General features: G+C 43.8%; 12 protein-coding genes, 1 long non-coding RNA gene and 1 other non-coding gene across 26 annotated transcripts; 8 read left to right on the top strand and 6 right to left on the bottom strand.

Moving 5' to 3' along the window:
* The first annotated feature begins 3064 nt into the window (after positions 1 to 3064).
* si:ch211-236d3.4 (protein FAM107B) lies at positions 3065 to 12415 on the top strand. The gene is given in 5 exon segments (XM_047025944.1): positions 3065 to 3131; positions 8017 to 8169; positions 8171 to 8250; positions 11469 to 11628; positions 11783 to 12415. Coding segments are annotated over 5 exon segments (519 nt in total). The 5' UTR covers positions 3065 to 3122; the 3' UTR covers positions 11900 to 12415.
* Positions 12416 to 19381: 6966 nt separating this feature from the next.
* Positions 19382 to 29017, top strand: ccdc3b (coiled-coil domain containing 3b). The gene is made up of 3 exons (XM_047025699.1): positions 19382 to 20160; positions 24448 to 24622; positions 27481 to 29017. Exons 1-3 carry the CDS (start codon positions 19805 to 19807, stop codon positions 27766 to 27768), a joined length of 819 nt encoding a protein of 272 aa, XP_046881655.1. The 5' UTR covers positions 19382 to 19804; the 3' UTR covers positions 27769 to 29017.
* A 9892-nt stretch (positions 29018 to 38909) lies between these two features.
* On the bottom strand, positions 38910 to 69774 carry camk1b (calcium/calmodulin-dependent protein kinase Ib). 2 transcript variants are annotated; one of them, XM_047026265.1, is made up of 13 exons: positions 69668 to 69752; positions 68063 to 68080; positions 65105 to 65218; positions 47181 to 47312; positions 43493 to 43567; positions 41976 to 42114; positions 41249 to 41375; positions 40956 to 41031; positions 40678 to 40790; positions 39966 to 40044; positions 39732 to 39819; positions 39470 to 39629; positions 38910 to 39282 (listed from the first exon to the last, which is right to left on the bottom strand). In XM_047026265.1, exons 2-13 carry the CDS (start codon positions 68071 to 68073, stop codon positions 39179 to 39181), a joined length of 1218 nt encoding a protein of 405 aa, XP_046882221.1. In that variant the 5' UTR covers positions 68074 to 68080; positions 69668 to 69752; the 3' UTR covers positions 38910 to 39178. The 2 variants fall into 2 exon arrangements, with proteins under 2 accessions (XP_046882221.1, XP_046882222.1); XM_047026266.1 differs by lacking the exon at positions 68063 to 68080 and having other exon boundaries at positions 69668 to 69774.
* A 5-nt stretch (positions 69775 to 69779) lies between these two features.
* nek4 (NIMA-related kinase 4) lies at positions 69780 to 77114 on the top strand. Of its 4 annotated transcripts, none has more exons than XM_047026263.1 (17): positions 69780 to 69864; positions 70973 to 71342; positions 71694 to 71960; positions 72070 to 72267; positions 72467 to 72574; positions 72770 to 72924; positions 73045 to 73177; positions 73298 to 73978; positions 74088 to 74132; positions 74276 to 74419; positions 74571 to 74723; positions 74798 to 74864; positions 74984 to 75102; positions 75534 to 75622; positions 75789 to 76003; positions 76120 to 76250; positions 76785 to 77114. In XM_047026263.1, the coding sequence occupies exons 2-17, from the start codon at positions 71256 to 71258 to the stop codon at positions 76881 to 76883; spliced, it is 2691 nt and encodes an 896-aa protein (XP_046882219.1). In that variant the 5' UTR covers positions 69780 to 69864; positions 70973 to 71255; the 3' UTR covers positions 76884 to 77114. The 4 variants fall into 4 exon arrangements, with proteins under 4 accessions (XP_046882219.1, XP_046882220.1, XP_046882218.1 ...); XM_047026264.1 differs by having other exon boundaries at positions 69811 to 69864; positions 71270 to 71342; XM_047026262.1 differs by lacking the exon at positions 69780 to 69864 and adding an exon at positions 70773 to 70811.
* Positions 77115 to 77261: 147 nt separating this feature from the next.
* Positions 77262 to 78564, bottom strand: spcs1 (signal peptidase complex subunit 1). Its single transcript, XM_047026268.1, has 4 exons — positions 78421 to 78564; positions 77900 to 77959; positions 77731 to 77817; positions 77262 to 77544 (listed from the first exon to the last, which is right to left on the bottom strand). Exons 1-4 carry the CDS (start codon positions 78454 to 78456, stop codon positions 77419 to 77421), a joined length of 309 nt encoding a protein of 102 aa, XP_046882224.1. The 5' UTR covers positions 78457 to 78564; the 3' UTR covers positions 77262 to 77418.
* Positions 78565 to 78764: 200 nt separating this feature from the next.
* glt8d1 (glycosyltransferase 8 domain containing 1) lies at positions 78765 to 82067 on the top strand. Its single transcript, XM_047026267.1, has 10 exons — positions 78765 to 78838; positions 79040 to 79086; positions 79242 to 79340; positions 79703 to 79919; positions 80010 to 80127; positions 80408 to 80492; positions 80653 to 80765; positions 80894 to 81060; positions 81302 to 81414; positions 81496 to 82067. The coding sequence occupies exons 2-10, from the start codon at positions 79071 to 79073 to the stop codon at positions 81669 to 81671; spliced, it is 1104 nt and encodes a 367-aa protein (XP_046882223.1). The 5' UTR covers positions 78765 to 78838; positions 79040 to 79070; the 3' UTR covers positions 81672 to 82067.
* Positions 82068 to 82150: 83 nt separating this feature from the next.
* Positions 82151 to 87104, bottom strand: gnl3 (guanine nucleotide binding protein-like 3 (nucleolar)). Its single transcript, XM_047025933.1, has 15 exons — positions 87001 to 87104; positions 86707 to 86765; positions 86308 to 86448; positions 86060 to 86173; positions 85900 to 85977; positions 85624 to 85759; positions 85409 to 85512; positions 84997 to 85147; positions 84735 to 84822; positions 84293 to 84470; positions 84013 to 84155; positions 83653 to 83789; positions 83364 to 83521; positions 82534 to 82597; positions 82151 to 82448 (listed from the first exon to the last, which is right to left on the bottom strand). Exons 1-15 carry the CDS (start codon positions 87011 to 87013, stop codon positions 82348 to 82350), a joined length of 1665 nt encoding a protein of 554 aa, XP_046881889.1. The 5' UTR covers positions 87014 to 87104; the 3' UTR covers positions 82151 to 82347.
* On the bottom strand, positions 83227 to 83300 carry LOC124472031. Its single transcript, XR_006956611.1, has one exon. It is a non-coding gene; the product is annotated as a small nucleolar RNA SNORD19 (small nucleolar RNA).
* A 1492-nt stretch (positions 87105 to 88596) lies between the features above and the next one.
* LOC124471448 (ras association domain-containing protein 1-like) lies at positions 88597 to 94104 on the top strand. Of its 7 annotated transcripts, none has more exons than XM_047025936.1 (8): positions 88597 to 88713; positions 89235 to 89298; positions 89652 to 90157; positions 90759 to 90883; positions 92577 to 92681; positions 92906 to 93194; positions 93358 to 93473; positions 93556 to 94104. In XM_047025936.1, exons 3-8 carry the CDS (start codon positions 89818 to 89820, stop codon positions 93703 to 93705), a joined length of 1125 nt encoding a protein of 374 aa, XP_046881892.1. In that variant the 5' UTR covers positions 88597 to 88713; positions 89235 to 89298; positions 89652 to 89817; the 3' UTR covers positions 93706 to 94104. The 7 variants fall into 7 exon arrangements, with proteins under 7 accessions (XP_046881892.1, XP_046881890.1, XP_046881895.1 ...); XM_047025935.1 differs by lacking the exon at positions 88597 to 88713 and adding an exon at positions 88789 to 89046; XM_047025937.1 differs by lacking the exon at positions 88597 to 88713 and adding an exon at positions 88846 to 88862.
* Positions 94105 to 99973: 5869 nt separating this feature from the next.
* On the top strand, positions 99974 to 101747 carry dynlrb1 (dynein, light chain, roadblock-type 1). The gene is made up of 4 exons (XM_047025057.1): positions 99974 to 100107; positions 100560 to 100635; positions 100909 to 101076; positions 101178 to 101747. Exons 1-4 carry the CDS (start codon positions 100105 to 100107, stop codon positions 101219 to 101221), a joined length of 291 nt encoding a protein of 96 aa, XP_046881013.1. The 5' UTR covers positions 99974 to 100104; the 3' UTR covers positions 101222 to 101747.
* A 469-nt stretch (positions 101748 to 102216) lies between these two features.
* Positions 102217 to 108592, top strand: map1lc3a (microtubule-associated protein 1 light chain 3 alpha). The gene is made up of 4 exons (XM_047025056.1): positions 102217 to 102420; positions 103662 to 103717; positions 104319 to 104425; positions 106753 to 108592. The coding sequence occupies exons 1-4, from the start codon at positions 102381 to 102383 to the stop codon at positions 106913 to 106915; spliced, it is 366 nt and encodes a 121-aa protein (XP_046881012.1). The 5' UTR covers positions 102217 to 102380; the 3' UTR covers positions 106916 to 108592.
* A 515-nt stretch (positions 108593 to 109107) lies between these two features.
* On the bottom strand, positions 109108 to 111832 carry eif6 (eukaryotic translation initiation factor 6). The gene is made up of 7 exons (XM_047025055.1): positions 111760 to 111832; positions 111184 to 111344; positions 110826 to 110911; positions 110456 to 110631; positions 110044 to 110220; positions 109648 to 109829; positions 109108 to 109506 (listed from the first exon to the last, which is right to left on the bottom strand). The coding sequence occupies exons 2-7, from the start codon at positions 111288 to 111290 to the stop codon at positions 109497 to 109499; spliced, it is 738 nt and encodes a 245-aa protein (XP_046881011.1). The 5' UTR covers positions 111291 to 111344; positions 111760 to 111832; the 3' UTR covers positions 109108 to 109496.
* A 696-nt stretch (positions 111833 to 112528) lies between these two features.
* On the top strand, positions 112529 to 114632 carry LOC124471111. 2 transcript variants are annotated; one of them, XR_006956488.1, is made up of 3 exons: positions 112529 to 112687; positions 113250 to 113368; positions 113653 to 114632. It is a non-coding gene; the product is annotated as an uncharacterized LOC124471111 (long non-coding RNA). The 2 variants fall into 2 exon arrangements; XR_006956487.1 differs by having other exon boundaries at positions 112538 to 112687; positions 113614 to 114632.
* mmp24 (matrix metallopeptidase 24) lies at positions 113553 to 133985 on the bottom strand. 2 transcript variants are annotated; one of them, XM_047025460.1, is made up of 10 exons: positions 133579 to 133985; positions 126981 to 127064; positions 126323 to 126471; positions 125905 to 126021; positions 123456 to 123760; positions 121329 to 121490; positions 120934 to 121145; positions 119991 to 120129; positions 119479 to 119745; positions 113553 to 118441 (listed from the first exon to the last, which is right to left on the bottom strand). In XM_047025460.1, the coding sequence occupies exons 1-10, from the start codon at positions 133702 to 133704 to the stop codon at positions 118101 to 118103; spliced, it is 1902 nt and encodes a 633-aa protein (XP_046881416.1). In that variant the 5' UTR covers positions 133705 to 133985; the 3' UTR covers positions 113553 to 118100. The 2 variants fall into 2 exon arrangements, with proteins under 2 accessions (XP_046881416.1, XP_046881417.1); XM_047025461.1 differs by lacking the exon at positions 126981 to 127064.
* Between the last annotated feature and the right edge of the window lie 6087 nt (positions 133986 to 140072).

The following is a 140072-nucleotide window of genomic DNA, read 5'->3' as shown; positions in this document are numbered from 1 at the left end:
GTGTCCTGTCTGAGAGCATGTTTTCCATCCTGCAGGGAAGCTTGGGAAAAGAACCTAGAACGTTATTAGTTGTCAAGACCAGTGCAGAGTCTGACTGTCTAGGATCACAGGTCTAGGGTCAGTTTACATAATCTGACATTCAACCAACACAAGGTTGAACAGTAAAAGCTGACTACAGATCGGTTCATTGCTCTAATTTCCTCTACACTTATAAGGAGCTATAGACCGGAATGAACCTTTGCTGCTTCAGGTGTCAGGTGCTAAATCAAAATTAGGGATGGTGGCAGTGCGTTCTAAGCCAAACTTCCAAAGAGGTTGTTTTCCCTGTCTTCTGTAATGGTATAGCCATTAGAGCTGTTCACAAGCCCACGGCTTCTACTGCTCTTTCATCTCGTCAGGACACCAAAGCTTAATGACCTCTCTGACTCAGTGGAACGTTGAATAACCAAATCTCTCACGCAGGGAAAACAGTGTACAATGAACATTGATCATTTCACAGAGTGCTGTGAAATGAAGGCAATGCTTTATCAGTTTATGAAAAGTGAATTCATCTCAGTTTTTTGCTACCTGACGTTGAGAGGAAAATCAGCTCTTAAAATGTGGCTACATCAGAAGAATATTGTTGACTGTTGGCACGGGACCCATATGCAAACAGAAAAGTTTGATTTAGTACACATGAAATGGTGGAGAATGACCAAATACTCCAGACAACCTCTCCTGCCCCCTGCTGTCACCAGGTAACTTGAGGCCCAGAATGTCTGAGATGTGATCAGCCGATCACCACACCATAGTCAACACCAGGTTCAGAAATACAACAAGCAAACCTTTTTGTCTCTCTGCTTATTATGGGGTGTACTGTAACATCGCTGCTGTAGCAGTGTCTGACCTGGACACAAGCAGTTTTTCAGCTTGGTTAATAAATAATGAGGGAAATCAAAAACAGGCACAGAGTAGAGGGGTCAGATGACCACTGGTGGGAAAGAAATACTGGGGCTTGATTGGCTGAGGTTGATAAACAGTGAGAAGCTGGGAAACTGGTTAGAGACCATAAACAGTTTCAAGATCCCCTCTGCCTTCGGGGCACGTCATGGTGTACCTTGGAATCAGAATGCATTTGAGAAGAGTACATTTCTAAAACACTGACTCCTGATCTGACCTGAGATCTGAGCAGCAGCAATACAGAGAATGTTTTTACTATTCAAATACAAATTCTGCATTTGTCTTATTCATGCTGTACTTTCTGTTGTGTAGTCATCAGGCGAATGGTTAATAGGTTGGTGGGTGGGTGGGGCAGGGGGGGACGCGGGGGGGGGGGGGGGGGCTTAGACGGGGTAGCTGTAAACAGAGAGACTTTTCATCCACCTAAGCTCATTTAAATCTTGACTCCTCTTTTATTATCCAAGACTTACATCCTCTTAGTGAGCAACTTCAATCATAATACTGCTTAAAGTCGTATTGTTGTATTTCTAAGCACGTTAAGAACTGCATACTAAAAGCTGTCACTTCCTGTAAAAAAAAAATATGAACGGCAATTCAGTACATTCAAAGCAATTCTGCATTTTCAATATTGCAGTATAATCTTTTCATTTCAGCATTGCCTTGAAATTGGAAACAGGCATGTTGACTAAAGGCAGGATAGTGGACCCAAATGCAGACAGGAAGTGAGGTAGTTTGCAGTAGAACAGTTTATTCAAGCAATCTCGTAGTTCAGGGTAAACAAGGGTCAGCAACAGAGTGCCAAGGCAGAGTACCAAGGCTGGTACACTGGGGTAGGCAGGCAGGCTCGTTGGTCGGTCGGAGGTCGTATCGGGCCCAATGGCAGAGGTACACTGGGTCCAGGTCCGTGGTCGGGAGACTAAACAGGCAGCGATCAAAACCGAGAAGACTAGGACGAGAAAACTGATCAGAATGCTGAAAACAACTGTGGAACACAAGACGATCTGGCAACGGACAGAACAGAGAACAGAGGTTAAATACAGACGACAATAGGGAACACCTGGTGAGGGGTGGAGACAAACCAACAGGTGAAACGGATCAGGGTGTGACACATGTATGGGGAAAAAACACAGTTTTGATCTCAACTAGACAAAGGAGATACAGTATGTGTTAAAAGCTTTATGGTCTAGTAGAATGTGTGAGATCATGTATTATTCATACATTCTGGGTCATTTACAGAACATTTTTGCTTCTGGAAGAACAGTACAGGAGGAACACCATGTCTTCACAGAGACAGAGACACATTTAACAGAAAGACATGATTCATCACAGCCCTCGGAAACCCAGCCATTCAACCCAATCACACAACCACACTCAAATACACATACTCACACACCAACAAACACAAATACAGTACACACACACACAGAGCGCCCTCCACACCCAGATGGACCTCCCCCCCAGCCTCCCCCCCCCTCTCAAGGGTTTTGAGGGGGGAGCAAGGGGGAGGGGAGGGGAGAGGAGTGCTACTCCAGACAGTGAGGGCCTTGTTACCACCCCAAGCCTGAGAGGGCCTCTCCTAGCAACAGTAGACAACCACACAATATCCATTCACCCATCGGCGCCCAAAAACCTCTTCTTTGAGTGGAGCTCAGCCCAGTGAAGACTACGGAGCTGCAAGGCTCCAGTATGGAACCCAGCCCTCTGGGGACCAACCACAGAGGACCGTGAGGGTCAGGGAGAGGAGGGGGGGGGGGGGGGGGGGAGAGAGGGGGGAGAGGGGACGGATGGGGGGACAAAGGTCTTCACGGAGGTATGTTAGCCGGAGTGAAAGGATGAGGCATAGAAGAAGAAGAAGAAGAGGAGGATGAGTGTTATCAGTCTGCTGTCACTGTGGGGCTGCAGGCCACTCATTTCCAGTTAAACCAATGAGCACGCTCAAACCTCATCACAAGCATAATGGGCAGATGTGAGATGAGGGAATGATGGCTGTCACAACTAATATATCTCTCTCTCTCCCCACCCTCTCTCTCCCCTTCTTCCATCCTCCCCCACTTTCTCCTATCTCTCTCTCTCTCTCTCCCCCCCCTTCACACCCCATCTCTCCTCCACACAGAAGGCCTACACTATTGACCAGCAGCAACAACACCAGGCGCAGCAGAGTGTGAAAAATGGAAGGCACGTGAATGGCACAGGTGGGTCTGTCACTCTCAGGTTACTGTTTCAGTGCCCAGCCAGCCCCACTGGGAAGCAGAGCCCAGCACCTCTGAAGGATAGCCTTGTGTTATCGCTTCCTCCGCGTGTACATGCAGGCGTAATGGACCTGTTCCATATCCATACATGACCCAGACTGGCAGGAGCCTCTTGTGCGTGACATTTCACTGCTGACCAGTCTGATAAACACACCAGTCTGATACCATCTATCTCGAAATGTAAACAAATGATAACCTGTACCAGGTTGGAGATAGGCAGGGACAGAGGCAGGACAGTGTGTTTACAGAAGGATACAGACTTTGAGTGGTTTACTGGTCGAGTATTATGTACATAAGCTCTGTGTGCACAGGCAGAGCCTGTGTTCAGTATAACTCAGGGAGTATGAGAACGAGCACTCGGATGGCTTCTGGTTCATATCAGTATTAGACCAGGGAGCTTAAGCCCTGTGCTAATCCCACCAGCTCGAGCCCACCGGGATCAGAGAGAGGGGAAACAGGGGGAGGGAGGGGGAGGGGGGGAGAGAGGATGAAGGTGAAGAGGGAGATGGGGGGGGGGGGGTGGCACAGAGAGAGGGGACAGAGAAAGTGTGTGTGAGCGAGGTGAAGCGTGGGAGTGCAGAACAGAGTGAGAAGGGAGAGAGAAAGAGCAGTTTGAAGGGGGAGCGAGAGCAGAAAAGAGGCAGCAACATTATCTGAGACAGGGAGGGAGGGAAGGAGGGGAGAAGAAGAGTGCGAGGCAGCCAGCCACAGAGGGAGGAGGGGCAGGGCAGGGAACTGCCCAGGGGTGGTCATGTGACTGTTCACACGGGCCAGGGCAGGGAGAGGGAGGCATGTTTAAAGGACTGCTGCTGCAGCTCTGCCTCTGACCGGCCTCTGCACAGGGACGTGTCGGCTCTCTGAGACGAGACACACGCACACCCCGGATACACACACGTGCGTGCAGTCAGATGGCACAGAGGGTCACCCAGAGCCTGTACCCGCCTGGCCACACAGGGAGGCCCAGGGACGTGATGGTCAAGTCAGGTAAGAAGAGAGGAGTCATGCAGGCTGTACTCTGACTCTACAAGACCTCCAGGGGTAGGAAAGAAGTACATTCTGCAATACTACACTTATACTGCAGGTTGTTGTCATGTGGCAGTTTGTGACATCATATTTGTGGTACTGTAGCTCCAGCGAATCTTTAGTGTTTGTGACATTGACAAAAATGGAAGGGAATATGTGTGCGCTTGAAAATATTAGGATGTCACTGTAATTCGATGTCATTTTGCAATGAGAGCCTCTGTGTTGATGTCTGTTTCATAAAAGCAAACTGACAAAATCAAAGGAACGGACAGCTGACATAACCGTCTAACCTCCTGAAACTGTAAAACAACTCTAAAAGGGGTGTCTGACAAGCTCTTGCATAATCACCTGATGTCTTTAACATAAAACATGTGTTCCACAAAGCTGAAGGAGACATTTAACAAAACGTTGTTTTCACCAATGCTATCACCACGGTGTGTTTGTTTTAAGAACCACCTCTAGTAGGATGGGATCGGGTCAAATAAACTGTGCCATGGTTCATGTTTGAACAGTTATCAGAGGGTGTGTGTATGTGGGTGTGGGTGTGTGTGTGCCTGTGGGTGGGTGTGTGTGTGTGGATGTATGTTTGAAAGCCCTAAATTTGAACAGCAGCAATTAACAACTTTACTTTAACACACACCCTGTTCTTGAACACACTCACATGCAAACCGTCTGGATATGTCTCTGAAGTTTCACTTTCATCAAAGTTTTACCTTCAAATTGTGTATCAATTCACTATACATCCAATGTACTATATATTGTTACATGTGCATGTTGTCATGCAATATTGTACTATGTTCTGTGGTTATAGTCTCCCCCTGTTCTGAGAGCTTTTGATTGGCCCTCAGTGTAAGTTCTATTCTCACAGCTTGTGTTGTGTTTGGCTGCTGATAGAGAGTTGGACCTCCTAGCCTTTTCAATGATAATGACTAGATGCAAGCTCAGTCTGAATTTCATGGCGCATCATCAATCTGCATTCACAGTGTATGTTGGGAACAGGCCTCCCCCACTCAGCCCCCTTGAGAACCTGGTCGTTTTAGGCATCCTAGGGTCTAAGCTGACGTTACCAAGGCGACAGCCAGTGTTTCGTTTGTATACAAGCTGAGACCTCTTTCACCCTGGGGTTTTTTTCACTCCCAAGATGCATAGCGTCATCAGATGAGACAGGAATGAAATCACTGGCTTTATAGGCAACTGCATCATGAGGGTAGGGATGTAGCTCAGCACAGTAGACGTATGACAAGAGTGTGACTAGACTGAGGTCACGTTAGAGGCGTTTTGCTCTTCATCTTTATATGTGTCCTCATACAGTGGTATTCAATAGTGTGTAGTGAAAAGATTGGGCAAACAGATTCGAAGAGTGACTGAGTAATGGGATTATGTTCATCCAGCTCCTACACTGAGCATAAGTGTGAATCCTTCCACCAGATATATCAGTAAATGTAGAATGTCTCATGCTGTTCCAAGGTTATAAGAAAATGCATTACAAAGCCCTGGCCAGATTCAATTCAAATTCAATGACAGCAAATCACAGAGAAATGAGTAACTTGCTATGGATTATGGACCCATTAGCTAGCTTGCTTGTTCTAGATATCAAATCAATTCAACCACAATATAGTCCCAAGACTGTCTGTGTCTGGCTGTCTGGCTATGTGACTCCGCATGTAAGCTTTGTCTTTAGAGGCTGGCCAGTTTGCTTTCATAGAGCTCAGGCAAACGTTAAATAGGAAGGATTATAGACATGATTGAAATCATAAATGATGTCACTGGCCTAAAACATTTACAGAAACTCTCTCTTGTGCCTTGATGCTCTCTTTGAGTCCTCACCTCTGTCTTTGCTGTAGACCTAGCACCTACCCTTTTTTGTGGTAGGCCTTTTCGTGCTCTTCCTATTTTTGTTCTGTGTCCACTCCTGTGTGTCCAATTGATTCTCTTTCATTCATTGGTCAGTGATCTGGTTGTTCTAATCCTCACTTTAAGGCTGGTTCTCCTGGCTTGGCTGCCTGTCGGTTTCGCTCAGGCTGAAACAGAGGCTCTTACAGGACATTCCTGGTTTTCACTAACGTGTTTTATGAGCTAGAAACGCACAACTAATTAACTAGTTACACCAACACAACATAGCATTGTATTCTGCTGTGCTCTTATTCAGAAATACATGAGGGAGCAGACTTCCTGGCTAACCTGACTACTAACCAACTAACATTTAATCATCTGGGTTTACAAGGCAAACATCAGATTTGTCCATGTAGTTGCATCATACATACTGTATAGACAGTCTACAATAATTTAGGTTTCCAGTCCCAGAGTCACTACTTTCCTTTTAAATCCATCATCAACATACTCTCAAAGCACTGATTGGGAAGTGCTGAGACAAGACAAGCAGAGCTCATTTCATTTTTCTGAAATATTAAGTAGCGGAGATGGGTCTGGTTTCACTTGAGAAAGGCGAGTCATTGTTGCATGCTGGCCTGCTTGCATATGACACCTGATCTCTCTGTCCAGAAACACTTTGACTGGGATCAGGTGCCTGATAATCTGGATCCTCTAGGAAGAGACAAACTGAAATGAAATACAGTCGAAAGAAACTACAGTCATATCTGTAGGAACGGAGACCGCCCGGAGATACAACATCTATTTTGTGTTTGAAAAACCAAACTTATTCAGTTCTGCTGGCCAATAGTTTCACATAGAACACTGAGGAGTGGTCATGCCACTGAGCCCCATTCAAGTCCTAAATGTCACTCAAGTTTAACCTTTACAGAGTAGCTAATGATTTACTTTGTTAGTCAAGATTCAATGAGCCTGGCATGCCCTATGGGTTTACATATTGTATGTTTGCTTTACATTGAAGTGGTAGGGTGTAACACAGACTGTAAGAGTAAAAGACAGAAAGAGGGAGGGGGGGAGAGAGGGAGAGAGAGAGACACACAGAGAGAGACACACAGAGAGAGAGAGAGAGAGACACAGAGAGAGAGAGACACAGAGAGAGAGAGAGAGAGAGAGAGAGAGAGAGAGAGAGAGAGAGAGAGAGAGAGAGAGAGAGACAGAGAGAGAGACAGAGAGAGAGAGAGAGAGAGAGAGAGAGAGAGAGAGAGAGAGAGAGAGAGAGAGAGAGAGAGAGAGAGAGAGAGAGAGAAATGGGACATGGAATCAGACTGTGGAATCACCTGCAGTTCCTCAGCTGGGGGCTGGTTAATGAATGTGACTGAGCAGGAATGTGTTTCTCCTCTCAAGCTGATCCAGATGTCCCCGTGGCAGGACAGAGGCTTCGGCTGCTTGATAAACTGCACCCACGTAGGCCTTTCTGAGAGGAGATCTGGTTGATCGACATTCACACAGTCTTCTTCTGATACGGATCATGTGAATCGTCTCTGAGACAAAAATTCATAAAAATTGAATGCCGCCCTCTCTTTCCTTTGAAAACTCCTCCCATCTTTGCTTAGTTTGTTGCTCTCTCTATTCGATGTATGTGTAACATCTCTCTCCCCCCTCTTCCCCTTCTCTCCCCCCCTCTCTCCCCCTCTCCACCCCCTCTCTCCCCTTTCTCTCTCCGACTCTCCCCCTCTCCCCCTCTCTCCACTCCCCTCTCTCCCCCTCTCCCCCTTCTCTCCCCTTCTCTCCCCCCCTCTCCCCCCCCCCTCTCCCCCCTCCCCCTCTCCCCCCTCTCCCCTCTCCCCCTCTCCCCTCATCCCTCTCTCCCTCTCTCCCCTCTCCCCCCTCTCCCCCCCCTCTCCCCCCTCTCCCCCTCTCCTCTCCCCCTCTCCCCCCCTCTCTCTCCCCCCTCTCCCCTGCATGTGTGCTCCAGCGTCGGCCCTATGCAGACCTGCAGTGGGAGCAGACGCCTGCTCACGATAGCAGCCAGACGCATCGTCAGGCCCATCCCCAGGGAGAGCCGGCCCATGCCTCCAGCTACGTGCCCCAGCCAGATTACACGGAGGCTGAGGATGATCTCATCAACACCCAAAAAGCTCGTTAATCCAGTGAAATCCTCCAAAAGCCACCAGGACCTCCATCGAGAACTACTCCTGAGTCACAAACGGTACAAACATTCCCCCACATCATCTAATTATGGGTCTTTGTTTACAAACAAGCAAATAGCTTTTCAAAGAGTTATGATAACGTTTGTGGGTGTGTATGCATGTGTGTGCGTGCCTGTGTATGTACAAGGTTGTGTGTGTGTATATATATATATATATGTGTAAGCAGGAGAAAGGACTAATCTGAGCAATCTGTTATGTTTAATTCTTTTTCAGTTGTCAGTTGTTTTTTGTAACAGCAGTTTTTTTTATTGCAGTGACAACGTCAAGATTATTGTAATATTTGTGAATACACTACAGTCAGGAATTTGTATAAATGTAATGCATAATAACAAATAAAGTATAAAATACTTAAACTTATGTTAATCATAAACAATATCAGGCCATAATAGACCATAATACAACACAGTCTAATATTACTTTTACCCTTCCAGAAAATGACACAAAATATCTACACAAAGTATACACAAAATTAACAACAGTCTCTACCTATTAACGGTATTTTAAGGTCTGAGTACAAAGCAGCCTTCCATGTGTTGATGAGTGAACACTGTGTTGATGAAGCAAAGGTCTCAAATGAAAACGCAGGAAACAGGATGTTTGACCAATGCCAGATATGGAAATGAGAGATAGTTGTAGAAAGCCCATAGGGATTTGGAAATGGTTGCAAAACAGTTTAAGCAACATCATTTAGCAAGTTCAAACACAAGACAGTACCATAGCAGAACATTACCATTTTGCTAGACAGCTTTAACCTTGCAATGGTTGGTACAGACTAATGGTTGGTACAGATTAATATTTTTTAAAGACCCCATAACCATAGTCCCCATAATTCATATCAAGGTTACAGTGTAAAGTCAGGATAAAGAGAAGCCCAAATACTAAAGATCTGTTAGCTCTCTTTGACAGTTTGTTCTCCCAGTTTTTAAAACACCAACAACTAGTAAACGAACTTGGGGTTGACAAGCCCCAGTTGTTGCAAGGTATCATCCCAGCACAGTACCAGCCTGTATCACTGTGTGTTGGAAACTGGTCAAATCCCCAAACAGGAGCTCTCAAGCTCACCATGATGGGAGAGTGGGGGCTCCATCCTTTCAGAGTGGGCAACAGAGACCCTTTTATCCCCCTGTAGTCCTGCTGACTCACTGCCAAGGAATGGTAGGACTCCAGGAAAACAGCCTGTGAACAACTAAAAAGCTTTTAAATCAGAACAATGGAAAAGATGATTTGATTAGGTGAACAGGTAGATGGATGCCGATTTAGCAGGGCCAGACCAATTGGTCTGGGTTCATAACTCTTGTACTGTATCACTGTGATGAAGACCTGTCCGAAATATGAACTCGCGCATTCTGCAGCCTCTCTCCTGTAATCGGAGACTTATTGAATATGTCCACATCCCACATTCTGAAGTAGAATGAGGGAGGAGAAGTCCAGCGACTTGCTACACTGTAGAGTGTGAAGGCTTAGATCATGGATAACTTCTTTCATCCACATCACAACTATCCCCCTGGGCTTCCCCTTGGTGCACTTACATGCACCACCGTTCATCATAAATATCAAACCCACTTAATCCATGGCATGTTTGCCCATGATCTGATTTTATTGTCTCTTGGATGTGTGTACCGACACACACACACACACACACACAAACGTTAGCCATCCATTAGGCAGATAATCAGAGGTAAACTGGCCGGGTTCCATGCCTGCAATTAAGCATCTATCTGCAGGGTTGGCAGTGGCACCGGAACAGAGAGGGACATGGCTGTAAGAGTCAATGCCCAGAGGAGGCAAGCTGTGCTGGAGAGAGAGGAGGAGGAGGAGGAGGGGGGGGGGGGGGGGGGTAACAGTGCTAAGGAGATAAGCCACAACACAGTGATGGGAGTGCAAGAATTAGGTCATCAACAACTGAACACAATCTCCTAGATAGAGTAGTCTGTTGCTCTCTTTCTCTCTGCCGCTCTCTGTCTCTCTCTGTCCATCTCTCTTGTTCTTTCTCTCATTCTCTCTCCCTCTGTGTCTTCCACTGTGTCTTCTCTCCTTTCAAAATGCTGTTCCTCTCTCTTTCTCTGCCTCTTTCCTGATAAGGCTTCTTGAGCCATTGAGTGGCACTGATGCCTGAAAGCTGAGGTGAAGATAGAAAGGAAATCTAGTAAGAAAAAAAAGAAAGAGAAGAAGAAAGAAAGAAAGAGGAAAAACACAAAACAACATCTCGGGAGAAAAAACCAAGATGGGGTTCAGATGTCCTCCCAGCTAACAATGCTCTGTGGCAACAGAAGAAACACGAGTCTTTCTATGGATTTCTTTAAGTGAGGAGTCAGTGGTCCCAGGGTCTCTCATTGACATAAGTAGGTTCAGATATCACCTCCTCTCACAATGCTATTCTTGTTCTCAGCCACGGGTAGCAAGACAACCTCTATGGATTACTTTTGCATTCACTTCTGTAGCACTAGATTTGATATTCTGTATTGGTACTGTTTTCCCACATACTACATAAGGACAAAACTGTGTGGTGTGTGTGTTTGTGTTTGTGTGTGTGTGTGTGTGTGTGTTAGGATGCTGAAGGAGGCAGAATCCTAATTGACTCTGTTTGTTTGTCATGTTCTTTCCTCTCTATGGAGTTGTGTCATGGACATGGACTAAATTAAACCAAACATTAATTACACCTCCCCCAGTGTACCAACAAAATTCACCTCACAAAATACTGTGACTGCACTTATTTTCAGAAGGAGTCATTGAATTAACAGTCACACGTAGGTGAAAGTAGTTTGAGAAAGAAAGAATGAGATAAAATTATACGGAATAAATAGTTCTGGATTTGTTTTGAGGTGCCATAGGCACAACACAAAGAAGTACACCTTTCAAACTATTTTCACCACACTTACTGACATGCAAGCGAAGGACAGAATGGGCCTGGAGATCCAAGCCAGTCGATAAACGTAAATCGTCATTGGGATAAGTCATGCTAATATATTTTAGTGTGTCTGACTAGTACATGTGTCATACTGTTCATTGATTTCTATCCTTGTTGTTTGTCACCTGTACAAAACACTGCTGAATAAAGCAAGATTGCCCCCTGCTGGAGAGTCAGCAATAGTGACAGAAACGCTAAATGCTTTTCTGAAATATTCTGTGCTTTTTTTCTCTCTTTCTTTCTCACGTTTAACTAAATGTTCTCTCTTCCATGCTGTCCTGAATGTGGGGCTGCTTCTTCTGCCACCAGAGGTGGGGTGAGTGTGGAAGCCAAGCCTGAGCTGCAGCGCGTGCTGGAGGCCAGGAAGAGGGAGCAGATGATCAAACAGAGAAAAGTGGAGGATGAGGCCCGGAAGAAGGTCTCTCCTCTGGAACAGGAGCTCCAAAAGAGGCACAAAAAGCTGGAAGAGGTATGAGATATCAGTACATCTCGGCGCCAGGCAGTCAACGGCTGTTGATACATTGTTTAAATATGTATTTTTTAGCCAGAGTATATCTGTTTTAACAAGAAGGCTTGTCTTGTCTCAAGGCAAAAGACTGAATCGTGTTCTGTTTCATGTTCAGCTGGATAAGGAGCAGGAGAAGCTTGAGGAAGAGACGGGGAGAGCGCCAGAATTTGTCAAGGTCAAAGAGAACTTGAGACGCACGTCATTCCACAGTAAAGGAGAGAAAGAAGTGTAGAGACCAAACTGACATGCTGGAGACTGCTGGAGGTCATGCACATGCAGTGTGAGGACATTCAGGACTGCTCAAAGACTGGGCACTGGGCTGCAGTGAGACAACCGCCGGGCACTCTTCTTCCTGCTGTAAGGACTACCTGACAGTCCGCATATGACTTCACTATCACACTGAAAGACTGTATACAGGACTGATGCTTAGCAGTGGTCAGGCCGTATGAGGTTGTGACAGGATAGAGAATGTGAGGAAGTGGGGAGCTCGCCATACAGTAAAATATACACACAGAAAGGGTTTGGTAAATGTCCAATTTCAATACCCAAATGATCTCTGCATGTCAGACAGTGTGCCTGTAAACTGTTAAGCATTATAACCAGATTCAGTGTGTAAGCTAATGTGAGCGGATCATTATTTTGGGGCATTTTGTGGTGAGATGTCATCATTGGTCTAAGAGCGGTGCGGCTGAAAGAGCAGGAAAGAGAGAGAGAGAGAGAGAGAGAGAGAGAGAGAGAGAGAGAGAGAGAGAGAGAGAGAGAGAGAGAGAGTGAGAGAGAGAGAGAGAGAGAGAGAGAGAGAGAGAGAGAGAGAGAGAGAGAGAGAGAGAGAGGAGAGAGAGAGAGAGAGAGAGAGAGAGAGAGAGAGAGAGAGAGAGAGAGAGAGAGAGACTGCTAATGAACTGTGACAGGAACACCCAAGTGTAAATGGTTTTTATCTTAGTTAGAGATCAAGTTCTTGGACTAATCCTTAATCATCCTCCCTGCGCTGGTTATTTCACAAGTTCACATTCCCTGAGTGACATTGACAAACCACATTTGTCCTTCAGGAGCTAATGTTAGATTGAGCGTATTTATGTGTGTAAAAGAAGTCAGTATTATATACATGTTTGTATCTATTGCTTAACAGTTAGGTCTAGAGCTCAGGGCTGCAATGACTGTGTTCGATGGGACCAAACTAAAGCTGGTGTTCAGAGCCAGTAGATCACAATTCAGTTAATCATTTGACGATACTTTCCAATTGAAACTGTTGTCAAGAATCATGTTCTCATAAACAGACTACTGAAGTACACATAAATGTTGTAACCTAATGTGAACATTCTTTTCACACTTCTACAAGGGTAATGGTTGTCTTATACTAATCTACTTTACAAAATGATACATCTGGTATATGACTCTGATCTGTCGTTTAAAGATGTGTTGTCCCTGTAAGTGCCTTCCTATTACAAGCCATCAGGATGAATTGTTACAAACCAAGGACAACAAAATCCCACTATTGTAAATAAAATCTTCAGAAAGTTTGACTGCATCTCTAGCACAATATAAGACATGTTGCTGTGGCTGTGTGTATCTCTCAGACACATTAATCCCAAGACTGTGTCTCCAGTTACCTATATCTATTGTTATACACACTAATGCAATGAGCTGAAATGTTTTTTTTTATTTCATTTCAGAATGATTGAATGGCACTTTAGAAATTATTATGAAGTGATTTCATAACAAAATATAAGAAAATCCTGACACAAACTTGTTTTGGGGATTAGATGTTGTCAATATTTGCCTTTAATGAGTCCAAAAGCCACTTAAGATTGTTTATACTGATTTAAAACATTAGACATTGAGACTTTCAGCTCCTCTTTGGGCTCATTTGGTGGTGTTGGATCACAAACACAAAAACGAAAATAATATTAAGTGATTTGGGTTATCTAAATGGCTTTTACAATGACACAATGATTGTTTTGATTAACATAGGTTTATATGTATGTTTGTATGTATAGAAGTTGTATATCTAATTTCAATTAAAACAAAAGTGAATACAGAACTGAAGTTGTGTTGTGTCTTCCCAAGAAATTAAATAAATACCTAACACTAACTACCTAACTTCATTTGACTGCTATGTGCTTTCATTTGGTCTGGTAACATCTTCCTTTTCAATTAATAAATGATGTTCATGAGATTGATGAGGTGCTTGTTCCCGGGTCTCCTTTAAGCACAGTGGCTAAAGGTTCTAGAAACACCGTTCCATCCATCAGCATGCACCAGTGAGTTTGCCACGGCATATCAAGTTAAGGCCTCTCTATTGGATCCATTTAGGCAGAGCCAGGAAGGAATCTCCAGTGCCAAACAACCACAAAGAACATAGGGGACTCAATGTGCTACTTCCAATGGAATGTTACAAACCAGAGAGAGTAACACTCAGAAACAGGTAGCCGGCTGGAGATGTGGTCAGTTGACACCAGGGCAGGTAAACACACACTGAAGCTTGGAGGACAGAGATTTGGAGCTAATCTCATAACCTCTTCATGACCTCTGACAAAAACCCTCCGGCAAGTTTAATGGTATACGGTCTATTATTCAACGGTATTCAACTATGTGTTCTGCTTTTGAAAATGTTCCAAAGCATACAGTCTCTAGGGGGTGGCTGTGGGCCATTTAACAGAGAGCTAATGACATGATGACTGTGGAATATAGAGATAAGTATTGGCATGTTCCAAATTCAGACAGAGGACCAAAGTAGAGGTAAGTGCCAAGTGTGGCAGGGCGGTGGTAGACACATTGCTCAGTGCCCTCACTAACTTCTTTGGCCCCTTAATTATGGGAAACACTACACCCTGCATCACAGGCACTTCATCCTCAAATCACTGGATCACTTCACACTGCATCACAGGCACTTTATCCTCAAATTACTGGATAACTTCTCTGTTGGCCTCCTCTCCAAAAATCTTCAGGATCCAATTTGTTGTGCTCCGGTAAACAGGAACCAAATAGTTAGTGTAGCCTTTAGTCAGCCTGATGTGAATAGTTGGCAAACTGAATGTCAACATGCAGTAAATCTTCATAAAACATCCATATGGTGTGTGAAAGCTGTCATCAACTCTTCACCATCCTGCAGCTGTGGCTCCGGATGTGTGCCCCTCTAACAGTATCGGATATACTTTATCTATGATCCAAGCATCCTATAGTATCTACATCTGACTTGACGATAATGGCCTCGTTTAACTAACTATTTACTTGGTTTATCTTTGTGTCTCCTGTGTGTTAAACTGTTTGCATGACTGAGAGGGACATCTGCTTGTCGGTTTGTCTGGTGGCAGCATAATTCAGATTTCATCTTCGTCTTGTCCTATACTTACAGTTTATTTGACATGAATACTAAGCTGTTCATGCCTCATCTACCAGGGGAATGGAGGACACAGCTAGGTAATTAGAGCCCCGTCCTTGGCCAAATTCCATCTGTAAAGAGTAGATTGCACACATACTCACCCACACACACACACATACACACACACACACACTCGCTGCATTGACAATGCTAGAGATGGCAAGAGGGGCGTGGTGTTTTTCTAAGGTAGCATACAAAGTGCTAGGGCTTTTAGGGGCACAACACTGGTGTGCATGAGAAGGGATGGGACTGCGTGTCGACATGACTGTGACACTGCTGGCTGCGCTGTTCATGATGACCTACATCTGTGAGGCAGGTAAGTCATTCCTGTTGACCCTGCACCTCTCACCCTCCAGGCAGGAGGCCACAGGAGCGACCGGGGAGCTATCAGCTGTCCCTTATCAGTTATTCGCATTTCAAGCTCACGTCACGCTACAGTGCTTCCATGTTTCGCAGCCCTGCTGAGGAAATCGACAGCGGTCGCCTTCCTCCGACCACCCAGAGAGAAGAGGTCTGCAGAGTGCTTCCACGCAGGCTGCAGCATGGAGGACAGTGAGGTGGAGGAGCTGCTGGAGGCCAATTCTGACTACGTAAGTTCCCCCTGACACACACAGCGCTGTGGAGCCACGTCTGAGGGATGCAGCCAGGATCTGACTCAGCCAGGATCCAGCCGCAGCTGGAACCTCATCCTTCTGGAGAGATACTTTCATTCGAATCTTGATGGATGTCAATCTGGAAAAAAACATATATTGTGATATCTGAGCATAAGCAATTTTCCTGTAAAAGAATGAATAGAACACCAACGCGTCAGCCTGTTTCCATAAGCAGTTTGTGTGAATTTTGCATGCAACCAACAACTAAACTAAATGTTTTTACTTTGATTTGTTAGTCATAGTTGAGAAACTATAACAAGTAAAGGCAAAGACAGGACTACTGTGTCATCCTGCTATTCTGTGCTATGAACAAAAGTATGTAATGTAATCTGCCTAAGCTATAGGGTTAGGGTAACCTTAACCCCATGGGGCACCAGAGTCCTGACATATGAGTATAAGGCCCTCAGACAACGCCAGGTCAGGACATTAACATGGACTTTGTTACTTTGTGCATCTGCTCAAAAGATCTAATTACTGACCTTAGAATGCGTCTGGCTGGTCAAAGGGTCACGATTACACTGTACCATTGGGATACGGAGTATTATCACTCCACTTATGAAACTCTTTGTAATGTTTTGACTTTTGTGGACTTTTTTTTGTCATCCACAGGAGGACAGTTCCCAGGTGCAGCTAAATGGAGTTGCGGAGGTAGGAGGAAATGTGTTTTCCAGGCAGTAATACCAGGCAATCCTAGTCCATATGGCATGCTGAAATGTATTGTTTTCTGTGTGTCGCCACCAGAGCCCTGGTGGTGAAACTGTGCTGGAGGAAGGTTCAGGGATGTAGCCTTGGGGACATGGCATTATCATGACACATCAAGTCTTCGGTTCTGAAGAAGCCAGATGTGTGGGAAAAGGATGGGTCATGTAAAATACAGATATTAAGACTCAAGACAAAATAATTAACTTTGATCTTCATCTCATGTGTCACTGAGACAAACTTTTTAATGGGTTTTCTGAGAATGGAAGGTATTTTGAAATGGTATTCTATTTGTTTCTCTACTCTGTCAAAAAACTTACATTTATTAAATTGTTTGTGTTTACTTCCTTCGCTAACCTAAAGGTCCATGCGTCACTGGTTTTAGATTAAAGTTTACGTCTGCTTACATGCATACATGCATGCATACACTTTGGTGCTTTGAAAGAATGGTGCTAAACACCTTTTACATCCATTGTTAAATGTATCACTTCACAACCAGTAAATGTGATCACATAGGTACATTACTTCATGAGCCATGCTATTGCAAAAAAAACGTTTAATATTTTATAACATTTTGCAATGCATCTAACAAAACATTAACAGTGATGCTAAATCTAATATATGTTCTAATCATGAATTATAGCAAGGTAACCCTTTTGTAAAAGTTAAAAAAAAAAAATATATTAAAATAATCTGTGACTTCTGTGACTTTTTTCTTTACTTGGCTGCCCCCTCATGGTGTTATTTTACACATTAGAACATCAAGACTTCTTAGATTCATGCGTTCAAAAATAGTCTTAGTTTGGGATGAAACATAGACGCAACTGCCAGGGCCGGCCCAAGCCTTTATGGGGCCTTAAGCAAAATTGATTTGGGGGCCCCTCGGCGTCGCTTATCGTTGCCGATTAAAAACATATATATTATAACAATATACATATATTTACATAATACATTAAACTGTAATTTAATTTGCTCTTGGGAGACCTCTGGTAGCCACAGGGGCCCTAAGTAGCCGCATAGTTCGCTTATGCCTTGGGCCGGCCCTGGCAACTGCAGTCAACTGTATCCCATTATAGTATGTATTGCATGAAAAGTTCTCATAATTTGTTTGTTTAAATAATGCATTAGGCTAAATGCGTATTCTAGTGGTAAGACTTTTTTCTTTTTTTATCGCTGTGCAATGTTCAAACTGTAGGAGGTATGGGAGCTTGTCAGCTATACCGTGGGAGAGGCAAAGCTCTAGTAATCGGGGAGATGGAAGAAATCCAGGACTGGGACACAAGGCGCTGGGAGAGAGAGGGGAGCGGGAGCGAGACAGCAGTCTGGAGAATGAAAAGCACACAATGTCAACAGTAAAGAAACCGCTGTGATGTCGGATGAAATCTTTCCCACAATTCATATCTGCATGAGTCAGTCCAGTGGTTCTGATGGGAGAATGCGGGACGGCATGCCATATAGTTGTTAGTGTTGTGGTGCAGCACGTAGACCGCTGCTGTTTCCGAAATAATAGGTATGGCCAGCGGTAAAGAGAGGCTGCAGAGTAGTCCTTTAATCACCACGCTATCCACTAGAGGGCGTTAAAGGTCTACCAATCCTACTGAAGCAATAATCCATTTTCATTTGAACCGTCCATTCCCCACCTCCTCCACACCCATGTAGACCTACTTCTGTGTTCATAGACTTGGCTTTTGAATGGGTATTAGAAGTAGCTCGGAATCCCGGGCCCCGCGAAAAAATACATGTCCAGGCCCACCCCCCCCCCCCCCCCTCCACCCGCCCCTCCACTCGCCCCTCCACCCGCCCCTCAACCCCCTATGATCAGTGTGCTGATTTTCATGCTGTGCATGTTTCATAGCGATACCTATGTCAGACCCCATACTTCTTTACTTTAACTTGACTGAAAATTGTAGAAAAGTGTAGTCAGTAGCCTACTTTGTCTTTTGCCAGAGTGTTTTTAAACATGAGTATCTGTACTTCTACTTGAGTGAAGGATGTGTGTACTTTTGACATCTCTGCACCGTTGTTGTACTGTCATTACTGTTATTATGTTGGTATCACACTGTGATTACACAGTTGTTATAGTGTTATTATGCTGTTATTACACTATCATTACACAGTGACTGCACTGTAATTACACTGTTGTTACGCTGTTGTTACACTGTTGTTACACTGTTGTTACACTGTTGTTACATGGTTGTCACACCGTTATTATGTTGTTATTACACTGTTGTTGTTTACTGGTATCAGTACTTCATTGTTTATTTTTCTAAAAACCTTTTACTTTCACAAATATCTGTACTTTCTATTTTCATTTTCATTCATTTTTCATCCATATTTGGTGGCATGAGCTATATTATTATTGTCATTGCACTCCTTTTTTAATTTCCTGGCTATCACGCAACCATCACGCACAACCAGAGATGACAAAAGTACACAAATCCTTCACACAAATAGAAGTACCAATACTCATGTTTAAAAAGACAGGTCAAAGTTGAAGTACTTTTCACGCAAGTTAAAGTAATGGTTAAGTACCGATACCAGAATCTACTCTCTTTGCCCAACAGTGTAACCATTGTGTAATCACAGTGTAATGATAGTATAATACGTTTAACAAAATTGTAATAACAACCTAATAAATGTGTAACAACAGTGTAACAACAGTTTAATAACAACATTAAAACTGTGTGACAACAGTATAACAACAGTGTAAATAACAACAAAACAGTGTAACAACCTTGTAATCAACGTGTGACAACACAATAACAGTGCAATGCGTTTGTTTTTCTTTTTTATATAATCATTACAAATATAATCATTACAGGTAGATTGATTTTCTCCCAAAATATTTGTATTTGGAGGCGCCATGGAGGGTGGGCGACCGCCTAGGTTGCCAATGCTTAGAAACACTCCTGGATGTAGCCTAATACATGTAGCTGAGATCTTAGGCTGAATAGAACATTTATAAATATACGCAAAAGAAGTTGCAGTTAAGCTTAAAATAATCATATTTCTAATAGTCGGCTATGTGTCACACGTGAACAGCCTAGGGGTTCATTGTGTCTGCCCACTGTGACTGAGGGATCCGGGAGAGCGCGTAATATTAGAGCACAGTGTTAGAGCTCAGAGGTAGAGGCTGCGAAACACAGCTGAACACATTTGTTCTAACTTAATGAACCCCTGTACTGGTTTAGTTTTCGGTATTTGTCAGTCACATCCACGCAGTTGTATTCCCTAAGGACTCTAATTGTGCTTACTGTCCACATTTTGGTGACGCGCATTTGCGCACAAGCCTATGGAATAGAGTTCGATCACAGATAGATGAGAATATATTTATCGTGGTCAGCTTTGACTTGATTTAATTGCGTTTTATAGTGGCTACGTTTGGTAAACACAATCGCTTGCCATGGAATTATTTCGGGCATTATTTCTGGCGACTTGGATAAGCGGAGTGTGGGGATGCCAGTTGCCCCACGATTGGAGACCGCAGACTGAGGCTTGCCGCGCAGAGCTCGCGGAGATAATAGTTTTCGCTAAGGTGCTCGCGCTGCATAAGGACTCGTACAGTGTATATAACTATCTACCATGGCAGTACGATACGGACCTCTTCTTTTCAGCGGAAATAGAGCTGCAGTGCGACCAGGCGTGGGGAAGCATGCTGGAGGTTCCCGCTGGTTCCAGGTTCAATGTGACCGGATTGGGATACTTCCCCTGCTACTCGTACAGCGTAACAGAGAACAACTCCTACTACTTTTTCCTTAGGTGAGAAACCGGGACATTCGGGGTTTATTCTTCAGAAATCAAAATAGCAATGAATAGCCTATATGATGAAAACGACAGTATTTGAACACTAATGGTCTGTTCATAAAAAGCCAAGGGTCACATTGATTGTTGGTCAAAAGAGTGGTCAAAGAAGTATTTTAAGTTTAAGTAATGTGTGTGTGTACGTGTATGCGAGCGTGTGTGTGTGTGTGTGTGGGGCGGGGGGGGGTACAATCGCGTACAGCCATCTGTCTATCTTTACAGTACATATTTCTCGACCCCTACAACCACTGACTAACAAAGGCAGAGCTGAATATATGCAACTCACCCCTTGCCTCCTCAGACACCTGTCTCCCATCTCAGAGGGCTCAGAGGAGTGAGAGGAACAGCCACTGACTGGAGCAAGTGGATTAGGGTCCTGTGATATTGGATAACTGCAACAAGACCCACCCTGCATAGATTCCTAGATACACTGCATTGATTACCACCCAACACCTGTCACAGGCTTAGTATGCATAGCATACCAGATGGAGAGAAAGACAAGCTCCTGAAATGCTTTATTTGATTCCACATCAAGGCCGTATCTGATACCCAACACATCTGTGCTTCTCACTGATGTAATGCCTTAATCTTCCAACTATCATCAACACCGAATGGTTCCATTCACTATTACTCATAATGTGTGGGACTCCTACCTAAGAGAGGCTATAGGACGAGAAAAGAACACATTCCCTCTCATTTTAATAGCTGAGTGTTCCCAAGCAGCTCAAGGCTAGATTTCAGACCATCAGAGCTGTGAGTTTACACTCAGTGTGTTATCACCGCTCCAACAGTGGGACAGACTGTTTTCCCAACATAGAGACACCCTAACTGAGTTACAGAAAATATATGAGACTTGTGCCAACAGGTTTAGCTGCAGCTGGCACAATCCTCATGTTTTCAGCACCTATCATGGGTAAGCGTGCAGCCAATCAAAGTGGGTGTCTTTCCAAGGCAGTCCACCTTAAAGTGAAATGGTAAGCGACACCCCATGGAGATCCTATTCCAATAACAATCATTCTTATCAATGTGTTTATAAAGACACGCACAATTGTATTGATCTGATGACTGTGCTTGCGTGATGAGTTATTCTGCACACAAGCAGTTTGGGAAGAATCGGTTCTCCACAGTTAGATGTAACCGGATGATGTAACCGGTGTCTACTGTAGAACAGCCTGAGGCAGGGGCCCATTCCTGATCCTCCATCATCATCATCCGTCTACAAACATGCCAACATTAACCCCAGCTACGGATCTATCATTATAAACAACCTGCCACAGGCCAAGAACAGCCCAATTTAGCTGCTTACAAAGATTAAGCTGGTAATTAAGACTCAAATGAAACAGACCGAAACAGTTAAATGTAATGTGATGTTGTTTACGTTCACTCAAGTGAAAGAAGAAAGTTGGTAAACCATTGCCTGGCACTGATGCATGTCATGGCAATTTCCTCTGAGAAGGCAGAGACTGAGAGTGGCTAGATGTTGTCTGGGTGGAAATCATTGTCTTAAGCCTTTTAGACCAAGAGATGTAAAGTTCAACTCTACTCGAATCTTCGAACAGAGAACAGTCTCCCGTTCAAGCATGTATTGTTCTTAGAGTTCTGCAACACTGAAGGCTCTTAAGCGCTGAATCAGCAACCAAGTGCTGAAAAGTTTTCATCAGGGTCTCAAGTGGGCTCCCATTTCCTGTAATAGTCCCCCTTAACAACATTGTCTGAAACAGAAACAGCCTCTCCCAATCAATCACAAAACTGGTGCCCAGGACAGGACGAAGGGAGGTTTAACGTAGGGGAAAATGCAATGAGGGATCTCCCACAGGACCCCGAATATAGTGTGCTTCAGAGGTCCGCCTGTCTGTGCCACATGCTAGCTAGCACAAAACTCACGACCAGAACGGCAGACTGCCAAGCAAAGTGATGGAAAGGATTATTATTTTGGGTGATTGTATGTGTGTGTGAAGCAGATTGAACCACGGTTCTAGCTGTGCTGTTTTACGGTTCATGCATTGGTGAAGACTTCAGAGTTTATCTTTTTGCTTTCGTCTTGGCAGATGTAGTTAAGGGGTCATGGCAGCCATTTGTTTCTCTCAAGGGTGTCTCCAAAAGTTCAGTTCATAAATCACCGTGCAGTGGAGCTGGACGGGAGCTTTGCAAGCAACAAGACTGTTTGCCGTCTCTGTTAAAGACGGTTTGGTTTGGAGCTGTTCATTCTGACAGTTACAGTAACATATGAGATTTCTTGGTACAAGGAATTGAAATGTCTATGATGACCTTTTTCGTCTCACGGCCTCGTTCAGCATTTGGGAATGTGTAGATTTGGGTATCACTCAGCAGGCTTTTTTAAACAATTTTTATGCCCAGTGTTTGGCTCAGGTATGTTGCATATCCCAGCGGTTCTCTCCAGTTTACCTCCTTCAATGATTGTTTGGTATGTGGCTGAACCATGAACCAACCAGCCAGCTGGTTCCATTTTGGCAGGGGCAAATTTCACCAGTCAAACCATCACGAAAAATCCAACAAAATAGAAGAAAGGCTGCATGGAAACATGAATTAAAGCAACATGCTCTTGACCAAACAAGGTTACAACTGGAGACAACCAAAGGGGTTTTCTAGAGCAGGGGTGAGAGAGTTTGGAGAATTTGACTTGAGACATGGAAAGGAGTCTGAGAGTGTGGTGTAATCTCTCTAGAGGCCATTACATTTGACAAACACCGAATAATCCCTGACTACAATCTTACAGATAGTAGGCGAGTTTGTGTAAACCATAGTACACAGCTGCATTTAAGAGCCAAGTTTAGTGACTTCATGGTCGAACTGGTACAGAGACAACATACAGACTTTGGGCTAGGCAGGACAGCACAGAGGCAAAAGATTCTGAGAGTGTGCACTTCAAGTGGTTCAGACACAATTATGTGTCTGCTAAGTGAAATGGAATTTGTGGGAGCTGGGAAAGAATTAAAACCAGTGGAAACATGCAATTTAGCCATGGTTACTAGCACATGTTGATGTTATTATGTCATCTGGAAGTATTTGATTGGTTTATATGTTGGGCTTTAGTGCAGCAGGGACTAATTGTCTGGTGCTTTGGCCATATATCCATCAGGTTGCTTTGGAAGACACATATATAGCACAGCTTCTAGTATGCAGCACAATAAAATGGCAGAAACAATGGAAATGAATGATCCATATTAATACACTTAGCACACCAACCATACAAACATGCATTGTACACACAATACACTCACACAGGATTCTTTGTGGGTTTGTGTGAGCGTGTTATGGTCTGCGAGTTAGATGCATGTGAAGCCATTTGGCTCCAATTAGGCACAGTTAAACATGAGAGGGTATTCATTCTTTGAATCCTCTGTCTCTGTCCCCAGCATTGACCCCCTTGTGTCTCTGCTTACACAAGAGCTGCTGTAGTCCATCAACAGTATCCTTGAACCTCTGCTGTTTGGGGTCAGACATAACATGTCAACATATGCACAAACACACACACCAGATAGATGCTGACACAGTCTAACAAGCAAACTTCTCACCCTAATGTGTAAACATATAGCCTACATGTGCACTGTGTTGCCATCATCAGTTTTGATGGCCGTTGAAATAATAATCAAGCTTTTGATATCTCTGAAGGGAGACACAATGGAGACCAGATGCACATACTGTTGGATTGTGAATAACAGCACAGACTAAAAAAACACAAAATCTATTTGTATGTCAGATAAACACAGTTTCTTCTAGTTTTCTCAAGTTCTTTCCTTTACAAGTATGTCACTCAAGTTAATAATGGGTCTGGTTCCCATTCTCATGTTTTAGGAAACAATCAATGGAACAATTTTTGTTTTCCTTCCTTAAATCACTTTCATTGGGTCTGATGATTGACTTTAAAGTTGTAAGTCCATATTCGCTGCTATTTAGCAAGACAAACATGAATGTGAGTAAAAAGTGTAATTTTCCTCAAGCAGGCTTTGGAGGCTAGCCAAAAATAACATTGTAGAAATTGGGGATGTTTTTCAGAAGTTTTAGAAAGTGTGTTGTTTTCTCCTCTTCTTGCCCCAGTTTAAAGGCAGGAGATGTAGGAATATCATGTGCCTGAGGACAGATACGGTCCTGTAATAATAATGTGTGAATATCCACTTCTCTCTGTTTCTCTATCTAATTCTCACTTTCTCTAGTATGCTTTTTTCTTTTTTCAAATGTCAGTAACTGCCATCTCCTTTAATACCCTATTCTTTTCTCCTCCAGGATGGATGAGAACTACAGCATCATCCCTCATGGCGTGAACTTCCAGGACCCAATCTTTCCTGACACTCCGGAGAACAACCGCATGTTCGCCAGCCTCTTTCAGTTCTCCAACTGCACGTCTGGCACCCAAGTCCACACATACACTCCAGAGTGGGAAGCTCAGGAAGACAGCCGGGTGAGCCCTCAGAACCATCGCAAGTCAATCCCTCTTGAGAAAGACAACACGGTGCAGAGAACAGAAGGGGAAGCAACTGTTATAGGATGTTTATAGGAAGTTGTATACTGTACAACTAAAGGAGAAGCTTGTAGTGTTTACGTTTTAAGACAATATCTAAAAGTAGTTCAAGTGGTTTGGATCAAATACACATGGGAGAAGCTTGTAGAGTTTAAGTTTTAAGACAATATCTAAAAGTAGTTCAAGTGGTTTGGATTAAATACACATGGGTGATTCCAAATATTTACCAAAAACAATTATATTTCTTCGCCTATTGAAAACAAAATCTTCCCCACTGTGCATTTCTTCTTAACCGCAACAAAGTTTACATGTGAGTCTCTGTGTCAGTGTGCGCTAGTGGTGTTGTCTCAAAGTTCTCCCCAGTCCCTTTATACAAGAAACACATTTTCCATTGCCATGTTTCTGTGCTATTTCATAGAACTGGTGAATTGCTTCGGTGTTCTCTGTTTTCAATCATGTGCTGACGACACAAAAAAGCTGTCTCTCGGTCTAATTGAAGGAAAAAGAACAAGTTTATGTTTCAAGGTCTAATGACCAGCTCCAAACTCAGATCTGTAATCAAGACGTAAAGCCAAGTCAATGAAGTCATTTCTTTGCTATGATTATACTCCTATTAAGTAATAACAGCAAACAATGATTGGGCCCACTGGCTGGACATGGCACAAAGCAGCCATGTGCTGTCATCATGCACACAGACCAGAATAACTGAAGAGTGACAGACTTTAGTCTTGACATGTGAAACACATGAAATTATTCCTCGCGTACCCTACAAATGACTGCAGTTGGTTTGCTTGGTTAATGCAGAGTTCCTCTAATGCCCAGAAGGATTCAGTCAACTGAGACACCCATCTGTTTCCTCTCAAGAAGTTTCAATGCATCCTTCTTCTCATTTGGGAAAATGTCACCCCGAGGCTGGGAATCATAGCTTCGTCAAATTGCCATGTTACGTCACTGTTAATCTGGAGCTGGGACTATGCAGGAATTACAAGGGGCATGCTTTAATAGTTGTGTCTGCCGCCATGTTGCCTTGGCATTACTGGCATTATAGTTTTATAATTATTTGGTCATTTTTCAAATGTGATTCTCTATCGCTTTCTGTATTGCTGGGACATTCCATCACAGATAGTTATAGGAGGTGTATACTGCATCTGCAGGTAGCGAGTCCGATCTATCTCAAGATTCAGACATTTTCAAGGGTAGTTAACCAGGTATGTGTCCACAATGGTGTTTGTTGTGCAGAGCCATGAAATCCACCAAAACAATGTCAGTCAGATAAAGGGTTAGACTAAGCTTCAACTGAGAGTAGCTTTGGTCTATGTGAAATACATACCCTGTCAAAACACAGGTTCATTTGAACTCAGTCTCGGCTTAGGTTTCTTGGAATTCACTGTCTAGCATTACCTTCCTGACCTCTGCAGTCTTTGTAGCACAACTCAGTCCCGTCGGTTGACAGACTGATGTGCTAACCAACGATGGCATACAGCACTTGCAGTGGCCAGCACATTTGCCACTTTTCCTTAGTACAGTACACACAGTGCTACAGTACATACGGTAGTGCTATCCCATTACAGTGGATTTACTTGACTGCTTATTAACCGTCCTTGTGGAAGTATTAGGATCTGGGGGCAAACCCCATGCTTTAGGAGAGATATAGGTTCAGTCTCATCTGTTGTCAATTTAGAATGGAGTTCTCCTTCTCATGACTTCTAAAGCCTTTTGTTACTGTGTATCACAGTATCCTGTGTTATGGCTGTTCATGCAGTAAGGACTTGCTTTAACTCATGCAATTGTTTTAGTGCTGCAAGTTGGTTTGGAAAGCTACACTGGCCACAGAGTTACCTGACACCTACTTTGCTTCAGCTCTTAGATCAGGTCTAGGTACAGGCTGCTGTCTAGAAAGTGTTTATCAGCTACTTAATTTTTCCATGTCCTTAGTTTCCTCCTTTGGGAGAAAAACAATTTTATCAGAAGTTTCTTTCTAAATTAATGTTGTTTTCCCCTCTTCGCTTTTTCTTTATTCCTCAGACCACAGGCAAGCTTGCCACTAGAGAAAAAAAATAATCTATCCACTTGCGGCTTGCTCAGTCTTAAGCATTGGAATATAGTGAGAGACATATGAGACATACTTCAGCATTGCTGGTCTGGCCATGGAACACCACATTCCAGAAGCCATTAGACCAAGCTTTTGGACGTGTGATTCCATGGAATGAAAACTCCTGTAGGATATGTTCTTAATTCTGTAAAATGTCTTTAGATATGTATAAGTCAGTCTGCCAGAATGGTTTCACGCCAAAGAAAAGTAGTCGTTTCTGGTAGATTTTTTGTTAACCTTACAGTGCTGTGATTACCCATTCAATGGACACTTCTGTGCAGTCTGCTGTACTTTCTTATTAAGATACAATATTATGGAGGTAGTTATGTTTTCTTTGGCACCCCAAAGATTTACATTTATATTTAGCAGACGCTCTTATCCAGAGCGACTTACAGTAAGTACAGGGACATTCACCCCGAGGCAAGTAGGGTGAAGTGCCTTGCCCAAGGACACAACGTCATTTTCCACGGCCGGGAATCGATCTGGCAACCTTCAGATTACTAGTCCGATTCCCTAACCGCTTAGCCATCGGACTCCCTTTGATAGACTGACTCCCATCAGATTTGATAGATAATCAAAATAAAAAATAATTATAGCAAATTCTTGACTAATGGAATGTATCAAAATGTTGAAATGAAATTTCCCACTTAAAAATGATCTCACTTCCTGTGAATTCACTTACTACTTCCTGTCTTCTCCCTTCCAGCTGCTGTGTTCGACTGTGCAGAAGGCCTTGTTTGAGGAGGAAGAGCGAGTGAAAACTCTGTCCCAAAAGGTGCGTTTCCTGGAGAAGGCCAACAACCACCTGCGGGACAAGGTGAAGAACATGAAGCGTCTGCTACGCCTGGCCAAACGTGAGACCAAAGACCAGGAGACCCTCAGCCTCAAGAAGCTCCACGACCCCCAGCCTCCACAGCCACACCCTCACCAGGACACCACCCAGGACCAGAAGAGACCCACCCTCAAAAAGACCCTGACCAAAAAGTTAAAGTGATTTAAAATGACTTCCTTACACACCACTTCAAACACACTTCAAACACAAACATGTTTTGTGAGATGACTGTCAGAGGGAAACACTTGTAAGTGATGGTTGTCGTTGTTTTACTGTCAGAAGTGCAAGAATGTGATTAAGGTGATTTTCACATATTTCAGTGTCAGAATCCTACACATAAACCTTTTGCATTACATAAGAAATGTTTGGTATTGTGAATTGTGCATTGATTGTCATTTTGTCCTGACCTTACTCTCTCATCATTTATCCTATCATAATTAACCAGTAATGTGGCAGATAAGCATAAACATCCCAGACGTAATGTTCCATTCTGTCTCTACCACAGAAAGAGACGCACGATCATGCCATGAAAATGTTGGTTTGGATCAAATCTTATTTCCAACCACAAATTCAGACAGCCTTCATGCCACATTCTAACACACCAATCACAAAAAATGCTTCCTTTGGATTATGGCAAATACTTTCAATCCATCATTTCATGCTCTTCACATAAACTAAAACTTCCACTGCCATGTCAAACTACCCCATTTTATTTCCTACCCGCTCTACTTTCTCTGTCCTCCTACACCACTCTTTTCCTCTCACACAACACTTGTAGGAGATCTTAGCCATCGACAATCTCAACGAGGTAATGTGTTGAGGTTAGCCAACGGGCCATTCTCTCACCCTGTAATTTAAACAGACCTCTCAATCACAAAACAAGCAGGAGCAAAACACTTTTCCATTCTGCTGGCAGGGGTTTCCCAGCTAACGTTTGAGGCCAGTCTTACAGTAAACCAGGCGAAATGCTGCCATGATGCAACATGTTGTTGGGTATCAGAGGGAAAGCCAAGGCAGGAATAAGCTCTGATGCCCTCACGGCAGTGCTGTCGGTGCCAGGCCAGGGGCCTCTCACCACACTGCCAGTGTGACCATCACTCTGATTGCATGGATTACCTTATTTACTAAAAAATACACATTTGTTTTTCATATTCCAGTATTTTACACAAGTGGTTTTTATTAAGTTTTACCGAGTGCAGATTGTGTTTTTATTTGAAACAGGGTGCTGAGCACTCAGTATGTACAGCCACAACCCAATGAGGCGTGAGGTGGTGCCCCTAGAGTCCCTAGTTTCCTTCTAGAGTTGTATTTGGCTTATATGTTTATTATGTTGTCTTTAAAAAAACAAATGTCTGGTTTATTTAATCAAGCATATTCACATATGATTAATAATGAAAAATAAACTCATTTTTACTAAGTTGTTTGTTTTGTATTTGACATTAAAAAGAAAAGAAAATTGCATGATATTAAATGGCATTGTTCAGAAAACATATTTATTCATGTCACATTAAGGTCACAAGATCAATTATCCTCTCCACATGTATTCAATTTAGAGAATCTGCACACTTGCGTATTTGTCCAACTTTGGACAAGAAAAAATACTTTATTGTTTTAAAGTATGGGAACTATGATTCCTCATTGGGTGAGCCCAACAATATCTGCTCTCTTACACTGAAGTATGAAACAACACAAATATAGAAAGAGAATTTGATAAATCCACAGATTATCACCTTCTAAAGCCAAATAGGTACCAGAAACAGAGTTGATAAACAGCCATGATGCCAGAGTCAGCCAGCGAGCTTTCAGCACACATATCAAGTGGAGTTAGTTCCGCATTAAACTGAACTTAAAAAAGTAAACTAAAAAAAGTGTCCCGCTTTGCTGTTTCTTCAACTTGGAAGGATTTGTGTGCAAAACCATGAGGACCTTTAGAAAAACAATCCACTAAACAAACAGTTGGTATGTTGTGGTTTGGCCAATCATGTTTCATAGGTATAAATCAGACGCATTCTGTGTTTGGAACCTGATGTACACTGTCGCACCTACGGTTTCACATAAGCTGTACATTTGGCACCTTTCTAATATCTTCTGGTATATTACAAACTGTTGCATGAAGCCAAACGTCAAAGGAACCAGAAAAAAATGTTTGTTGCTTCGATCCCCCAACATACGTATTTCCTGGTTTCCAAACAAGTATGATTTGTGATGTATTTTTTGATTTTGTGCCAAACTTCTTTAGTGTGACATAAAAAGCTAATAAATCATTGATTTATATGCATCAAAGTACAAAGCAAATTATACCTAGTCTGACAAAATGTTGACTTCTTCCTCATGCTTTTGTTCAGAGTTGGACCATTTCAAATGTGAAATACTATTGGCAGACTGTCGTCTATAAAATTATAAAACACAATTTCCAGTACAGTGATCAAGCAATGTCTTCCATATGGTGCTGTGTTTCATAAAATAGAAGGAATGAGAGCGGAAAAGAGGGGAAGTGTAGGGGAAAGGCAAACTCAGAGAAATCGACCACCTTTCAAACACATTTTACAGATTGTAATCCTCTTCCAGTTGTGAAAATGGAAAGCGATCCGATCCCAAAGACATTACGAGTTAGGGTAAGTGTCAAGGACATTTATGACCTCCGGTTCTGTGTGTGAGCCACCAGTGAGCCTCGGTGGACCTCGAAAATAGAAAAGAAACAGTTACAGAATATCATTCTCTTCCTTCCCCCTCCTCTCCTCCCTTAGTTCCCCTCCTCTTCTCTTTCAGAGAGCTCTACATCAGGCAGCTTGGCCTGCAGGAATCTGTCATAGTCCTGTGGTTACAGGCCAAAGATGATATACACACGCTGCCTGCTTAACACAAAATCTGCGTAGTCTCTCAAGCTGCATAACAGATGTTGGACAATATGGCAGCATAGCGGTGGTCCTCCCCCTGCAGATTGAGGCTAATTATAGACGCAGTTTATTTGTCTTACTTTTTTGGGGACGCTTGTTTTTGAGTTTCATTGTGAAAAACGAAACTGAGTTGAGTTTAACTGTTGACGAATCTCAGTTTATGTGATAATAAACAATGGTTTACGTGAATACACAACTGTCAGACCTACCTTGGATAGCAAACTTAAAGTAAATACAATCCATAGACTCTTGTTTATGTAAGGGGTTCATTACTGTTGGTAACCACACCATCATGCCAGGTAATGTATATTTTTCAATCTGTCCATCTCTGTTTCTCCCTCTTTCTCCACACCATGTGTGAATCCGTTACTCTGGGTGAGATAGGCACAGCATCTGAACCCTAGACGTGGACAATGCGTTTGCTGAGAGGTATCCATCTACTTGTCAGTCAGTCAATAATTCCAGTGAATTAGCGCAGTAGTTCACTTGACCTGTGAGACACCATTTGGGAATGAATGCTATCTGGTATGGAGTCCATCTGCTCCTGCTTCTTACTCAGAAAGACAGCCAATGCTTCCTTTTAAGCACAGGGATCTGAGCTCCTGTATGTTTTTAATTACTCATTCTCCACTGGCAAGCACATGAGAGCAGCTGGGACTACTTTAATGCGGAGGGTTACATGATGAATGAGGGTACTGTTTCATAGGGTAACGCTTGGATTTGTGATAGATCCGTTCCAAGAGATCTTATATAAATACTCCTGGCAGTATTTCATTTTGGACAGAGTTGTATCGCAATAAAATATCGCTGTTTTGAATCAGATGTACTTGATGTAATGCAACACTTTGACATGCTCAGCCCAGAGCTGAAGTCAATGGTTTTCTCCTTTTCCCCTCATGCTTGGCCAGCTGTGCTCTAGTGGGGAGTGAGGGATTTCGATCTCTACCCGTCTACGTCTGGCTCAATAACGGAGCAGGGAGGTGTGTCTTTTTCCTCAGAGACTTGCTGTTCTGCTTAACGTTACAGGAGACTGTAGATGTACAGATGATTGCTATACCATACACTGTCCTCTCCCACTAGGACGAAATCATGTGAGATGAGAAGCACATGCAGGTTCTGTGCCCTCTGTCATGCATGCTCTCCGTCACCTCTGACTTGCCACCGTGCACAGAATTAGTTTCCATGCCACGCACATACATTTCTATACGGCATCATTCTTTTACAGGGGCACCAATCACACGCGAATGGGCTGGTGTGATATAAAATTAAAACCACCTGCACAAACCAGTGTACAGATGTCAAACGGACAATTGCTCAACACAGCAAGTGCCGGTCAGCTGAGTTCAGTCCAGCAGAGGGAGGAGACTCAATGTTTTCTGAAGGCTCATCCATTCCCTTTTACCTGTCTCGGAGGGATGCTTGTGAAGGGATCGTGTAGCTTTTTACAACCGACAGTGTCTGTATCAGGCATATCTAGAATTTCAGCTGGGGTTGCTGCAAAGGGTTAGCATGCATGATAAGCTAAAGGGCAGATGGGGTGCTACGATTCATTGATGGCAAAGGAAGGCAAGAGAACGTGTGCTGAAGCCAAGTGGGGTGTTTGTAGAACGATGAGGGGAGTGTGCAATATTTTCACTGGCTCTGACATCAAGCTGAACAAACAGATGGATGAATGGACATTTTCAGGAGCCAAAGAAATAAAACTGAATTATTTGTGTACTTTTATATTATGTTCTAAAGTCAGCATTGTTTTATACCACTGGTACCTTGTCTGTTGGGTTCAAATTGGAAAGTATGGATGGAGCTCATCACTCTGCAGACTTTTTTCCAGTTCTTTTTGTCTGTCTGTTGATAGAACAGTGAAAGAATAGGAAGATGTTCTGAATGTGTCAGGCCGAATATGTATGTGTGATTATTGCCACACAGTCACATCCTTTGTTATGTTTCTGTACAATTTGAGCTCCTCAGATATGTAATCATTGCAGTTCCAATGAAAGCTTCATTGGCCATAATGATACAAACAGGGAGCAGCAGGCAATTCTAAGCAAAGCGCAACACACTTTGTTAGTGTGAGCGTTAATGAAGGAAGGATCTGGTGCCAGGCCACAGGAACGCTGTGTCAGCTCCCAGATGGAGGAGAGGCTGGTGTTCTGTCGGCTCCACATGTGACTGCTCCACAATCAGAGGGTTGTTGGTTTCCATCCCTCCATGTTTGAAAAGGTTGTTAAACTCCCACTTAGGTGGGTTACAGTTAGGGTTTAGTGGTTCTACTTTTAGTGTGCTTTTGTTTGTTTTGTTTTATTACTTGTGGAATGTTGTATTGGGGCGTGTGTGTGTTTGTGTGTTTGTGTGGGTAATATAGTGAGTGTCAGATAGAACGAGATAAAGAGAGAAAGAAAGGGGGGCGAGAGAAAGAATGAGAAAGAGTAAACATTTGTTAACTAACATTTGTTGTTATTCTCCCAGAATGTCTGCGTATTTATGAGACCTGAACGCCACATAAATTGTCTGCACAGGACAGTTGGCACCAAAAGCAGGATTGAGCTATCTCTCCGCATCCAAGACGGTAAACCATGAGCATCTCGCACAGACATGCATACACTCTGGGCCAAACGTTGGGCTGTCTGTCTTGGTTGCCTTTGTCAAGGCTGATCAGTTTGGTTATGGGAAACTCTCCCTCTCCTATTTTACATGTAGTTACATTCAAGACAGTGAGCAGGCGTTGTTATGCAAAGTGACCCACGCTGAGCACATTTAAATGAAAGTGAACTGATCCCAGTCATTGTCAGTGCAGCTTTTTATAAGTACACTTGACATTTGTAGGCATAGAGCTAAGTTGACACATCTATTTTTGATATCTGATATGCATAGATAAAGTAGTTTGTGACTTTTGTTTGTGTGTGCTGTTCTGCTTTTAGTTCAGTGAATGAGGAAATGTGTGTGTGCATAATGCCCTCACTACCTCAGACAACCTGTGGGCCAGGAAATCCAAACTCTCTGCCAGCTTTTTTATCCATTGTCCAAATGGAACCATTCAAAGAAAAGGTCGAATTTTAAAATGGGCTAGACTATTGGTGTGGAAAAACCACTCATTCATAATTTTCTCTTCGTTTTTCCATCTTTTCAATCTTTCATTACTAGTGTTTTTTGCTCACAGACATTTGGCTACACTGGACTGTAATAATTTCCAGCAGTCGTTAAAGGCAAGGTTATCTAATGTGTTGGCAATGCAAAGAGCTTACATGTTATGAGCCTGGCCGACATGAGATCGACTCTGATGGAACACAGAGTGGAGAGGGAATTCGTTTTCAACTCTTTCTCTCTGGATTTCTTTCGGATCCCACATCTGATGGCTGGGGGCATTGAGGCCAAACATTTTCTTGGGAAGAAAAACGAAACAGAGACAAATTCATTAATGAGCAACATTTTCCATTGGGGAGCAGGCGGTTTCCCTGGTTTCTCTGGTTCCTCTGGGATCCTGGTGTTTCATGTTCTAGACGAGGAATCCCAGGCTCCGGCAGCAGACTGGAATCTTCTGGACCTTGGAGGAAGGAGCCTTAGTCTTCCATTCAGCTGGAACAGTATGGTTGTCATGCTCTAGTGATGTAGCTCCAGTGATACAGAATGCTTTCCATGAAATAAAATGCCGTTAAAAAACGGTTTGAATTCTGTTGAAGGGGGTGTTTCCTTTCTCTACCCTGCTGTGACATCAGCAGCTGAGAATCCTTTCAATCAAAATAGTTTTCTGGTTAATTGTTTTCCTGGTCAAATGCTTCACGTGCAAATTAATGTTGTGGTGAACTTCAGGCAAATATGGGGCGGTCAACGTCAGGTAGCCAGCTGAGTAAAAACAGCTGTGTCATGTTCCACTGGGAACACGCAGACTAGACAAACACTTTGAGGTGAGGTCATGATGCGAAGTGACTCCAGGGTGACGAGTCTCTAACCTGGTGACTGCTGCTTTATTTGACATCTAAATCTAAATATGACATATACATGTGAGTGAGAGCGGTCTGTGAGGTCATGACTTTACAAACATGGCCTCCGTGCCCATTAAACAGGCAAGGGGTGGAGCCAGAGACACTTCTCTCAAATAGAAATTGAGAGAAGTTATTGACAGCTCCTAATCCGTGCAGTATAATACCAGCTCAGGTCTGGTTGGCGCACACAGTCCACATGTGTTGATGGATACAGAGACCCGTTGCTCCCAACAATGACAGGCACATACAATAACATCCTGATGACAGCCATGTGTGTGTGTGTGTTCATTGCTCCTAACTCCTTACTTTGACATTGAGATTGAGTGAGATAACCTTGAGTGCAGTAGCCTTCTGAAACCGCTCAGTAGAGGTTCTCTGGCTTCCCAACAACAATAGGAATGAGCCCAGACTCACTAACACTGTCACGCGCCGCATTCAGCTCACCACTTCCAATCTACATATTGCCCTTTTCCTCACTTTGTTCTTCATTGTCACTTTAGCCTTTCTGACTTGTGCTCCAAGCAATACAACTTGTTCTACCATGTCTGTTTCATATTGAGGGAGACCAGACCATGTGATTCATGTTGAAACCTCCAGCTGTGTCTGTGGACCTCAGGAGCCCAACCCAGACAGATATGAAGAGGGACAGTGAGGCGAGGGAGTACGGCTGGTGTGTACCAGAGAACCGGTCTCTGCTATGCAGTGTGTGTTATTATGTGAAGTTAACATGTTCATGCATTTCTGTGCTGTATCCAGGTTCTCCAGCTGTCAGTGCTCATGGAGTAAGGAGAGGTGACCCAACGTACAGCCAGTCATCCTTCGTGAGGGACATTCAACAGACACACAATGCATAGACAGAGGGGTTTTAATATGTGATCCATTTACAAATCTATTCAAAGTACAAATCATTGGCTTTGATGCTGAGCAACACTCCATAGTTAATATTCAACAACCCATGATGCATTGCATCCATACATACGTACTTCAGCTCAAAAAAAGCATTTACAAAAAAGCTATACTATGTAGTCATAAATATTCATTTAGACAACTCAACTCTTACATTTCATTCAAAATAGCATGAACAGTATCACAACAAGTTACATTTTTATTCGATATTTTTCTCTGGGGTTTTGGGTATGGTTCAGGAGAAATTAAGCACTCTCTGCACCTTTTTGTAAAGTAAGCTTTTCAGAGTAAGCCCTTCAAATTAATTTTGCATATCAAAAGTATACCTCTTAAAGTTTGGCTAAAATAACTCTAGGATGTGCAAAGAGCATAGAGAGTATAACTGTTGGTAGCTTTTTACAATTCTGTGGCTTTTAACTATTAAAGTGTTCCTGTGTTCCGCATAGAACAGTAAAATGAAATGACTTGTAGAGAATGTAAACAAGTATGTAAACTAAAGGACATCAGTATGCTATGTAGGACTCACTGGAACTGCCTTTGTCTTCATGGTGCTTCATGGTAAATAGGCCTAAATACAAAACTTCCTACCTAGCAACCAGTAAAGCAACCAGGACAGTTTCCCGCTAGGACGCGTAGCTATCTCAGGAATTTAAGGTCGGCATAGCGACAGACCTGTCCTTGCATTGGAACGGCATTGTAATGTCAGATAGGACAGTTGTTGGCACTAGAACAGTTCCATTGCCCCTTCCATCGCTGTTTCTCTGAGCGTCCAACATCAATGAAGTTTACCCACAAAGTAAGGGAGATTCATCACGTGTGCAACTCACAACAGTCCATGTTACATACACATGCTTTAAACCAGAAATAATTATATATTTTTTTCACTGCATTGCTAACTTCACTGCCCAAATAAACCACATTATCCACCCAATAAGAATACTACAACATACATCAGTCTCAGAAGCATTTTATACATTTACTCACATTTGAACAGATATCACAACTTGCACGTGTGACTATCCACCTGTTTATAGGCAAGGTCTTAGTAGTGCCAGTAGGGGTCAGATGGCTGAGCGGTTAGGGAATCGGGCCACCAATCAGAGGGTTGCCAGTTTGATTACTGGCCGTGCCAAATGACATTGTGTCCTTAGGCAAGGCACTTCACCCTACTTGCCTCGGGGGAATGTCCCTGTACATACTGTAAGTCACTCTGGATAAGAGTGTCTGCTAAATGTAAATGTAATGTACCTCAACTTGAATGAGAAAACCTGAAGTATGAAAGGACGGACCTGGGAGGTGACTCCATTCTGACTAAAGTTACAGTATATCTAAGGTTAGTTTGTAATGTCTCTATGAACATCTCCTGTGTATATAGTCTGTTGCTAACCCATGGTTTCCCTCATGTTGACCTACAGTAAATCATACCAATGCTGTCTACAACCTGCCCTTTACAATGGGAAGTCTCTACTTGAAATAATTTAAATGGAAAAAACAGAAACACAACGTGAAATCTAATTGTTGAATAGACAATGCCACTGACAAATCAAACAGACTTTCACCAGCCCCACTAATCTGACACAAGTTCTTAACATCAATTCAGTCTTGCTGGCTCGTAGCACCTTCCTATCAGATGTAAATTAAGAGCACTCACTGTCTACTGATGCTGGATATCCCCTCCAGTGTGAGGAAGGTACTTTCATGTTTTGTCACTATAACTATAGTGGCAGTATCACTAGTGGTAGTACTGTGGCTGACTCCAGAGCTAAGCTCAATCCAACAGTGATATGTGCTCTAATACTTCATCATGGTATGGCAATGAATTGGGGTTTGTTTAATTGTTAGCGGGTCAAACATTTACAACCTTTTGGGGCGGGAGAGCATCTATGACAATACACTTTGTAAGACCCCTAACTGAAAATAACTAGATAGACCACTAGAATACACTCAGTACTGGATTCATATCGACAAGCATCACCTCTTTAACCACCTCTGCAGCATAAAGACACCACTGACAATGGGTGATGTTTCAGTTGGTCTGCTTTGAATTCTTGTGCTTTGAAAGTTTAGTTTTATATTCTGTTTGATAAACACATAAAACACATCTGTTACTGAAGTTTTCACAGATCTAAAATTTCTTGATAGGTATATTTACTGCTTTAAAAAAAGAGCAGCTTTAACAAACCAATTTGTGTCAGAAAACTGACAATTCCATAGGAGCAGAGGAAGGGAAGGTAGGGTCTGCTTAGGGCCTGGAAGGGAAATAGCTCAGATTTGACTCAGGCCCAAGTCTGACCAGAATAAAGTCAAGCCAAACTAGCAGACTCTACTGTGTATATATGGATGTGTGTGTGTGTGTGTGTGTGTGTGTGTGTGTGTGTGTGTGTGTAGATCAAATAGAAGGTCTGTAAAGCGTTAAAATGACATATGAATAATGTATGCAAAATAAAAGACACAAAAAATCCTAATGAAATTATAAAGTGAGACAATGGCATGTACATACACATTATTTTAATTATTTTTTCTCTCTATACACTTTGAATAGAGAAGCAACATTAATTGGATGAAGGAATGCTCCCAGGAAGAGTCAACAGGCAGGCATTAGTAATATTTACAAGTTTACATATATCCTGCTAGAAGTTAATTAGTACATTAAAAATGGTTTTGGTCTAATGTCTTGTAGAGTCTAGGTCTGTCATTGTACAGTTCACCTTTATCAACACTATCATCTTTCCTTTTCATTACCTCAGTTATTCAATATTATACGTCAACCTAAAATGTGTATGTGTGTTTTTCTCCCTGAAAGGAGAACAGTTCTTCACTGAATGTGAAAACCTAAAAATATGCCCTCTATTTATCTAATATGTAGTTGCAACAACACTAAATATACAAAAATGTGATGACAAAAATAAATGGTCTTCAATGTCGCATTAAGTGTATAGAGATATCAACATATATTATATTAGCAACCAGAAAATAAATCTTTTATTCTATATTTTAAAGGCACCATAGAGAAGAAATCTCTGTGCGGATTTAGTTAAATGCATGAAATGGGAGGATTTGTGGGAGGATCAAGAAAGCACTGGTTTGTTAAAAGATTGGGAAACCAAGCCGCATAATTCATGTTAAAAGGTAATACTTACAATTACCTAAAAAGGTCAATTCACGTATATTCAGTATTGACCAAGTACTTTGGCAGTGTTAAGATAAGTTTTGACTTTTTACCCAAATTGTGTTGAAACTGTTAGCATCTGCCATGTTCTCTTACACACAAATACAGTACGAGAGTAACATAGGCCTACATGTCAGCTTTCTATATATGACGTGTTACATTTTATCGCAAAGACTGATGAAAAAATAAAATTGAAAACAGCATGTAAGTGAGTAAAAAAAAGAAAAAGATGCATGTTCAATTAAAAAGAATGAACGAAAACTATCCAAGTTCTTTCCCACTTTTAAAAAACCCGTCACCTACGACTCAGCCGGGTATAGCTCCTCCCCCCTCTCATCTTTCTTTCTCCTCTTTTCATCCTCTTTAATCCCATTCTCCACACTCAATCCTCATTAAAGTGCTCTGCACTGTTGGCATCATCATCAAGTCTTCCGTTCTCCAACCTCCCTTCCCAAACAGGATTCTTTACACGGTACCTCCCCCTGGTGGCAGGGGGTCTGGAACAGCTCGGAGCTCCCGGCCAGACTGGGGAGCTGGTTCTCCGGTGTCCGGAGGTTTAAATGTCAAAGTCATGGGTGGGTAGTTTGGCCAGATGCTGAGAAAGCTGGGCTGGTCTGGGTTCAGACCAGGCTGGTGGGGTGGCAGCGGTAGGTGCAGTTGGCGAGGGGGTCCCGCTCCACTCCACCTTCTGCACTCTGGGAGCATCCCCCCTCCCCCTGAGTTTCTGAGAGATAGAGAGAGAGAGAGAGAGGGACAGAGAGAGAGAGAGAGAGAGAGAGAGACACACAGAGACACAGAAACACAGAGAGAGAGTTCTGTATAACATCATACCAAACATCACTTCATCCACACATTTGGTATTGCAGGGGCCATCACAGGCTTGCCCTTTGTCACCGTGACGTTCTCCATACCGGTGTGTTCCGGGTGCTCCTCTGGCAGAAGCAGCTGGGCCCTGCAAGGGCTGGGCAGGGTGGTCTGGCTGGGCAGGGTGGTCTGGCTGGGCCCCTCCTGGCTGGTGCCAAGCTGGAGTCGCCTCATGTGACGTACCACAGCCGTGGCGTTGAAGGCTTGCTGAGGGCAGAAGGCAGCGACCATGAGCATCAGGATGTTGCTGCTGTAAGTTGGGCAACACCAACATCACACCAACATCACAGAGGCCGGGGCTCGACTCACCCTCCACTTGCTCTTGGCAAAGTTCTTCTTGATCTGTGCACTGACAGACTCATGGATGTTTTTGTCGAGGGCGGTGTCACCGGCAATCCTGAGAGTCAAGAGAGGGATTAGGTCTCTGTGTGTGTGTGTGTGTGTGTGTGTGTGTGTGTGTGTGTGTGTGTGTGTGTGTGTGTGTGTGAGTGTGTGTGTGTGTGAGTGTGTCTGTACTCAAGTCTTTAGGATGGTATTCCTCACCATGGGTGCTGCAGAGCCAGGTCACAAGTGTACCGTGATAGTGGGTCTTTTTCCATCAGGTTCTTGATAAAGTCTCTAGCTACAATGACCATAAGAACACACACAGTCAGAATCCTGGAGCACAAAGAGTGGAACTTCCTGTGGTACCTTGAGCTGGCGATGCTGTGAATGTGAAAGTATTCTACGTACAATAGGAGTACTGTGGCTTCAAAGATACTAGAGTGAAAGATGAGTCAAATAGAGACAGGTTTTGGCCAGACTACAAACACCCAGCAAGACGCAATGTTCCATGATCTGAAGGGCTGTGATATAATTAACGATCTGACAGTCCTTTGCGATTGCCTTGTGTCAATTGGAGGGATTTTGGCTGCAGAGTATATTACGGCTAATCTCATACGCACACTGGCAGATTGGCAGGGGATCAAAGCAAAACAAATCTTTTCGAGGCATTTCCAATTATATGACAGACAAGGAGAATTGATAATGTCTGCTAAAAGCGTATTACCGCACAGTGCTTCAGAAAGCTTTGCTGCAATCCAAGTCTATCTTAGTGTACAGGAGAGCTGAACCTAGCTTCTAGAGGGAGGATCACTGTCCCCAGATCAGGTATGAAACTATGGTCGGATGGAGGGCGATCCAAGTTTGCATGTAGGGGGGGATCTAGGGTCAGATGTATGGGGAACTGTCATTTTAGTAGCAGCAGCTAGAGTACCTGAATCAGAGATGTCGTCCCAGTATGGAGAGTCAAACTCATACTCTGCCTTTAGGATCTGCTCAAAAAGCTTTGCATCGTTTTCATCGTAGAATGGAGGATAGCCACATAACCTGGGGGAAAAGCAAAGGCAATACGTCAAAGAATGTGATAATCGCTATATATCAAAATCGACTTAATAATACAAATGAAGTCAGGATGAGGCAGCATGTGACTGTAGCTACGGTTTGGAAAACAGATACAAGCGAACAAAACTCGAGTTCCACCCTGTTACTCACAGTATGTAGGCGATGACTCCGATGGACCAGCAGTCTACAGCTTTGCTGTAAGGCTTCTGAGCCAACACTTCAGGGGCTGCCAGGGAAACACAGAGAGACAGTGTGCTCATTACTTCCATGCATGTCAGTGCAATTCAGGCCCAGAGCTGATACAACCCTGTGCAAACCATCATCAAAACACGACACAAGGTCCATCTCCAAATAAAGCCGTTGATTCTTCACCCTCCGTAAATTCATCTCTTCAAAGATGATGATGATTATGCTGCATCATGGATGTTTGGTGTCTATCTTACCCACATAGCCAGGCGTCCCACAGGCTGTAGACATGACGCTGCCAGACCCCTCGATCTTAGACAGACCAAAGTCACTGATCATGATCTTGGAGTCCTCCTCCATACTGTAGTACAGCAGGTTCTCAGGCTGAGGAAGGAAAACACATTCTAACTTTGGACGCTTCCTACAGCATGACGGCACACACCGCTAAGTGCTAAAGACACATACATGGGAAACTTGCTAAAAGTGCTAACATGTATCCAAACACAAAAACACAACCAAGTATAGATATATTTCAAACATATACACACACACACACACACACACACACACACACACACACACACTGCGGGGAACTTTTAATCAGCAGTCCCATAACGTATTATACTTTTCGCAGTCCAATGAACAGCCTGTAAACAGATTAGCCCATCAGGAGGAAAAACAATCTAATTTAGATATGCTCTCTTCAAGCCTCCGAGAAAACACTTGATCTAATTTTCCAAACTGCCATGTCACCCCTGACCTACTGTCATACGATGTTCTTAACAGACTAGGAAATTGACATTTAAAACCCGAATTTACAACACAGTACACCACTACATTATAGCACCCATCATATTCTGTAAGGTTTGGTCCACTCCTCCCACTACTGTAATATTATGTAACATATATCATGATCCACTAACACCAGCAGGTCATCACAAAAAAGTATGAACGTTGAGCTTCGACCCTTGAACCCGGAATGACCTTGAGGTCGCGGTGGACGATGCCCATGTCATGGAGGTACTTGACAGCATCCAGAATCTGCTGGATGAGTTTACTGGCATCCCTCTCTGTGTAGAAGCCCTTCTCCACAATCCGGTCAAACAGCTCTCCTCCAGACACCCTGGCAACAGACAAACAGAGAGTCAGATGGCTGAGCGGTGAGGGAGTCGGGCTAGTAATCAGAAGGTTGCCGGATCAATTCCCTGCCGTGCACAAAATGACGTTGTGTCCTTGGGCAAGGCACTTCACCCTACTTGCCTCGGGGGGAATGTACCTGTACTTACTGTAAGTCGCTATGGATAAGAGCGCCTGCTAAATGACTAAATGTAAATGTAAACAGACAGACAGGCATGTCACCCCTGCACAGGGTCTTAAGACCTGGACGTTTGTGCATGTTCTGCGACCCTGCAGTAATAGCGGAGACGTCTATATCACCACTAGGTGGAGTCATTGCTGTACATCAGATTGTACTCCGACTGGTTCATACATGGTGTTTCCAGGAGTCATGCATTGATATCTATGTTAACGAGAGGCACAATGTTCACTGTGACTGAGCCCACATGGTTTGAAGCAGATTCCCATCACCACCAGATAACGTTTTATCATGTAAGAATTCAGCAGATGCTTCTGAACAAAGCCTATGAAGGGAAATTTGAACCGGCAACCTCTAAATCGGCAGTCAAAAGGTTCTACCACTGAGCTATACCCAGATGTCAGGTTGACAGTCACACGGATGCATATAGCCATCACTGTAGATGACAACAAACAAGGACAAGAGAAGATGTATCTGATGAATTCATGAAACTGTTATTGTACCCCCAGCTGTTCTCTGGTTAAATCTGACTGGCCTTCAAGCGGTGTTTCTTAAAGTGAACAACCTGACCACCCACTGTTTTCTAAGGGAAAAACAAAAGCTCTCCCTCTCCCTCTCTCCCTCTCTCCCTCTTTCCCTCTCTCTCTCTCTCTCTCTCTCTCTCTCTCTCTCTCTCTCTCATCATTTGCTTCTGTCTTCCTCTGTGGTGTATTACCCTTCCCAACTCTTTCCATGTGTCTCTCAGTGTCTCGACACTCTCTGACATTTCAGGAGCAGTGGTGGGTGGGGCAATCAGGCTTCAGGTGTGAGGGCATATTCCCCAGCAGGCTGTGTGTGTGTGTGCGTGTGTGTGTGTGTGTGTGCGTGTGTGTGTAACTGAAACGGAGTGAGAATGTGTGTGCTCCTTGACGTTTCAATGGAACAAACAATAGACAGTGGCCCCTAAGCTAAGAGTGTAATTAATAGAGAATGACAGTGCGTGGGAGACAACATAGGTAAGGGAGTGTCAAACACGCATGCCTGCAAACACCCATTTCTCTATCACTCTCTCTCTCTCTCTCTTTCTCTTTCTCTTTCTCTTTCTCTTTCTCTTTCTCTTTCTCTTTGTCCTGGATGTCTCGAACGTTCGGCACAGCTGGTTAGGCGACAGGGGTACTGTAAGAATCACAAAAGGCTGACTACTCACAGTTGCATGACAAGGTACAGGTGTGATTTACTCTCAAAGATATCCTCTAGAGAGACGATGTTGGTATGTTTGATCCTACAAAAGAAGAAAGAGAGAGAGAGAGAGAAAGACAGAGAGAGAGAACACAGATAACGTAATTAATAATGTGTTCATTGGGTAATAGGATTTTCCACATTTACAGTGGGAGAATGCCCACATACATTGTACAATAAGTCCTGCAGTGAGAAGACAATGAACACAAAAACAAAAGTTTGACAATAATCACAGAAATCTCCTCTAAAGATAGACTTTCTGTCTCTAGCGTTCTCTGAATCTGTGCAGCGGCACGCAGGTCTCTAATTGGCTGAGCGGCATGTTCCGACGCCCCCCCCTGAGACTGGTTGGCGTGGCGACAGGGGCGAGCAGGTGAGTCAGTGGCTCTGGAGGCGGACCTCGTGATCGCCCACCTGAAGCACTTCACCTCACACTCAAACACACACACACATTAACACACAAACACTTTTGATCAAATTAAAGACAGGGAGTTTACCACTTACACATAAACAAATGCGCAAGCACAAATGAACGCACATGCAAACGCTTTCTCTCACACGCTCCCCCCCCACACACACACACAAACACACACACAGCACTCCTCATAGCACAGCACCCACGACGAATGGACCCACACGATTGTGACAGTGTGAGGGATATACGTAACAACAATAGTCTGCCTGTATCTTTATGATCTTCTCCTCTCCCTTTCCCTGGGTCCTCAGTTCAGTTTGTGCCCAGCATGGGGTTCACAGGTAGACAAGGCTAACACAGGGGAGAAGGTAGACAAAGCTAACACAGGGGAGAAGGTAGACAAAGCTAACACAGGGGAGAAGGTAGACAAGGCTAACACAGGGGTGAAGGTAGACAAGGCTAACACAGGGGAGAAGGTAGACAAGGCTAACACAGGGGAGAAGGTAGACAAGGCTAACACAGGGGTGAAGGTAGACAAGGCTAACACAGGGGTGAAGGTAGACAAGGCTAACACAGGGGTGAAGGTAGACAAGGCTAACACAGGGGAGAAGGTAGACAAGGCTAACACAGAGCCAGGCATGTCCACTGTGGCACTCACAGCTACTCTGCACTGCACCATCACAGTCTATGACAGGACCATTCCTTATGTATGGAGGCCGTCATTAACATTTCATCTAATGATGAGGGAATGAATGAATGCATGGATGAATAAATGAATGAATGAACGACATTAATAATGTCATTAATGAATGACAGCCAGGAAGAATTATGGACCAATGAGGGTGAGACCCACCTGCCCATGGTGCTGTTTGAGAACGTTATCACCACTAGGTGTGTCTCTTCTTGCTGTAAAGTTTGAGGTTTTAAAGCCGGTAGTTGTTTGACTTCCTTCAAAGATCCTTATGCACAGATGACAACTGATTAGAACCTAGACCAAGACTGGTGCTTAACACACGCATGGCCAATATACTGATGATTATGTATAGCAAATAAACTGTATATTGCTGCTGATATAGACATAAGGCGAGGCTGGCAAGTCTTTACCCAGAATCTCTGGGCAGACGGGTAACCAGTGTTCCATGAGCCACAGACAGCAGGCAGACTGGGAAGGGGGGAGGGGGGGGGGGGGGTACACTGACGTCACAAACACTCAGAGACACGGCCAAACTGAGACTGGCTGACTGACATATTTTCTGTTTCACAGCCGGTGGTTGACAGTCGAGACATGTGACTAAGTGAAAGTTTGCAGAGAGACGAGATCGATGCCTCACATCGCTGGTGATACATTTATCAAAAGCAGCAGTGGTACAAGGAAGTTGCTCTTTATATGAAGCTCTGTAATGCCAGTTTGAGTCATTCATTTAAGAATGTTTTCTGATTGGTTAGGAGAACCAGGTTTGTTTTGTTTGATCAGATGGTATGATGGAATGATTGACGAGTGTGTGTTCTTAAAAGTGCATACTGTACGTGTGTAGGTATGTGTGCACACGTACTTTACAAGTGCCATAATACAAATTACACTTTTGCTGCAAGTAAAGAAACACCTAAGAATTGGCAAAGGTCCAAACCTGAGCTAGGTGCTGGAGCAACAGGGGTAATATGGGTAAAAGCTGACTGACTCCATTAGGGATCTGCCACAGTGCAGGTCATAGACAGAGGACACACCTAATGAAATGCTCCAGTAGGGGTACAGTAGCTGACTAATGGCTTTGTTCAGCAATGCAGAGGATAAAGTAGGACAGGTTAGCATTGCAGTTTTGGCCTTCTGACTGATTTCTTCTTTTTTTTTATTTTATGTGTCAGGCCACAGGCATCAGGCCACAGGCACACTCACAAAGAGGAGTTATTCATTTGGTCAAGAAATTGAAGGGAAGAGAAAAAAGTTTGTTAGGAATGAATCCCAAAATCTCAGTGGGAAGTATTGAAGGTTTTAGGCTCAGCCAACTACAAAGCACAGGAGAATTTAATCAGAAACAATATGTCAACAATCCCATTCCTTGGAAAGGACCTTTCACCCGCCTTCTTGTCAGATGAGACTGGGTGACTAAGCATGTTCTGTTTGGAGATGGTGAGGGGTGGGAAGGGGAGCCATAACGAGTGGAGGGTTAGGAGAATCTCTTTCATGGGTACAGCCAGTGACGTAATGTAACAGCTGGTTTGTGCTATCATTGAGTGTCAACCATCTTGCATTGAGTAATTTAGGCATTTGAGAGTCTCACTCAAGATTTATCTCCGCCATCTGGTTTGAGAGAGGCTGTATTATTTTTCTGGGTGGACTAGTCTGGTTCTGACCTCGTGGGAAGCGATGCAAGGACACCCTAGAAGAGTGCACACACATCTCTGTCTGTCTGTCCCCGGGTTTAAAAAAAACACGGGGTTTAATTTAACATATTTGAAGGCCGTCTAACACCTGCATCTCAGAAGAGTGGATCCTTGAGACACAGGCGAACACAAACATACCAAACTACTCAAAGTTTGAGTGACTTTGACACAAGCTTTAAACCAAGCGTTTCTATGTTGTTTCTGTTGCTATTTCTGTTTCATTTCATCCCCTCTTATGTTTTTCTATTTCTCTCTCTTTCTCCCTTTCTCCTTCTCTCTCTGTCCTTGTCCCTCTCTCTCTCGCTCTCTCTCTTTCTCTCTCTGTCCTTGTCCCTTGGCCCTCTCTCTCTCTCTCTCTGTCCTTGTCCCTCTCTCTCTCTCTCTCTCTCTCTGTCCTTGTCCCTCTCTCCCTCTCTCTCTCTGTCCTTGTCCCCCTCTCTCTCTCCTCTTATCCCTCTGCGCCTGTTTCTCCCCATCTCTCTCCCTCTCTCACTCTGTGTCTTTTTCACTATCTCTCTCTCCTCCCTCCCTCTCCATCCGCCTACCCTTACCTCTGGATGGATCTCTGTGTATTGGTTAGGCCTCTGTGTCTCCTGTAACCCAGGCAACAAGGGAACTATAAATAGCCACTTTAGTTCAGTCTTTTCCGGCATGGCCAGTAATTCCCCACATTCAAATAACGGAATTTGAACCACACTGTCATTAGTGGAATTGTTGTAGTCGGCACCAGTCTGTGTCTTTGATATGGACGTAAACGTATCGGGTAAAATCATGTTCATCTCTGAAGAAAGATACGAAGGTAATCTGCTCCAGCATGTGTGTGGGGGTGTGTGTCAGTTTGTTTAAAAGCATCACTCACTTGTGTAGAACAGCGATCTCATTCTCAATGCTGTTCTCCTTGCCCTCCAGGGCTTTCTTGGGGATGCACTTGATGGCTACCAGCCTCTGGGTCCTCTTCTCCTCTGCTAGGACCACCTCAGAGAACGCCCCCCTGGAACACAAACAGCACCGCCCGTTAGACCTCAGACATGAACCATACATCACACATTATACACACAACTACTCCCCCCCGACTGCATTCATCCCAGGATGTTTAACAGTATTTTAAACCATTCCATCAATCTGAAAACCCCCAAAGTATGCAGAGGCAACAGCATTCCAAACCTTTGGGAAGACAGGAAACATTAAACTCATCCTCACACTCCCTTTAGAATCTATCCTTGAAGGAATTTGAAGACAAGCGTATACACGGTATGTTACAGATGTAATCTATAGGTTCTAACAGAGTAAAACCAGGATCTGATGGGTGGCAGTCAAAGCAAACCTCTCAACCTAAACCTGAACATTTTCAGTCCCAGACAGAAACAGAAAGATAAGCAACATTTCACATCGTGCCGTGGACCCAACAATTCTCCACAAAAAAGGATCAGCTCCAACAGGCTATTTCTCTTATTTACAGTATATTCCTGACCAATCAATACCCAGCTAGCCGGAGGGAACTCAACTGACAGCACATGTCAGAGGAACATCTGCTGGATGCAGCTTTAGGGTAAAGGGGCTCCCCTCTCTGCCAGCTAGCAGCAGAGCCATAAGCAGCTAAGGGCAGGGTTCAGAGAGACATCTGAAACATGACTGAGAGGCTGCTTGGCACCAGGTCAGGGTCTGAGGGGAGGAGCTAAGTGACTGAGAGGCTGCTTGGCACCAGGTCAGGGTCTGAGGGGAGGAGCTACTTGACAAAGATAGCTCAGCCTGAGTGGGAATGATGGAGGAGACAACTTAAATGTAAAGCAAGGTTTCATTTGACCCTTTCCAAATATTTGAAATAATGACTATTGGAACAACAAAAATGGACACGAGTAACACGCCAACGCTGACGTTAAAGTCCGTTTGATTTGTTTTCTTAACCCTTCAGAGTGGTGCTCCCATTTGGAAGAGGTAGAATCACTTTTGTAAACAGAAGGTACTCTATTTATAACTAGAAACAGCATCAAGCACTTAACATTACAGGCCTGTGGTCACACACTGATCCTAAATGACAACAGGGCTGCTTGTGCTCATAGGGTCACGTGACATCAGTGGAACGTTTTAATAGACGCTTGTACAGAACCACTTAAGTTCTACTGAGAAAAACGATAGAGTCTGAACTGAATCCTTTTATTTAAATGAGATCCAACTGAACAGTCAATGTGGGCTCACATACAGCTGTGAAGGAAGGGGTCACCAGGTCACATTCCTTCTGGAGTCTGGAACTGTGGACATTCTCTATCCACCCCCAACCACACCAACCAAACTGGAGAAATCAGAGGACAGAAATTCTCCCGAGTATAATGGTCTATCCTAATACAAGCACAGATGATTATCAGAGTAAAATACTGTGCTGCAGTATTTACTCCTTTATTGGGGTCGAAGCAAACGAAAGAACAAACATTAGTGCCTACATGCCATTGCTATCTACATCCTCTCACATGATGCCATTAAGTCCCAAATGACTCTGGTAACTGATAAGCTACAGTTCATTCGAAAACAAGTTGGACCGCATTTGAATGACTGATCTTGATCTTTCATTGCTTTCACGACAACCAAAACAACAAACATTTACAAGGCTTCGTACATACGTCTTCTTCATAACCAACCCAAACTGATCAGGCTGATGAAAAGCAGAAAAAAAACCCATGGAGTTCCACTGTAGTTCTTAAAACAAACAACTCAATCATTTCAGGGGAAGATGCCAGGTCTTAAGTTTGATCTGTAAAGTGGGTTTTGGCTGTGACATAGTTGAGTCAACGCCCGTGTTTACAGAGTTCATGCTAACAGGATGTGCTTATCATCACCACGGGACTGAGGTCCGGGAAGACGAGCCAGGCTGTCCTTTATGTGGTCTAAACAGCGCTGTGGGACTGCTTCTGCTCCTGTCAACACAGTCTACCATGGCAGCATCAGCTGCCCCTAAAGGAAAAAAACGATGTTTACACTTCAAATGAGTTTCTGTTCAGTTGTATTCAATTTGCTACTTCCCAAAACCAGAACAGCAGCTGTTTCGGTGTCAACCTTCTGGTTAAATATACGTGGTGGCTGATGGTCTTTGCAAATAGGGGAAGTTCTTTTTTCGGCCTACATTATGAGATGACTGTATTCAATTCTGTCTTCGATATTCTGTATTCTGTTCCACTCTACAAAGAATGGTTTCTCAATGAGGCCTTCAGAACGGCACGTATCAAAAGCCAACCCTAGCAGTGCAGCTCAAGCTCAACAGGTTGAGGTCTCCAGGGGAGAAGACTTTGATGGCTAATGGCTACACACTGACTCGGCCGTCACAGTGTGTGTAGTACTGTAGTCCTGGCATCTAAACACACTATCCATGATTTCCATTTCAATGAACACATTTTTTTCACCTCTCCATCGCCCAGATGTGTGATGCAAATTGTCAATGTGGGTTCAAAGCTTGATATACGTAGCAAGTGTGTGCACACACCAGATAGGCTACCTCTAACAGCTTGGCTAGAGGACAACTAAAAACAGACCTCAGATTGCACAAAGTTCTGATACAGGAAAACACTGACACACACAGTATATAGTAATGCAGGGCATTGGAGCTCATGCACACACATGCCCCAACAACTTGAGATGGTGCTTTAAATATATGAATCATGTGATACAGACTCAGAACATGCAAACTCTGGCTGTGTCAGGGAAGTTGTAAACCTACGGGCCAAAGCTATGAACATGTTATGCAAACTTCAGTTGACCAATAGCTAGCTAGACTGTCTTCAGTCCTCACATTTAATGCAAACTCTGGTCAAGGATTAATATAAGCATGATAAGCTTATATTATATAAGCTATAGATATAAGATATATAACAATATAAGCATATTGGTGTTACTGCAGAAATCACCTTCCTCACTTTCACCGCCTTAACCTTGTCAACCAATCATGCAGTCATAGTGTCACATGTAAACCCACATTTAAAGCCACCTTTATAATAGGATGCTTCTCTGAGTGAGTCCCTGGACGAAGTACTGCAGCTGCTTATCTTTCTGCAAACCACCTCTCTGTGTTCTCTAAACCCACGTTCATAAAGATATAGTTCAAATGATAGCAGTATCTGATCTTACGTAAAAAAAGTATTCATTTTTCAGAAAAGTATCCAGCGACATACATATAGTGCATGTAGAAAGTCTAGCAGATAATCCAGGATAAATGTACAGTTCTGACAGTAAAACAGTGGTCAGGGCCAGGGAACATTCATACCCATCCTGACAACACACCTAGTAAAAGGGCATTTTCCTCAGACAGAGCAAAAGCATTTGAGTGATCTATCAATCCATTCAGATCCATATGTGACATTAAGGAAAATATGTCAGAACATTCTCCCTAGCTGCGAACTGTGCTTAAAATAAAGACATGGTGTTGCTTAGCTTCCGTCGCTAACAGCAACCCCCTGCCAGAGTGGTGCTCTCTCTCTCTATTTTAATGACTTCGCTGCACATCAAAGGAATTCAAAGTCTAATGCACACACACACACACGCTCACACACACTCACAACCACAGCAAACATCTGTGCATACAAAGTACACAAAAAGGTGCACAGCAAACAAGCCTACTTACACCCTCAAAACCCACACAACACTACAGCAAACACACACTGACACACAGACTAATGACAGCACAATCTCAGTAGAAATAAAAGGTCACATGGAGCAGTATCTAGCTAAGATGAGAGCAGAGTATGTCTCTCTGTGAAAGCCTGGGGGCCTAAACTAAAGCTCAACATACAGACTAAGATGAACAAGAGCAGGTTTAACCATGTAAGATACACAACACAGCAAAGAGGATTGTGTTACTAAGCTACACACATATTCAAGAGCCCGGGGGTGGGCCATTTTTGGCCTGAAAAAAAAACTGAACACTGGAGAGGGAAGGGAGGAGAGAGAGAGAGAGAGAGACAGAGTGAGAGAGGGAGAGAGAGAGTGAGAGAGAGACACAGAGTGAGAGAGGGAGAGAGATGGGGAGAAACAGGCGCAGAGGGATAAGGGGAGAGAGAGAGGGGGACAAGGACAAAGAGAGAGAGAGAGAGAGAGAGAGAGAGAGAGAGAGAGAGAGAGGGAGAGAGGGACAAGGACAGAGAGAGAGAGAGAGAGAGAGAGAGAGAGAGAGAGAGAGAGAGAGAGAGAGAGAGAGAGGGAGAGAGAGAGGGACAAGGACAGAGAGAGAGAGAGAGAGAGAGAGAGAGAGAGAGAGAGAGAGAGAGAGAGAGGGAGAGAGAGAGGGACAAGGACAGAGAGAGAGAGAGAGAGAGAGAGAGAGAGAGAGAGAGAGAGAGAGAGAGAGAGAGAGAGAGAGAGAGAGAGTATGCACAATATTGTTCTTGATCCAGCAAGCCATCTGAGCCAAAAGGAGCCCTGGTCAAGCAGGTCGCAGAACAGGGCATGATTTCAGACTGAGGAAAGGTCACAGGAACACATTGAGAACCTTCTGGACCACAGATAGTTCACAGAGGGAGGAGCAGGAGTGTCATTCATACTTGTCTTTGTTTGCGCCTTTTTTTGGAGCATCAAAAATCTACACGAGTTCCCTGGAACAATTTGCATGTTATACTACACGGGATGGAGATCACAATGATGTCAGTCACCTTTGGCAAATACCAGTGACAGTCTGTTGCATGGTGGGATTGGGAGTTTTTTGTTTCTCTTTCCAGTGTTAATCCCCCCCCAGGACCGCTGAGATAGCTCAGTAATTTCATTTTAGCTGCGGGTATCTTTGTGTCTAAGCCAGCAACCACAGGGTAAAATATGGTCAAGAACAAACAGGCATTAACAAGCCAAATGAAAGTGTATGTAGAAGATGCAGGTTTGTTTACATACCGAAGCCGAAAGGCCAAACAAATATGTCTCGGGTGCTAGATGGGATGTTAGCGGACAGGATCGTCCAAGTGTCCTCTATTATGGAGAGCAGGAGGACATGGACATGAATGTTTAACTGTCTGAGAGAAACATGCCTCACCTCTGTTAGCACACACACCTGCTCACCAGCTGTGGCAGATCTAAGGGGTGGCAAGGGGTGGCAGCTGCCACCCCAATAAAAAATACTGCCACCCCAAGTTTTTTTACGTTTTTTTTATGCATTTAGCTGACATTTTTATCCAAAGCGACTTCCAAGAGAGAGCTTTACAAAAGTGCATAGGTCACTGATCATAACAACGAGATAGCCCCAAACATTGCGGGTAGCCAAAACATGAAGCATACCATGTGAAAAAGCAGTCCCAAAGGGAAGAACCATAAGAGCATGAAGTGAAACAAGTTACAATTAAACAACATGAACCTCAATCTTCCCATGGAAAAATATTATTTGTACATTGCATAACATTTAAATAAATAATATTAATATTACTGTTTAATTTAAACTACAATGTTCTAGCCTAATCATTTACCATAGGGAGTACTGTACCCCCCTACTCGGTACCCGGTTTGATTCGCCTCCAGGAGGCCACCCAACAACTTCCTTCTGCCACCCCGAATTAAAATCTCTAGTTCCCCCCTGCTCACCAGTAACAAGGGCACCGCACGCGGCCCATCAAACAAGCTCCTCTCATTCCACTGCATTCTTCCCTCCCTCCCTCCCTCCATCCATCCATCCCTCCCTCCCTCCCTCCTCTCCTCTCATCCGTCTTTCCCATCATGCTTTGCTAGAGTCATCAAAGAGGTTGGTCTTTCCATCCCCTAATCTCTCTTTCTTCCTCTCCCTCATCTAATCTGTCCATCCTATCCTTCTGTCAGCCTGGCTCAGCCGCTCTACGCCTGTCCTGGGCACACTCTGTCACTCTCACTCATCTCTCTAACTCTCCCTCTATGTCACACACACACACACACACACACACACACACACACACACCTGCTAGTCCTCACACTAAGTACTCTGTCATCCCTACACTAGTTGTATACTGTCCTCATACCACAAAAACTAAGCTTACCTACAGAGATATGACAACATGATCCTTATCTTTTACATTTCCAGTTAAAAAACAAGACAAATGGATTGTCAGTATGAAAGAAACCCACTGTTTGCTTTTAGAGTGACTCAGAACTTACAAACTTGAACAACGTAACACATTAAACCAAGATCACATCATGAGAATTAATGTCAGAGCTGCTTTTCGGACAAAAAGCGAGCTAAAAATAAAAGCTGAAAGGTTGACCAAGTTTAGACATAAAAAGAATGATGTGTTGCTGTACACTGTGCAGCCTTCTTCAGAACTTCAATATTTCCCTCCAGGCGTGATACAGGGGCTTTGTTGCTATTCCACATAATGGGAGAGCTGGAACGGCAGGACCTCCAGCAGAGGAGTCTGGTCCAGGCGGAGGGGGGGGGGGGTCTGGTCCAGGGGGGGGAGGAGGGGTCTGGTCCAGGGGGGGGAGGAGGGGTCTGGTCCAGGGGGGGGGAGGAGGGGTCTGGTCCAGGGGGGGGGGGGGGTCTGGTCCAGGGGGGGGAGGAGGGGTCTGGTCCAGGCGGGGGAGGAGGCCTGAGGGAGATACTCTGAACGTGTCATTGGAGGTACACTGTGCAGTTTGTCATCAGGGTAGGAGGCCATGCAAGGATTAGATAGGGAGCAGTGAATACAAATGTACATTGAGAGTCAGTAGGGGTTGTATTTAGTGAGATTGTGCCCAGGTTTTGCTGTGGGTGACATTACCTAACCCCTTGATATAAATTCCAGATTGTATCACTTGGTACACTGGACTTCCAAGAGGAAGATTAGTATTGCAGAAGACCCCAGTCATCCGCCATGTGTCTGCCGGCGAAGACTGCCAGAGGTTGACTTTTAAAGGCTCTTGATCAAATGGAGTCATATAAACACAGTCAGCATCTTCCGAGCTACGAGTGCTACCAGCGGATAAAAAGTTGTTCTCTGTTAGGGTAAGAGAGTGTCTGTGTGTGTGCGCGCCTGCACAGGAATAGTGTACTGGGAAGAAGATAAATGAATAACTGAAAGTTTAGAGAAAAAGAAAGAAGAAAGGCACACTAAGAAAAGTAGTGAGAGAGGCTTGGTTGCTGAGAACAGATGGGGTTACATAAGTGGAACAAACACCAGGTGTGTGTGTGGACCAGGCACTGTGGGCCGCCCTGGGCCATGATGAGATGCAAGGTTCTGTAAAAAAATGGGTCAGCACAGAGCCAAAAGCTGAGGTGCCCTTTACACACACACACACACACACACACATATATATATATAGAGAAAGAGAGAGAGAGAGAGAGAGAGAGAGAGAGAGAGAGAGAGAGAGAGAGAGAGAGAGAGAGAGAGAGAGAGAGAGAGAGAGAGAGAGAGAGAGAGAGAGAGAGGGAAAGAGGGAAAGAGGGAAAGAGAGAGAGAAATACATACTATACAATGATAAGATTGTTGTGTACAAAACTATTTTTTTTTTTTTTAAAGAAGGAAGTGAGGCCATCTCACTCTTAACCACAACCAGGCCAGTAATAACCAAACTTTCTCTTCCTCCTTCCTTTGTCTCTTACAACAAAAGGCACCAACGACCCACATATCAGGCTTCACTTGTTCCGAGTTCCGATGAGTGCTCCACACTCAGAGCAGACATGGAGGAGACCCATGCTCCACAGACTGATCTGCTGGAGGAGACCCACGCTCCACAGACTGATCTGCTGGAGGAGACCCACGCTCCACAGACTGATCTGCTGGAGGAGACCCACGCTCCACAGACTGATCTGCTGGAGGAGACCCACGCTCCACAGACTGATCTGCTGGAGGAGACCCACGCTCCACAGACTGATCTGCTGGAGGAGACCCACGCTCCACAGACTGATCTGCTGGAGGAGACCCACGCTCCACAGACTGATCTGCTGGAGGAGACCCACGCTCCACAGACTGATCTGCTGGAGGAGACCCACGCTCCACAGACTGATCTGCTGGAGGAGACCCACGCTCCACAGACTGATCTGCTGGAGGAGACCCACGCTCCACAGACTGATCTGCTGGAGGAGACCCACGCTCCACAGACTGATCTGCTGGAGGAGACCCACGCTCCACAGACTGATCTGCTGGAGGAGACCCACGCTCCACAGACTGATCTGCTGGAGGAGACCCACGCTCCACAGACTGATCTGCTGGAGGAGACCCACGCTCCACAGACTGATCTGCTGGAGGAGACCCACGCTCCACAGACTGATCTGCTGGAGGAGACCCACGCTCCACAGACTGATCTGCTGGAGGAGACCCACGCTCCACAGACTGATCTGCTGGAGGAGACCCACGCTCCACAGACTGATCTGCTGGAGGAGACCCACGCTCCACAGACTGATCTGCTGGAGGAGACCCACGCTCCACAGACTGATCTGCTGGAGGAGACCCACGCTCCACAGACTGATCTGCTGGAGGAGACCCACGCTCCACAGACTGATCTGCTGGAGGAGACCCACGCTCCACAGACTGATCTGCTGGAGGAGACCCACGCTCCACAGACTGATCTGCTGGAGGAGACCCACGCTCCACAGACTGATCTGCTGGAGGAGACCCACGCTCCACAGACTGATCTGCTGGAGGAGACCCACGCTCCACAGACTGATCTGCTGGAGGAGACCCACGCTCCACAGACTGATCTGCTGGAGGAGACCCACGCTCCACAGACTGATCTGCTGGAGGAGACCCACGCTCCACAGACTGATCTGCTGGAGGAGACCCACGCTCCACAGACTGATCTGCTGGAGGAGACCCACGCTCCACAGACTGATCTGCTGGAGGAGACCCACACTCCACAGACTGATCTGCTGGAGGAGACCCACACTCCACAGACTGATCTGCTGGAGGAGACCCACGCTCCACAGACTGATCTGCTGGAGGAGACCCACACTCCACAGACTGATCTGCTGGAGGAGACCCACGCTCCACAGACTGATCTGCTGGAGGAGACCCACGCTCCACAGACTGATCTGCTGGAGGAGACCCACGCTCCACAGACTGATCTGCTGGAGGAGACCCACGCTCCACAGACTGATCTGCTGGAGGAGACCCACACTCCACAGACTGATCTGCTGGAGGAGACCCACGCTCCACAGACTGATCTGCTGGAGGAGACCCACGCTCCACAGACTGATCTGCTGGAGGAGACCCACGCTCCACAGACTGATCTGCTGGAGGAGACCCACGCTCCACAGACTGATCTGCTGGAGGAGACCCACGCTCCACAGACTGATCTGCTGGAGGAGACCCACGCTCCACAGACTGATCTGCTGGAGGAGACCCACACTCCACAGACTGATCTGCTGGAGGAGACCCACACTCCACAGACTGATCTGCTGGAGGAGACCCACGCTCCACAGACTGATCTGCTGGAGGAGACCCACACTCCACAGACTGATCTGCTGGAGGAGACCCACGCTCCACAGACTGATCTGCTGGAGGAGACCCACGCTCCACAGACTGATCTGCTGGAGGAGACCCACGCTCCACAGACTGATCTGCTGGAGGAGACCCACGCTCCACAGACTGATCTGCTGGAGGAGACCCACGCTCCACAGACTGATGTGTTGTCACTGAGGGATGACAAAGGACACCGCCGACTACAAATACTGTGGGACTAGACTCACTTCAGTTTCTGATGAGCCCATGGGGCACAGTGCTGTGAAAAAGGAAGTGAGGGAAAGAGGGGGGGGGGGGGGGGGGGGGGGGGGAGGAAATTGGAAGAGTCTGGAAAAAAAGACTATCTCTCAACATATTTGTGATATTTATGGTCCCTTGGGAGTCTGAAAAATTAGCTGTGAGGAAAATAAAGAGATGCAGGCGTCACATTATCACACTGAGGTGCCTTGAGGTACTTGTGACAATTAATGTCCCAGCTGCAACATCGAATTAAACATGAATGCTCTACTGGAGATTAAAGCCTGTTAAAATGCTATTTTGGCATCATGTTTTTTTTTTTTTATCTCAATTGTGCAATACGGGGATGTAAAGGTAGTGATAGCTAGTTTAGTGTTGATAACACGTTAAACTGACCTTTTTGTCCAACTCCAATGTTTTTGTGTATGTGTGAGAGAGTGTGCCTGTGAGTGTGATGCTGAGCTTCGTACAGGACAACAGGTCTCTCCCTGAGGACCCTCGTGTCACCAAAACAGAGCCAGCACACAGAAGGTACAGTAAATAACACGGACCCGACAACAACACACACGCCCATCATATTTCAAACTGTCACACACGCAACCTCTCTATTCCTCTCTCTAGGTCGATTCCCTTTCAACTCTTCCTCGTTTTCCTGACTGTGAAGCTCTATCATAACACCATTACTCTCTCTCTCTCTCCAATCCTTAACTGTCAGCATCACTCTCCCTTTCTGTCTCTATTAAATGTTAGTCATCTGTAAATCAAACGTGAGGCGCTCACCAACAATCGGGTGTGAATTGCATATGCAAAACAGAGTGTGAGCAGAAGTGGCTGCTGTTGTTTATCAGCTGTGTATGGTTGGATGGTTTCTCCAGGCTGATTATAATGAGGCAGAGACACCAGGCAGACGGCATGTCAAACCAGAGAAGGGAGGGACATCAAACACAAGGCAACGGAAAAACTAAGGATGGAGAGATGAAACCAGAGATGGAAGTGGAGAGAAGAGGTAGAGGAAAACAGAAAGAAACAAGGGAGAGAGAGAGAGAGAGAGAGAGAGAGAGAGAGAGAGAGAGAGAGAGAGAGAGAGACAGACAGACAGACAGAAAGAAAGATATTCGGCTCTCAGGAAGAGCCTATCTAGTTCTGCTCAGTAAACCATGGGCCTCTCTGACTTGGCCTGACCTGGCTTGGACTGGTAGCTACTGTTCTCCTCAGTCTGGGTGTGTTGGGACTGTTCCTGTGGGAGCACAGATGGAGTCCAGGATGATGAAGAGGGTGGGAGAGAGAAAAGAAACAGCAGACGAAGAGATTTAAAAAGACAGGAAAGAATAATGGGGGGAATGTAGAGGGAGGGTAAACAACACAGGGATAGATGGGGGATATGGAGTGGAGGCTGTAGCTGGGAAGGTGGAGGGGCTGGAGGAGGGAGCTTAGAGGGATAGAAGGGGTGGGGGGGAGACAGGAGGTAGTGTGAGTATAAAAGGAATAGAGAGGAGAGCAAGAGACAGACAGAGTGAATAATTGAAAGGATAGAACACCTCCCAGTGTTCCCCACGCTGAGGGCCACAGCTGCTCCCGACCTTGCCCAAGTGGAGTAGGGACACCCGCTATACATACTACAGCCTGAGCGACCTGAGAGTCAGAGAGAGTGAACCTGAGAGATTAGGTGCGGAGGATGTATACCTTAGGACACGAAGGGAGTAAAAAACAAGAACAGAAAAGTTCACAAGAAGCCGTCATTACATAACTCTCTTCGTTCATTGGTTAGAGTGAGCAGGATAAAAAATATTAGGTGTTTTTGTTTTTTTTGCCGCTTCTGTGAGATGGGAGATCCAGCCCACTGAGGCCTCCCAGCTGGGAGAGCTGGCCTGGTGACAAGGTCCACCACGCCGTCTGTTAGAGAACTCCAGCGCAGGCTGGCTCAGACAGGACACACATGGAAGCACCGACCCTTCAAGAATTGTGACAAGATGCTGAACTGCCTGAAGTTCTGGTACCAAATGATTTTATGGTACTGTGTTTACTAAAAAGTAATAAAAGTCAGTTGGGAAGAGATTCCAAAGCCAAATTTAACCTATAACCTTTACCCAATACAAAAACAGATAAAAAGCATTTTCTTTTAACGTTCGTGATGTGGGGGATCTGAGAGCCCGACGGTTAAAAGAAAATGCTTGACTTTGTTTTTATGCGGTAAAGTTGTCGCAATACGACGGTGGGTCACAATGACTGATGGGTCAGAATGACCCAAAGATAACACAAGGGTTAAGGTTACATTAACTTCCATGAAACTAAATAATAGGGACAATATTGCGGGTTATCTGTATGATTTCTTAAACAAGTGAAACCTGGTATGGGGGAGGTTGTGCTTTCCAGGGATAAGTGGATGTCAACATTGATCTTGTTTTGGTAACACAACCTTCAACTGCCCCTTTACAACATCCACTCACCCCTTAAACTCCTCCCCCATACCATGCCTTCTTCTACTTATGTAATACCCTTCACCACTCGCAACTAACACCATTTAATTACATGTCTCTACAAAAGATTTGACCATTTGTATTGTCACGTGTTGGTTGATGTTGTCTCAATGTACAGTTTGTCCACAAACATATTATGCGAGTTTGGCAAGTAGATGGAAACATCCAGAGCAGTCCAGCTCTATTCACACACTCTGCTCTATAATCCATCCAGAGCAGTCCAGCTCTACTCACACACTGTTTTATAATCCATCCAGAGCAGTCCAGCTCTTCTCACACACTCTGCTCTATAATCTATGCAGAGCAGTCCAGCTCTATTCACACACTCTGCTCTATAATCCATCCAGAACAGTCCAGCTCTATTCACACACTCTGTTCTATAATCCATCCAGAGCAGTACAGCTCTATTCACACTCTGTTCTATAATCCATCCAGAGCAGTACAGCTCTATTCACACACTCTGCTCTATAATCCATCCAGAGCAGTCCAGCTCTTCTCACACACTCTGCTCTATAATCTATGCAGAGCAGTCCAGCTCTATTCACACACTCTGCTCTATAATCCATCCAGAGCAGTACAGCTCTATTCACACACTGCTCTATAATCCATCCAGAGCAGTCCAGCTCTACTCACACTCTGCTCTATAATCCATCCAGAGCAGTCCAGCTCTATTCACACACTCTGTTCTATAATCCATCCAGAGCAGTCCAGCTCTACTCACACACTCTGCTCTATAATCCATCCAGAGCAGTCCAGCTCTACTCACACACTCTGCTCTATAATCCATCCAGAGCAGTCCAGCTGTATTCACACACTCTGCTCTATAATCCATCAAGAGCAGTCCAGATCTACTCACACTCTGTTCTATAATCTATACCACACATTCAGACGCACAGCTCATCAACGGATTTCTTGACAGTGTCCAGCGTAGGCACACAACTCAAATCCAAAATCCTACACAGACACTCATCACAATCAATCCGGCATCATAGCAGCCAGATAGTGGGAACAAAATCCACTGGGTCACCATTCCACATTAGCACTGGGGCATTTCTGATCCATCAGTTGTATCGATTTCAGATGATTCCAATGCTTCCCCCACATCCCTGTCCTCTGTTCCCTATGTGCTGGCCCTGCACGCTCCCTCCTCGAACGCCCCTGCCCCTTGTTACACTTCCCCTCTCCATGTTGCAATGCATGCTAGGATTGCACAAGGACCCGAAGGGCTGTGTTGTGTCGAAATGCTGTGAAGCATTTCTCCCTAGGGGCTTCTGCCTGTGGCCTAGGCTCTGAGTGAGCGAAATGTTACTTTACAATTCTATTTAAAAAGTCTAAATATTATTGTGGAAAGGAGCCTCGGTGCAGTGCGTAGGCCAGTGCAAGTCCCAGGCTCTGACCATAGAGGTCTCTCTGCCGACAGTGTGGGAAAATACCACCCTCATGCTGAGGCTGTGTAGACACAGGCATGAGGAGAGGACATTCACCAGGCCTCCCACCTCCAGACACGTGACGCCATTCATAACCCCACTCTCCTCTTCTTCGCTAGGAGGACAAGCTGAGTCATAGACACGGATGAGCCATGGATAACAGAATTCAAACCAACGCATCACCCGTCTGCTCTTCACCAGGGGGGAAATGACAACGAGGAGGAGAGTGTACAAGAGTGTGCACTCTTCAGCTACAAACAGGATCAATACGTGATGCTTTGTTTCGTTTCCCTGGTTCCATCCCCCTGTACGTACAGTTGCCGCTCTGATTTCGGCAACACAACAATGAGCCGGGGGAAACTCTGGGGTCCAGTCACACAGAAAGCCAGCGTGGAAACACTCACTGATTAAGAGAGGCAGCTGGGGACACCCAAGCCAGAATGGAGCTGGATTTCATATGAGAGTTCAAACGCAGGAGCGGATACAGGATTGTGATTACAGAAAGATGGATAAACCAGTGAGAGAAAGACGGCGAGAGAGAGAGAGGATTTTAGTTGATTGCATTGGCGGAGTGTGCATCATTAATCCAGATCAAATCAAATCAAATCAAATTTATTTGTATAGCCCTTTTTACACGCAAGCATGTCACAGAGGGCTTCACATGCGCCCATAGAACTGCCCCTCAACCAACCTAAACCCTCAAGGAAGACAAGGAAAAACTCCCAGAAAAACTCCCACCGGGAGAAAAAATGGAAGAAACCTTGGGAGGAGCAATTCAGAGAGGGATCCCCTCCTCCAGAGACGGTTGGTAAGAGAGAGGAGCAGAACACAAGCTAAACATAGTCATACAGTGTCAATGGGTTTTGAAACACCAAAATCCATTGTTCGGCTTTATAGACGTTGGATGGGACCGGGAAACTGATCTGTTTTAATTACTCACACAACAGCAGCATGGCCTCATGGTGACATGCTACATTTCCAAAATACACAGTGGATCATGTACTCTCTAAAAACACATTGAAACTGCATTTCTGAAATCTTCATAGAATTTGTGTAGGAAATCATTCTCATGGCAACTCACAAGTTAACTGCTTCAACACGCCGGGCTACAGGCCCAGAACTCCCCCCACAGTCTCTACATGCATGACAGAATACAGCACCAGGTTCGGCACAGAAGTTGAATTTCAATTATATCTTTTGGCGTTCACCGTGTGTTCTGTCATCACTATGGATGTGAAATTAATAAAGCAAACACAGACACAGAAGTTGAGTGTACTTTTTGGGAGATTGATTGTCGGGCTATTGTCCTGTGAAGTGGATTGTAGAAAAGAATGAAAAGCCAGAAGACAGCACCGAGAGAGGCCAAGGTAATCAGAGAACTTGTCCCAGGCACCAGGCCCCAGGTTGGGGACGGGCATACATGATGCTGAAGGGCATGGAGACTGCATAGTGGTGGTGAATGGGCTGTGTAGAGAGGGGAAGGATAACCCAACCTAAGTGACAAGTGGAACATCTGCATTCCACTGAAACTATGCAGACAATAACAGGTTGTTTTGCATGATAGTAGGTTATAGCTTGCAGGTATGTGTTTTGTCTTTAGTGTCATTGGTTTGAGCTACCTGTCATGTGATGTCTCGGCTCATACAAACATCCAGTATCTCAACATTGGAGATCGCAACAGTTTTAGTTAGCTAGCTAGTTAGGTTGATAACTAGCTGGCTAACTAGCTAGCTTGCAATATATTTAGTCAGATATAATTCTAATCTACTGGAAGTTGCCAAACTAGAAGGCTTTTCGCCTAAATGCAGACATTGGCCCCTGTTCATTTTTTATAAGGCTAAGAATCTTTGATTATAAATGTATTATCTCTGCCTATGGCCTCGGCCTACATGCCTGACAGTACTTAATTTGGACAATAATGCACACTCCAAAACTCTCCAACATATGCACACTCAAGCAAAAGACAGAAATGCACACAAACACATCCAGCATCTTGCTCAATTCCCAGTGACAAACAGTCAAAGAGATGGATTCCAGGAATCCATGCTATCAACTGTCAGCAGCCATGTTCCGGAGAGCATATGAGTGGAGACAGTTAATCTCTCACACAATGCTCACACATTCGCAAGCAGGATTATTAATAGCAAATAAAAACTTTGTTTCCATAGTGACTGTTAGAGTCCATATGGAAAGTGTCTCCTCCTGTTGCCAAGACAACCAGTAGACGGTGAACTCGCAGCTGAGCGATGCGGTGAGACGGTGATCTTTCCAAACCAGTGCCGACGACCAACATATTCCTCAATTACGCGTGCATCCACCCATATTGTTGATCGGGATTCTGCTCAAAATGAATGGAGTATAAAACCTAAATCAGATGAAGATTAAAATGGCCCAAATCAGATGAAAATAGAATTTACCTCAAGCTTTTCTGCTCACACGCACCAGATCCATAGAATGACAAGGCATCAATTAACTACATTATGTAAACTGTGTAGTCCGTGTTACATACATAATTCTAGAACTAATAAGGATGTGTGTATCTAATATAGACACTTCAAATACTGTTGGTCTGGAGTGGAGACACCTTGAACAAACATCCTGTGTAAACCTAGTTACACATCATGGTTCAATGATTCAGAATCAATCTTCACTTAGGCTCTATTCTACCATGAGTGTTCCCACTTAAGTTACATTGGTGGTACATTTCTCTTGTATTTTTTTGTCTTCTACTATGCCAATATTGAATTGGATTTAGGATTTAGGAGTAATGACAATAGTAAAACATTGTGGCCTTTTAAAAAAAACAATGAAAGTTGATCAAAAATAAGCACCTAAATATATTAAGGAAAATGCACTCCTCCGTCCCCTGCACAAGCTCACCCACACTAACATCCAGAGAGGAGCCAGAGTCCTCCCAGCCTCACTGAAGACAGGGAGATGGCGCTGAAATGTTGTCCAGGGATTAGCTCATACTTAACTGTAGACAGCCAAACCCCTCACACCCAAACACAGAGCTGTTGATAGAACTAACTTCTCAACTGCAACTGTTGACTTAGCTTGAACTTGTTAACATCTGGCTATGGGTCCCTGGTGGGCCGGTGTTTATATGCAGTATGCATAATTATGTGTGCTCTGCTTTCATTGGAATACATATATGATCTCTTTCTAGAGAGGAAAAAAAGGTTGGACTCTTACATTGCCTACTGCTAATGCGTTTTTACTTTTGAATTTGTGTTTCTGGAGCTGGTCCCAGAATGTATATGTTATGGTCTCTTCTGTCCTCATTTTGGGCTGCTGTCTCCTTTCTCCCACGCCCTGGTCATCAGATAGGGCACCAGAGCTTCTCTATGAAGTACTTCCTGGTGCAGAGGTCGTCTCAAACGTCCACATGCTGAGTAGCCAAACACTGTCACCAGGGAGTTTTTGAGGCAATGGTGAAGTTTGCAAAACTGAAATGCTAAGTGTAGCACTTTATATTAGTGCTGTACATTAGAGTTGACAATTTTGACACTGTGTTTTATTTTATGCAAGGCTAAAAATATCTAGCAGCCAAGACATGCACGGCCACGTCATCCTAATCATGTGCAGACACAATAGACAACACAGTAAAAAATGAAGTAAATACATAAAGAAGTATCTAAAGAAAAAGCTAAATATAAGAAAGTGTAAAAGGTCCCAGGCTATTTATAATTCAGGTCTATAAAGGAAGGCACATCAAGCTATCACGAAGACAAGCTCTGTTCAACACATTTTCCCTCTGCAGGTTTGAATACATTATCGCCTGTGCCAGCTAAGCAGACATGTATTAAGTAGACATGAAAGCCCAGACACACGCACACAAACACACACACACACACAGTGTCATTTAAACCATGGGGCAATTTTCCCAATAGGCTAGTAGAGCTGAGCATTAAGAATGACCCTGCATGGGCATGTAGCCAAGTCCTCATCTAAGCTTACTCCCAATCTAGTCAGAGCCAAACACTTCTTACAAAGCAGGATATCCCCTTTCCTTTTAGGTTCCAGCAACAACTTTCTACCCACAAACAATGCAGCCTTACCAAGATAGGCCAATTCCAGAAGATAAAAACATGGAAGCAATTGATGCAAATATTATGGATGCAAGTACCAAACACATGCAAATTATCTCTATTTAGTAAATCCACATGAACTGTTTAGGCTTTTTTGTGTGCATACTAATAGTACTGTAAAGTGCACTATCAGGTCCAAATCTACATTAGAGGCTCTTCTCAAATACATATTAGAAGGACTTACGTTCCCAGAATCTCTTTGAAGTCGTAGTTCTCCTTCACGTCTGAGGTTTTCTTTTTCCAGGCATGGCCATCGTCACCCAAAGGCATCTTTCTCTTGTGACGGTCTGCTACAATACTAGGGGAGAGGAGGAGAGAGGGAGAACTGTGTTCATTCATACTCATCCTTCTAACAGTTGACACTCTCTGGCAAGAAAGCAGAAGATAAGAAGCTCTTACTTTCTGGACGTGTGAACTAATACCTGAACATTTCTCCCAAAGTAGTCTTCTTTTGACCACTTCCAAATATTTGATTGCTCAGCGTAGAACATGTGTGTTATTCTTGTGTCACTCAGTTTTGAGTACCAATACAATGCAAAACCAGGACAGTAAGAGCGTGGCTGACAGGTCACATCATGGGACCATTTGTTCCGTATTTACGCCTGATAACTATCAGAATGTCATCAGGACAGTTGCACTCGGCAAACAGAGACAAAAAGGTATACCGCAGGTCCTAGTTTCCCTTATTTCCTGTTAAACCATTAACATTTAGTCATTTAGCAGACACTCTTATCCAGAGCGACTTACAGTAAATACAGGGACATTCCCCCGAGGCAAGTAGGGTGAAGTGCCTTGCCCAAGGACACAACGTCATGTGGCACAGCCGGGAATCGAACTGGCGACCTTCTGATTACTAGCCCGACTCCCTCACCGTTTAGCCACCTGACTCCCAAACCTTGACCTCACAAATCCCTCTGAGAAGCTAGTGTGAGCGCGCTCACCAGTCTCAATACGCAACATTAAGGGAAGGTCGCACACTGTGTTATGGTTGCAAGGACACTTGCTTCAGTGACTGTCACAATACAAATATTTCTGTAACTTTGAAAAAGTTATCAAAGTTATAATCAATACTATTGCACTACTTCTGGCTTCACACCAACCACAGACTAAGTTATCAGAATACAAAACGGTAGGTGTGAAGCCAACAAGTAGGTCAGGATTAACTGTAACACCTCATAGACAAACATAAAATTGATGTGTTGAGAGAGAAGGTACTGCTACAGTACTCTTAAATGACCAAAAACATTTAAGCCACCCACACAAGGCCTCTGTGACAACTAAAATAGCCCAGTTCATATCAGTCCTCCTTACTCCTCTTCTATTCTCAGACACAGGATCATCGGCTGTTGTAGCCTGCTTGTCTGACAGTCTGTCAGTAAGTCTGACAGTCTGTCAATGTGTCGCTTGTAACAGTGCCATTTCAGTTGTAGATATATAAGTGCAAGATGACAACATATTAAAATATTGTATGTTTATTTTTAGAATTCTATTCAGCATGTATTTTACCAGGATAGTCACATTTAAAATGCCTGCCTCTTTTTGGAACTGGGGATTGAAGGGTAACTACAATTTGTCAACCAGAGGTGACTAAAATGACATTGTTGCAAACCGAAAGTATGTATTTAACTGAAAATGGCTCCAGGTTATTGAGGTAAGGTACAGTCAGTAATGGTTCATCTTGCACATGCTGTCACTTAAAAAATGCCTATGTGAGAAATCGCTTCCACTGTCCTCCAATGAACACAAAGGCTAGCCACCCAGATGCTAAGATGCAAACAAACGTGCACACACACACACACACCCCTTGGTGGTCAGTTCACTGCCCACCCTTTCCTCTAAAGTTGGCTCCATTGGTGTCACCATGGAAACCCACTGGTAGAGGTGTGGTATCTGAGATATATATATATATATACACATCCAGTATGTTGCCAAATAAATATAATTATCAGAAAACAGCCATTATTAATTAATTAATAATTATTCAGCCTTGTAAAAAAAACATTCTGAAACATGTTCTAGTGTACAGCATTTTTAGAAGCACACATGATTTCCCCTAGCAGTAGTTAATAAGCAGGGAGCTTTAAATAAAAGGAACCAAGTTCTACATGAGAAATTATAGACCAGTATGCAAAGTGGTGTGCTTGAGGGAAGTGCTACCCGTTTGAGTAAGTGTTGTCCCATGATTGACTGAGGACTTTTAGATTTCTCAAGAAAGTGAAGGGCATTTTTTGGATAACTGGGCTTCTGTGGAATCTTACAAAAATATAAAATCGACAGTTGTTTTTACTCATTGTCTCCCTTGGTTTATCTGTGCAAATCTTAGGAGGGATGTTATCACCTGGTGTCATTGCATAAAGAGGAAATGATACAAGAGGAAGAGGACATTGCAGTGAGACTATTACCCAGCAACTATCCCTCAATGTTGTACTCATGGTGAGCCCTTTCTCATTACCCTAATGAGAAACAAGTTGTGAGTTGTAGCAACGGTTTGAAGATTCCTTGTTGTCATTTAAATAGACAAAACCTCTGTCATTTCCATTGGCATAAGACATTAAATACATCTTTTGAAATATACAGTAAGTCTTGCTAAATGACCTGAGGTAATGTATACTCAATACACTGAGACACATTTGCAATGAGGCTACCGGCTGTAGCTGAACATGATTCGCTTTGTATAACCAGACAACACATTGTGCACTACTAAGACCAACCCATAACAATTATAACTAAGCATTGAACACAAACTACAGGTAGTTAAACGAGCAAGGAGTTCAGTGTCAAAAACAAGCATCGATGCTTTAACATGGCACAGTGTAGGAATTCAGATGTGCAGAGGAGCGAATAGGAGACAGGAGGGTAGAGTCTCTGTAAGTAGGAAGGTTTACGAGAGGTACATGCAGGTACTGCTTTTGACAGACCTTAGAGAGTGAAACAAACATCTCTGTATGGTTGGTTAGATCATTTGCCTTCAGCGGGACAAGTCAAGATGCCCAACGGTGCACTCGGGAGCAAACAAGATCGAGCAGGATTTAGACAAAACGGGTATAGAGGTAAGGTAGCTAACCATAACCACATTCCTAAGATCTACTTGACATGCAGCATTCACTGTTTGAAAGCATATTGATCAAAACACTGTACTCACTGGTTTCCCATTGCTGTGCTGGGCAGAAGAAACACACACAGAGATGTGAAGTAGCTGTCTGATGTTGAATGGAAATGTGAGCAATACTGTGAGTCCAGAGCTAAAGATCAGGGTTCTCATTTGAGATGAATTCAAGCCACACACATAAATACACACACACAAATACACACATACACACACACCCAGGAAGTTGGGTTTGTTCCAAATCAAACCTGTGTGTCTGCTTCTGTGTGTTTGTGTGTGTGTTTGTGTGGGTGAGCAAGAAAATGAGGATGTACAGTATTGAGTTTGCACATGTGTGTGTGAGTGTGTGTGCGTAATGCATGTTACTTCTTTCCTCATAACATTCCCACCTCCAAGGTATGACAGAGCTCTTGCTTTCTAATGATTCATGTGCAGTCTGTGCTAGGTATCTACCTACCTAATCTAAGACATTGATGAATATAACATGGTAACATAATTATATCAACGTGTTCATTTTGGTATGGTTGATTTTTATCAAATTGCATCTCTTAGGAACTTTACTATGTGAACATGAAGAAAATATTTCCTCAAGTTTTTTTTATTTTTATACCAGTTTCCTCTTTTGACAGACGATCTGCGTGCCTGTTGCCTGCCTGTCTGACCGCTCAATCAGCTATCAAACTTATTCATAAGCACTTTCAGAAAGGCCATCATAACTGTCTGATGTGAACTCCATGTCACTCTCTCTCTCTCTCTCATTATGGCAATCTTTATCGTGTTCTCTCTCTCCCTTGCCCTCTATTTTCCCTACTCTCTATTTCTCTCATTCACTCTCTCTGTCTCTTTCCATCTCTCTTTCTCCTCCCGGCAGCTCGGAAGGAGACGACAGCTTATCAATTAATAAGCTCAGTTTGAAAGGGATTTGCTTAGTGTCATGGACACCGGTGCCCCAGATGAGTGGTATGTGTATGCTGTGTGATTGTTTGTAAGAAGGTGAGAAACAGAAAACAGACAGAAGGGGAAGATATCTGCAGCTGAAGAGTTTAAAACTCTAGTCAGAAAGGTGAACCTCGAAAAATGACATGCAGAAGACAGTGCCATGGAGCAGAGGCATGGTGGTCCAATATTTGAAAACCATGTTAGAGAATAAACAAAAGAAAACGTCTTTAAACAAAACATTTACATAATATCTTCCAAGCCTGCAGCTTGTAGGCTAGCCAGTTTGCTACTGTAGCCTGACCCTACTCGCAGTACTTACGCTGTAGTTTTTCTCTCCGAATAGCTCTTTGACTTATCGTCCTCTTACCACTTACTGTTCATCAGTTTCTTTGACATTCGTTGATCAGACAGCCAAATATTATGAGTGATAGAGAAAGAGCCATCTGAGTTTGTGTAGTAAAGCCGGATATTTGCTGTTTATTTTGTTTTGACACAGTTTTGCAGATTCAGTTGGCACACAAAAGTTATTCTCGTGTCTAACGTGCCAGTGCATTTCCTCTGGCAAGCAGAACTATTTGGCTTGACCACATATGGATGTTCAATTTATTTTTTCAGCCGTGAAACATCCGAAACTGAACTGATAGATCATAACACATTTTAGCGTATAAATTGTCGGCTAACCCAGAGAAAGATTATGCTCACCTGCAAATTTTACTGTTGTTCAAAGGTCGGCCAAGAGTGCTCCTTGTTCCAGTCTGTCTTCACAATCGAACTCCTAGCGCTTGAGGAAAACTGGACTCGACAATACTAGCGCTCCCCTGACGTCAGGGCCAAGGGGTGGAGACGAGGGGCAAGGCTTGTTCTGTTCAACCAATCACCACGGTGTTTTTGGCAAGCAGGTAAGAAGTTTCGTTTTGTTGAGGCGGGTGCTCCTTATTCAGTAAGCTCGTTTATGTCAAAAAGCGATAGGTAGGCTACAAACTTGAATATTGGCCTAGGAATTGTAAATGGTTCAATGGATTCCCCACGTAAAAATAATTACGTCACAAATTACATCTATCACAGATTGAGAAACAGTGAGATACTAATATAACATAACTGGACCAGTTCGCTGAAATAACGTTCTTCATAACACCCAGTAGTATTTTGATCTTGGTTTGCATTTTGAATTGTAGATGCTTTGTGCTCCATCTAGTGGCAAGTAGTTATCCCTATAGCGAAGTGACGCAAAGGATTGCGTTAACCCGCCTCTATGAGGGGTAGTTGAGGAAATATTCAGACTGTCCTTACACGAAGACATATAACACATACACATTCATACTTCTGAAAACTCACATCCACATATGTGAAATGCTCGCATCGACACATAAGAAACACATTCACATGTGAAATATTCACACACGCATCCATAGTGTACTGAAAACTTACATATACAGCGAGGTGAAGTTATTTTCATATTCGAAATTCAACATGTGTCTCACATTCGGCAAACACTAGTTTGCAGCATGGCGTTAGGAACAGTGGATAAACTACCCATACCATTTTGGAAAAGGATGACCTTTATAATGTGTTTATGAATATAAAGCCTCAAACGGACCAGAGTGGCCTATTCTAAAAATGTCTGGTATACTTCCACAGCCTTTACTTTTTCAATTATATTATTATATTATTATAATTATAAAAATAGAAAATCGCTAAAATCTCTGTCAGATGGGTGAGTAGTTAGGGAATCGGGATATTAATCAGAAGGTTGCCAGTTGAATTCCTGGCCGTGCAAAATGACGTCGTGTCCTTGGGCAAGGCACTTCATCCTACTTGCCTCGGGGGAAATGTCCCTGTACCTTCTGTAAGTCTCTCTGGATAACAGTGTCTGCTAAATGTAAATGTAATCTATGGAAACAGTTAATCCTCGCTAATCTTAATAACTTTTTGAAAATGTATCCTGGATGTTGCCATCTGAATTATTTTGGATTTTTTTTCTTCATCAATGCCCTTTGTTTACCCTAGGTGGGGCTGTGTCTTAATTGTGGACTTTTGTGGTGCGCGTCCCTCCAACCAACGTGGACCATGATGTGCTTGTTGCTTAGAGACGAAAAGCTAGCTAGCAGGACTGATGATGATTTCCTGTGTTTTGAAAAATCGTCTTGTTGGCTCAGTCTAGTCTAGTCGAGCACTATTTCTCATTTCGAAAAATGATTACTATCTAACGTATGGGATGCCAACGTTTCGTTATTTGAGCCAAGCAGCTAACCAATTCCACAATATTTTGTTGTGCCATGATTTATGAGTGATGAATAATTACAGTTTTCTCAGAGTTGTTGGAAAGGGGAGTTACGGGGAGGTGAATCTGGTGAAACACAAAACAGACCGAAAACAAGTAAGTTATGTCCATCCACTAGTGCAAGCTTGCATACAAAATATACTGTAAAAGCGGTATTAATTCAGTTGTATTTGAAGAAAACCTGAATATATCTCTCTTGAAAGACAACAATTACGTTATTTTAGCTAGTTAGCTGACCGTCTCTATGTCCTGACTCAAGAGAGCTTTGCTGATGCTGTTACTGTAACAAGCTAGCTAGACACACTCCAGAGTACTAACGCTAGGTGGTTGTCGTCTAGACAGAATGTTTGCCACAATGCGTCTAGACAGAATGTTCGTAACTTTAGGTAACTAGTGTAGGTGGATACTGATGGGAGGTAACCGCACATATTCACGATGTATTCACAGTATGTCATAAAGAAGCTGAACTTGACCACGTCGTCTAAACGTGAAAGACGCTCTGCGGAGCAAGAGGCGCAGCTCCTTTCGCAGCTTCGACATCCCAATATCGTGACATACAGGGAGTCGTGGGAGGGAGAAGATTGCCAACTCTACATTGTCATGGGTTTCTGCGAGGGAGGCGACCTATATCATAGACTGAAGCAGCAAAAGGGTGAACTCCTTCCTGAGAGACAAGTTGTGGAATGGTTTGTCCAGATAGCAATGGCCCTCCAGGTAGGTTATACAAGGCATATACCTGTACAACAAAATCCCTGTAATTGTAATCCCGTGGACCCTTGAAGTAAAAGTTTGAGTTATGATATGTTCATCTATCCCTTTCTAGTACCTACATGAAAAGTGTATTCTGCACCGTGACTTGAAAACCCAGAATATCTTCTTGACCAAAACCAACATCATCAAAGTGGGGGACCTTGGAATTGCCCGGGTTCTAGAAAACCAGAATGATATGGCAAGCACTCTCATAGGAACACCATATTATATGAGCCCTGAACTTTTCTCTAACAAACCTTACAATCACAAGGTAATGCCTAATTCTTTGAAACGTGTTAATTGTTTATGTTGCCACAATTGTTGACTATTAGGAGAATAAAAACCCTAACCTTGCTCTTGTCCTAAAGTATACAGTGAAGTCAGTGTGCATTCCTGTTTTGCTTACTTAACTGGGATTCTATTGGATGCATCGATTATTTACTGCTATCTGAATCCTTTTTGATTCCCAGTCTGATGTGTGGGCACTTGGTTGCTGTGTGTATGAGATGTCCACTCTGAAACATGCCTTCAACGCTAAGGACATGAACTCCCTGGTGTATCGAATTGTAGAGGGAAAGGTCAGTGTTTGAAATACTTGACAACACAACTAATGGGTTAAGTCGTAGATTCCTTTTTGTGCAAAACGGAAAATAATCGTCCGGTCTTTGTTTCTGTATATGCAATTTCAAAGTTAACTGATAAAAAAATTGACGATCGTTAATACCGGTAATAGCTTTGTGATCCATGCTACCTAATCTTCCGCTTGTGTTCAGTTGCCTCAGATGCCCAGTAAGTATGACCACCAGCTGGGGGAGCTGATCAAGAGCATGCTGTGTAGGAGGCCAGATGATAGACCGGACGTTAAACTCATCCTACGACAGCCCTACATCAAACACCAGATTGCCATGTTCCTAGCTGCCACCAAAGAGTAAGTGCTTTGGCTCTCTCTCTCTTTCAATTCTTCCCCCTTAATGTTGCTTGAACTTTTTATACAATGGCGTTAAATACTGAATTAAACTGTGGATTCAACTTTTGCCCTTCTCCCCAGAAAAACTGCTAAGTCGAAAAAGAAAGTGGCGGTTGGCAGTAACAGGGCCAGCAGTACAGCGTGTGCAGTGTCATCTCAGCCTAAGTGCCCCCAACACATCCCCCAAGCAGAGCCCAACATCAAAGGGGCACAGGTAAACGTCAAAAATTCAAACTCTAGACGCTTAACAAATACCATAGGGATCACAAATATATTGCATCATTTTTTCAAGGTCTGTATGAAAAGTCACCACGTTTCTATTCTTAATACACAGCAAGCGGAGTCTCAGTCACAGGAACACAAAGCTCGCAGCAGAGCCCTGGAACCCTGCCTGCCCCAGACGCCTCTACCACAGGAACCCCCGCCACCTGACAACCTCAACATCAGCAGTGCGTCCCTGGCAACACTGAGTAACATTGACATTGATATCCATCCACTGCGACCGGAGGAGAGACCGGCCCTGGGAGACATGCCCCAGACCGCCGCGTCAAAGGCCCATCACGATCCACCCCTCCTCAGACCCGCAGGAGGAAGGAGGAGCGGGGAGAAACTGAACACCCCCGTGCCTCCGCCCCGAAAGTTCCTATCAGGTGTCAGAAATGGGAGAGGAGAAGGGAAGAAGCTGTCCAACGGACCGACCATGCAATGTGTTCATGGAGCCCCACAAGCGGCCCCAAAGCTCCGAGCCACGGAGGACGAGAGGAGTCGAACTGTTGATCTGGAGGATAAGGACGATACCATGGAGCTACTTAAGGATGTGGCTATTGAGAGTCCAGCTCCCGAACTGAAAGCAGTGATGTCTTATGTTTTGAACAGTTTGCCCACGTGTAAAGGGCCTGGAAATGTCCATGTGGAATCCATTGAGCAAACAGTAGCAGTGAATGCAGATAGTAAAGATGACACTACACATCTGCTTAAAGCTGTTCCAGCACCAAACCATTTATCAGATGTCAGAGTAAGTACACATCGTGTTGTATAGTGATAACTCAGAGGTGCATTCAGGTATACCTTTGCTGTTGTTTTTGTTATCTTAGCATGAATTGTATCTCTTGCTGTGTTTGTAGGAGAGCCTTGAATCCACAGAAAAGCTGTTAGAATCCCAGCCTCTGGTAGGATGACTTTCTAAGTTCCTCTGTAGTAGTATCTTACAGTATTGTAATTCAGCAGACAGTTGGATGAACTGTTGATTTCAGATTAAAGGAATAGACAGTAGAGGCTGTTATCCTTTAATCACAGTTGACCTTTTTTCTAGGTACCTGATCATGTAGAACCCTTGTCACCGGTTCCAGAGCAGGATCCGGCTGCGATGTTCCCTCACTCCTCTCCTTTGGGACCTTGGGTTTCCCGGGCGCGCAGACAGAAGGACAGGAGTGGAACTTCTGGTGACGAGGACAAAGTAGCTGGCACTTAATGTTCTTCTCTCTATAAAGATCTTCACAGTTTTAGAATGCTGACTTTCGTTCTTTAACCGCGGTACTCATCCGTAACATTGGACTAAACAGTCTATCACAAGCAGTTAGCTAAACTCTGAGTGTGTTCTGCCTCAGACAGTGTCAGCTCAGAGACCCCTGCCTCCGCCTCCGGTCAGCGTGTTAGAGGGGAGGAGGAGGAGCAGGGATTATGCTGAGAAAAACTGCTCCGCACCCTCAGCCCCCACCTCGGGGAGCACCGCCAAGGAAAAGCATACCCCACTACCTCAGGTGAGCTCAATGCTGCCACGTGAGACTTAGCTGCCGAACATGGACCACTGTTGTAATGTACTCCTTGGTTTCAGGAACGCCCCATGTCTGCCAGAGAGAGGAGAAGATTAAGGCAGTCGCAAGAAAACCTCAGCCAACCAGGTTAACTGCTCCGCTCTCAGCTTTTTAAATATCAACAGGCCTGAATACAACAAACACTCGGTTATGCAATAGCAATGCATCAATCTCTCTTTTGTCATTCAACCTGTTCTCTTCCATAGCTGTCCATGCAGTAAGAAGGGCTTCTTATGACGTAGCCTCATCTAACAGTAAGCAGCCAGAGAGTCGGAATGTCCCTGTCACAGGCTGTGTGTCTGACCTCACCAGGGAAAACATCAAGGTAGGGGGTCAGGTGACTGAGCGGTTAGGGAGTTGGGCTATTAATCCGAAGGTTGTTGGTTCGATTCCCGGCCATGCCAAATGACGTTGTGTCCTTGGGCAGGGCACTTCACTCTACTTGCCTCGGGGAGAATGTCCCTGTACTTACTGTAAGTCGCTCTGGATAAGAGCGTCTGCTAAATGACTAAATGTAAATGTAAGGTAACAACAAAATCTATATGTGACTCATCTACATGTGACCGTCGATGCAATAAGTGCCTCAGACATGTTTGGCTTCCTCAACCCCTCAGCAGCAAAGCCTTTTCACACGGAGCATGTACCATTGCACATGACCCTATACGGTCTGACACTTTATGTCCAAAAGGAACGGGGAACCCATTTTTACTGTGATAAATGTATGGTGTATGTAAGGTGTGGTATATTGTGCTGCAGGCAGACAGGTTGCGTCGACCGTCAGATGAGGATGAATGCAGTTCATCCACAAGCTCCACTGATCGCTCTGAAGGAGACTGCAAAGAAGGGTAAGAACGCAGACAAAACCCTACTAAACTAGCTCTTGTGAAGCCATAATATAAGTGTGGGCTGCAGTCAATACAATAGGCATCAGAATGGCTACCCAAATAGTTTTGGACATTTAGGTTTGTAAATATCCACCTGAACTACTGTGAATATATTTTCTCGTCACAGAAAGAGCGAATCCAATGATATGCAGGATCTGGTTCAGATGATGACGCAGACATTACGAATGGATGTCAGAGAGGCGGTTTGCGAACCCGACGGTTGTAGCATTGGCTCTCGTGCTCTGCCTGAATTCAGACTGAACAGGAGGTACAGAGACACCCTGCTGCTTCATGGGAAAGCCAGAGAGGAGCAAGATTTCCCCTTCAGCGAAATACCAACTGGTCAGTCTGTCACTCGCATACTGTACACACCTGGAATCCATGTTGGACAGGAAACACAGCTACACACTCAAAGTGAAATACTTCCTAAGACACTGCGTTTTACCTTTGTTACTAAGACACGACAGGGCCAGCAAAGATCCGGAGGGCCATCGAGAAGCTACGGACAGACGTAGTGAAGGGACTAGGGGTGAAACTACTGGATGTCGTCTTGGACATCATGGACGAGGAAGACGAGGACAAACGCAAGGTCAGAGTTCTAAACGTCTTCAGATTTAACGCTTGCTTACACAATAAAACACATATTGTTATTGCTTTCCAAAATGTGTGGTCAGAAAGTCACCCTTTGTTTAACCACCCTATATACTATTTACACCTCACATACAAATGGTAACCAGACTGATAGGATGCCTGGATGCTAATGAATTACACTAATTCAGCATTCGCCTGTAAGAGAAAGGCTTGACTGATCTGCAAAGCTAAACAGAATCATAATGGTTTACTATACACAGTATGAATTATATGGCATTCATGTTGCTACAGAAATATGATCTCACACTAAATTGAAGTAAACGCTTCTGGGGTATACAATAATGGTAGAGAGTCCGGGGAGTCGGCCTAGTAATCAGAAGGTTGCCGGATCGATTCCCCGCCATGCCACATGATGTTGTGTCCTTGGGCAAGGCACTTCACCCTACTTGCCTCGGGGGGAATGCCCCTGTACTTGCTGTAAGTCTGCTAAATGACTAAATGTAAATGTAATGGTGTTATTGTCTCTTTACAGCTACGTCTCCAGGAGGAAATGGGGGAAGAGAAATACCAATCCTATGCTGTGATGGTGCGGCAGCTGAAGTTCTTTGAGGATGTTGCCTTTAAGGGCTAGGTGGTTTAGCCTTTAGAAACATGCATTACATGAATCATGTTATGTTTGTATAGACAATCTATGCCATTTCAATATTCAGTTCAACATTATTGTAGACATTTTTTACACATGAACTTTACATACTATTATGCAATAAATGTGAATTCCGTTACTGTTACATGTGTAGTTACAATATTTAACATTTAATGAAATCTGAACTAATGGTAGAATTAGACTCAAATCCTCAAACAGGACACCAGTGATAATTCAACTCTCAAATATGCAATGTATTGTAGTTGACATTTTAAAGTAAAAAGATTTTATTAAATGCTTTATAATAAAACGTTGCTGAAGAACTTTAAAACAATTGCTGTGATCTCATGAAGGTATGAGGCTCAACAAAGTACCAGAATATGTTTATTGGACATTCAAACTCATCATAAATCTGAACAAAAACTGTAAAAAAAAGTGATCCTTTCAAATTCTTTAAACTATTTTATTTCACCGGCGTTAATTTCCCATTTCAACAGGACAGTTGGGTCCACACAGCCAAGAGCTACTTGTGCTTCTTCTTCTTCAGATTCTCTTGAGGTTTCTCCCTCGTCTCTGCCGTGGTTTCGGGTAGGGCTGGCTGCCAAGAGAGAGGGTTTTTTCGGTACATTGGCCATGGTGGCAGAGTCAGCTGTAACGGTGGAAGATAAAGGAGGGGAATTAATATGTGGTTTCAAGTCATCACCATTAAAATAAATGCTTTTCTAGGCAATATTATTCTGATTTCGACAATCGATCTCAGATTGGTCTCTGACTGACGAACGGAGGCAAAGTCGTGTTGTGTAGAACATTCACTTAAAAGTGGGTTGAAACTCACCGCACAGGACACAGCAAATCCTCCCAAGACTATGTACACTGTCCATCCAAACTGTTCAATGATGAGGCCATAAATAAATCCAATGACCTGCAATGCAACATCATGAGTCAGTGGAAATTCTAAAGCACCTAATAAATTGAACATGCATCTTCAAATGTTGTCTAGTTACCGCTGAGACAAGTATAATTCCTTGGAAAATCTGCTCTGCCAGTTTCTGGCCTTTATAATCCTGTGAGTTTAAAACGAGAAAAGGCATTATTGCAACAATAGGGCAAACATTCGGCATTATTGAGATATAGTTTGAATGCCAAAGAATGCAAAAACATCAGGAGGAAGCAAGCTAATAATGACAGTCTTTGGCATTCGTAGCAGCAGCAGCATCGTTTTAAGATTGTTCTACAAGAATGATGGACTCCACAGTGCATTGGGCTCTGGTGAAGTAACACACAACCTCTGTTTCGGGTACTTTTGTCAAAATACACTGACTATGGAATGGAATTTTAAAGTTGGCCGGATTCAGGTCCGCACCTACGAGTCAGTACAACCAAGTGCTACTACTGTGCTAGCACATATGGATAGCCAGACTACATAGGCTAGTTAGCTAAAAGATACCTAGCATATTTCTTCGTCTGAATATGTTTTAAAACAGTATCAACAAAGAACGGCAGCCAACTTATATTTGATTCTTACCATATGGGTTGGAATGGAGTTGAACATTGAAAGCATCTTTCTTTATTGAATAAACAGATGGTAGAAACTGGTCTGAATTTTGGCAAATAAACTCAGCTTCCGTTGACAAAATCTACGTATAGTCTGTGAGGACCTCTTCCTAGTCATTCAATCTCGTTACTACGGCACAACAGATGCGCAGTTTAACCCCTACTTTTATTCCCTTTCTTTTTCGGAAACGTCCAATATATTGTAACAATTGATTCTAATGCCTAGAATTTGTAGAAAACTTTGAGGAGAATAGTATTTTTTTTTCTTTCGATTTTTTCTTGAATACAGGCACATTCAAAGACATTCTGAGGGCCATTTGAGGTAACGGGACATTCGACTTGTTGATGTTGAGCTGGCATTCAGGCTTTGATGTAGAGTAGTTTGGAGGGTGGGTTTGCCGTGCAATTGATCTCACGGGAAATGTGTTATTGAAACACTATATGTATCTCTTTTAAAAATGTAGATGCATAACTATTCCAGTTTAAGACTTGCAGTGTGATTGACGCGCAATATTCTGGCCTCGAATCTTACCACGTTTTCTTACTATCTGATCAAATTGGTAATTGTTACTTTTCTTTCTTTTTATCAGCTTGGTAAGGAGAGCTCATGAGGTCATTAACATGACACTGCGGAGAGGTAAGTACATCGCTGCATGCGTTTTAATAAAGGAATTTATGAATTACTGCCGTGCGTGCAACGATTAACGAATATCCGCTAGTTGTAGAGGCGTCTGCAACACAGCTGTGATCGCTGATGTTTTTAATCCTTTTCTTTGTGAATTTATTTTTCAGTGAACGTGGCCCTTCTTGTGCTCTTAGCAGTCGCCTTCCTGATCATCGTGCAAAGAAATCTTCTACATCTCAATGACTTTTTGAGGAGAGAGAATCCAGGTATAGCCTAGCCTGCTAACATATAAATATTTTTAGATTTATAGAATATTTTGGTACCCCACGATTCGATTCTTGGGGTCACTAATTGATTAAAAATCAATTCACAATTTTTTATCCCCCCCCCCCCCCCCAATGTTATATATATATATACATATATATATATATATATTTCGTGATTTTTGATTTTTTCCCCCACACCTAATGTAGGCCTATACATTTTTAGGACTTTTCTTTTGGTTGAGAGTTAAAGACAACAATAGGCCTAGTAGTAAGATAATGTAGACTTGGACCAAAGTATATTGGACTGTTCACTCCTCCCCAAACGTGTTGATGCTTGATGCTTAACGTTTCCTTGTTGACAGATGCAGTCCCCGGTGTAGTTCTCCCTTTTGAGGCTGAGTTCTCCCCAAATCTCAGGCCAGATCCTGTCCGAGCTGGGGAAGAGATCCCAGTGGTCATCACTGCAGCTCAAGAGAGAGTGGGTGCTGCTGTGGCAGCCATGAATAGCATCTACCAGAACACCATGTCAAATGTTGTTTTCTACATTGTGACTATGAACGACACAGTGGATCACCTAAAGTATGATTCCGATTTTCATTTAGTTTTTGAACATGAACAGTTCAGCAGATAACATAACTTTATGATTCCACTTTTTTACCCCATTATCAGGCTGTGGCTGAGCAAGACCTCGCTAAACAGTGCCAAACATAAGATTATTGTATTCGATGCCTATATTCATGCTTTGAAGATTCCCGAAGTTCCTGAGAGAATGAAATCTCTAAAACCGGTCAGTGATTCCCACGTCCCCAGTCTCTTAAATCCCTTATCATAAGTATTCTTTTAAAAACAATTTTGCTTATTTTTTGGTTGTTCACAATGTGTGCTTCTTGTTTTGGCTACCCGCAATGCTTTGGGGCTATATTGTTGTTATTATCAGTGACCTATGCACCTTGTAAAGCTCTCTCTTGGAAGTCGCTTTGGATAAAAGCGTCTGCTAAATGAATAAATGTAAATGTAATGTAAATGATAATCATAATTGGTTGGCATCCGCTTTGTTGTTTTTTTAGTTGACGTTCTCCCGATTTTACATGCCTACGTTGGCACCTGACGCAGAAAAAGCCATTTATTTGGATGACGATGTTATTGTACAAGGTAGGTATTCTAATAATGTATTGCATTTGTTTTCACAACATTAAGTTCCGGTACCATTTCACAAATGATAGTGATTGCTAGTAAGAACATGTTTTGATTTTCTATTCCGGGACATGCGGAGGAATGGATGTTCAGTATTGTTCTGGGGTGTATTTTCCAGGGGATATCAAAGAATTGTTCGACATGAACCTGAAGTCAGGCCATGCAGCTGCCTTCTCAGACGATTGTGATTCTGCATCCTCCAAGGGCATCATCAGAGGGGCTGGAAATCAGGTATGCACAGGTGCTTTTAACAAGCACACGTCATATAAAAATGTTGGTTATGTCAGTATCAAACACATGACGTGTGGTATATTTTCTTTGTACTAGGGCAGTGTCTAAAATAATTGTATTTCCCTTAGATTAATTACCTCGGCTTTCTGGATTTCAAGAAGGATTCCATTAAAAAGCTGGCAATGAGAGCCAATACTTGTTCCTTCAACCCCGGAGTAATCTTAGCTAACCTGACTGAATGGAAGCACCAAAACATCACCAGTCAGCTGGAACACTGGATGGAGCTCAATGCACAGTAAGTCACAGAGGTTGTAACAAGGTTATAATGAAGCGAGAAATGTTATGGGGAATGTTGGGAATGAGGAAGTCTGCTGGCCAGATTGCCTGAGACAATCGCTCTGTATGCATAATCTTATTTTAGTATGAAAAGATAAACAGGGAATTACACTATACTCCAACCCTTTAGAAAGAATCACTATGGTGGTTTATTTAGAGCCAGCTATGTAATCAGTGTATTTTCTATTGCCTCCTACCAGTGAGGATCTGTACAGTAAGACCCTGGCAGACAGTATCACCACCCCACCTCTACTCATCGTCTTCTACAAACACTACTCCCCCATCGACCCCATGTGGCACGTCAGGCATCTTGGTAAGCAGTGTCTAAGCTTATGAAACACCTGTTGTAATGTACAATGTGCATGTGTTATACAACTTTGTATTCTACTTACAGGAGCGACTGGTGCTGGAAACCGCTATTCCTCCCAGTTTGTTAAAGCAGCCAAGCTCCTTCATTGGAACGGACATTATAAACCCTGGGGCAGGACATCCTCGTTTTCCGACATATGGAACAAGTGGTATATTCCAGATCCTACCGGGAAATTTCACCCAATCAGGAAACATGAGTAGACTGGAGCAAGTATCTCCGCAGTAAAGTTGTCCATCCCAGCAGGTTCCCAGCAAGCCACCTCTCAGGAACTGAACCTGTTTTTTTTGCCTTCCTAAAGAACACCTTAAATTCTACGTCTGCCTGTTCTTACTCAACTTGATGTAGAGGTTCACTATACCTTTCCAGTTGCACAATGGTAGTGTCAGTGTACTCACATCATTACCTCCATTTTGAGTATTTTACTACAAACCACTACTTGATCTGGTATAAGCTTATTTTGCATGTCATGGGTCAATTTTCAACCTTTACAGTTAAGTTAACAGTTTTACCTGCCTGTTTTGTAAGATGCAAATGCTGATGTAAATATTTGTACGGTGTCCTTTGCACAAGACTAAATAAAACCATTTGCAATTTTCTGCTGCCTCAATTGTGTATTTTACACTTCATTTCTGTAGTTTAGATTATCCATATAAATGTATTAAATTACCACTGTAATAAATCATTGTAAGACAGGATATTTATTTGTGTGTTCAGACTATATACAACAATCCATATGAACAAAATACCTCTATACTACTAAAAGTATAGAAGTACTTCACTAGTAAATTGGTGGGTAAACAGGTTTTACATTAAGGTCGTTTACCAGTAATGAAACATGGGGAAAGACTTGACATCACAAACACAAAACATAAATGTTCAATTAAAATCAGTGTTGAAGTCATATGCGTCATTCGTCTTTACAGAGGTGGGGTCTATGGTGACCGGAGCCAACAGGAACTTCACCGTCACTGGTTTTTCTGCAGAGAGGATCAACATGGTGTAAGCTTTTTAACACTCATTTTGATCCAGTACATAGTGGCTTACGTCTGTACGGAAACTTACTAGTCGCTGGCTCTTCTTTCTGTGACGTCTCAATTTCTCCCATCTCCTCAGGTTTATCTTCGGGCTGTAATTACAGGTTATGATCAAATGATGTTCCCTCAATATAACTCAGTGTTTCCCACACATAGACTAATTTGTGGCGGTGCGCCACAGAATCAACACCGGCCGCCACACATTGCGTTTCGTAAAACATTTTTTTTATCGCTATTTAGGTAAAAACACGCAGCGTATTCGTTCAGCTGCATTTCCTTTCCCTGCTCTCCCTCCGTCTCTTTCACGCACGCGTCTTTCTCACATACACACACAGTCACTACGTCAGCACACGTTAGCAACAATGCATACGCCGTTCTAGTGAGACCGACAGCTACATCAGAGAGCCTTCAGCATTAGTGCCGTAGCTAAAGGTCTAGGAAAGTTGAGGCTACTTTTCGCTAGGTACCGACGGACACGTCTTAATCGAAGGTTCCCCTTCGTTCTTTTGGTGAGAAGTTTCAAGAGCTAGCTACTTACCCGGCGTCATGGAGCCGACCAGTTAAATAGTTATTTAGCACCCTGTATGCAGCGTCACTACCTGCATATGCAGAAATTATTTGTTTGTTGTTGTTGATTTAGTGAATTATTTCGACCCCCCCCCCCCGCCACATATAGTTTTCTAATCTGTGGGAAACACTGTAACTCATGTTGTCAATCTGGTACAGCATTTGGATCAGAGTTGGATTAGAAGTCTTCAAAAGTTCTCAGTGCTTTACTTGTTATCCTCATTTCCATGCTAGTAAACATCTGCAGTATCATACTGACATCCTGTCATTAGAAACGTATCATTTAGCTACCAATTTATTGTCACATCCTTCTTCCATGTCCACTACATCCTCCTCAGGTTTCCCAGCTGCTGGTCTTTCCTCAGGGATGTCCGTCTCAGTCAGGATACCTGCAGTGGGGCCTTTGCAGGTGAAAACAATGCTGCTTGCCTGGTTAGGGAACTTCACACCTGGCACAGGAGAGAAAGTCTGTCACTACACTTGAGCATAATTGACTGACTCGTCCACTTGTTAGATTTGAGAGTAAATTTGATTGAGTAAAATTGACTACGTCAGGTTTCAAAGAAGCAAACAATCATACTTCTCATAGTCTCCTCGTTGCCCTTCCTCAGCATGTTAAGGTCCCAACCCTTCTGCATCTCAGTCACTATGGCATCAGTGAGGTAAGGGGGGAGGATGGCCTTGTCATTGGCTTTGCTGTGGTAGCTCAGCTTTGCTCTATGAACACAGATGAGGGCAATGAAAGTTACGGATAGGGGTCATGTACTGCACTCTTTTACAGGGCCAACGTGTTAAGCTTCTTTAGGAATTTGTCACAGCATTTGGATCAGAGTTGGATTAGAAGTCTTCACTTTAAACTCGAGACTTGCGTTACTGTCCTCATTTCCAAGCTGACAAATGGATCGACGTGTTCAAGGCAGATCTCCGAGACCGCACTCACCCCGTCCAATCACTCAGGAAGGTCACAGCAGCCTCCTGTGTGTTTGGAACACCGCCCTTCTGCAGATAACCACGTTTCTTGGCAAAGAGAGTTAAAAACTCCAAAGAGTTTCTGAAGTCTGGGACGTTGTACTGGAGCATAATCTGAAAGACATATCAAAAGAGGTTGAATGAATGTGCTAAAGAGACAAACCATGTAGTAAACTGCAGAGCAGCAGGCAGTATGAAGATCTACCTGCTCATGTTCAAGCTGACAGTTTACACACAGGGAACCATCTCACCTGCTCTTTGTTGCATTGTTTTAACAAGGTCCTGACAGCTTCCAGGATATCCTCCTCCTTCTCCTCCACCTGGAGGCTTCTCAATGCCATGGATGCAGGCGGGTTGGAAGGAGACGCCACTATCCCCGGGCTGTCAACCATCTTTATGTTTTTGGCTATGTGCACCTCTTGCATACTCCTGTCGAGAAACGATGTGTAAAAATATTCTTTATAAGGTAAAACAGGTTTCAGACAGAAATTCCAACATTAGATAATAAAGCTCAGTGTTGGATTGAAATGAAACTCCACGGTCTTGTCAGATCATCAACTTCATCATGATTGCTTTGTCTCTTTTTTGCACAATAAGGAACATGATACAAGCACATAAATGCTCTTAGTACCAAAATAAGAACATATGATAGCAGCATGACCAGTCAACCACACAAATTAAAGTTGAACTCACTTTGTGATTCCTCTCTCGAATCCTACGTTACAAGCCCGCATTCCTTTCAGGCTGTTAATAAGACTGCTTTTTCCAACATTGGGGAATCCTGCAGAAGCAAAGCACACAAATGGGATAAATTTAAAAAAAAAAGAGTCAAATCTTGATATTAATTACATTTTCACACAGACAAACATGTTCATGAGGAGCATACAGCACAGATCATTGGCTGTGGGTTGAAAGCGGATCATTTCGATCAGTTGGACTGAACACAAACCCTTACCAACTACGCCTACTTTCAGCGTGCTTTCATTCTCTCTGCCTCTTGCGTGTTCCCCTAGCAACTGGAGAAGACAGCTGCCGCCGAAACAAGCCACTCCCTTAGTGTGGTCCACGACTCCGTTTGCTGTTGCCATTCGGCTCTTCTTCTCTTGCTGAGAACACACAAGGGGTGGGGGGAAAATAGATTCATACTTGAATTGCGCTTGTCTGCTAGCGATTCGGATTGATTCACAAATGTGAATCGATTGGGATTATTTTTTTATCTCGGAAAAATCGTTAGTCGATTGTTAATCAAATCGTGACCCCAAGATTCGATTCGAGACATGCATCTCTATAAATACATTGTAGTATACAACTACAGCAGACAGTAAATATAGATTTACCAAGGACATTTACACACCTGATGTACTTACCACTGTTTTGTCCCGAAGCAGTGTGGATGCCTTGAATACTACAGTAGGAAACTCAAGCTGTAGACACTGCAGCCACTTCTGAACATTTTCTTTAGGTACAAGATCTGAGGATTGGGAATTTGTGTCACTTTACACCACGATGTCCTAACAAACCTACCTGGCAAAAATCAAGTGAAGCTTTATGGATTTATGAAATACAAGCTTGTGTTATTTACCTATTTTATTTAACAGGAACATAAGTTTCTTGTTTCCTTCCCTTTTAAGCACGGCCTCCTCAAGTTGAGGGCAACGGCAACCCAGGGGATCTCTGGCATCCAAGATTTCAATGATGACATCAGACGCATCAATTACCTGGAGAAAGCAACACACATTTCATAATAAGGTTTGTGTGATAAATTCATACACAGCAAGTTAGTTTTTATTTTAACATGGCAGGTTTTCACAAGGTCAATAGTAAATCTGAATGCCATACGTGTCGGAGGCTTCCTTACCTTATTCAATTCTGAACGCAGATACTTCTTTGTGGGTGTGACAAAACCCTTATCAGCCAGCTTTTTTTCAATCTTTTCCTGAATAGAGTAAATACATCAAATTGGCATTGGGCTACGAGAATATGTTGAATTACATTAGTAAATAACTGTACATCTTTACCTTCCGCGCTCTTTTGACTTTGTCAGCATCACCAACACTAGTCTCTCTTTCCTTCTTTCTCTTTTTAGCTCGTTCTTGTTTGACAACTTTCTTTTTTTCCTTTTCTGCTTCAAGCTGTTACAGGAAAGACACAGGACAATTAGTTTGTGTAGTCACAATGCAGACAACACATAAGAGAAAATATTATGGTCTGGTAAAACGTGTTGGATGCGTTCTGTTCCAGAACTAAGATATTAAGTTGACTTCACCTTTAACCTTCTCAGTTCTGCCTCTCTCAGAACTTCCTCTTTGAATGGGGCGATGTTGGGGACTCCTGGATCCTTCTTCACTCGATTGCTCACGCCTTTCTTTTTAGCATCTTTTTTCAGTTTTCTGTTATGCTCCCGAACCTAAATGGAACGAGTGGGCAAATTTCACTTTACCATAAAAAAGTTATTTCAGCTACCTTCAAGCATGTATTAGAGTAGTAGCGTAGCCTATTAAATATCTTGAAGTGATGAGTTTTCTGTACAAACGCCAGAATTTGATGCACCGGTTTAATCTCCGGTGGTTCTTTAGGCTGTACTGTACTGGCTGTGCGATGCAGCATGCTCAATGTGCTAGCTACGCAAAAAGTGATAAATGTTTAAAAAAAGTTACGGGCTTACCTTTTTCTGTATTTTGTAACGTTTGGAGCAAGAAACACGTTTGCTTGCTCTCTTTAACTCTGAAAAACATGAAATGTCAAATTAAGAACGCAGCAAAGCAATACTTAAGAGATACGTGGTAGGTCACTCTGTCAAAGCAGCCACATTTTGTTTGCTAACCTAGATACATATTAAAGACAAAATAATAATTTTGCTCTTGATACCCAGTCATAAATACTATTATTGTTATAGTATATAAACTGAGGTACCAATGCGACACGAAAAAGCACCAAACGAATTATCTGAACAACTTACTTGGACGTTTCATGTTGCTGTTTGGACTCGCTGGGCTAGCTGAGCTGAAGTTGATTTGCACGTGGAATCATGCAGGAAGTGAACGCACAGCCTCTTCTTCACGTTATTCAATTTCCGTCATTCAACGTGTCTACGACTATGGGAGCTCAGTTATTCCAACAGCGCCCCTGCGGTGAGAGTCTGATACTACACCTCATCGTCGTCCCCTCCTATTTCTGGAACCCGCATAGAAATATTGAATCAATGGAATTAAATAGCATCTACAAAATCACGCCACCCCAAACAATAAATACCACAGGTGACATTTTACCCTGTGTTTTACAAAATCATACTTTAGAGTCAGTAAAGAGGGAGCAGGCTAGGATGATTAACAGTGGAATGTTTCAAATTATTCTCAGAAGAATACACACAGCATTCTGCACAGAGGGACGCTCTGTGTGCAGAGTGCATGTTGTAATTGCACTTCCTTAGCGTTGTTATGATGTCTCGTTCATTGCTTACTGCCTGGAACACCACCCATTCCAAAGCCAACAAGTAAAACAACACAATGTTCTTCTTTTCGTTTGTCATTGTGCTCCAATTCCTTCAAAACAATCGTGTCGTGTGACTCGTGCCTATGGCCACATTCTTCATTGTTTATGACCTCCTTCTACACATGTAAAAATTATTAGGCATGAAGGCTTACTAGTTTTGCTTAATATCTGGGATCTAATTAGAGATTATTTTGCATCGTCGAAAAAAAATCGTCTTGACTCAAGAAACTTCATTTAGGCTCAGTGCCACATGTCCAGACGTTTAGAGCATCTCCCTCTCCCTCTCCCCTCTCTCTCTCTCTCTCTCTCTCTCTCTCTCTCTCTCTCTCTCTCTCTCTCTCTCTCTCTCTCTCTCTCTCTCCTTCCCCTGATAGCTTTATGACGAGATTTCCGCTTTACTATGTCGACAAAGTTTGTATATAGAAGGCAGACAAGATGAAGTTTTGAAAATGAAATCAAAACTGAAAGATAAAGTAAATAAATTGAATAGATACAAAAAACAACAGTATGAAAAAGGACGAGGCAAGGTGGGTCACCACATACCTCAAAAACTGGAATTAAAAGCAGTTTAAGTTATATTATTTTATAGGCAGCTTGGAAATATGGATGTATCAGAGAAACATTCCACTTTCAATTGTGAAATGGAAAATCCTCGGGATTGGACAATTAGAACTCGGCAATATTGCCACTGGCCAGGCCATATGGTAGGCTATTTATCAAATATTCTATTAATGTTGTATGAACAGAACAAATAAATTAACCAAATCACACAACTGGCAATACACAATCAAGACTTTAATTTCGACGAATAGATTCAAATGTCTGAGTATTTGACACTAAACAAGCTAAAACTGCCACATTGCCTCACGCTGGAGAATTGGTGATTTCTGGAACAGGCAGTCAGATCTTTAACAAATAATTTTTGAATAATACATTGTCAATTATGTTGGGCATGGTGCGTATGATAGGAGATGAAGTCGTCTACTGGATCTTCGTGAAATAGAACAGTTTAAATACGGGATTAGGGCAGTAATCCGATGGTTACAAATGTGCATGCGCAAAAACGAAGCGCATGAGTGTTTTGCCATTTGCTGAGGGTAATAAACGAATTGATGAAGGTTCACTGTCCAGATATTGCATCCAACGCTTAACAACCATGAGGAGCTAAGCACCATCAGAGGTAAAGTGCGATCGATATCTTTCAAGATCAATGTAAATGTTATTACAACTCTCGCTATTACAACTCTCGCCATGACCGTGATTGTTATGACACCGGCCATACTTGGATGTTCAAACACCGGTAAAACAAGAGCAACGACTAATCTTATGGTGACGTTTTTATGATATGAATTATTATTTAGAAATTCAAGCCTTGTTTGTAAACTTTTGGTGTATAGGCCTATAGGTATATAATTACGCACGTCGATGATCTACTCAAAACAAAAGCGCAAGTATTTAAATAGGCTCTGGGAGTTTCGTATACTGGATTGCAAACTGTGACCCAATTTGAGAGGTATGCGCTCATTAAGATTCAAGTCATTTAATGGGGTTTCGAAGAGGGGCAAAGAAAGTTTAGGAACCTAACAGAAAATGTGTATAGATTATTTCTGAAACAGAACCCCTTTTAAAACGGTTATTTCAAAACAAACACATCAAAAAAAACACAACGAAACACACTAGTACTGTTTGTTCTTAATTCAGGTGAAAGTTAAGGGACGTAAAGGAAAAATAACAAGGCCACAACAAGACAAGTGTGACATATACGGTAAATTCCTTTTACAGAATGATTGTGTCTGGATTCATAACGCAAAAGCAATGGATAAGCTTTAGCTTGTTCGGGATTAAACTAGTCATCTTGCCCCACATTTTAATATAATCTTATGAATTCTGGCTTCGACTAACAAACATTAATCTCTTGTTTTTCAAATTCGATATTTCAATGACAGGACGTTACAGTGTTGAATTCAAATATATAATTAGGTTATTATCAATTTGTTAATAATGGTGCGGATTAAGTTTAGTAACAAAGTATTGTTCATAAGTGAAAGTGATTTATAGACACTTGATACCTTATGATCTCTTGTGGGTGGTGCCTGACGACTGTGACTCCTTTTACAGCACTTCACCTAAAAGTGGGCATGGACTGAATCAAGACTCATAGGGTGCAACTGACGTCATCTCATCTGAGTGTATGAAGACACTAGGATGTGGACATGTGCTCATACATCGCCAGTCGGTGCCATAGTACTACGTGTAACTTTAAAGTTAGGCAGTGAGTGGTCAAATGCCAACCAGTCTCTGTTCTGGGAACAGGATGTCGAAGTGCGAGCTGATTGAGCTGAAGGACCTTAGCCTAAATGACCGTATTGAGCTTGCAGCTCCTTCCACCCGGCCTCCAGCAGCACCTCTAACCCCACGGCAAGTAAGAGCTCCAGAGAGGCCCAGACCATCCCAGGCCGTCCGGCTGGTGGGAGACAGTGTCAGAGTTGAAGGTGCAACATGGTCTATAGGGGAGTCTGGGAAGGGACATGATTTCCAGCCTTGCAGCCACACCCAACTCACCTGGTGTGACTTATGTGGAGACTTTATCTGGGGTCTTTACAAACAGAGTTTACGCTGTGACAGTAAGTTATATTCTTCTGATGTCGCTTTCCAAGATTTTCAACTAATTGTGTGTGTGTGTGTTGAGCTGTTTCAAATGAAATGTCCTTTGAGGGTATTTTGTGTGAAGCAAACTTGTGTGCAGTATAGCTATGATAGGGAAGCTAAATACGTTTGCTGTCAGCCAATCAGGATGAACTTGTCACAGATAATGACCCTATCAGCAGGAAGCTTCATGTTTTTAAAGCACCCAACTAGGTCATGGGAACACATATCTGGAGAATTTCCATGGAAAACCTGTTTTTGACTAAATACCATTAGGGTGCCTGTCCAGAAACTGAAAGAACAGAGATACAGAAATATACTCAACCTTGTGTCCAATTTATTCAAAGCTGCGTCTGTTTAAGGATTAAGAGTTGATCCTCCACATGGGTTCAGAATCATAGCACAAACTGAACAGCAGAGGGCACTGCTTACCTTGTCGGCCCTGAACCCTCTAGGAATGCTGCGAGAACTACATTTTCATTGCCAATGAGAAAGCTTTTTTTTCTTCTTCTTGGAATTAACAAATGAGTGTACCGTCATCAATTCGGTGTTTATGTTCTATTTTTCTCTCTACTGAAGACTGCAGATATACCTGTCACTATCGCTGTCTGCCACTAATCCAGTTAGACTGCAGCACAGAGAGTTGGATCTTGACTGACCAAACAGACGTTTCTGAAGACACAATAGAGACTGATACTAATGTGGTAAGATGTATAAAACAAGACTGTGCAGCAACAGTCTGACTGACTGTCTTTTTCTCTAACTGTGTGTGTGCGTGTGTGTGCACGTTTGTGTGTGAGTGCAGTTCCTGCTCTGGAAGGCTGAGAGGGGGGTGGGGTTATGGAGATGGGCACTAACAATCTAATCACTCCTGGAGACCAGCCTCTATGTGCCATATGCTCAAAACTGATTTTATTGGCCTTTCTCTAGCAGCTGTCTGTCATGCAGAAGGGTCACCACATTTAGGATGACTGGGGGTGGGACAGGTCATCTGGTATCCTGACCAACAAAATATCAAAGACAATCTATATCCATATCATGCATACCTCATGAAAGGATAAAGACAATGCTGACATGAATTATCATTGTGTATTGTATTTGTTATCCCTTATAAGGATTCTATAGGTCATTTAATATAATTGTTTTAAACAGTAGCCTGGCAGTAGGCCCAATCAAAGGGTTTTGCAGGGCCGAAGTTGGCTGGGGTCTGCTTTCTCTCCTCTAGTTGGACAGATGAGTTGACCTGGACATTGCAAAAGAAAACAACAGGGTCTTGCAGTCATGGTACGGGCCCTTGGGGAGAGAATAGGGCTGTAAATGTTGATTCTGATAGGTTCTTCAGTCTTTTATGGCCTGGGAGGGGCACAAAGGCCTACGTTGATTCACATGAAGTTGCACTGCAGCAAGAACAGAATTGACCATTTTGAAATGGACAGGGAAGGAGGTGAAAACGTAGCCTAGGTAGATTCATCACAAGGGGGTTTGCCTGTTTCTCCTCTAAACATGTCTTTTGAGATGACCTGGGGTAGCTCTACTAGTAGCGGATACAGTAGCCAGGAGTCAGAAGACTCGGACTCTGAGCTGGAGCAGTTTTTCACTGCACGCACTTCCTTTTTTTTTAAAGCAAAAAGAAACACGGTGAGACTAAGGATTTTACACCATCATTCATCTGGATCATTTTCTTCTGATTTATAATATAAGCTCATTATAGAAGATGAAGATCTATAATGTCGCAAGGGCAGCATGCTTTTATTGCATGTTGTGTTTTTTTCTTAGATTATTTTAAGACCTTTTGAGGTTACTGAATTATTTGGTGTTTATATATTTTCTTTTATGTGCTGAATAAAAAAGGCCTATATTCTAATTTGGCTGTAAAAGTGACTGTATACCATCACAGCTCCCAATTATGTGACTAAATGTAATTAATAATGGGTAACATAGGACTATTACACCCCCTGTATAGGCTTGTGTTTATTTTGAGCATGATGAGATCTTGGTATGATCCGGCCAAAGAGTCTCTGCCAAATATATCATTATGAAGTATTCATCTGCATCTGATAATACTAAAAAAGCTTCAGAGTGATTGAAACACCCACAGCTTTTTGAAATATTTGTAGGTTACAAAGTATTTGATGCTGTGTGTTGGTTGTGCTGTCGTGTGTGTGAGAGAGATAGAGAAAGAGAGGGGGAGAGAGAAAATAGCATGTTTTTTAAAGATTTAGCAATATAAAATAGCTACTTTATAGTTTGGTTGCATAAAGTAAAGTCCTGATGAATTTACAATTTAACATGGTTTTTGAAAATGTCTCAACTTAGCTCTAAGAATTAATAACTAAGTTGCAAGTGAGTTGCTTGGGGTATTGTACTATTTCAATGACACCTTATCTCTTTCTTTAGGATGAACAAATTGACTGGGGGAAACAAGAGTTGACTGTCAGTGCTATTCAGCAAAAAGTGAAGGAATACAATGCTCAGATCAACAGCAATCTCAACATGGTGCTTGTGAGTAAATATCTATGTTCAGTATCTTTTTAACCAGCTTCTCCATCCTCCATCCCAACATCTCCCATGCTAACACACACACAATGTTTTCAATGGAATAGTTACATGCAAATGGATACTTATCCCTAAACACACCTTAATCTCAGTTTATTGGAGTTTCAGTTCCGATGACATCATTATTCATATCATGTATACATCCACGCTGTGCATCTTCTCTCTTTCAGGACAGAGACGGAACATACACCGGCTTCATTAAGGTGCAGTTTAAACTGGCCCGGCCTGTGTCCATCCCACCTCCTCAGAAACCCAGCGTAACACATGAGGGAGGACCACAGGAGGACGACACGAAGCGGAGGACTTCTTTTTACCTCCCTAGAGATACGGCCAAGCATCTGCACATAAGCTCCCATACACGAGCACGAGAGGTCATAGAAGCATTGCTTAAAAAGTTCACTGTGGTAGATAACCCAGCCAAGTTTGCACTGTTTGAGCGCAGTGAGCGGCAGAATCAGGGTAAGGCCACCTCCACAAAGTGCTCTGTAGCCTAATGCAAGTAAAGCAGATGCAGAGCAAAATTATGACAAATCATTTAAACTATTTTCTGGGTATTTTGATTCGCAACAACTATCCTTTTTTCAATCTTCACTTTTCTCTTTAATTCCCCTCTACTTCCCAGTATACCTGCGTAAGCTACCTGATGAAGAGTGTCCACTACATCTGCGTCTCTGTGCTGGACCCAGTGAGAAAGTCCTCAGTCTGGTGCTGAAAGAAAACGAGACCGGAGAGGTCAATGTAAGGGTTCCAACATCGAAAGGACAACAGAAAAGGCTCAAATAATGCTTTACCCTGAAATAATAATTGTTCTCTCCCACAGTGGGATGCATTCAGCCTTCCAGAACTGTGCAATTTCCTTCGGATCCTTCAGCGTGAGGAAGAGGAGCATGTACGACAGATTATAAAGCGCTATGCGGTTGCCAGGGATAAAATGAAGACAGCCATGGCCAGTCTCACTACCCCTGGTTAACTTGTGTGGCACAGTGAAAACGTAGAAGGATGAACTTTTGACTAGAGGCATGTCCTGTGCCCTCATAATGCTCTTCTGAATTCTGATAAATGTTAACAACTGTCACTTCGGCAGACGTAGCATAACCCCTTGAAACAGGGACATGGACATGTTGAAAGTGGAGTACACGGGGTAAATGTATTTAAACAGCGTTATGTGAATGGCCATTGCAATAAACAACGGCCATTCTAGAGAAGAGAGAAGAAGAGAGTCATAGACACTGCGGAACTGGAAACAGATTTTTCACTGGGAATATTTGCTGCTGGATAGGTTTTGGGGAGAAGATTTGGCGATCTATCTAAAAATTCGACTGTGTCAATTTACTATGATTATGTTATTAATAAAGGGATATGGTAACTACTTAGCTGTGTTTTTCATGTCAACCTTCCTGACTTGTTGGGTCCGTGTATCTTGTGGCCATTGGTTTTTCTATTTTGCAACCCGTGTTGACAAACGCAAAATAGGGCCGTAATATCGTTTTGTCATTTTAGTAACTCAAACACACATTTAAGTATTACGGCATGTTTTTGGTTGTTTTGTTTTTTTGGGAATAATGAAATAACAATATAACACAAATGGTATAACGAGCCATTAATCGTTGTTTTGATTATTCCATATCCTTTATGCTAATATCTGCAAAACATGAATAATAGCCTCGTAATATCGTTTTGTCCATTTTGGATGTCAGAACCAGATTATGGGTAAAGGCTTGGTTTCCGTTGTTTTGTTTAATTTTGGAATTACGGAATATCCATATAACACAAACGGTATAACGAGCCATTTACTCATTTGTTTGACCGGCCGTATTATGCACACTGGCACAAGTGAAAGAGAGAGAGAGGGGGAGAGACGTGTAATGATTGGGGGTGTTATTACTATCGAACACCAGAGGGCAGCAACGACTAGCTAAAAAAAATGTCCTGTGATCTGTAGGCCTACAATCTTGAAGAATTACCAGCAGGTTCTTTAGTAAAAGACACACACCAAACTGGAGGCACATGTTGACCGAGTTTTCTAGTTGCTACTTAATTTACTTAATGTCATGGCTTGGGCTTGCATGGCTTCTTCTGGGACGGGCTCATTAATCTTCATTGAGGATGTAACACATGATGGCAGCAGCAAAATGAACTCGGAAGTCTACAGAAACATTTTGTCTGCCAATTTAAGGAAAGATGCAACCAAACTGATTGGCAGAGCCTTCATCATGCAGCAAGATAACGACCCAAAACACACTGCCAAAACAACAAAGGAGTTCATCAGGGGCAAGAAATGGAAGGTATTAGACTGGCCAAGTCAATCTCCAGACTTAAACCCTATAGAGCATGCATTTTACCTGCTTAAGAGGAGACTGAAGGGAGGAACCCCACAAAACAAACAACAACTGAAAGAGGCTGCAGTGAAAGCCTGGGAAAGCATCAAAAAGGAAGAATGCAAAAGTTTGGTGACGTCAATGGGTCACAGACTTGCTGCAGTTATTGAAAGCAAAGGATTTGCAACTAAATATTAAGTCTTATTCACTTAAATATGTTTTAAGTATATCTGTTCCAATACTTTTGATCACATGACAAATGGGTGGATTCAAACAAAATGTGATATTTTCTTAGTTGTGCATCAGATCCTGATGTAAATACCTGGAAATAAAAGCTGAAACGTTGATCTCTGATCTCACGTTCATTATTTGATGTCAAGCTCAAATGTTTTCAGTCTACAGCAAAAATAAAGGAATTCGCCTCACTGTTCCAATACTTTTGGAGGGCACTGTAGCAGCAGGTTCTTTAGTAGAAGACCCACACCAAACTGGAAGCACATGTTGACCGAGTTTGCTACTTGCTACTTAGTTAATAAATCTTTGATGAACCCAAGTTTCTTTAAAATATATTAGAAACATTACAAGACAGGGCTCCAGTGTGTGTTCAAACAAGGCCAAAAGTGTCAGACGGCATCGGTTGAAAAAGATAATCATACCCTTGCAAGAAACACTCCACGCAATCATAGTGAGCAAGTTGAGGTCATGAGGGCTACCTTTGCATTTTACATAGACACACAACTGACAGAGGCACTGTTGTGGATATTGTTTTCAAAGTTCTGAACATATTCAATGTCCAAATTCAACTTCTTCAAAGTCCATAAACAACACGGAGCAGCAACGAGAGGGTTCCCAGGAAAATCAGATTTAATTTGTCTGTTTTACACCTTTTATATCCAACAAATTACACCCCTGAACTTTTAAAACAAATCTTTTGGCCTACTACAATTGTAAATAACCTATGAATTCTGCTCCAATTGGGCCTTGATGCAATGCTATGTCATATTTTCAGCTGTTTCTGCAACATTTTTGAGGACTAACCAGGGACCCAACCAGTTCCTCTATTCTGCCCTACTACATGTGTTTTCCAACACCAGTTGCAATCAACCCTGGGTTATAGCCCTTCACCATTGAATGGTGCCATTCATTCTTCACAGGTCACAGGCATCAAGTCAAAGTCATCAAGTCAAGCCCATGGTATCTGTGGAGGAATACAGTCATCACACTTGTCAAATCCTCCCCACACAAGTCCAATGACTTTAATAACGTGTGTGTAGGCCCATGCTATAGCAGGTTGCAGACATACAACACAGATGAGAGTGAATTAGAGATAATGGTAATGGGAGGGTGTTGCAGTTTTCTGCTTCTCTTTTTCTCCACTCACTTTACCTTCTCACACTTTCCAATTGTTTAAGTCTCTATACTCTATTCTCTCTGTATCCTGCATAAAAGATGACTGTGTACTGTATATCAAAACAATCCGGCATATCAATCCATATATCTCTCCACACTGAGATCCCATCACCCTTTCCCAGCCCACTGCTGTTTTCAACTCATTTATATACTACAACAGCATAATACAATCCCTGAAATTCAGATATGGCTTTTGATTTTGGAGTGCCACCCCAAGATTTCAGTGGCCCCATCTGGCCACTCCTATAAAACATTTCTGGGGGTGCCATTGCTTTTGCCTGTTTATGCTTGCACTGCAATGAAGAAAACGATATGACAACAATAATGTTTAATGTAACTGGCCCCTCTAACAGCACCACTGGCCCCAATGTAACTGCCCCCCCCCCCCCTCATGGTCTAGAACCTCGCCTAGCTACATTGCAAATCAAGACAAGAGCCTTTTCATAAGGCCCGGTGGCAGACATGCTGTCTGAGGCTGTCAAATATCAGCACTCATGGAATGCCTCCTGTACAATTAAAGTAGGCCTACTTGGTTGGAACTAACTTAATATTTAAATTACGAACAAACAACAAGAAAAATTGTATGTAGACACAGCCGCCCCTCTAATTGCATTCATTCTCATTCCTGTGGCTACGGTGGTCTCAAGCTAGTATACTAACTTTAAGCACAGAAGTATAGGCTACTATACGAATCGTCACAAGCAGAACAGTAATTTCCTTTCTCAGGACATTTTAAAATGGTGTGTAACAGCGGGAATGCATTGATGTTGGCTAAACAAGTGTAGTGTTGTACATTGATGGAAAATATTATGTTTTTTATTTTTAAAAGGGAAGATTTCCTCACTGATTGCCTCAATGCACTTCATTAAAACGTACAACAGAGCTGAAAGGTAATTTAGGTGGGGGGAGGGATGGTTGGGGAGGGTTTCTTGCACAGGTGTGATTGTCTTTTTCAACTGATACCATCGGGCCCTTTTGGCCTTGTTTGAACACACACTGGAGCCCCGTCTTGTAATGTTTCTAATATATATTAAAGAAACTTGGGTTCATCAAAGATTTATTAACTAAGTAGCAAGTAGCAAACTCGGTCAACATGTGCTTCCAGTTTGGTGTGGGTCTTCTACTAAAGAACCTGCTGCTACAGTGCCCTCCAAAAGTATTGGAACAGTGAGGCGAATTCCTTTATTTTTGCTGTAGACTGAAAACATTTGAGCTTGACATCAAATAATGAACGTGAGATCAGAGATCAACGTTTCAGCTTTTATTTCCAGGTATTTACATCAGGATCTGATGCACAACTAAGAAAATATCACATTTTGTTTGAATCCACCCATTTGTCATGTGATCAAAAGTATTGGAACAGATATACTTAAAACATATTTAAGTGAATAAGACTTAATATTTAGTTGCAAATCCTTTGCTTTCAATAACTGCAGCAAGTCTGTGACCCATTGACGTCACCAAACTTTTGCATTCTTCCTTTTTGATGCTTTCCCAGGCTTTCACTGCAGCCTCTTTCAGTTGTTGTTTGTTTTGTGGGGTTCCTCCCTTCAGTCTCCTCTTAAGCAGGTAAAATGCATGCTCTATAGGGTTTAAGTCTGGAGATTGACTTGGCCAGTCTAATACCTTCCATTTCTTGCCCCTGATGAACTCCTTTGTTGTTTTGGCAGTGTGTTTTGGGTCGTTATCTTGCTGCATGATGAAGGCTCTGCCAATCAGTTTGGTTGCATCTTTCCTTAAATTGGCAGACAAAATGTTTCTGTAGACTTCCGAGTTCATTTTGCTGCTGCCATCATGTGTTACATCCTCAATGAAGATTAATGAGCCCGTCCCAGAAGAAGCCATGCAAGCCCAAGCCATGACATTACCTCCACCGTGTTTCACAGATGAGCTTGTGTGTTTGGGATCATGAGCAGTTCCTTTCTTTCTCCAAACTTTAGCCTTTCCATCACTTTGGTAAAAGTTAATCTTTGTCTCATCAGTCCATAAAACTTTGTCCCAGAATTTTTGAGGTTCATCTCTGTACTTTTTGGCAAATTCCAGCCTGGCCTTCCTATTCTTCTTGCTAATGAGTGGTTTGCATCTTCTGGTGTAGCCCTTGTACTTTTGTTCATGAAGTCTTCTGCGAACAGTAGATAGTGATACCTTCACTCCTGCCATCTGGAGGTTGTTGCTGATCTCACTAACAGTTGTTTTAGGGTCTTTCTTTACAGCTCTTACAATGTTTCTGTCATCAACTGCTGATGTTTTCCTTGGTCTACCTGTTCGACGTCTGTTACTAAGTACACCAGTAGTTTTCTTCTTCTTCAGGACATTCCAAATGGTTGTACTGGCTATGGCCAATGTTTCTGCAATGGCTCTGATTGATTTTCCATCTTCTCTAAGACTCACAATTGCTTGTTTTTCACCCAAAGACAGCGCTCTGGTTTTCATGTTGTTTTCACCTCTGAATACAGTCTGCATAGACAAAACCTATCTTACCCAATCTGAACCTGAGTGTAGACATTCAGTGGTATTTATTGATTGAATAATGTATGTAATAGGACACACCTGGGCAACAAAACACACCTGTCAGTCACATGTTCCAATACTTTTGCTCACGTGACAAATGGGTGGGTTCGAACAAAAAGGTGATATTTTCTAATTTGTGCATCAGATCCTGATGTAAATACCTGGAAATAAAAGCTGAAACGTTGATCTCTGGTTTCACATTCATCGTTTGATGTCAAGCCCAAATGTTTTCAGTCTACAGCAAAAATAAAGGAATTGGCCTCACTGTTCCAATACTTTTGGAGGGCACTGTATGTCGTCAAGAGTGTAGGCCTACAGATCACAGGTCGTTGCTGCCCTCTGGTGTTCGGAAGTAAAAACACTCCCAATCGTTTAGCATCTCTCCCTCTCTTTTTCACTTGTGCCAGTATGCACAATACGGCCGATAAAACAAACGAGTAGGCTAAATGGCTCGTTATACCGTTTGTGTTATATGGATATTCCGTAATTCCAAAATGAAACAAAACAACGGAAACCAAGCCTTTCCCCATAATCTGGTTCTGACATCCAAAATGAACAAATCGATATTACGAGGCTATTTTTTTGTTGTTGCAGATATTAGCATAAAGGATATGGAATAATCAAAACAACGATTAATGGCTCGTTATACCATTTGTGTTATATGGTTATTTCATTATTTAAAAAAAAACGAAACAACCAAAAACAAGCCGTAATACTTAAATGTGTGTTTGAGTTACTAAAATGACAAAACGATATTACGGCCCTATATTGCGTTTGTCAACACGGGTTGCAAAATAGAAAAACCAATGGCCACAAGGTACACGGACCTTGTTGGAGCCTTTTTTCTTTTCTTTGTTTTGCTCGAAAAAGTACAAAGTATTCAGATAATCACACTGAGGTACATAAAACAGTATACAAGTAAACAACTGAAATGTGTTAGAGCCTTTTTGAAATAGTCCCTTTAAACCTCTTTATGTAAGAGTCACCCCGGATGTTATTGTTGCAGTAATCTCTTCCGTGGCACACATTGACAGCTAGCTAGGTAGCCGCTTAGTTGCTGAACAAGAAGAAGCTAAGCTAGTATATTTACTGGAGCTTGGCTAAACGTTAGTTCAATCCACACCACTAAAATGGTATGTATTTGCTAGTTAGATAAGTAAGATTTGATTGCCTTTGTTTTACAACAATGCACTCTGCTTTATTGACCTAGGCTAGCTACTAACTATCTTGTCCACAACAAACTATCGGATTGCTAACGTTCCTTGTTAGCTTAGCTAGGGCGTTGCCATAACATCCATAGCCATGCTAGCTAATTTTGTGCTACTTGCTAAATAGTTTAGATTATCTCAAAAGTAACAAACTTGGAGAATTATTCCCATGTCAATCTAACACCAACGGCATACACATATGTGTCTACACATATAGCTAGTTGAATCAGAGTTTGTTTTATTATTATGAAACATAGATACAGTGTTGCTACTTCTCAGTAGCTATCATATTTGCTAGCGATTTATTCAAAAACATTGATAGTCTACAAACTTTTAAACCCCCTTATGTGTGTAATCTCTTCTAACACCGCTTCTAGGCCGAGGTCGAGGAGACGCTCAAGCGAATTCAGGGCCAAAAAGGAGTTCAAGGAATCATTATCGTCAATGCTGAAGGTAGCCTAAAACTATACCAAACGTAGAAATCCAGCTAGCTAGACGGTCGTACATAACTCAAATGCTTGATTGTGACTGTAAAGACACGGGGCACATCCGGAAAATAGTTAGTCTACATTTGATTGATTTAACATTCAATAATACATATCGCAATCAAGAACAAGTGAGTTCTCCTCACACAAACTCCACATCACACCCGTTCTTTTGTTAAAGCGCAGTCAGTAAATGGAGGCAGTTAGTCATTGCCTTTGCCATCTCTCCCTCGATGCCCAGGCATCCCTATCAAGACCACCATGGACAACACCAGTACAGTCCAATATGCAGGCCTGATCCACCAGCTGGTGATGAAGGCGAGGGGGACAATCAGAGACATTGACCCTCAGAATGACCTTACTTTCCTCCGCATCCGCTCCAAGAAGAACGAGATTATGATCGCACCAGGTAAGGAGCTGCTGGACATGGCAGTTAGCTGAATAAACATAATCTTGTCCATGAGTATTCTTTGTTAAAACTTGTTTTGTATTTGTGCTTTTTCTCCACAGACAAGGACTATTTTTTGATTGTCATTCAGAACCCCTCGGACTGAGAGGACCATGCCAGCCTTTAATGTGCTTCTGGTTTGTTTTTAAAGGCCAAATGAGTGTTCTGTCTTTACTTTCTAGCTGAATTATATGACGTTCCCCGAGCACTTCAGGGACGATGAAGACCCCGGTAGAAACTAAATGAATCTATAAAGACTGCTGTCTGTATTTTGATGGGTGACTATATATATAGATCAGAAGTGTGACCCTAGGACATATTAATACTGTATGCTTGGTACCTATTATCATTCCAGTTCTGATGGTCCCCTTGCTTATATTCTTAAGTGGACACACACACAAAACAACAGAATGTCCCTACAAAAAGATTTCATTTCAATAATACTTTTTATTTATTTGTTGTTTACAATTGTTTCTCTGTCAGTTGCCACTATTTCAACAGTGTATCTCTTTGTCAAATGTTAAGCAGCATGCAGAATGATGAGCAGCATATTATTACACTACTAAACATCTGCTCTGGATGTCTGAGTTTTATGTTGATAGTTTGCAAGGCCATTAAAACATTTGAATGGATCCATTAGTGATTGTTGAAAGAATCATGTTAGAATGGAATAAAACAGTAGTTGTAAAACTGGTGCGTGAATGTCTAGATGGCAGACACGGGAACAATATTAATATGAAAGCAGTGGAATAGAACCGTTTTATGATTAGTGTGGGTAGTACTGAAGACTGAAGTACAGCACGCACACTTTCAGATGTGTTCGACGGGTGTAGATCTGATTTGAGGGTTGCCAGGTTTTGTCATGGATTACTAAACAAAACGTCTTAATTTCATCGCAAGGGTAAACCACAAACAGTTGGTGAAATGTTTTTACTGTACTGTTTAACTGTGTCATATAACTATCACTGATGTCAAAAACTTAATCACGCGTAGTCATTTAATTAAAACCAGGGCTTAGGCCAATGTCAAACACTATGAAGTGACAAGTCTGTAGTTTTGAGACACCCCGATGGTGGGATGTTGCTGTGAACCTGGCAACCCTAACTGGTACAGCCAGCAAACTGATCAGTCTGGCGAGACTAGCACATAACAACTTGACCACATCAGACCTGAAGAAAACAAAGAAGTCTTCTTTCGACATTATCAGCTAGAGTTAGAAGATATACGTTTATATTTTTTAGATTGTCATAATACATTCGACAGTAATGCCATCTGACAGACCTTTCAAACAAAGAAGGACATTTGGTAAGTATGTTTCTTGGCGATACTGTAGAGTGAACCCGCAGGCGCTAGCTAGCAACTGTAAACTATTTGTTTACCTTGCCATCAAGTGGCCGTTAACTAGCTTTAATTTTGTAAACATAATCAGAGGTCACTTTTGTCTTGCTGCTGTTCAGGTATCCAGCCACTGTTGGCAAAGTTAGCGATGAAAATTTGGAAGCAATAGTTGACGTCAAATGGGCCTGCTTGTAATTATGTTCTGTTTTGGCAGATAGCTTGGGAGGGTTGGCATAGCTAAGTACTAGCCAACCACCACCAGCTGTTAAAGTTGTTGCATTGTCATAAACTGATTTCATGTATCTTTATGGATCTCTAAAAATGTAAATGACCTGTCTAAATCCCAAATCAACAGTGACAAGGGCAAATTAAAATTATAAAATGTTGGGATGAAAAGGCCACTGGTCCAGCTATCTTTGTGAGTAATAGGAGAAAATAATTTATGCTGACACATTGTACACAGTACACGTGTTCAGTAAATTATACTGTAATATGATACACAATATGACGATGGGGCGTGGAAAAGGAGGAGCTAAAAACAGGCCGTTGCATAATCTGAACAAGTTAGGAAAAATACCGATCAGAAAACATAACTGGTGTCAGTGACGTGTTGATGATAAGGTATCAACTTGTTTACTTTGTTTAGTACTTTAATGGATCGCGTTGAAATAATGAGTTACATTCCCTAAGGTATCCGATGATTCTGTTGTAGCGCAGCTATCAAACATTTCAGACAATTACCTCTAGTCAGTTTGGCACAGTGATCCTTAACACATTCTTATAAAAAATGTTTGCTCAGTACTGTAATGTTGCGTTCAGATGTAGGAAGTTAAACAGGTAATTAATTGCCTGATAGTAGCCCATCTAAACCACAACAGTGGAACAATTCATAACTGTTCCTCAAATGAATCTAAGCTTTAGCTTGGGCTGCACGGGAACCTAGTACAATTAGCTTTTTTACCCCTGAAATTCTGCTTAAAACTCAATGGAAACAACGCAAAAGTAACAAAGAAATACAGATTTGAGACATACAGTAGAGTTGAACTGAAGTTAAAAATGGCGGGACAATGTTATATCTCTCAGCCTAACATTGTTTACAATTGCATAGTAGACTATGTATCTGCAGGTTGGCATGCCTACATTGATCAGAGTGTGTAACAGACAGGTGTTTGAGTCATTCATCAATCACCTGTCTTTGTCATCTGCAGCTGATCGCTGCAAAGAGGTGCAGCAGATCCGCGACCAGCACCCCAACAAGATCCCAGTAAGTCTATCATTAGACTCGTAGGTCATTCCTGTTCACACAATGAATACAGTATACCTCAATGTTCCTCCTACCTCTCTGTTACACAGTAGTATCTCAGTGTAAAGATATTCCACGTTTCCACTTAAGGTGCCCTTGATTCTGGCCCTAGCAACCAAAATCATCCACTCCCCAAAGTATTTGAGACAGTTGAATCAGTCATTTAAACTCTAATGGAGAACTCCATCTCTTTAGTCTGAATGGATGATCAAATGAGATTCCTTCTCAATAAGGAGTTTGCCTGATGGCTCCTAAACGCCTCTCTCAGGTTCAGTCCCACTAAAGTGATTACAGTAAAAGTCTGGTTCACACTCAAGCCTCACATTCCCTCTGCTGAGGTGTGAACTGTTCCTGGTGGATAGCGGAGGACTGCTAACAAGCACAGACAGACCTGTGGAGACAAGTAGCACAACAGTGTTACAGACAGGGAAACAAAGGGAAAGATAGAGCTACTGTCAAGGCCATGCTCGAGTCAACAGACAAGACACACACTATGATACTTCTGTTTGTGGTCATCATTACCCAGTATCTGTGTGTGCTCACGTGTCATGCACCTCTCCAGGTGATCATTGAGCGGTACAAGGGGGAGAAGCAGCTTCCTGTGTTGGACAAGACCAAGTTCCTGGTTCCTGACCATGTTAACATGAGTGAGCTGGTCAAGATTATCAGGTGAGCTAACTAAATGACCACAAATCATTTGGCCTGGATAACATAGAAACACACAGTATGACAAGAGTAGCACTTTATTGATCCTTGGGGAATAAATATATACAGTGCCCTCCAAAAGTATTGGAACAGTGAGGCGAATTCCTTTATTTTCGCTGTAGACTGAAAACATTTGGGCTTGACATCAAATAATGAACGTGAGACCAGAGATCAACGTTTCAGCTTTTATTTCCAGGTATTTACATCAGGATCTGATGCACAACTAAGAAAATATCACATTTTGTTTGAATCCACCCATTTGTCATGTTAGCAAAAGTATTGGAACAGATATACTTAAAACATATTTAAGTGAATAAGACTTAATATTTAGTTGCAAATCCTTTGCTTTCAATAACTGCAGCAAGTCTGTGACCCATTGACGTCACCAAACTTTTGCATTCTTCCTTTTTGATGCTTTCCCAGGCTTTCACTGCAGCCTCTTTCAGTTGTTGTTTGTTTTGTGGGGTTCCTCCCTTCAGTCTCCTCTTAAGCAGGTAAAATGCATGCTCTATAGGGTTTAAGTCTGGAGATTGACTTGGCCAGTCTAATACCTTCCATTTCTTGCCCCTGATGAACTCCTTTGTTGTTTTGGCAGTGTGTTTTGGGTCGTTATCTTGCTGCATGATGAAGGCTCTGCCAATCAGTTTGGTTGCATCTTTCCTTAAATTGGCAGACAAAATGTTTCTGTAGACTTCCGAGTTCATTTTGCTGCTGCCATCATGTGTTACATCCTCAATGAAGATTAATGAGCCCGTCCTAGAAGAAGCCATGCAAGCCCAAGCCATTTCATTACCTCCACCGTGTTTCACAGATGAGCTTGTGTGTTTGGGATCATGAGCAGTTCCTTTCTTTTTCCAAACTTTAGCCTTTCCATCACTTTGGTAAAAGTTAATCTTTGTCTCATCAGTCCATAAAACTTTGTCCCAGAATTTTTGAGGTTCATCTCTGTACTTTTTGGCAAATTCCAGCCTGGCCTTCCTATTCTTCTTGCTAATGAGTGGTTTGCATCTTCTGGTGTAGCCCTTGTACTTTTGTTCATGAAGTCTTCTGCGAACAGTAGATAGTGATACCTTCACTCCTGCCATCTGGAGGTTGTTGCTGATCTCACTAACAGTTGTTTTAGGGTCTTTCTTTACAGCTCTCACAATGTTTCTGTCATCAACTGCTGATGTTTTCCTTGGTCTACCTGTTTGACGTCTGTTACTTAGTACACCAGTAGTTTTCTTCTTCTTCAGGACATTCCAAATGGTTGTACTGGCTATGGCCAATGTTTCTGCAATGGCTCTGATTGATTTTCCATCTTCTCTAAGACTCACAATTGCTTGTTTTTCACCCAAAGACAGCGCTCCGGTTTTCATGTTGTTTTCACCTCTGAATACAGTCTGCATAGACAAAACCTATCTTACCCAATCTGAACCTGAGTGTAGACATTCAGTGGTATTTATTGATTGAATAATGTATGTAATAGGACACACCTGGGCAACAAAACACACCTGTCAGTCATATGTTCCAATACTTTTGCTCACGTGACAAATGGGTGGGTTCGAACAAAAAGGTGATATTTTCTAATTTGTGCATCAGATCCTGATGTAAATACCTGGAAATAAAAGCTGAAACGTTGATCTCTGGTTTCACATTCATCGTTTGATGTCAAGCCCAAATGTTTTCAGTCTACAGCAAAAATAAAGGAATTGGCCTCACTGTTCCAATACTTTTGGAGGGCACTGTATATAAATATACAGTAGTGCAAATGACCAGTAACAATGTTCCCAGCATGACTGGGAAGTGCAACCATGCCTTAGGCACGGTGTACTGTGCCTGTCTCCCAGTGTCATGTTGACCAGTTTGTTTACTTCTCTGACGTGTCACTGCAGGGTAGTGGAGGGGCAGGGGGTGATTAGCCAAGAATAAGTGCATGCACTGAACCTGTGGCCTAAGGGAACATACAAGCCTTCTAGCTCACGTGAACCCAGAAGCCCCACAGTGCAGATTTAAGGGAATCTGAGAAGTGCAAGGATTGTGGTGTGGGCTTAGTGCTCGCTGGTTAGACTTAACGGCATATAAATGTTCTCATATACAGCCCATACATTTGACTCAGATTCTTGAAGTGCAGAGTGGGTCTAATGTGACTGCCTGTCTGTCTCCTGTCAGAGAGGGTCTATATATGGCTGTCCCAGTGACTGCCCAGGTCTTGCATCATGTGTTTATAGAAGGAACAACTTTCAGGGTGGGGGAGATCAGGTGCATTATTTCACTGTCTCTCTGTGTCTCTCTCTCTCTCTCTTACCCAGGCGCCGTTTGCAGCTGAACCCCACCCAGGCCTTCTTCCTGTTGGTGAACCAGCACAGCATGGTGAGCGTGTCTACCCCCATTTCTGAGATCTACGAGCAGGAGAGAGACGAAGACGGCTTTCTATACATGGTGTACGCCTCCCAGGAGACCTTCGGCTGCTAGGGAGGAAGAGGATGAGGAAGGGGGGATGAGAGGGAATCTGAGAAGAAGAGGAAGAGAGAAAGAAATATGCGCCCACTGGGTTTATCCAATAAGGATCATGGATAAACATCACTGAGTTCCCATCCCCTATTCCCCCAACCAACATCCGGATTCCCCATCCCGTGGCCCCACGCCCCTAGTTCCTGACCTCCCATCCCAGTACCCCTGCTCTCTTGCTCTGTGTAGTAGGGCTAGTTAGAGGTACTCTTGGAGGACCAGTCCCACAGGTCATGACATATAATTGTCCTTTCCTTTCGCTTTTTACTCTGTCGTCATACTCTCATTACCAGGACCTGCGGCTATAATCATAGCACCTCACATGGCTAGGGTTTGTAAATAGATTTTTCACCCGGACACTACATTTATTTTGTATTGATCCCGTTTTGAGTTATGTATTTGGTTGTTTTAAAATAGTGTCGTCCTAAATGAGTTTTCCCCCTGTGTGTTAACAGACAGCTATAAAATCCACCAAGGTAACCCACAGTATGTAGTGCGTTCAAGTCCTGAGAGATGCTACGCTAAATATAAGCCACCATTGAACACTATTCACCCCTTAATAAGCTAAGACAGTGTTGTTCTTAGTTTACTGACATCTCTTCTGTTTCTCTCCACACAGCCTTCACTATCTGTAGTCATTTAGCTAGTATGGGGAATCAGATGGAAGGTGTTCGTTTCTAGCAATTCCCATTCCTGAGGATATCTAGGCCCGGCCCAGAAACATCCTCTTGTTGCTTGTCTCAGGATTTATGGACGTTCACCAGATTGGTGGCTGTTTCAATAGGTCTATAGAAGGGTAAGATGGAGCTGCTATTGCCTTGCTTCATCCAATCTCGTTTCCTCAGATCTAAAGTCCAGGGCAAAAGTAACTTGGGGTTAGCGATGCATGTTTTGTAACAATGGGTTGCCAGGCTTGGCAGAGTATGTGACTCACAGTTGTCGAAGCAGAAATTCAGCCAAACTGGGATGACCCAGGCTACAAAACAGGCCCCCTCCTGGTTTCTGGGCCAGGCCTGACCTAGCTAGCTGAGTAATATTGGCGCTGGAGGCTAATCTGCACAATGCTCTGCTAGGGATATGATGTGTGTTGTGATATTTGTTGGTAGAGTAAAGCGGTAACTAGTATATAATGTAGGAACAAGTACGCTTATTTGCACATTATAAATTAAAAAGAAATATAAGACTCGGCATTGAATTTAGAAATGACTGTATAACATCTATTCATTTTGTATGTACTGTTTTCTTCTTCCCTGTAGTACACCATATGAACATGTGTGTGTATGTATGTAGGTGTGTGTGTGTGTCTGCCTTTGGGTGAAATGACTTGGGGAACTAGCAGGGCGTGAAACACTACACACCTTGCATGTTTTCCACAACTTGTTTTTTTAATTAAGCAATAGTTATAATTGTTTTTAACTTTATTTAATTACCAATCTTTTTAGATTTGTCCAAACCAAAAACCGAAAGAAATGTTTATGTATGAAACAAGTGTATGTATAATCCATCATATGTTATCAACTCTGTTACAAAAAGTGTGTTTATTTGAAAATTCTGATATTGTAACTAATTCAAGGAGTGTACATAGCAACATTGCTACATCATTTTAAGCATTTGCCAATAAAGATGTTGCCTTGGAAAATGTAATGGCTTTGTTCTTACTTGGGTTTGAGTCAATGGATCAACTGATGAGGTCCAATGGTCATCTACTACCACCACCAGATGGCGCTAGAGTCCAGGACGTGAATAACAACCATCTCAAAACACCAAACAAACTCCTTACATGCTGGTATTATCTAATTGAAAATATAATTAAGTATTTGACCATTTTCAGTTTACTGAAAGACCAAAACAAAGTTCAGCGGGCTATATCAGTTTAATTATACAAGACAAAGTACAGCAGAGCACAGCACCTTCCTCCAAATTTCATCCATGTTCATTTTTATGTTACCCTGTATGGGCTTGATTTGTTGCAATAGACAATGACACAATGACAAGACTAAGTGGACATTCCCTACTGAAGTATGAATCTTGTCCCATCTCATATCCTATTATGTTGGTTTGGAATGCTATCCTGCTGCAGATATAGTTACCTTTGGCTGGAAACCAGGAAGTGAAAACCTGCCTTGTACACTTTAACATGGAGTGGACCTTTACTCTTCACTAAAAAGCCTTTTATTTGACATGGTCAGTTCAATGCAAGTTACAATACTTCTGTTATCATACAAAGTTACACAGGAACCACACGACAAAACAAGAGTTTTTAAGGCACTTTCAGTCTGAAAGGGCTATCGATAAAACTAGTTTTATGAAGCGTAATGTTCCTTTAAGTATAAAGATTCCACCCAGCCACTGGTGCTCTCCAACCCCTAAAAGCTGGACTGAGAAGGAGGAAATGGGAAGGTGTAAGAGTGAAAGTCAGGTGGGAGGAAGAGATGGAAAGTAGGGGGAGGGGTCTTTAGTAGGAGAATCCTCTGACGGATATCTCACTTGTTGCCTCGCAGGACTCTCCCCTTCTGTGGTAGGATGGACTGACAGGAGACAGCCCTTAAGTCAGGCTGTGGAGAGGGAGGGAGGGGGGGGGGGAAGAAAAGATTTTAGGTGAGACAGGCTACTTCTACGGCTGTTCTCTGTCAACAACCTATTGAAATCATGGACTTCCATCAACATTCTGCTTGTGGGTGTGTCTTGTAACTGACCTGTCAATCAGAGAGTCTCTCATCGTGGTGGCGATAGCGCTGGGTGGAGCCTCGCTGAGACGGAACACACTCTCTATGACAGATAACTCTGTGCTGGTGGTGTCCAGGCCGCAGAATGCACACCAGTCGTTCACTACCATCCCCGCTGCAATGACTTCACTACCACGGTTCACTGTACCAGCCTGGGGGGAGCACAGGGAAGGAGAGCAGAGGATATACCCAACCTTAACACTGCCTTCCCGTGTTCAGGAACATAGTCTGGCTCAAGGTATTCTTACAGTGCCAACAGTTCTGCTAACAGACCGTTTCCTTGGATGGAACAAAGTAATCTCAAAAAGTGAACTCTCTCTAACCCCATTAATGCCCATCCCTTATGTTTTGTCAGAAGATCCTCACCACCAGGGGAACTTGCAGAAGTGAGGACAACTCATCCTGGTCCTCTATAGAGGTCTTGGGGTGGACCAAACCTCCCTGGTTGCTGAAGGTACAGTAACTTCCCACCAAGACCTGCTCGGCCACTGTCTGGCGGAAGACCTCCACCTTCAGACTGTCTGCCAGAATCTCCTCAGTTTCCTGCATGGGAGATGTAGTCAGACAAGAGGAGCATCAGGAAAGTGTGCTCCCAAGTCAGACTGGAAGGGCAAAATGATTAGGTTGCATAATTAAGTCAAGTGACAATTGTGGCACACTGTATTTAAAAACTATTATCTGGTGATAGAAAGGTAATGTCCAGTCAATCTGACTCTTACTGTGTGTGTGTTTATACCACACTACAGCTAATGTGTGTGTGTGTGTGTCTTTCTTTTACCCTGTCGAGGTCTGGGTGGACCAGGGCTACATAGTCATTGCAGGCGATGACGTTGCCCAGGGCGGACAGTCTCTCCTCAACTCGCTGGATGCGAACGGAGTCAGGCAGGCAGTTCCTGATATGCTGCAGCTCCTGGTCTGTCGTGTTGTTGGGCACCAGAAGCCCGTGGCGGTTCCCTGGGGGATGGAACACAGAGAGGAGACTGTGTTAGAGGGCCATACCTGGAGAACCCATCCTACAGATACTCAGAGGCAGGAAGGATTCGGTGCCTGAATTCAAGCTTTTTCCACAAGTGCTACATTTTGGTGTTTTTTCCAATAGTTTTGAGGTGTTACTGGAGTCTAGACAGCTCCCGACGCCGTGTACTCACCCACACACATTCTCCCGATTATCCTACAACCTGCTATGGAGGCGTGGACCACTGGGATGGTCTCCGATAGCTCCCCTTCAAACACACTGCGGGAAGGAGGGAGATACAGACCACAAGTCAGTATAACAGCAGTAACCAATACCTAGCAACATGCAGCTTGGAGAGGAACACGTCTAATATTGCACTCAACTTCTGGACAGTGTGAGGCCTGGGTGTGTTCATGATCCGAGTTGTACACTTGCAACCAGGAACATGTTTGTGTGTTTTAGCTATTGCTCTCTAGATAAACGGTTACATAAGCTTTAAAGACAGCCATGTTTATGGAAGTGAGTTCATCTTTATGAGAGCCATTACTCACCTGTAGAAATTCTCTGATCCACCAATGGCCACTAGACAGTATGTGTTGGTCAGCTTTGCGAAGCAGCCTATTTCGTTGTTCTTTTCAAATGATGCTCTTACAGCCATGGTGGGGTCTTACAGGTGTCTTGCGATGATATTTTGGGTGAGTTTTTTCTGACACTGTAGAAGAGAAGGTGTTAGCCAGTTAGCTATAGTAGCTATAACGAGCATTGACTTCTATCTACATATCTTGCTAGCTAAATATACTACCTACATCTAGCTCAACTGACAAAATAGCAGTACTGAGACACTAGTCACTGACCGTAACTTTCTAAACAGCAACAAATCCGCACATATAATGCTAGAAAGAAGCTACTATAGCTAGGTAGCTAGTTGAGTTGACGTTTACCAGCTAACGGTTAGCCACATGTCTCAAGTTTGATTGCGAGTTATCTAAACTTTACAGGAGTAACGTTACCCTACTAAGCAAACAGAGTAAAAGCTTGATGTCACTGCTTCATACTCCATATTACCATAAAGATCATACAAAGGAAGATCTCAAATTGATGTTAGATTCAAATCACTAATACTTTACCTAGCTATCCAAGATGCGTGGCCTCGCAAGCAAGCAAGCATGTATGCGTACGCTCCTTCCTTCATACCACGTGTTGACGTCAAGGTTGCCAGTGAAGTTAAACATCCCCCCTTTTGTCGTAATGTCAAAACAATTAATATTTTATCAGGTTTATGGATGTGTGTCAGAAACAAAACACCGATTTCCCTTTTTTTGTGGTACTCATAAAAATAAAGTGTACCCTTGATTTCAATATTGATTTACAAATAAATCAATACTAATATATTATGACTTTTAGAAACCTGCCACCCAGTTTAGTTCTTTGGTGGGGTTGACGTGATGACTATGAGCTTTATGCATTTAAAATGAAACATTTGCTTTCAGTATACAATGTATAGTGTTGAAGTGTAACCACTACATTGATTAAGAAATGGGAATGAGGCAGGAGCGGAAACGTTCTGTTGCACTGCAATCGGCACTCTTCCATATAATTAAAACATTTAGTATATCTCTATTCTCTCTCCATTAAACTATATTCGTTTTGTATTATATATTTTACTGTCTACTAGTATAAGGACACAAGCACTACAGTAGATCCAAACACCTGACATAAATCAACGCAAGCTACTGTGTCTCCCCGTTTTTTGCTCCCATTGATCACTTCACACTACAGGATCCTCTGGTTCTCTGCCACCTCCTCCAGTAACTTGCATAGCAACTGCAGTCTAGGCGTCTCAGCTTGGTGGATTTTGTGCGCCAACCAGGTTGGGGCTCCGTGTGACGTCTTGTTTGTTGACACTTTCATTAGCTAGCCACCTGTGCAACGTCATTGCAGTAGGGGAACATCGGTCCTCGAACTGTCAGACATTATTTTCTGCCTGGAAACACTATAAACTAATCGGAAGAGCGAGAGAGAAAGAGTTGGATCTCGTGGGGTCGATTGCGAGGGGTAAAGGCATTTTCTAAGCGACCAGCTGAGAGGCTATGCCTTCATATATCACCGCTCGACACAAATGTAGCTTGCAAGGCCAAACATATTCTGCTGCATGTTTAAGACGTCAGCTTGCTTTTAAAACAATGTACTTCTGGCAGTTTAAATGTCTTATTCGGTTACAGGGATATATATATGGTGGCTCTGCTTTATGAATGGTAGTTTTAACATAAAATGATAAACCTACTGATTGAGTATGTAGGTTAATGGACAATTTCAAAACAGTTCTGAAATAAGCATTGAAGCAGATATTTTAGAAGGAAATAGTACGCTATTCGCTATACCCAAACTGTGCCACATAGGCTATGTCGTTGGAAAGGAAATATAATTGGGTATTGATATCCTTCCAATGAACCAGTGGGAGTTAGTTGATGTGGATAGGTGTGTCAGTGTGGACAGTGTCTAGCTAGGAAGCTAGACACTGTCTTGTAAAAACAGATCAACTACTCTTTCTCTCTCTCTCATGCACAGACACACACACACACACTCAACACACACTGTCTGGTTTTCTCCAAATCAGTATGGGGGGAGGCCAGAGTCATGAGAGGAGTCTGCCAGAGGAGGGGGAGAGAGTGGGGTCTTTATCCACATCCCAGGATTCCCAGAGACAACCCTCCTCAGAGAGCACCACTGTAGAGGGTAGGGTAATTATCTCCAGTGCTATGACTGACCTTGGCTGTAGTGTATGCAGTCTCCTTGTATTATCAAGGGTGGGGTGAAGTTGATGGGCTACTTGGCGTTTAATGTATTTTTTCCTCCTCCTAATTCTTCTCTTCCTTCTCCCCAATCCTTCCTGTTCTTCCTATACTTCCTCTTTCTTTTGTCATCTTCCATAACCCTGTTCCTCCTTTGATCCTCTTTCTCCACTTCCTCATTTCTGTTAGTTCTCTCCCCCTCCTGTTCCTTCTGTTGTCTTCCTCCAGAGCCTTACCCAGAAGCCCTAGCCCAGCTGCCCCAGTGCCAGATGGGTAGCAGAAAGGTGGATGACATGTGTTTCATGATCTCCTGCACCAACTGGTATTAAGAACACTACGAACCAGCTGTTGCTTTTCTGCGCTGTCTGAAATGAACCTCAATTTGACCTATGCTGCCTCTCTCATGGTTTACTGCTATATAGTTGAATGCAGTATGGAGGTCTTGGAGCACTTTAAATCTTGTACTTTAATTGCTGATGCCTGAAGCCCCCCGGCCCCACTCAGGACCTCTGTCATAATATTACTGTACAGACATTTTGTAAAATTTGCCTTAAAGATGCTGTAAAGTGGAATTGAAAATGAGTTTTAAGTTCATCACACCACAGAAGAATGTGTCGTTATCTACCCATCCAAATTTGAAAAAAAACTGACATGTTAAATTAGGCTTTGAAATCGTGAGTGAGTTAATTACTTTGTAACAGAATGCAACCGTCTGTGATCTGACGTAGATAGGTCGCTGTGACGTAGATCGGTCGGGTTTTGGCTCCGCCTTTACAAAACCTGAGCTGAAAACGGGAGAGAAACTGTTCAACGGTCTAACTCCACATTTCAGAGCAACAACGTTTTTTCACTTTGCACATGCTTTCAGGAACTCATTTCTCACATATATAATGTACTGAGAAGCAAATCATGGAATTTGCTTTACGGCAGCTTTAATTGTATAATTAAAGCATAATTGTGATTTAATGCTGTGCGTCACCCTACCTGCGTCACCCCACCTGCATGTACAGTATATATACTGTAAATATACCAATAAGAAAATAATCAGTCATGCAGATAATCAAGTTTTCACTTTTATTGAAATGTCTTTGTTAATAGAACATGGTGATATTGTAAGATTCTCAGTGTGGTCCTGTAAAATGAAATGAACTGGAAAAAAGATACCTTTGTCCCTAACCAATAAACTTGTATTTGCTCTTTAAAAAAAATGTATAATATCTTAAGACATTAACATAAACATGCCTATCAGTATAAGCATTTTGTTTGAAATGGGAATATTCTGTGCAATAGCTAAGCTTTTTCAAAGAAACAAAAATACAAAATCTTCAAAAGCTTCAGTTTGTATATTTACATGAGAAGATATTTGATATCTGACTGCAAATTACATGACTATAAAAACAATACACTACGAAAAAAAAGGTGCAATATGCATTTAGAGAACTGAGCCATTGTTGGTGTATTATCAAATCACTTACTGATAAAAACCCAAATCAATGAAAAGCATACCAGTATGTACACAAAAGTTCATAGGAAACACAAACAAAAGAAATAATTAAAATCTCTCTTAAAGCTATATCTGCCAAAATGCCCCTTGATTAGCAGTGTTCCATGAACTCCCAATATAATGAATAGCAACTTCAAAATTCTGGACTACTGTACCTTTGATATGTTTTTTCCTATTATCCTCATATGAAAAAGAACTCTTATAAACAAAAGGCAACAACAGGCCAATAAAAGGCAACTCACTGTTGTCCAAAGCCACCAGTGTACATTGTCCATAGAAGAGTCTACAAGAAACATAGGACAACACAAAGCTCCTGGAATAGAATATAATCTGTCTGGATAAATAAGATTTAAAACAAATGTGGATATAGCAGTCATGGCCCACCTTGGGTTATAAAAGTAATGTACATCTGTCCTTGTTGAAGGTCTAATAAACTGTTAGAGGGAACTATGCTATTTGGTAACACTTTATTCAGTGGGGACTCATAAATAATCTGCTGATGCTCAAACTATCAACTCTGCTAATCTGCAGGTGCTTGTTGAGGTTGGTGGACAGTTAGTTCAATATTTGTTAATAGTGAGCACCTGTAGGTCATCTATATGAGAGCCCTCCTGGTAAAATGTTTCCTATCAGACTCTCTCAGGTACCCTTATATACGTATCTGTTAAGACTACACACCTGTCCTGCTACCATACATATGTGTTTACTGTTTACCTGTAGCCTTTTTACCTCTAAACATGTAGAATCAGATTTTACATCTCAACAAATATATACACATATTTGACTACTCTTCAAGGTATGGTACACTCAAAGCACAATGATTGAGTCAATGATGAAATCAAACTGCCTCTGTCTCTTAGCATTCCAATGTAAACACCCCATCATGTACCAGTCGGACTGTATGAACTATAGATTATGTATTGTTATTTTTTAGTGACGTAAAGATTCTGGTAAACGAAGTCTGAATTGCACGCTTCGGTGATACAGTAGCCCCTAACTGCCTGATATGAACCATGCAAACACGGTCGCGCTACTCGTCGGAAGTCACACACGGCCGACATTGCCCACACCTGCTCGAACTCGGCACATTTAACTCCGCGAGCGGGACGTCCACCAGCTACGCAAACGAAAAGCGATTCGCTGACGCTAGTGGCTACACAGAGAAATCAAGAGCTTTTCCCAGGATTGTTTCCTGCTACTGAATTGTATCTCTAAGTACTCGTGTTTAGTCAGGGACACAACTTTATATACATGAGCACAGAAAGAGGCAAAAAACAAAAGACTACGCATTTGCACATTTGAATCAACAGGTCCATCAAGTCAGTCTGCAATAAGAGAGTGCAAATCAGGGTTGGGGTCAACTCCATTCAATACAGTTAGTGTGGAAAGTGTAACAGAAATTTCCATTGAAATATTTAACAATCAAATGGTTTAATGCAAAAAAGCTTCCTATCAATCCTCTGTAGCATAGCATTTGAAATAATTGTAACTTGAATTATACAATTGCTATTTTAATTGAATGATTGATTGACAGATGGACCCTTCCCTTATTGTAATGACATCACTACAGAGTTGGGAAAATGTTACCGCCTTTTGATCCATAGTGAAGAGAAAACAGAGTGAACACAGTCGTACGGTGCCAGTATAAAAAATTGCCCAAAAGGACATCCTTTTCACTGTTCACAGAACACTTGGAGAGCAGACAATCAAACAGTGACTCTCTCAGTGCAGTTTTCAGTCAATCAATCAATAAGTTCAGGTACTCAAGAAATTTCTAAATGGAGGAAGACAATCAGTGAAGAACATTGAGGCGGCCCCTTATAGGTTCCAACCAAGAGAAATAGAGACAGAGAGAGAGACAAAGAGAGAGAGAGAGAGAGAGAGAAGGAGAGAGAGAAGGAGAGAGAGAGAGAGAGAGAGAGAGAGAGGGGGAGAGAGAGAGAGAGAGAGAGAGAGAGAAAGAAAGAGCCAAAATTGAGGCACAGAAAACAGTGTATAGTCATGGATCTACTGTTCATGAGCCACATCACAGACACACTGGTAGCAGAACCAGCTAGACCACGTGATCACAAGACTGAAAGTAAAAAAAGAAGACATTACTGGTACAGCTGACATACCAGCTGTATCACTACTGACTAAGCCCTCTTTAGAAGACAGTGGTTCACATGAGAGGTCAGACATAAACACTGACCGACTCAGTCTGATCCTTTCCAGTGTATCTACGGTCATGATCTCTAAACTCTCAGCAAAAAACGAGCTCTGGACAGACATATATAATAATATGATGTTAAGCCGACTTGCCTGCCAGTGTGGAAGGGGTTTTCATTAGTTCGACAGGCACAAACAGAAAACATGGTTGTGAATGTAAAAAGAGGCCAAGGCATGTGATGGTGGTGATGTGGGGTGACCTGTGACCTATGGATCCCTGTTAGGGACAAACCCTAGTGATGTAAGCATAATGACTGGATCTGATTTAAACTCAACTGGAGGACGGCCATAGTATATGGAGGTTGAGAGAAAGAGAGAGAGAGAAAAAAATCTTCTCCAAAAAATCCACTACTCAGTCACTGAGAAATGAAAACATCTGGTGATCCAGAGATCAATGTTTTTTTTGTGTTTTTTTTAATGGCCTTTCTACCTACATTATTTCTTCAAGTTTGTAGAATATTTTTTGTTCTTTTTTTAGAAGTTCTTTAGACATGTTGACAGTTGCAATTTGTGTACAAGTTAGTTAGAGACCAGCCCGATGTGGGCAGAGTCTTCTCTGCGTCCCAGAGGAAGAGAGAGAGAGATGGAGAGACTGGAGGTCCAATAGAGTTTCAGTACCACCCTGCTCCCTCCCCCCTCTGAATCAGATCCTATTGGCCAAGAGGTCACCAGGCTCACACAAGGTTGATTCTTGTAATTGATCCTGCTCTAACTGCATCCAATCATTCCTCAGCGTCACTTAATACCAATCCATCACATTGTTCACCAAGCGGCCAATGGAATCCAAGGACACAGGGAGGAAGAGACGGTCGCCAGGTGAGCCCTCCCTCCTCATGGTCACTGGGTGTGAGACCAGAGCAAGCTGCTGTGTGAGCGTCAGGATGGGTCTCTCAGATCTGTCTCGACAGGGGTGGAAACTGCAGCCAGGGTCCTCAGCCCTGCTCGGCGACATCCTGCCACCCTGTCATACCCACTCCTGCACTGGGTGTTTGTAGTACGACGTCACGGTCTGTTGCACTCCTTTGTTCTTGAACTGGAAGATGGTGTAGACCAGGACCAGGATGCAGAGAGACAGGATGCAGGGGATGACCACGGCGATGGCGTTGACTGTGCTGGGCACGTCGTTGATGGTCACCATGATGTCCACGTCGTCGTTGGGGAGCTGCCGGTCCCGGTTGCGATCCAGATCCGACTGGTCACAGCCCATCCAGTCCTTGAGGATGGACTTAGGGTAGCCCGGCTCCACGGTCAGCTTCTGGTTGTCAAACTTCCAATAGTCCTTCCCCTTGTAAAAGTAGGTGTAGACTACAGAGGGAAGGAGAGAGGGAATGGGAGAGGGAGGGTGTAAGAGGGAGAGAGAAAGCGAGAGCGAGAGAGACGGAGAGAGAGGGAAAGAAGTTTAGACTGTTATGTGACCTAGATACAGCAGGCATGCTCACATCAGGGACGTTAAAAACATAACCCCTGAAATCTACATATACACAAATATATCTGTGTATATATATATGTATCATATTTCACCTCCCTTTATCACACCCTGATCACTAAGTATATTTTCTGTACAAGCCTAGAGTGGAAGCATAGCCTTGGCCTAAGTGCTTCTTGTTATGAAGGAGACTAGCTGTGTGGTGTTGTGTAATGCCTGGGAGGCAGGGCCACCCTGAGGCTGCCTGGCACACACACCAGGCTGGTAAACAGCCTCAGCACACCCACACACACACCCACACACACACAAACTGATCCAAGCACACACACACACATGCACACACCAACCAGACACACACTTACACACGCACCGACACATAGCCCACATGCTCATAACGCAACACCGTAACAACAACACCAACAGAAGCCCCAGAAGGTTATGATTGATGTAGTCCTCTCCTCCGCCTGGCGACAACACATCCTGCCAGACCCTGTGTGCTGCGGCGAGCGAGGGAGGGAGGGGCGATCATGCAAGGTGTCCATGCTCGGCTGTCCCTGTCAGCATCTCTGACCCTCGCCTCTGATGTTCTGCTGTCCACTGCAAAGGCGAGTTCAGCAGGTCATGACACGTTCGACAGAAGTGATGAGGATGATGATTTCCTTCTAGGAGCAGGAGTCTCAAGAGGGCTGGCCTGGCCAGCGTGCATGGCGGAGTGGAGGAGGAGGAAGGGGAAGTGTTTGTGCTGTCTCACCACAAACTAAGGGATCCTGCAGCCTGATGCCATGGCTGGATTAACCCCTGTATGAAGCATCCTGCGCAGATTCTGGGATGGCCTTGCACTCCAAACCCTGCCCCCTCCCCCAACCCTGTCACCCTCCCCTGCCTCCCACCTTCACCTGGAGGTCTAGGTACTTACATCCCTCCCTGCTGACAAAGGCGCCCTGTGGAGCCTCTGGGATGCCCTTCCACACGGTGATGGGTTTAGGGTAACCAGGGTCGGCCGCGCGCTTCTCCTCGTTGTAGCGCCAGTACTGGTCGCCCTTGAAGAAGTAGGTCTTGCCCACGGGCTCCCAGCGCAGTGCCGTGTCGATGCCATCCTGGGGGAGGTAGCTCCCCAGCTCCACCAGGCTGTGGGGGTACCCTGGCTCTGCTGTCACCTCCTTAAACACCCAGTACTTATCACCTGGGGACACACAGACAGACAGACAGACAGGGTTTATAGTACTGTACTGTAGTACTTATAACCTGCGTACACACAGACAAGGTTTCAACATACAGACAGGCGACTAGGAGTAAAACATCCAGAATCACAAGGGGACTTATCACTTAGTCAAAGGTCAACCGCTTGCACCCCTGCACTTATTGGTTAAATTAGTGAAAGACGATTAGTGAAACCTAATCCAGATAACATGAAAGAGCTTTAAATACCTTTAAAGAAAACAAATTTGCCATCTGATCTCTCATAGGCTGCATCGATGCGAGGAGGAAGACCTTTCCAGAACTGGTCAATCTGCATGGGATAACCCTCCTGAACCTTGTTGTTCCTCAGACGCCAGAACCATCGGTCCTGAGGAGAGGAGAGGAGAAGAAAAGAGAAGTGAGAAAAGAGAGGAGAAGAGAGGAGAGTAGAAGACAAGAGAAGAGGAGAGAGGAGATTAGAGGAGAGAAGAAGAGAAGAGAGGAGAGGAGAAGAAAGAAGAGAGTACATAAATCTCAACTCCTTACCATTTGGCTTCCGAAAATCTAGGACATAATCGAGCTAACTCCCAACTGATTGCTACCCACACATGTACAGTACACTCATAGACACGCATATACACACATTTACACACATATACACACATTTACACACACACATACTGGGAAAGCATCCACCACCCACCCACACTCACACTCAACGCCCCTGCTGTCTCTCTACTGACAGACTGAACGATTACAACACCCAAACTCAGGCTCCATCCTATCGACTGGATGAACAATATCTACTTAAGCTAAACATGATCGGATATATTGATGTTTTTTCATGGATGTAGTTATAACAGCACTAGGGCAGGGCAAGGAGGCCGTAGCAAGCCGTGTTGTGCCCATGTCTCCCCTCCCCTTCAGGCAGACAGAGCTGCATTGACCTTTAGAGACATTTAGACAAAGATCAGAGACATCACATTGGGTTTGTTCACTCCTGACTCAGCCATAGACACACAGCAGATGCACATACAGCAGAGAAAGAAACACTGATGATGGTTTGAAACAGAGGAGAGAGGGCACCACCCAAAAATAAAGATTTATTACCTTTTAGACCATAAAAGATGATAATAGGATCGGATAATCTCAGGACAACATGGACATCAGACCACACCAGGAGCTGCAGTACCTTGAAGACGAACATCTCCCGTCTGAAGAAGGCCACGGTGTTGAAGTTGCCGTCGCAGATGTTGGGTTTTCCGTTCCCTGGTAGGGCGGGCCTGTCTCCGGATGGCGGCCGCGGGGGGCGGGACTGGTGCTTCCTTTCTGAGGTGGAGTGCGTACGGCGAGACGGCAGTGTAGGTAGCGGCCGTGTGGGCTCCAACATGGCAGTGGGAATACCTGTCAGAGGTCAGAGGTCAACACAGGAACAATCATGGTTGAACAAACAAACTTGATTTTGTTGTGTTGGCTAAGCTAGGACTTGTTATTGTTCTGATATTGGTCTTGTGCAGTGGGGTTGCAGTCCTACAGTAGCCCTGGTATCTCTGGCGCTGAGGAAGTTGGGTGTAGTTGTAGTCTTACCATAGATCTTCTGTATGCCCTGCAGGTCGTCCAGTGGCAGTTTGAAGTTGTGAGTCTCCATGTACTGGTAAAAAGGAGCCATGATTGCGGATGGATCGTTGGAATGTTCCAGACCCAGGGCGTGGCCAAGCTCGTGGACCGCCACCAGAAATAAGTCGTTACCTAGGAGATGACAATGACACAGTGTCGTCACGTGACCGTGATAAGATCACACCCGGGTAGCAGACAGTATCTGCCAGACACTGTTTTAACTCAACACTGGAGGCCAAAAGAAAGAGAAAGATAGAGGGAGAAGAATGGAGAGAGGAGCTGCAGGAGAGGATGGTAAAGGAGTAGAGAAAATGGAGAGAAAAGAATGGAGATGTGGATGAAGAACAGAGGATGGCACCTGGCAATGAGACAGATAATTCCCCCCCCCCCCTCCTCCCCTCCCCCCCACACACACACATTCCTCCATAAATAGAGCTAGACATACTAAGCACTGTCTATTTAGATCCTACTGCCGACGGAAGACACAATCCACGTAAGCTTCCTTGTGAGTGTATGTCTGTGTGTGAGTGAGAGAACACGAAGATAGCCCTGTTCAAAGCATGTCGCATGCGAACAGCACTCGATGCTGTTCCAGTCCACAGGCCAGCTCTCCTGAGGCCTGTGGGGCTGACAGGCAGAGATGCCTTACTCCAGCCCCCTCTGACCTATAGCCTCCCTGCTCCTCTCCTCTCCCTACCTCTCTAGTCTGCTCTGACACTCTTCTCTATATGCGTTCAAAGTGTATTGGACGGGTGTCAGAAACATTTAGGACACGTTCAAGAGAAGTGTTTGTATTTTCATAAGTGTATCATTTGAGATATTTTGGCCATGGTTGTTTGTGTGGTGCTTGGGTATCTAAAGTAACAGGACATTTTTATCCTTTAAGACCAGAGTTCTCCGGGTGAATAAGTGCCGAAGACAAGAACTATCCTGTGATCATGACGTCTTCTTTTAGAAAGAAGGGCTGGTATTAAAACACTTCATCACCAAGATAATTAGTTTGACTCTGTTTGAACCTAATTATTCCAACATAATTATCTTTTACCTCGCTAGTGGGTCTTTCTGTAGTTCAGTTGCTGGCCAATCTTCTGTCTAACAGACTGTAAACTCCTTTCATGTCCAGCTTCTTTTTTTCTTCTTTTTTTGTCCTCTACTGTCTTTGTCTTCTCTCTCTCTCTCTCTTTCTCTCTCTCTCTCTTTCTTTATCTCTTTGTTGCTCTCGGTTTCTTTGTTAATTTCCCTCCTCCATCATCTCGCTCTCTCTCCTTGTCTGTTTATTTCTTTATGTTTCCGACTTCAACTAAATCTTTATCGCTCTGTTTACATTTGACATTTTTTATTCATTATCAGACGCTTTTATCCAATGCGACATACAAAATCTCTAAATTGCTTTTTCTTTGTCTGTCTGCCTGCATTTCTCATGTATTAACCTGTCTATACAGCTCATTATGGTACAGAACGTACTCTCCCATGAAATTGTGTTATCGTAGCTCACTGTGGATTGCCACAGTAAGTGTCTGATTATCTGATGGTATGTCTTTGCCCACATCCCTCTTTCTGACTGCGTCTTTGTCTCTTGATTTGTCTCGAATCTTTTCTCCTTTCTCTTTGTCTCTCTTTCTCACACACACCCACACACACTCACACACACTCGCACATGAACACACACACAAACTTGGCCTCTGCCTGTTTCCTGCTCAGCATTGAGGCTGAGTCTGCTGATTGATGATGATAATCAGCTATTGATCACGACTCACAAAGTCATCAGTCAATGGATTCCAGCCAATGCTTATCCAGACCCTGGTAATCCTTACTCTGTGATGGCTAATGGTCCATCTGTTATAGTTACTATCATGCATCCATATGAACTTCAGAACAGTCAGTAAGCTAGCTGTCATCCATACTCATTTCAAAACAATTCTCGAACAACCAATCACACAAATTTCAGAATGGTCAGTTAGCTAGCTAACATTCAAACTAACTAATACATCATGCCTGGTGACTACTGGTCTTCCTTGGTCATGACAGAGTAACAACTGCTGGTAACCTCTGACGACAGTAAACAACCACTGGTAACTATTGGCAACCACGTCTCACCGTCGTGGTTGGCGTTGCCAAGCGTCCACGGCTCATCGGAGTCAAAATGCGTGTCTCCTCCGATGCCCGGGCCGGGGAAGTAGGCGTGGGCCAGAAACCCCCCCTCGCCATCGAAGGGAGAGCTGTCGCCATGAAAACCGCTCGCGAAGAAGATCATGATGTCGGCCTCCTTGCCCTCGTTTTTGATGTCAGAGAAGGCCACTTCCTGGAAGGTGAGCGGCGTGACGGTCTGCCACACGTCGAAGGCCTGCCGGATGGCTCTCTGGGTGTCCTTCTCCCCCACCTTTGGAGTGAAGTTGTGTATGCTGAAAGAGAGAGAGAGAGACAGAGACAGAGACAGAGAGATAAAGAGGTTTCCCATATTGATCGTCTGTTATTCTTCAATTCTGACATACAGCGAGGGAATAGAGAGTATAACTCTTTGGTTGTATGTCTGTCTGTATGTCTGTATATCTGAGAGGTGAAGACATGGTGAAAACAGCAGAGACGAGGAGAGGTGGAGAGAAAGAGAGAAAGACAAAGACAGAGACAAAGAGAGAGAGAGAGAGTCAGACAGGCTAAGAGATGGGAAGGGACAGGAAATGAGCAGTGAGATGGTGAAAGGAAGAGGAGAGTTGAAGAGGAGGGGTGAATGCTCCAGGAGAGTCTAAAAAGAAGCAATTAAAAACTATTTGTTCATCCCCTCGCCCGAAGCCACCTCTTACTGGCTCTTTGGCTCACTAGTCTGCATTTATGCAAACGAAGAGACAAAACACAAGGAATTTTAATACAACGACATTAAGCTATAAACACACAACAGATGTTTTCATGAATAAAGATGATTGCATTGTGACTCAGAGGCGGAAGCTGAAATTGAAAACACCTAGTGTTGGAAGGAAGTGAATTTGTATGTGAATGAATGAAGTAAGGAAGCAACAGTGGAGGAATAGGAAGTCAATTGAGTGAAGAGTCAGGTGGCAAGCGGTTAGGGACTCGGGCTAGTAATCAGAAGGTTGCCGGTTCGATTCTGGGCTGAGAGAAATGACGTTGTGTCCTTGGGCAAGCCACTTCACCCTACTTGTTAGTACAGGGAGAATGTCCCTGTACTTACTGTAAGTCGCTCTGGATAAGCGCGGCTGCTAAATGACTGAATATAATGTTAATGTAGTGAAGGAGTCATGTCCGTAGAACACAAACCCCCTCTATAGGCTCCTCCTACCAAACTGTATCTAATTGGCTGGTTTTAACTCTCAATTCTCCACAAGCCCTCTAGTTCCATGCCCTGTTGTGAAGCGGTGAAGTGATGAAGTGGTGTTGTACTACTTCAACTGAACCACATCAACATCCACCATTCACTGCTGGATATATGAACTATACTTTGTCCATGGAAACCAGTGTAGGTGTACAGTAGTCACACGCTCACTTACAACCGCTGAGAAGGGTACCCACAGGTCTGTTTCCATAGAGATTAAACTTGAACCCCCCCTCCCCCACGATGATTGACATTTACATAAACAACGACACATGGTTGAGTGTTTACTGTAAACAGTAGTTGATCTCCCGGCGTCCTACAGTGGAGGCGTCGCACTGGGCTGTCTGTCCGCCCAGCCAGACTACAGCGGCCAATGGGCTTCCAGACGGACCCGTCTGGGCTGCTGAGAGGATACAGTGCGTCCTCTGGACCGTGAAGGAAACCACACCCTGTCGTCTCTGATGACTCCCTGATCTAACTATGATAAATGATGTCAGACAAGACCCCTTCCCCATAGCCCTGCACCGTCCTCCGTAATGCCATTAGCTTTCACTTGACTTCCTCATAATGGGGCTTTTAACAAAGACTGATGTGGATGGAAGCAGGGCGGAGAAGAAGGAGTAGAGACTGGAGTGGAACCACAGCGAGCACCCTTTCTCTCTCTCTCTGTGTCTCTGTCCCTTCTCCCCCTCTTCCTCCGGCTTCCCATCATCCTCATCCCCTCCTCTCTCTCAGCCCCTCCTTCTCTCCGTGGCTCCCTCCCCCCCACTTCCCTACGCCTGCTTCCGCCAGGCCGGCTGTGTGTCTGTGTGACAGTCTGCTTAGATCCCATCAGATCCACAAGCACCAGGCAGACTAAATATAGCGACTAGGCTCGGCTCAGCGATGCTCAGCTCAGCCACTCAGGAGGAACGCGTTTAAAGGTGCAGTTCCTCTACTCTGCCTCCTACTACTCTCCCCTCCCCTTTTTTCTCCTCTCTCTCTCTCTCTCTCTCTCTCTCTCTCTCTCTCTCTCTCTCTCTCTCTCTCACCCCCTTCTCTCTCCTGCCCAGGTGGGCATCAGCTGGTGATGCTAGCTTGTGTAAGCAGGTCTGAGACATAGCAGGGTAGACAGAAGGGGCTGGGTACCAACACGGCATGCCATGAGGTCAACAGATGTTTAAAAGGCAGCTGAGTTACTGTCTTTCAGGACACACACACACACAGACAGACGCGTACCTGTAGGAGATCCTCTTGTCCCTCCACTTCTGTCCCGTCAGGGCGTAGCGTTTGTTCCGCCGGCGCCGGCTGATGTGAGGGTGGTCTGGGACGCCGCAGCGAGGCTTCCTCATCCATCTGCACACACACATCCCACAATGCAACAGTATTACCCTTAATGCATCATGCTGAAATATGTCACAGAGGCAGAAAGTCGTTGGGTCAGGTAGAGAGACCAGATTATATGATGTTGCAGTGCAGAGATACCCATCTCTGCTCTCTAACTCTAATACTAATTAGGTTGATCTTTAGAATAATGAAGTTCACCTTTGACATACTGACAATGACAGTATTTTCCAGTTTCCAGCTGGTATTTTAGAGTGGACCATAGCCATTTTGATGTGAAAGCTTTCATTGGTTGCCATGGCGCTGTACTCACTCAATGGTGGTCTGGTCAAGTACCCCGGTAACAGGGATGCCGTAGAAACGCTGCATGGCTGCGACAGCAGACTGCATGGCCTTCTCAGAGCGAAGGTCTGACATGCGGATGTCATGAGGTAGCAGGTAGCCATAGTTCTTCAACCAAGTCTGTTAGGGAGGGAACAGGGGAAGTGGGGGATTGGAGGAGGAGGGAGAGGGAAGGTGAGAGGGGTAGAAGGGGAGGCATTGAGGGACAAAGGAGAAATGGAGGGGTAGGGAATGAGAAGGTAGGTAGAGGAGAAAAAATCTGTTAATTAATTCCGCAGAGTGGTGAATCCCCACCCAAGCCCTTCTGATTGCTTAACAACAATCCCATGTTTTAGAGTGGACTGTCCCTTTAACGGTGCGTCATGCTCTAACTGCCCTCCATGCCCCACAGGAGCTGTGGCAGAGGTTCCATCTGGCTGATCCATATTTGATGAGAGGACTGTTTGACACAAGGCAGCCCCAACAATAACAGCAGCTCCACCCGCAGCACCTCTGCTGCCTGGCACAGCTAAGCACAGGCTGGCCAGCCGGCCAGGGTAGCACTTCCAGGGTGCACTTGATTTGGCTCCAGTACAATTATTCCAAATAATTAATTAGTAGGTGCAAACTCTGAGGCAAATCAAACGCACCTCCAGGTACTGGACAGCTACAGTATGCAGCTCATGGTTCTGTAATACATCCACCACAGCGCTGCTCTCCGCTGAGCCAGGCATCTGGAGACAGAATTCAGTTCTAAGATCAAAATTACATGAGTGCCATGGCATTCTGGAAAATGCATATAAACCTGATTACAGTCTCAGAAGAATAGTATGAATGTATGTATGTGTGTGTGTGTGTGTCTGCCAAGTGTACTGTAGCAGCTGCTGCAGCTCTGGGGAAACGACTCCAATTCAATAATTTACCAGTGCTATTATACAAGAATTACTACAACAGAATCATATTAGCCTAACACACGCATACTCGCACTCACACAATGTGCAAAGGTGCATACACACACACACACGCACGCAAACAGTAACCATCTCATATTCCGCTACTTTTGGCTGTGTACCCTAAATGTCATTAGTCCAAATATTGGGAGGAGGGGTGATTGGTTCATACACAGGTATCGATAAAACACACGTAAAGGTAGAACTTTGATTGTTTATTACACAGACTTGCAGAATGATGATTGGTCCATACATACAAACACAATGACAAATGGTCAGATCTCTGGACAGATAAACCAATTGAGAGGCTCTGAGCGATGACATCAGGTCTGATGTCTCGTGTTTCACAAAGAGTATGTGTGTGTGTGTGTGTCTGTATGAGTATGTGTGTGCAGGCAGGACAAAACATCTGGGATCAATACCGGCCAGGAAAAAAATGATGGAAGGCCACCTCCACACTCCACCCCTCAAAAGGCATCCCTCTGCCCGGCAATGACACACACACACACACACACACACACACAGATACACACACAGATATCATTGTTCACAACACAGACACACATATCCTCGTAAAGCACACCCAGATTGCCTTAATGCTCTAAATGCACCATGCAGTCTCTGTCAGGGGGCAGGCTGCCAAAGATGATAGAGCAGAAGACCACTGATGAGATATGGACAAAGAGAGGAGAGGAGCGGAGGAGAAAAGAGGAGAGAGGAGGAGAGGACGAGAGGAGGAGAGGAGAGAAGAGGTGGAGAGGAGGAGATGAGGAGAGGAGAGAAGGAGAGAGGAGAGGAGGAGAGGAGGAAAAGAGGAGAGGAGGGGAGGAGAGGAGGAAGGAGATGAGGAGAGAAGGAGAGGAGAGAAGAGGAAAGAATAGAAGAGAAGCGAGGAGGAGAGAGGAGGAGAGGATCCCGTCTTCATGATAACGAGAGAGAGAGCGCTAGTCATAAAAAAGAGAGAAGAGTGTGGTGCACATGAGAGGGAACGACAGTGAGCAAAAGCGAGGGAGGAAGAGCGAAAGAAGAGAGAGGAGAGTGAAGATGGTGGGGGAGGGGAGAGCAGACTGTCAGGATGGAGGGAGAGAAATGTGATGGTACAGCAAACAAAGGCTAGCTGCAAGAAGGAGAGTAAGAACGGAGAGAGGCTGGGTGCCAGAGGAGGAATGGCGAAAGCAAAACCAACAGTGTACTCATAGATACTTAGAGAACAACATCACAACGGCCAAATTACAGCAATCTTAACCACTAAAGGATGCAACATGCCAATCCTTCGTGGTCAATCACATGGTCAATATACAGCACTGAGTTGAACTACAACCTAATGGTCAGAAATAACACCACATCTGCTTGAACTGATGTTTTAATCTAGACTGCGGTTGTTTGTGGAGATAATATAATAGTTCTGATGTTTTATGTACTGTTTATCATACCATTTCTTAGACATGAAAACAAAGCTAGGGGCATCGCTGTGTCTCCCTGCTGTTGTCTGTACAGTAGTGTGTTGTTGCTTAAGTCTCAGGATCACAGCAGAGCATCAAACAGGGAGAGGGGATGTGAGGGGACAGGACACACTTTGGCTGTTAGCAGCCTCTCTTCTCCTCCATCCTCTCCTTATCTAGGTCTCTTCCTTCCTCTATTCCTCACCTGCTTTGTCTTTCTTTCTCCCTCCTCCCGCCTCTCTTTCTCCCTCCTCCCGCCTCTCTTTCTCCCTCCTCCCGCCTCTCTTTCTCCCTCCTCCCGCCTCTCTTTCTCCCTCCTCCCGCCTCCGTTTCTCCCTCCTTCCCTCCAGTCCCTCCCAGTCCTCGTACTCCAGTGTGCCGTGAGCAGACAGATTGAGGGCAGCTCAGCACCCTGGCTGAGCCAACAGCAGTGCTGCATCTCTCCCCTGATGGACTCTCATTGGCTCTACCTCTCCCTGACTCTACCTCCACCTGATTCCACCTCACCTCTCTTCCTCGGTGTTCCTTTTGTTCCTCCTCGTTCCTCACCCCTCCTCTACCTTTCCTCTCCTCATATCCCTTCTCTCTCGTAGAGAACCTTCTGTTTCAGAGTGTGAGGCAGCACGATCTGACAGTCTGATCCCCTACCTTCTAGTCCCATCACAGTGGTACGTCGACGGGCCAGCCATGCCCAGAGAGACAGCAGGGACATGAATATCTTACAGCCACAGCACAGGAGCTATATAGGCCATGTGTTTAAATATTACACAACTACATTTCCCACTTTTTCCCTCCCTTTCTCTCTTTTTCTCTCCTTCAATTTCTGTCTTTCTCATTATCTCTCTATCTCTCCCATTCTTACTCTTTCTCTCACTATGTCCCCTTTCTCAGTTTCTCTTACTCTCTCATCCTCTATCTCTCTATCTATCTCTCTGTATAACAAACTAGCCGGCCATCCAGCCATGCAGCCAGCCTCCAGCCATCCAGCCAGCCAGCCAGCCAGTCAGCAGGTGAACAACTACCTTTTCCCCTCTTGGGATCTCCTCCACTGGCCACTGTACTACACTCTGCATTTCAGCTACTCTGCAGCTCAGCTAGACTGCAGCTCAGCTAGACTGCAGCTCAGCTACTCTGCAGCTCAGCTAGACTGCAGCTCAGCTACTCTGCAGCTCAGCTAGACTGCAGCTCAGCTTCTCTGCAGTCAGTATTTAAATTGGGGCTTCAGGGGGTTGGGGGGACTTTTACTCTTGCAAATGTCTCTGTCTAGTCCTCTTTGTTATGTGTTGACGTCTCTAAAGCAACATTCGGTAATGCTGCAGGTCAGTCTCCCCAGGGGATGATGCAGACTGCCTCCACTCCACCCTGCCTGTCACGCGTCTTCAGTCGTGATCTCATTAGACACGCAGCCACAGCCCAGCCAATACCTTCCTACAGGAAGCAGAGTGGTAAAGTCCACATGAGGAATAGATGCTGGGCTCTGAGCACGAGAGATTAAAACTCACATTCCACTTCTGTCCCAGGCGTACTCTCTGTACTGTACATTGTGTGTGTGTGGGTGTCAGAAAAATAAAGACTTACAGAGAGAAAGAGTGCGTGAGAGAGAGCGAGAGAGTAAGTGAGAGAAAGAGAGAGATTAGAAAAACAAATACGAGAGAAGCTGGAATGAGGTAAATGGTGGACCATTTCATAGAGTCCCCACTGCTGTAGCTTAGAAAGGATTTGAATCCTGTTTTTTTGTGGTTCTAAACCACCACAACCACCAGTATTTTGGAGGGGATTGAGAACAGAGGAACCCCTGATGCAGCTGTGAGAAGGGCTAAAGACTCACAGACAGCAGGCAGTACAGTAGAATGCTATGGTGCAGAACACAGGTGACACAAATACACATATTACGAAACACACGAACATAACAAAATATGCTCTAAAAACTCTCTCTCACACACACACACACACACACACACACACAAAGAGAGTGTTCTGTCATTGTGCATCGCCACCACCAGTCCTCCGAGGGATACACCTAACAGAAGGCAGATGAGTATCGCTTTAATCGTAAAAAACATAATCATCATCACTCAATAACGTGTCTTCCAGAATTCAACAGCCGGCAAATGAGAGTCATGTTTCGATTGCTCTTTTCATCCTCCACCTCTTCCTCCCTCCCTCCCTCCCTTTCTCTCTTTTTCTCCTCCTCCTATCAGTAGACTGTGGCACGGGACCTCTAAGCCACTCTCATTGAGCTGTTCTCATGTCAACGTGGTAGCTCTGTAATCACAGCACCGTGCCACACTAATCACATCCCCTTACATAACATTAATAACACTCTATCCACTCTCAGATCCCACACTCATACCTGCAGTCCAGCGTGGACAGGCTGCAAAGTCCCCTACAGTGGAGCACAGCAGGGTTCTTTGTAATGGATTCCAGACAGATACGAAGGGCTAGCTACCACTGGCGTAGCCCATGGAGCAGGTGCCTAGAGGATGGCTTTAGCTCAGTGGTAGAGCAGATGGCTGCAGGTCAAGAGGTTGCGGGTTTAATTCCTCACCTTTGTGTCGCTTTGGATCAAATCTGCTGCTAAATGAATCCATGAAGCCGTATTGGTGGACTGGATCTGGACAGGTGTTGAACCCATGATCTGTTTCTGACGCTACAATCGGTGAAAACATTCATGTTTTGGGATTTTAAGCCTGGTGGATAGGAAGTGGCGTACTGTGAGAGAATTGCTGGTAGATGGTGTCAGAAACATAGAAGGAGACGAACCATCTGACATGTCCCTGAACTCCCTCGCTGCTTGTGATAGGCAGCACTTTTCTGAGTACCGCGGGGAGTCTGATGTGAACCACAACAACGTATGCCCAAACAACAACAGCCAGAAGGTGATGTCACAGGGTGGGATTTCAATAACGATGCTACGGTTCCTCGAAGGACAGACAAAGGAGACAAAGAAACCATCGCCTGTTTTGGATCAGTTTATCTGATCACGTCATTCGGTCGATTCTTGTGGAGTGGACTGTTTTGAACTCAGGGACAGACAATAGGCTGAAATGTACTAAATCGCCGAATTAGGAACATAGTTATGCATTTGAACTCCACCCACGTGTTTGAATGGCTTGTTCACAGAGAAACAATACTGACTGTACTCAACCACAGTGTTCTGTTTTTCCTCAAACAACTGTACCATACACACAGCATACAGGTCAACAGACACACACACACACAGGTTAACAGACCTACACACACACACACACACACTCACACACACACATGTTAACAGATACAAACAACTACATATTCCCTCATTTAAACCAGCATGCTAATCGCATCCGTCGTAGATGGTTAAGAGAAAATAAAAGCTGTGAGGTCATTGTGCTGTACACAGATCTCTCAGGTTCTGAGACAAGGTACAGTACGCTTAAAATCAGAGAACAGGACAAGAAAGGCCTCATGCAACGCTCCTTTGTCTTGTCTCTGTAGAAGCGCTCCTACATGGCTCAGTGTGGGAGATGTGGCCACTATCATGTTTAACGACCGTATTTCCCCCCCAAAAAACATCTTATTGAAAAGACTACTATTGTATCTCAATCAGATCCCCTCTCCTCCGAATCTTCTCTTATATTCTCCTCTCCTCCTAGACCTCTCCTCTCCCTTCTCATCCTCTCCTCTTCTCATCTTTTCTCTTGCCTTCCTTCCTGTCTTTCCTCTCCTCTCTCTCATCTCGTCTCCACTCCCATGCTCTGTCTCTACTCTCCTCTCCTCCAGTATGCAACCCCCTGCCATTTCAATAAATTATGGAGGAAGCTATATTTGGATCCAGTCGTGGAAAAAAAATCCAGGATTCTTTGTTCTGCTCCAGTGCAAGCGAGCACTGGGCTCTGTTTCCATGTGAGGATTGGGTTTACTGTCGACTCTACCTTGCATACTGATGCTTCTATTGACAAAAGACCTTGCATTTTAAACCTGCCCTCTGACAGCGCTGGCACTGAACACAAAAAATATTCATATCTGACATAATTTACATTACAGACTACATGTTAGCAAAGACGATTGTTTATGCTTAATTGCACATTGCACACGTGGAAATAAAATTGTAAGTCTTGTTTTGTATGTTGACCCACACATAACCTTGATTATTATGTTAGTTGCTTTGAATAACCACCCATATGTGTAATATTGGTTATAAATGGGAATGGCGTTGTGTGTGCCATGTACACTGACATCAAACAGACATTGGTAATGAGTTGAGCTGACTCGCAATGATTCTCTTTTCCTCTATCAGCAAAACATGCACTCACTGAAGGGGGAATTTATGTCATTGCAATCCATATAATTGCTCTTCCAGATGAAATTGTCTCTGGAAAGGGTATACAATCAAAATGGGGAAATAAAACGCAATGATCCTTTAAAGCCACCTTTGTCCATAAAGAATAAATCCTTTGGACAGTAGCTGTTGTTCCTGTTTCTCCCAACATATATTTTCCAAGACGACAATATAATACATTTTAATAGACGGGATTCATGAGCTAGGTATAAAGAACTAGGCTACATGAGGACACTAGGATGTAAATAAATAAATGTTTTTTTACGTCTTTGTTTATGAGGTATGGTTTATTTATTTATCTATCCAACTCATTATACTTTTATTTTACAAATGTTTATCCAGATATCGCTTTGTGGTAATGGTTAGAACAGCGAGTTCCAACCGAGGCGCACAAAAACATCCCAAACGTTGCGCTTACTGACAACTGGGAGTGAAACAGGTCGGTGTGCTTGTGGCTAAGGTCTCAGTAAGGATGTTGTGTTGCTGTAGCCTACTATCAGTAGCATCTTCAGTTATGTGTACGGTTCGGACCTACCTCAACAATGAACGTCTTCTCCTCGCCACAGACGGAGACGACCCAGAATAAAATGTGAAAGTAGCATGTTTTCCAGCAGTAACCAGGGAGCCCCGCTTTCCTCCTCTTCACTCCCGCTCCCGCCATGTCTGTCCCCAGATTCCCCCCCTCTGCCCGCCGGAGATTTCCAGTCTCGTGTCCGGTATCTGTAATAAAGACTGCAATAAAGACTCTCCTTCATCCCCTGGCTGTGTTTTCTCTGGTTAATTTTCTCCGCAGAACGAACCGCTACAGCCGAGCTTCCATTGCGCAGACTCTATTTTCTCTTAAAGAGCCACACAGAGGCTCACGCAAACTGGCAGTCAGGCAGTCAGGTTCGGTATCATCCTCACTAGAGGATGAAAGAGCCACGCGAGGTATTTATATCTTGAAGTCGTTGCAGTACAAGTTGCCAACGCCAACAGGCCGCGGCGCTCACGACCCTCCGTAGCCAACCACCTGACATGACACACATCAGCTGCCAGGCAGAATAGAGCAGCAGACAGCATTACAGCCCAGCCTAATCTGAATCACTGGATAATGCGTTTTGCCTTGAAGAGGGCCAAACTAATGTATGTCTATTTCACTCTCCACGGCTCACAGTGGCTATTTGTTTTTTTTAAATTAAGGATACAACATGGTTGTAGTCATGTACACACATAGGCCTACACACACACACACACACACATATATAAGGGGGATGGTTTCAGTCCATTACACACACATGCACCATGCAAAGGTGATACAGAGGCGTCTGCTGGCAACCACGGTAATGTGAGTTGAGTGATGAATTCTCTCTGTTCTCAGCAGGTGGGCAGCTGCCACACCAGGAAATGATACAAACCCCAATGAACATGTGGCGCTTGTTGTGCGTCAGACACTTAAGCAAATTCATTCACAAGTCACCGCTGGTTCATTGAGTAACCAGTCCCTCATTTACACATCCATCTGTGGATGTCTATGTCTGTGTGTGTGTGTGTTTTGAAGGGTATGTTCTAATTTTCATGTTTTGATCTTGATCTGACACACATTTGTACGACACGTGTATGTGCCTACATTAAGCCACTTTTTTGTAGGCCTGTAACACGTGTCAAACGTGCGCGTATGTGCATGTGTGTGCATGTGTGTGCATGTGCATGTGTGGTCGCAAACAAGCTCTGCCCACGTACTGCAGTCTATCATTACAGGCTTTTTTTTACCAGAGGGTTAATATAGAAGCTTTTACCCAGCATGCTACTTCCTGTGCAGGAGAGGAAGTGAGGATGAAGTGTCCCCTGCAGGATGTTAGCTCCAACAGGGAGGCACGCCTAATGTATTGACTCACACTGCCAACCCATGCATCCGGCAGGTTCAGTAAAGATAGACAGAAAGTTTGAGGGAAAGTTTGTGCATGGTTTTACAGGGAATGTCATTCTAGGTGATCAGTCATCAATGAACAAATGATGTCGTTTGCAATCTTTTCCTCAGAGGAGAATGCAGGAGGGAAGAGGAGGGAAGAGAATGGAAGAGGAGGGAAGAGGAGTGACTCGAAGAAGAGGTCATGTTGCTGGCTTCCCTGCCTCGTTGGATCTCTATCTGGGTCATAACATGCAACACCTTCCCCTTTCCTCCTCTCTCCCTTTCAACTCTCTCTCTCTCTCTCTCTCTCTCTCTCTCTCTCTCTCTCTCTCTCTCTCTCTCTCTCTCTCTCTCTCTCTCTCTCTCTCTCCCGCTCCCTGCTGTTGTGACCTCCTTGCACTCTCGTCACCCATCTTTCACCTGCAGTGTTTCTCCTGTGATCTATTCATGGGATTCTTCGCACCGTTCGTTCCATCTGATTAGCACTCTTTTTTCTGCTCTGTCTCCCTCTTTCTCTATCATTTTTACTTTCTCTGTGTATGTGTATGTGTGTTTGTGTGTGTGTGTGTGTGTGTGTGTGGGGGGGGGGGGTTAGGTACTTGCCAAAAACAAATGTAACAGAAGATTTGTATATAACTATTTTGAAGGCAATGAACAAACAGTTGTTTATGTGTCTGTCTGCATGACTCTTAGATGTATCTGACCTCAATATGAACGTCTAGTGTGTCCCACCCCTGCGTCTGCTTGTCCCCGTCACCTCCTCCTCTCCTCATCCCCCTCTTCCTCTCGCTGTTACCTGGCTCAGGCTCAAACGTGGCCTCCTGGGTCTACCAACATTCCTCTCTCTTCTGTTATGTGTTAGTAAACACCATATGAGGAGAGAATTTGCCTCCCTCTTTGCCTCTGTCCTTCCCTGCATTACTCCCACATTCCTTCCTTCCTCTCCACTACCTGTTCTCCTTCCTATTCTCCCCCTTCCTCCTCTTTTATCCTGCCTTTCTCCTCTTTCTCCTCCCTCCGAGTCCTCGCTGATCTGTATTATTAGATCATGACCCACTTTTCAAGACACCTGCTCCTTTTGCTCCATTGAGCTGCAATTGTCCCTGTTTGCGCCTCACTCATCATGCATGTGCTTATTTTAGTCCTGCACCTCCTCCTGCACCTCCTCTGCTCCTCCTCCTGCACCTCCTCTGCTCTAACACCTCCTTCACCTCCCCTGCTCTACCTCCTCCTGCACCTCCTCCTGCACCTCCTCCTGCACCTCCTCCTGCACCTCCTTTGCTCCTCCTCCTGCACCTCCTCCTGCACCTCCTCTGCTCTACCTCCTCCTGCACCTCCTCCTGCACCTCCTCCTGCACCTCCTCCTGCACCTCCTTTGCTCCTCCTCCTGCACCTCCTCCTGCACCTCCTCTGCTCTACCTCCTCCTGCACCTCCTCCTGCACCTCCTCTGCTCCTCCTCCTGCTCCTCCTCCTGCACCTCCTCGGCTCTACCTCCTCCTGCACCTCCTCCTGCACCTCCTCTGCTCCTCCTCCTGCACCTCCTCTGCTCTAACACCTCCTTCACCTCCCCTGCTCTACCTCCTCCTGCACCTCCTGCTCTACCTCCTCCTGCACCTCCTCCTGCACCTCCTCTGCTCTACCTCCTTCTGCACCTCCTCCTGCACCTCCTCTGCTCCTCCTCCTGCACCTCCTCTGCTCTAACACCTCCTTCACCTCCCCTGCTTTACCTCCTCCTGCACCTCCTCCTGCACCTCCTCTGCTCTACCTTCTCCTGCACCTCGTCCTGCATGTCCTCCTGCACCTCCTCCTGCACCTCCCCTGCTCCTCCTCTGCTCCTCCTGCTCCTACACCTCCTCCTGCACCTCCTCCTGCACCTCCTCTGCACCTCCTCTGCTCCTTCTCGACCTCCTACACCTCCTCCTACACCTCCTCCTGCTCCTCCTCCTGCACCTGCTCCTACACCTCCTCCTGCACCTCCTCCTGCACCTCCTCCTGCACCTCCTTGCTCCCCCTGCTCCTTCTTGAGTGGTGTTGTTTTACATGGCAACACACTTTCTAGCAAGTAGTTACACTGTGGGGATGTGTCACTGTGAATTGCGTGTTCACCAGCAATCATTGCCTGCTCTGCACAGTTTGTACAATTTTGCATGTTTACTGATTGAGAAATATGTTTTGAAAGGTAGGAGAAAAGGGACTGATCTCTTCCTCTTTAAGAATTGGACAGAGGCTAGGACAGACAGGAAAGTGTATCTCTCCACCTTCACTCCACCAATCCGGTCACCTGGTTCAGACGGTGACTCACCCTACCTACGTCCCCCGCCATCAGACGATTAGCGCTCTAATGGCTGCTCTACCTGCTCCATCACAACAAAATACCCAGTTCCTGTGCTCCCGATGCTGCTTGAAAGGTCAGTGTGGGTTTGTGTGTGTGTGTGCGTGTGTGTGTGGGAGGGAGGGAGGGAGGGAGGGAGGGAGGGAGGAAAAGGGATAGACAGGGGGAAATGTCACAGATCGGTATAATCTGTGTGTATGTGTGTTTCTAGGAGAAAGAGGGACAGTCAGGGGTAAATGTCAAATTGCTGAAGACCGATATAATCTTTGTGTATGTGTGTGTGTGCGTGGGTGGGTGTGAGAGTGTGAGAGGACAATTGAAAGAGAAACACAGAGTGTGAGAGTGTCAAGGAGATAATGTATGTGTGCATAACCTGCGTACGTGCGTGGGAGTTCATGTCTGTGTAACATGACATCTGTGAGGATGACCTGTGAACACAGCCTGTTCCGGGTTGGCTTCAGTGGGGCTGTCGCTCGTCGGTGTTTGGCTCCAACAGTCTCCCTGCCAGAAGTGTGGAGCATCTCTTCTGCCTGGTTGGTGGAAAGCTTTCTTACTCAGCTCTGACACACCACAGCGTCTGTTGTAAACAGGCATGCCAACTCACACTGACCTAGAAAAGACCAGTCCCACTGCACCACTAACCCACTTCGAACCCTTCCTCCACACCTGACAGGCCTGGCTTCAAACCTGAAGGTGTGACTGTGGTAGCTCTTTGAACTGAAGTCCGCACAACCTGTTGCTCAACCTTTTGATAAAACAGATCAAGTTGCCGATGTTCGTGTCGGTCTTCAAGTATTGGATCTTTATATTTGCCCACAGGTCTGAAGAAGAAAATAAATCTAGAAATACTGACAAGCATTCAGTCAGTGAGGGAGAATCCATCTCACTGTCGGCTCCTAGAGTTTGACAGAAATGGAGAGACAGCCTGAGTGACAGCTGGAACATGGAGAGCTCGCCTCGTCAACCAAACCAGACTTCTTATTTTTATCTGTATTTGGTCTACCAGGCTTTCTTTACAGTTGCATCAGGTGAAAGTTAAACGTTTAAGTACTGCCTCGTAGTTGTGATCCCAATCCTGACCACAGGAGGGTGCTATCGCCCACCACAACAGAAAAAATAATGCTTTAGCACTAGTATGAGAAACTTGGTGGAAACAAGCCCTTGACTGTGGGCCTTTACCCCCCCCCCCCTGTACACACACACACACACACACACACCTACCACCACAGCCCCTTTCCTGTTCCTAAGTAATAGGTTTCTGCTCCAGGCCTAATGTAGCACATCAAATTCTGATCAGCCCACTGATAAGATGAAATAGGTTAGCCACACCTGGAATTGGAATGTAAAAAACACATACATAGGTTAGCTCTCCAGCTGCAGAGTTAAAGAGCCTGCTCACATACAAGTTCACATACGAAACACATCCAACAGGTATGTTCATGAGGTAAACTGACACTAAAGCAACACCTGTTTGTCTTGGTTTTCAGTCATCCAATCCATAAAGGAATGAGACTACTAGGGAAAGACATCGTTCTTCTGGAGTCAACACACCATGCTCATGTATGAAGTTCCAGGAGGGATGGAAGAGCAGCAGTTGCCTGATGGTATTTACATACAGTGGGAATCTAACCTTAGCCTCTTTCTCCCAAAGCCAGAGTCACTACAATTCAACCTGACAGACTATGTGACAGTCTGATATTTCTTTCTTTCTCCTCAGGGCACCAACAAGGTTCTACTGTACTGTACTGTAATGTACTGACTGTACTGTACTGTACTGTACTGTAATGTAATGTAATGTAATGTACTGTACTGTAATGTACTGTACTGACTGTACTGTAATGTACTGTACTGTACTGTACTGTAATGTACTGACTGTACTGTACTGTACTGTACTGTACTGTACTGACTGTACTGTAATGTACTGTACTGTACTGTACTGTAATGTACTGTACTGACTGTACTGTACTGTACTGTAATCTCCTCCACTCCACACTCCTCTATTCTACTCTGCTGTTAACATCATGCATAGTTTTCTCATGCCAGGACGATAGAGCAGGTTGTAGTTCAAACACTGCTTCAACACCACACCATGCTCAAATATGCTCTGAAGGTGCTAACTGAGCAGGGACAGATAGCTGTCAACTGTATCTTATCAAATATAATCAAAACATGAATGAGAAATTGACAAAGTGTTGATTGTGTGTGTGTGTGTGTGTGTGTGTATCAAAAACATATAGAGTAGTGAACACACAACTCCCCTAGGTTAATCTGTAACACTTAAGCCTTTGTCGTCTTGGTTTCAGGCTAACACAAGCCCACGGTACCTACGGATGTTCCCACCCTGTGCATGTTCTCACAAACACCTTGTCAACCTGGCTCAATCACTCTGGAGCGACGAAGCATTGAGATCCATAACCCTGCCCCCATTATCTCTCTGGAAAAGTTTATAGTCCCCTAAACTCACCTGCATCACACAGCCACACAGTACAGAGCCGTTCCTACAAAGAGGACTGTGCTATCTCACCCATCCCGCTCTGCATGTGACTCTCTCAGGAACCTAAACCTCGTAAAGCATGACATGTTCCCATGCCACATGCTTACAATGAACTACTGAATGAGAGGGAGACTTATATATAACTAGGCCAACTGTGTGTACTACATAACGTATGGATGATGTAAGCAATGTTCTATCAGAGAGGTTCCCAATCAGAATCAGAATCAGAAAGGGATTTATTCGCCATAAAAGTTTGCACAGACAAGGAATTTGCTTTGGCAGGAAGGTGCATACAATAAACATATAGGAAC

The sequence above is a fragment of the Hypomesus transpacificus genome, chromosome 9 (genome assembly GCF_021917145.1).
Source record: "Hypomesus transpacificus isolate Combined female chromosome 9, fHypTra1, whole genome shotgun sequence".
Lineage (NCBI taxonomy): Eukaryota > Metazoa > Chordata > Actinopteri > Osmeriformes > Osmeridae > Hypomesus > Hypomesus transpacificus.
Note: the sequence above shows the minus strand (reverse complement) of the source record. Positions and strands in the feature narration are given on the sequence as shown.

What these genes read in the sequence shown, in the direction of transcription:
- ccdc3b (XM_047025699.1), top strand. Translation starts at nt 19,805, where the DNA reads ATGGAATTATTTCGGGCATTATTTCTGGCGACTTGGATAAGCGGAGTG. An exon ending in TCCTACTACTTTTTCCTTAG is followed by an intron (nt 20,161 to 24,447) that starts GTGAGAAACCGG and finishes TTTCTCCTCCAG; the next exon opens with GATGGATGAGAACTACAGCA. An exon ending in AAGCTCAGGAAGACAGCCGG is followed by an intron (nt 24,623 to 27,480) that starts GTGAGCCCTCAG and finishes TCTCCCTTCCAG; the next exon opens with CTGCTGTGTTCGACTGTGCA.
- camk1b (XM_047026265.1), bottom strand. An exon ending in GGAGTCATCGCCTACATACT is followed by an intron (nt 40,791 to 40,955) that starts GTGAGTAACAGG and finishes CTTTTCCCCCAG; the next exon opens with GTTATGTGGCTATCCTCCAT. An exon ending in GGAGCACCCGGAACACACCG is followed by an intron (nt 39,283 to 39,469) that starts GTATGGAGAACG and finishes TCTATCTCTCAG; the next exon opens with AAACTCAGGGGGAGGGGGGA.
- dynlrb1 (XM_047025057.1), top strand. An exon ending in CATTATCGTCAATGCTGAAG is followed by an intron (nt 100,636 to 100,908) that starts GTAGCCTAAAAC and finishes CTCGATGCCCAG; the next exon opens with GCATCCCTATCAAGACCACC. An exon ending in CGAGATTATGATCGCACCAG is followed by an intron (nt 101,077 to 101,177) that starts GTAAGGAGCTGC and finishes TTTTCTCCACAG; the next exon opens with ACAAGGACTATTTTTTGATT.
- gnl3 (XM_047025933.1), bottom strand. An exon ending in AACAATGCAACAAAGAGCAG is followed by an intron (nt 84,156 to 84,292) that starts GTGAGATGGTTC and finishes TATGTCTTTCAG; the next exon opens with ATTATGCTCCAGTACAACGT. An exon ending in TTCCTGAGTGATTGGACGGG is followed by an intron (nt 83,790 to 84,012) that starts GTGAGTGCGGTC and finishes CTGTGTTCATAG; the next exon opens with AGCAAAGCTGAGCTACCACA.
- nek4 (XM_047026263.1), top strand. Translation starts at nt 71,256, where the DNA reads ATGAATAATTACAGTTTTCTCAGAGTTGTTGGAAAGGGGAGTTACGGG. An exon ending in ACAAAACAGACCGAAAACAA is followed by an intron (nt 71,343 to 71,693) that starts GTAAGTTATGTC and finishes ATGTATTCACAG; the next exon opens with TATGTCATAAAGAAGCTGAA. An exon ending in AGATAGCAATGGCCCTCCAG is followed by an intron (nt 71,961 to 72,069) that starts GTAGGTTATACA and finishes ATCCCTTTCTAG; the next exon opens with TACCTACATGAAAAGTGTAT.
- LOC124471448 (XM_047025934.1), top strand. Translation starts at nt 89,818, where the DNA reads ATGCCAACCAGTCTCTGTTCTGGGAACAGGATGTCGAAGTGCGAGCTG. An exon ending in ACAGAGTTTACGCTGTGACA is followed by an intron (nt 90,158 to 90,758) that starts GTAAGTTATATT and finishes TCTCTACTGAAG; the next exon opens with ACTGCAGATATACCTGTCAC. An exon ending in CAGTGAGCGGCAGAATCAGG is followed by an intron (nt 93,195 to 93,357) that starts GTAAGGCCACCT and finishes TCTACTTCCCAG; the next exon opens with TATACCTGCGTAAGCTACCT.
- glt8d1 (XM_047026267.1), top strand. An exon ending in GACACAGTGGATCACCTAAA is followed by an intron (nt 79,920 to 80,009) that starts GTATGATTCCGA and finishes CCCCATTATCAG; the next exon opens with GCTGTGGCTGAGCAAGACCT. An exon ending in TGACGATGTTATTGTACAAG is followed by an intron (nt 80,493 to 80,652) that starts GTAGGTATTCTA and finishes TGTATTTTCCAG; the next exon opens with GGGATATCAAAGAATTGTTC.
- eif6 (XM_047025055.1), bottom strand. Translation starts at nt 111,290, where the DNA reads ATGGCTGTAAGAGCATCATTTGAAAAGAACAACGAAATAGGCTGCTTC. An exon ending in GGATCAGAGAATTTCTACAG is followed by an intron (nt 110,912 to 111,183) that starts GTGAGTAATGGC and finishes TCCTTCCCGCAG; the next exon opens with TGTGTTTGAAGGGGAGCTAT. An exon ending in TCCACCCAGACCTCGACAGG is followed by an intron (nt 110,221 to 110,455) that starts GTAAAAGAAAGA and finishes TCTCCCATGCAG; the next exon opens with GAAACTGAGGAGATTCTGGC.
- spcs1 (XM_047026268.1), bottom strand. Translation starts at nt 78,456, where the DNA reads ATGCTTTCAATGTTCAACTCCATTCCAACCCATATG. An exon ending in GAATTATACTTGTCTCAGCG is followed by an intron (nt 77,818 to 77,899) that starts GTAACTAGACAA and finishes GTTGCATTGCAG; the next exon opens with GTCATTGGATTTATTTATGG. An exon ending in GATTTGCTGTGTCCTGTGCG is followed by an intron (nt 77,545 to 77,730) that starts GTGAGTTTCAAC and finishes CCACCGTTACAG; the next exon opens with CTGACTCTGCCACCATGGCC.
- map1lc3a (XM_047025056.1), top strand. Translation starts at nt 102,381, where the DNA reads ATGCCATCTGACAGACCTTTCAAACAAAGAAGGACATTTG. An exon ending in CAAACAAAGAAGGACATTTG is followed by an intron (nt 102,421 to 103,661) that starts GTAAGTATGTTT and finishes TGTCATCTGCAG; the next exon opens with CTGATCGCTGCAAAGAGGTG. An exon ending in GAGCTGGTCAAGATTATCAG is followed by an intron (nt 104,426 to 106,752) that starts GTGAGCTAACTA and finishes TCTCTTACCCAG; the next exon opens with GCGCCGTTTGCAGCTGAACC.
- mmp24 (XM_047025460.1), bottom strand. Translation starts at nt 133,704, where the DNA reads ATGGCGGGAGCGGGAGTGAAGAGGAGGAAAGCGGGGCTCCCTGGTTAC. An exon ending in TGGCAACGCCAACCACGACG is followed by an intron (nt 121,491 to 123,455) that starts GTGAGACGTGGT and finishes GTCATCTCCTAG; the next exon opens with GTAACGACTTATTTCTGGTG. An exon ending in GGGAGATGTTCGTCTTCAAG is followed by an intron (nt 120,130 to 120,933) that starts GTACTGCAGCTC and finishes TCCTCTCCTCAG; the next exon opens with GACCGATGGTTCTGGCGTCT.